Source organism: Salmo trutta, chromosome 15 (assembly GCF_901001165.1).
Source record: "Salmo trutta chromosome 15, fSalTru1.1, whole genome shotgun sequence".
NCBI classification, from domain to species: Eukaryota; Metazoa; Chordata; class Actinopteri; order Salmoniformes; family Salmonidae; genus Salmo; species Salmo trutta.
In genome coordinates this window covers 4579504-4723682 of record NC_042971.1, presented here as the reverse complement: position 1 = coordinate 4723682, position 144179 = coordinate 4579504, and the positions used below count along the sequence as shown (strand labels likewise).

The 144179-nt window shown below is 40.6% G+C and overlaps 4 protein-coding genes, 1 long non-coding RNA gene and 1 pseudogene across 5 annotated transcripts; 4 read left to right on the top strand and 2 right to left on the bottom strand.

Annotated features, from left to right (window-relative positions):
• Positions 1 to 4618: 4618 nt before the first annotated feature.
• On the top strand, positions 4619 to 29914 carry LOC115149591 (zinc finger protein 135-like; the record flags this gene model as incomplete). The annotated part of the gene is made up of 3 exons (XM_029692546.1): positions 4619 to 5279; positions 20400 to 20432; positions 29138 to 29914. Coding segments are annotated over 3 exons (1302 nt in total), but the record flags the coding sequence as incomplete, so codon positions are not given.
• Positions 29915 to 41455: 11541 nt separating this feature from the next.
• LOC115148208 (zinc finger protein 180-like) lies at positions 41456 to 42145 on the bottom strand (annotated as a pseudogene).
• A 4885-nt stretch (positions 42146 to 47030) lies between these two features.
• LOC115148206 (zinc finger protein 180-like) lies at positions 47031 to 47957 on the top strand (the record flags this gene model as incomplete). Its single annotated transcript, XM_029690182.1, has 2 exons — positions 47031 to 47319; positions 47665 to 47957. Coding segments are annotated over 2 exons (582 nt in total), but the record flags the coding sequence as incomplete, so codon positions are not given.
• A 5486-nt stretch (positions 47958 to 53443) lies between these two features.
• On the bottom strand, positions 53444 to 58808 carry LOC115149590 (zinc finger protein 2 homolog; the record flags this gene model as incomplete). The annotated part of the gene is made up of 2 exons (XM_029692545.1): positions 58803 to 58808; positions 53444 to 54046 (listed from the first exon to the last, which is right to left on the bottom strand). Coding segments are annotated over exons 1-2 (609 nt in total), but the record flags the coding sequence as incomplete, so codon positions are not given.
• Positions 58809 to 76142: 17334 nt separating this feature from the next.
• Positions 76143 to 111679, top strand: LOC115149589 (gastrula zinc finger protein XlCGF17.1-like). The gene is made up of 6 exons (XM_029692544.1): positions 76143 to 76146; positions 78069 to 78787; positions 82113 to 82172; positions 83848 to 83907; positions 85864 to 85923; positions 111584 to 111679. Exons 1-6 carry the CDS (start codon positions 76143 to 76145, stop codon positions 111677 to 111679), a joined length of 999 nt encoding a protein of 332 aa, XP_029548404.1.
• Positions 111680 to 132112: 20433 nt separating this feature from the next.
• Positions 132113 to 135439, top strand: LOC115148205 (uncharacterized). Its single transcript, XR_003866593.1, has 2 exons — positions 132113 to 132142; positions 135320 to 135439. It is a non-coding gene; the product is annotated as an uncharacterized LOC115148205 (long non-coding RNA).
• Positions 135440 to 144179: the final 8740 nt, after the last annotated feature.

Genomic DNA, 144179 nt, shown 5'->3' with positions numbered 1-144179 from the left:
GACATTGATCTGATTAACACCAGTAAATACAGTGAGTACTATCTAATATAACAGGGACATTGATCTGATTAACACCAGTAAATACAGTGAGTACTATCTTATAAAACAGGGACATTGATCTGATTAACACCAGTAAATACAGTGAGTACTATCTAATACAACAGGGACATTGATCTGATTAACACCAGTAAATACAGTGAGTACTATCTAATAAAACAGGGACATTGATCTGATTAACACCAGTAAATACAGTGAGTACTATCTAATAAAACAGGGACATTGATCTGATTAATACCAGTAAATACAGTGAGTACTATCTAATAAAACAGGGACATTGATCTGATTAACACCAGTAAATACAGTGAGTACTATCTTATAAAACAGGGACATTGATCTGATTAACACCAGTAAATACAGTGAGTACTATCTAATAAAACAGGGACATTGATCTGATTAACACCAGTAAATACAGTGAGTACTATCTAATAAAACAGGGACATTGATCTGATTAACACCAGTAAATACAGTGAGTACTATCTTATAAAACAGGGACATTGATCTGATTAACACCAGTAAATACAGTGAGTACTATCTAATAAAACAGGGACATTGATCTGATTAACACCAGTAAATACAGTGAGTACTATCTTATAAAACAGGGACATTGATCTGATAAACACCAGTAAATACAGTGAGTACTATCTTATAAAACAGGGACATTGATCTGATTAACACCAGTAAATACAGTGAGTACTATCTAATAAAACAGGGACATTGATCTGATTAACATCAGTAAATACAGTGAGTAGTATCTTATAAAACAAGGACATTGATCTGATTAACACCAGTAAATACAGTGAGTACTATCTTATAAAACACGGACACAAACTCTGCAGTTGTTGAACTAATGTGTGATTTTTTTACTTGATATTTTTTTTTACAAAATCTTTTTACTAAATATTCTAGGCCCTCAGTTTCCTGCTCCAGTGAGTTTGGGACAGACACAGCTGTAGGCTATTTGTGCAAAGCTCCACAACTCATTAGTGATGGTGCATTAAGACAATCAGAAATACTATCAGACATCCCCAAACGGGCACATTTATAGGCCAACATTTATGGCACACAGGCCAGGTAGACTAGTCCTACTTCTATATAGGTAATCAGGTGTGCATCCTTACTCAACATTGACAGGAGTGTTTCAAACAAAAGACAATTAATAAATTGACAAAACTGACACGTCTCGAAGAGGTCAGGTCTGGGTGGTCTGCCAGGGGCCGTTTCATTTAGTATCCGTTTGGGTCGGCATGGAGAATGATTGTATTGTCCCATAGTATGTTGTACCGAAGTTGACCAACTGAAAGGGAGTGTAACTTTATGACTATAATTACTGTTCCCTGAAGGAAAATAAATAAATCCTAAATCATTTCAGTTTGCTAAATCCAGTGGTTCTAACCAAGAGTCACTTTAACTTTATTGACACCCAAATAGATACATTAATGCGGTTCTTCAATAATTACACATAATTCTTAATACTGTAGCTGTTTAGTTACAGTCACATGTTCAACTATCATCAGCTGATCCAGGAAATCATTTTCTGAATGACAGTCACATGACAAACATCACGACATGCAACAACAACCAAACTGCTTCTTCATTCATTACTCTGGTAAAGACAGTTATGCCGTTCTCCACGTAGAATGACAACACATTACAGAGTAGCCTAGTGGGATTATTCACAAAATTATCTGGTGATCAGATTATGAAATGTCATGACAAATACATTTTAGTTTCCATGTTTCACCTGAAATATTAAATATACTGCTCAAAAAAATAAAGGGAACACTTAAACAACACATCCTAGATCTGAATGAAATAAATAATCTTATTAAATACTTTTTTCTTTACATAGTTGAATGTGCTGACAACAAAATCACACAAAAATAATCAATGGAAATCCAATTTATCAAACCATGAAGGTCTGGATTTGGAGTCACACTCAAAATTAAAGTGGAAAACCACACTACAGGCTGATCTAAATTTGATGTAATGTCCTTAAAACAAGTCAAAATGAGGCTCAGTAGTGTGTGTGGCCTCCACGTGCCTGTATGACCTCCCTACAACGCCTGGGCTTGCTCCTGATGAGGTGGCGCATGGTCTCCTGAGGGATCTCCTCCCAGACCTGGACTAAAGCATCCGCCAACTTCTGGACAGTCTGTGGTGCAACGTGGCGTTGGTGGATGGAGCGAGACATGATGTCCCAGATGTGCTCAATTGGATTCAGGTCTGGGGAACGGGCGGGCCAGTCCATAGCATCAATGCCTTCCTCTTGTAGGAACTGCTGACACACCCCAGCCACATGAGGTCTAGCATTGTCTTGCATTAGGAGGAACCCAGGGCCAACCGCACCAGCATATGGTCTCACAAGGGGTCTGAGGATCTCATCTCGGTACCTAATGGCAGTCAGGCTACCTCTGGCGAGCACATGGAGGGCTGTGCGGCCCCCCAAAGAAATGCCACCCCACACCATGACTGACCCACCGCCAAACCGGTCATGCTGGAGGATGTTGCAGGCAGCAGAACGTTCTCCATGGCGTCTCCAGACTCTGTCACGTCTGTCACGTGCTCAGTGTGAACCTGCTTTCATCTGTGAAGAGCACAGGGCGCCAGTGGCGAATTTGCCGATCTTGGTGTTCTCTGGCAAATGCCAAACGTCCTGCATGGTGTTGGGCTGTAAGCACAACCCCCACCTGTGGACGTCGGGCCCTCATAGCACCCTCATGGAGTCTGTTTCTGACCGTTTGAGCAGACACATGCACATTTGTAGCCTGCTGGAGGTCATTTTGCAGGGCTCTGGCAGTGCTTCTCCTGCTCCTCCTTGCACAAAGGCGGAGGTAGCGGTCCTGCTGCTGGGTTGTTGCCCTCCTACGGCCTCCTCCACGTCTCTTGATGTACTGGCCTGTCTCCTGGTAGCGCTTCCATGCTCTGGACACTTCGCTGACAGACACAGCAAACCTTCTTGCCACAACTTGCATTGATGTGCCATCCTGGATGAGCTGCACTACCTGAGCCACTTGTGTGGGTTGTAGACTCCGTCTCATGCTACCACTAGAGTGAAAGCACCACCAGCATTCAAAAGTGACCAAAACATCAGCTAGGAAGCATAGGAACTGAGAAGTGGTCTGTGGTCCCCACCTGCAGAACCACTCCTTTATTGGGGGTGTCTTGCTAATTGCCTATAATTTCCACCTGTTGTCTATTCCATTTGCACAACAGCATGTGAAATTTATTGTCAATCAGTGTTGCTTCCTAAGTGGACAGTTTGATTTCACAGAAGTGTGATTGACTTGGAGTTACATTGTGTTGTTTAAGTGTTCCCTTTATTTTTTTGAGCAGTGTATATAGTCCTAAGTCTATGTAATTGTTAGGTGAAGTTATGGGTCCTACAGTAGGTCTATGTTGTTGTTAGGTGAAGTTATGGGTCCTACAGTAGGTCTATGTTGTTGTTAGGTGAAGTTATGGGTCCTACAGTAGGATTATGTTGTTGTTAGGTGAAGTTATGGGTCCTACAGTAGGTCTGTGTTGTTGTTAGGTGAAGTTATGCGTCCTACAGTAGGTCTATGTTGTTGTTAGGTGAAGTTATGGGTCCTACAGTAGGTCTATGTTATTGTTAGGGGAAGCTATGGGTCCTACAGTAGGTCTATGTTGTTGTTAGGTGAAGTTATGGGTCCTACAGTAGGTCTGTGTTGTTGTTAGGTGAAGTTATGGGTCCTACAGTAGGTCTATGTTATTGTTAGGTGAAGTTATGGGTCCTACAGTAGGTCTATGTTATTGTTAGGGGAAGCTATGGGTCTTACAGTAGGTCTATGTTGTTGTTAGGTGAAGTTATGGGTCCTACAGTAGGTCTATGTTGTTGTTAGGTGAAGTTATGCGTCCTACAGTAGGTCTGTGTTGTTGTTAGGTGAAGTTATGGGTCCTACAGTAGGTCTATGTTGTTGTTAGGTGAAGTTATGGGTCCTACAGTAGGTCTATGTTGTTGTTAGGTGAAGTTATGGGCCAATTTGGCATACACTTGGTGTACAAACCCTCATTGTCAGGCTGATGGAAAAACTTGCCAAAGTGCATTTTACTGGTTGAAGTGTTTAACTATAAATTAGTTGATTTGCGACAATAACACAAACATATTAAGCAGGAGATTCAAGCGAGCCTTACAATTATAATCCAAAGTAATGTGAAATGCACTCATAAGCAACCTGGAAAAGGAGGCTAATTTTGCTGTCAGCCTATGAGAACTCCCCTGAGTTTAATTTATAATAATTTTAACATTCATTAGACGTCAATTGTTTTACAACATCATGGCTACGCTGTTGGCATCCCCTTTTACAGTGGATTTCTACTGTTGTGGGCCTTTAACCATCTGTCTGACTTTGTTGTTCACACAGGAGAGAGACGGGACAGTCGTGGATCCTCTGGGGAGCCTCAACAACATCATGAAGCTGACAAGGCAGAGAAGAGTCTCTCCAGATCTGAACACCTCAATAAACACCTGCAGAAACCCACAGGGAAGAGAACTCACTCCTGCTCTGACTGTGGGAAGAGATTCACCTCATCAGGCATTAAAATTCATCAGAGAACACACACAGGAGAGAAACCTTACAGCTGTGATCAATGTGGGAAGAGTTTTGTTCAATATAGCCATCTGAAGATACACCAGAGAACACACACAGGAGAGAAACCTTTTAGCTGTGATCAATGTGGGAAGAGTTTTGGTCATTCAACCAGCCTGATATCACACCAGAGAACACACACAGGAGAGAAACCATTTAGCTGTGATCAATGTGGGAAGAGTTTTACTCAGCTAAGCAGCCTGATATCACACCAGAGAACACACACAGGCGAGAAACCTTATAGCTGTACTCAATGTGGGAAGAGTTTTACTCAGCTAAGCATCCTGATATCACACCAGAGAACACACACAGGAGAGAAATCGTATAGCTGTGATGAATGTGGGAAGAGTTTTACTGTATTTAGAAATCTGACTCTACACCAGAGAATACACACAGGAGAGAAACCTTTTAGCTGTACTCAATGTGGGAAGAGTTTTACTCAGCTAAGCAACCTGATATCACACCAGAGAACACACACAGGAGAGAAACCCTATAGCTGTGATCAATGTGGGAAGAGTTTTGTTCAATCTAGCCATCTGAAGATACACCTGAGAACACACACAGGAGAGAGACCTTTTTGCTATACTCAATGTGGGAAGAGTTGTGTTCAATCTGGTGATCTGACAGTACACCAGAGAATACACACAGGAGAGAAGTATTTTAGCTGTGATCAATGTGGGAAGAATTTTGTTACATCTAGCCTTCTGACAGTACACCAGAGAACACACACAGAATAGAAATCGTATAGCTCTAATTGATGTGGGAAGAGTTTTACTCAGTCAAACAGCCTGGTACAACACCAGAGAACACACACAGGAGAGAAACCTCTTAGCTGTGACCAGAGAGAGAATCGTATAAAAGATCTCAGATCAAATATCAGAAAATACATGAAGGAGTTGTTTCATGATATCAATGAATTAATGTCAAAATGTAGAATGTTTTAACATTGTACTAGGAGTATTTTAATAATGTCACAATGTAGAAGCCAAAATGTTTGCCTCTTTATCAATTGATTTCAAAATGATATGGATATTAGCCTCAGGGGGAAAATCCAGGCTCTGAATTGGAAGAGTATTATTTATGTGATTTAACAAAAAGTGACTAACAAAAAAAGAGCTGTGTTACACTTACCATGTTGGTTACGCACTTGAATCAAAATGCAACACTTCAAAATGTAGCGAGCTGTTTTCTACAAATTGTCCTCTGACCAGGGATGTACACATTATTCCCAGCATGGGAAAAATTCTCTGAATTGAAAGTTGTGTTGAGTTGTGTTACACTTAATAACACGTTGGCTATTTATGAGATTTAACAAAAAGTAACTAACACAAAAAGAGTTGTTGAGTTTTACTACATCTGGCTGTCTCTCCAGATCAAAACACCTCAAGAAACACCTGCAGAGATCCACAGGGAAGAGAACTCACTGCTGCTCTGACTGTGGGAAAAGATTCACCTCCCCATCAGGCATTATAATTCATCAGAGAATCCACACAGGAGAGAAATCTTTTAGCTGTGGTCAATGTGGGAAGAGTTTTACTAGGTCAACCAGCCTCATATCACACCAGAGAATCCACACAGGAGAGAAACCTTTTAGCTGTACTCAATGTGGGAAGAGTTTTACTTCATCTAGCCATCTGACTCTACACCAGAGAATACACACAGGAGAGAAACCTTATAGCTGTGGTCAATGTGGGAAGAGTTTTACTACATCTGGCTGTCTGACTCGACACCAGAGAACACACACAGGAGAGAAACCTTATAGCTGTGATCAGTGTGACAAGAGATTCTCCGGTAAAAGACATCTCGTCAAACATCAGAAAATACATGAATGAGTTGTTTCATGATATCAATGATATAATGTCACAATGTAGAATGTTTTAACATTGTAGAAGGAATATTTTAGTGATGTCACAATGTAGAACCCTAAACGTTTGTCCCCTGTTCTATTGATTTCAACATGATATGGATATTAGCCTCAGGGGGAAAATCCAGGCTCTGAAATGGAAGAGTTACTATTTATGTGAATTAACAAACAGTAACTAACACAAAAAGAGCTGTGTTACACTTACCACGTTGGTGACGCACTGGAATCAAAATGCAACACTTCAAAATGTATCTTGCTGTTTTCTACAAGTTGTCCTCTAACCAGTGATGTACACATTATATCCCAGATGGTTTTTGAGCTGTTAGTTTTAACAGGACGTGCAACCTCATCTCCCTCCTCTCGGCACAATTGATTTCAACATGATATCGATGAGTTATGACAAATAAGTGTTGTGTTCCTTTGTTTAGGGACCCCTAAATTGAAATGCATCACTCCAAAATGTAGCTGACTTTCTTCTGCAGGTTGTCCTCTAACCAGTGAGGTAAAAGATATCTCCCATTTCCATATGTTTTTTGTTTTGTTGTGTTAGTTTCAAGAGCAGGTTCAACCTGATTTCCCCCCCAAATGGATATAAGATTTGTGTTTTGCGTTTAGCTAGTGCTTTGCTATGGATCTTTATTTATTTTGACTGCACGTTTTTCCGTATTGGAGATGAGTTTTGTTTGGGCTCGTTCCAAGGAGACGAGAGTTCTAGAAGCTAGTGGGATTTAGGATTCTATAGAAAGAAAAAGGAGAAACAAATAATACTATTGTATATTATTATTTAGAAATAAGTTTTTTTTTCTTGTTTTTAATTGTTGACAGCCAGTAGACACCATGTTTATATTGTAGAAGGTGAAGCATTGTAGTTGATTATAATGAGAAATGGAAGTTGTTTTCTGTTGGTGGTGAGCAAACTTGTTCAACAGGCTTTGGTTTTAACGTTTATGTTTTGAGGTTGAACTTTAGCACGTCTAGCTCGTTAGCAGGTATAGCTCGTTAGCACGTCTAGCTCGTTAGCACGTCTAGCCCGTTAGCACGTCTAGCCCGTTAGCACGTCTAGCTCGTTAGCACGTCTAGCTCGTTAGCACGTCTAGCTCGTTAGCACGTCTAGCCCGTCAGCACGTCTAGCCCGTCAGCACGTCTAGCTCGTTAGCACGTAGGACGCACTGATTGGTGTCACCTCGTTAGTCAGTATGTGTTACACCTGTGCTGGCTTGTCCATCTCGTTAGTGGGAAGGTGTTTCACCTGAGCTGGTCCAGGTTCTAATTAAGAGTGTCTGGCCCAGTGCTCCAGTTGTCTTGATACATGTGGAGAGTCAACACCTTTAGTTGCTCCACCTTTTTGGTTTGCTTCCTGTCTTTGAGTTTGGTGTGGGTTTTTCTTTTGTTTGCCTCTTCTTGGGCAGATTTAGTGGGTCTCATGGTGGGTGTCTTTTATGTCCCAGTTGTTGTTACTAGTCAACTTTCAGTGGACACTGTGAGCAAAACTGCAAGATTATGTTATAATACTTTTATTGCATCAAATGGTTGTTTTATGCAACAGAATAGAGGGTTCTTAGAACTATTGTGTCTGTGTTCTACTGAGGATGGGCCTCTGGGAGAAAACACTGTCAGGAGATTTACAATGTCTTTTGGGTGATAAAACCTAAAGAGACTGCATTCCAGAGCATGAGTTAATGTTTCTGTTCTATATGGTACCAGGGAGAGATGACCCCAGGGCCAGACCCTGGTCTCTACACAAAGAGTACTGTTTTTACAGCAGATACTGTCTGCTGAGAATTATAAGTATCTTTCATACAAATCTTAACCTTGTGACCCGTTCTATACATCTGTTGTTGGTCATGTAGGTTAAAAGGGGTGTATCTTGGCTGTAAAAGACCTTTGTACTTTTGTCTCGGGGCTCTCAACGAATCATCTGGGGTTGATTCATCTCTCAACGAATCATCTGGGGGTGATTGTTCGACCAGCCATCATTATCATAGGGCACCCAATTGATTGACTTTATATGTGTGTTGTATTGACCTGCTCCCTTATAAGTGAATAAAGATTTAGTTTAAGAATAACTCTGACTTGTGTGATAAGTTTGTCTCATTTGATATTAACCACCACATTTGGCGATGGGGATGTGAATCTTGACTTGGTGACCGCTCCTGGTGACCTGGGTAAATGGTGCACCAGGGATCCCTCTAACTTGGGATCTCAGGGAGACCACACTGCGGGAACGGAGCAGATGGACCCACCTTTGATCTGAGAGGCAGCGAGCCGAGTGGATACCATCAGAATAGTATATATAGTGGATACCATCAGTATAGTATATATAGTGGATACCATCAGTATAGTATATATAGTGGATACCATCAGTATAGTATATATAGTGGATACCATCAGTATAGTATATATAGTGGATACCATCAGTATAGTATATATAGTGGATACCATCAGTATAGTGTATATAGTGGATACCATCAGTATAGTGTATATAGTGGATACCATCAGTATAGTGTATATAGTGGATACCATCAGTATAGTGTATATAGTGGATACCATCAGTATAGTGTATATAGTGGATACCATCAGTATAGTGTATATAGTGGATACCATCAGTATTGTGTATATAGTGGATACCATCAGTATAGTGTATATAGTGGATACCATCAGTATAGTATATATAGTGGATACCATCAGTATAGTGTATATAGTGGATACCATCAGTATAGTGTATATAGTGGATACCATCAGTATAGTATATATAGTGGATACCATCAGTATAGTATATATAGTGGATACCATCAGTATAGTATATATAGTGGATACCATCAGTATAGTATATATAGTGGATACCATCAGTATAGTATATATAGTGGATACCATCAGTATAGTATATATAGTGGATACCATCAGTATAGTATATATAGTGGATACCATCAGTATAGTATATATAGTGGATACCATCAGTATAGTATATATAGTGGATACCATCAGTATAGTATATACAGTGGATACCATCAGTATAGAATATATAGTGGATACCACATCTCGAACGTAGTTTAAAAATAAAGAATGAGGTGAGCGAAACAAGTGGAATTTTTAGAAAAGCCTCGTAGGCTCAGTGTGTTTTCCTGAGTGAGGGGGGCACCTTGGAGGTGTTAAGAGTGGCGAGCCAGCTATCTGTGAGCTGTATGAAACCTAGAATCTGTGTTTACTAGTTAAGACCATTTATGATATAGTATAAGATAGTAAGGTGCCCCTGTAATTGTTTTAAACATGTAATTATTTTAAACCTGTACCCCGTTTTCTGCTGTGAGTAGGTTTGGAGAGCTGCTTCGTAGCTGTGGAGAGTCCTTGAAAAAGCAAGTGGAATGGTTGTCGTGACTACCTGAGAATTTCTTACGTTTTATATGGATTCTGTGAATATATGAAAATATGATGAATTGTATGTGTGTATAATCGATTAGTAGAGATTTGATAAAGTAATACTCGGAATATAATTAGATACAATTTAAACAACCCATATGTAGACGAATGTCGGTTTTGAGTTGGTATCTTTAATGGATCATTTGATAAAGATGAGGTATAAGCATTATTAAACTGTCTACAAAGTCTGGGCAGTTGTCTCAGAAACTGATGGGAGTGTGTCCACTTTAGGTTAAGTTACCCTAACGATGTAACTATAAAACGTCCAGGTACTACAATTGAAATAAAGCAAATCTCCGTACATTTGAGGCCTGAATTCGGGGGGGGGGGGGTAGATGAGATGAGTGAGAAGCAGGACAGGTCACCGTCCTTAGTTAGTTAGTTAGTTAGTTAGTTAGGTAACGAAGCTAACGTTAGCTAGTTCATTATCACAAAAGTGAGAACTGCTCTATATTGGAAACTTACATTAATGAGTGTAAAGCCATGTTGGCTTTATGGAAACGATATACAATATATGGGAAAGAATATAGTTGAGGGAATAATCCAAACCTAGTTGTGCCTAGTTAGTACATAACGTTAACTAGCTAGCTAACGGTACTGTACTGTAGCTCATACAACGCCGACGGTCAAACCCGGCTTTCTAATATTTACGTTCATTAACTATAGTAACGTTATGGAAGATATTCACAGAAAAACATCATTGTCTTCGTTATTCATTATTAGTATGTTATATTATTATAATAAATGATTTCGAGACATATTCAGAGCCAAACATCAACCCAACTTAACCTTTTTAACTGTTGTCGCATCCAAACTTGTCACCATCGTTTTCAGTTGTAATTGCGAAGTTCCCGGAAGAAGTCCAGCAACAACGGAGGTTCCTCGATGAACCCACCTTCTAACAAGTTCTTTGAAGAACCTTTTGGGGCTGTTTTTCATTGACCAAGAACCCTACGGTTCTTAGGGGATCTGAGAACAACTCCAGTTGAACCCTTCATTTTTAGAGTGTAGTCGGCTCTATTTACTCTCAGATTCAAACATGATGATTAACATCAACGATCAAGTCAGCTGCTGCTGCTCCAATACAGTATGAGGTGAGACGGTGAACTGATGTTGAACCGGACAGTCAGCTGCTGCTGCTCTAATACAGTATGAGGTGAGACGGTGAACTGATGTTGAACTGGGCAGTCAGCTGCTGCTGCTCCAATACAGTATGAGGTGAGACGGTGAACTGATGTTGAACTGGGCAGTCAGCTGCTGCTGCTCCAATACAGTATGAGGTGAGACGGTGAACTGATGTTGAACTGGGCAGTCAGCTGCTGCTGCTCCAATACAGTATGAGGTGAGACGGTGAACTGATGTTGAACCGGGCAGTCTGCTGCTCCAATACAGTATGAGGTGAGACTGTGAACTGACGTTGAACTGGGCAGTCTGCTGCTGCTGCTCCAATACAGTATGAGGTGAGACTGTGAACTGACGTTGAACTGGGCAGTCAGCTGCTGCTCCAATACAGTATGAGGTGAGACGGTGAACTGATGTTGAACTGGGCAGTCTGCTGCTGCTGCTCCAATACAGTATGAGGTGAGACGTTGAACCGGGCAGTTAGTCATTTATTCTGTACTATGAGTCTGGTCTAACATTGTGGTGGAAATTCTAACCAATAAGGAGAGACTGTCATTTCTTCAAACAATCAACCATTATTTGATAAGAATTGCAATAATGTAGCTGGTCAGCCCTACACTCTGAGGTGGAAGGCCAAGAGCTCGATGACACAAGGAATACAGAAGCCTTATATAGTCAAACTATCTTGTGTATATAGAAAACACGTGATCTTGGTTTGTGTACGTGTGTGGAGAACGAGACACAGACTAACTGTGAATTGGTCGTCTCGTTCTGTAGCAACAGCTAGTTATTCTAGTCTTCTAGTGAGGTGTTCTTACGTTCTCCCCTTGGGTGTAGTTGGTCTGAGGAGGAGATGTAAATGCCTGGGCCTAAACACACCAGGTAAACCAGATGAAAGGGGAAGAAATGTGGGGTGCAATGAGCAAAAATAACCAGAACTCAATGTTAGCCCTCAGGGGATGTTTAGTAAAGTAATTACATAAACAATATAAAAACACCCATAAAGAATCAGTAGGAAAACAACAAAACAACCACAACCAGAGAAGGTAATGTGTGGAATCGGGGTCCAAGTAAGGAAAATAAACAAAAGGTCCCTCCTCTTCTACACACCTAATCCTTCCTAACACACTCTAAACCCTAACCCACTGTCCTACCTGGTTCCAAGAAAATACAAGGGTGACACCCGCCCGGCTAACCTAGTGTATAAAAGAATGGGTTATCTATGTGGGAATGTACACCCATGGGCAGATCTACCTTTTCCCTTCTCCAGGACCTAGGTAGGGTGGAGTACGTCAGGAGGACAGGCTGAAACACAAACAAAGAAATTAACACAAATAATCAAACAAAAAACAAGTGTCCTCTCTCTCTCCCCCTCTCTTCTTCTCTTCTCACACGGCAAACAGATATCCTCTCTGTAATCAGCTACAGCCACGCCCACCATCGTTAGCCACAACTCGGTACACCTGTAATGCCCAGGACACAAACACACTAACAGGGGAAAATGGGGAACAAGAAAAACGTAACACGTAACACAGAGTAAAAACCAAGCCATGAGGTCAAAGGAATTGTCCATAGAGCTCTGAGACATTATTGTGTCAAGGCACAGATCTGGGGAAAGGTACCAAAAAATGCCTGCAAGAACACAGTGGCCTCCATCATTCTGAAATGGAAGAAGTTTGGAACCACCAAGACTCTTCCCAGAGCTGGCTGCCTGGCCAAACTGAGCAATCGGGGGAGAAGTGCCTTGGTCAGGGAGGTGACCAAGAATCCGATGGTCACTCTGACAGAGCTCCAGAGTTCCTCTGTGGAGATGGGAGAACCTTCCAGAAGGACCATCATCTCTGCAGCACTCCACCAATCAGGCCTTTATGGTAGAGAGGCCAGATGGAAGCCACTCCTCAGTAAAAGGCATATGACAGCCCGCTTGGAATTTGCCAAAAGGCACCGAAAGGACTCTCAGACCATGAGAAACAAGATTCTCTGGTCTGATTAAACTAAGATTGAACTCTTTGGCCTGAATGCCAAGTGTCACGTCTGGAGGAAAATGTGCACCATCCCTACGGTGAAGCATGGTGGTGGCAGCATCATGCTGTGGGGATGTGTTTCAGCAGCAGTGCAAATTGTCCACTGATATTGGTATAACTTCTCACCCCTTGTGGCTGTATGAAAGTTAATTTCCCCTCAGACACACATTTGTTCTTTGATATAATGAAGGTCATTTGTGTAGAATGTACTTTTCCCCTCCTCTTTATTATTCCAAGAGAAAAACTGCTGATGAACAACCACATTTCTAAATGACACCTGGTCTATTCTTCTATTCTAACTCTCAACAGTAAGTTTAGACCCCGACTGATTTAAAAATATATATATATATTATTATTTATTACAAACAACACAAGGAAGGGGTAACATTAAAGTATTATAACATGAAGGACAAACAATACAGCATCAAGACACTATCCAACATGTATCAGTCTGTCCACAACAGAGCCATCCTTATGTGTGAGGGTGCGTGTGCATGATAGTGATATAAAATGTATGTCATTGTTTCCTTTTTCATGATCACAATCTAGTGAAACCCGAACCCTCCAAGATCCCCCCCCACAGTTCCCCAATAGCTGTTCCTCAACCCTCCAAGATCCCCCCCACAGTTCCCCAATAGCTGTCCCTCAACCCTCCAAGATCCCCCCCACAGTTCCCCAATAGCTGTCCCTCAACCCTCCAAGATCCCCCACAGTTCCCCAATAGCTGTCCCTCAACCCTCCAAGATCCCCCCCACAGCTCCCCAATAGCTGTCCCTCAACCCTCCAAGATCCCCCCCACAGTTCCCCAATAGCTGTCCCTCAACCATTCGAGACCCCTCACACAGTTCCCCAATAGCTGTCCCTCAACCATTCGAGACCCCTCACACAGTCCCCCATAATAAAAAAGACAATTAATTCCATTCCCCACCTCCAAGAACCCCCCAATGCACCAACAACCAAGAGAATGAACTAAAGAGAAAAAAGGAAAAGACAGAAGAAAACAGCAAACAATGCAAAAAAATTATAAAACAAAATAATACATTTAAAACAAAGGACATCAAGGACAACTAAAATCATAACAGCAATGCCAACTGTATATGTTTGTGTGCATGTCTGGCACTATTACATGTATGTGTGTGTTCTTGTATGTGTTTGTTTGAATGAGAGTGTGTGAATATGCATGTGTTCCTGCACGGCATCAGCCTCAGGCAAACCGGCATTAGTTGTAAAAACACTGCCACTTAGTGTCATTCAAATGTACTTTTTATTGTGTTTTATTTTGACTTTAAAAAAAAGAATAAACTTTTATCTTTTGACCATCTCCTATCATCTACCATGAGGTAGTCACCTGGAATGCATTTCAATTTACAGGTGTGCCTTGTTCAATGTTCATTTGTGGAATTTCTTTCTTTCTTAATGCATTTGAGCCAATCAGTTGTGTTGTGACAATGTAGGGGTGGTATACAGAAGATAGCCCTATTTGTCTATTTTATAGCAAGAACAGCTCAAATAAGCAAAAAGAAATGACAGTCCATCATTACTTTAACACATGAAGGTCAGTCAATACGGAAACTTTAAAAAACTTTGAATGAATCTTCAAGTGCAGTCGCAAAAACCATCCATCGCTATGATGAAGCTGGCTCTCATGAGGATTGCCACAGGAAAGGAAGACCCAGAGTTACTTCTGCTGCAGAAGATAAGTTCATTAGAGTTAACTGTGAAGACAACACAACTATGCCTATGAGATGGTTTGGGATGAATCGGACCGCAGAGTGAAGGAAATGCAGCCAACAATTGCTCAGCATATGTGGGAACTCCTTCAAGACTGTTGGAAAAGCATTCCAGGTGAAGCTGGTTGAGAGAATGCAAAGAGTGTGCAAAGCTGTCATCAAGGCAAAGGGTGGCTACTTTGAAGAATTTCAAATATAAAATATATTTTGATTTGTTTAACACTTTTTTGGTTACTACATGATTCCATATGAGTTACTTCATAGTTGTGTTGTCTTCAGTATTATTGTACATTTTTTACATTTACATTTTAGTTATTTAGCAGAAGCTCTTATCCAGAGCAACTTACAGTAGTGAATGCATACATTTCATGCATATTTTTTTTTTTTGTACTGGCCCCCCGTGGGAATCTAACCCACAACCCTGGCGTTGCACACACCATGCTCTACCAACTGAGCCACAGGGTAGGCCAACTTAGACAATAGTTAAAATAAAGAAAAAACATTGAATTTGTAGGTGTGTCCAAACAATTGACCGGTACTGAATATGCATTGTGGAGGAGAACTGATCCTAGATCTGTACAAAGGCAAAACATTTACAGCAGGAACAACTGTCTATGTTAGAGAGCATATACAGTGAGGGAAAAAAGTATTTGATCCCCTGCTGATTTTGTATGTTTGCCCACTGACAAAGAAATGATCAGTCTATAATTTTAACTGTAGGTTTATTTGAACAGTGAGAGACAGAAAAAAAAGAAAAAAAAATCCAGAAAAATGCATGTCAAAAATGTTATAAATTGATTTGCATTTTAATGAGGGAAATAAGTATTGAACTAAGGCCTTGCCATTTCAGATATTTTTTAAAAGATTGGGGAATTTTTTACAATTAGGAAATAATATGTCATGTTTTACTCGTACCTCATTCGGCATTTTGAATGGTTAGAAAATAATATGTCATGTTTTACTAGTACCTCAGCCAGCATTGTGAATGGTTAGGAAATAATATGTCATGTTTTACTCGTACCTCAGCCAGCATTGTGAATGGTTAGGAAATAATATGTCATGTTTTACTAGTACCTCAGCCAGCATTGTGAATGGTTAGGAAATAATATGTCATGTTTTACTCGTACCTCAGCCAGCATTGTGAATGATTAGGAAATAATATGTCATGTTTTACTCGTACCTCAGCCAGCATTGTGAATGGTTAGGAAATAATATGTCATGTTTTACTCGTACCTCAGCCAGCATTGTGAATGGTTAGGAAATAATAGGTAATGTTTTACTCGTACCTCAGCCAGCATTGTGAATGGTTAGGAAATAATATGTCATGTTTTACTCGTACCTCAGCTAGCAGACCCCTCCCACAGTTCCCCAATAGCTGTTCCTCAACCCTCCAAGATCCCCCCCACAGTTCCCCAATAGCTGTCCCTCAACCATTCGAGACCCCTCCCACAGTTCCCCAATAGCTGTTCCTCAACCCTCCAAGATCCCCCCACAGTTCCCCAATAGCTGTCCCTCAACCATTCGAGACCCCTCCCACAGTTCCCCAATAGCTGTTCCTCAACCCTCCAAGATCCCCCCCACAGTTCCCCAATAGCTGTCCCTCAACCATTCGAGACTCCTCCCACAGTCCCCCATAATAAAAAATACAGTTAATTCCATTCCCCACCTCCAAGAACCTCCCAATGCACCAACAACCAAGAGAATGAACTAAAGAGAAAAAAGGAAAAGACAGAAGAAAACAGCAAACAACAATGCAAAAAAATTATAAAACAAAATAATACATTTAAAACAAAGGACATCAAGGACAACTAAAATCATAACAGCAATGCCAAATGTATATGTTTGTGTGCATGTCTGGCACTATTACATGTATGTGTGTGTTCTTGTATGTGTTTGTTTCATTGAGAGTGTGTGAATATGCATGTGTTCCTGCACGGCATCAGCCTCAGGCAAACCGGCATTAGTTGTAAAAACACTGCCACTTAGTGTCATTCAAATGTACTTTTTATTGTGTTTTATTTTGACTTAAAAAAAAATAAAAAACGTTTATCTTTTGACCATCTCCTATCATCTACCATGAGGTAGTCACCTGGAATGCATTTCAATTTACAGGTGTGCCTTGTTAAATGTTAATATGTGGAATTTCTTTCTTTCTTAAATGCATTTGAGCCAATCAGTTGTGTTGTGACAATGTAGGGGTGGTATACAGAAGATAGCCCTATTTGTCAATATTATGGCAAGAACAGCTCAAATAAGTAAAAAGAAATGACAGTCCGTCATTACTTTAACACATGAAGGTCAGTCAATACGGAAACTTTCAAAAACTTTGAATGAATCTTCAAGTGCAGTCACAAAAACCATCCATCGCTATGATGAAGCTGGCTATGATCATCAAGGCAAAGGGTGGCTACTTTGAAGAATTTCAAATATAAAATATATTTTGATTTGTTTAACACTTTTTTGGTTACTACATGATTCCATATGAGTTACTTCATAGTTGTGTTGTCTTCACTATTATTGTACATTTTTTACATTTACATTTTAGTTATTTAGCAGAAGCTCTTATCCAGAGCAACTTACAGTAGTGAATGCATACATTTCATGCATTCTTTTTTTTTTTTTTTTGTACTGGCCCCCCGTGGGAATCTAACCCACAACCCTGGCATTGCACACACCATGCTCTACCAACTGAGCCACAGGGAAGGCCAACTTAGACAACAGTTAAAATAAAGAAAAAACATTGAATTTGTAGGTGTGTCCAAACAATTGTTCGGTACTGAATATGCATTGTGGAGGAGAACTGATCTTAGATCTGTACAAAGGCATAACATCTACAGCAGGAACAACTGTCTGTGTTAAAAAGGCCCAGCTGGATTGAATTGAGCTATTTAAAATGACATATTTGAATGTGAAATGATTTGTTCTGTTTGTCAATACAAGACAGGGTCTGTGGAGGCTTGGCCTATTAGTGGTAGATTTGGGGGAGAATTTGAGTTGGAATAGTGATAGATTTTTGGAGGGACCCTTGTCACTACAGCCAATCAGCGAGCAGCTTCCCTTCCCCCACACCGTAGGCAGTTCTGTTACTCACAACACTTCCCCTGCTTTCCTCAACAATGGAAAAGCCCACTGAACTAAAGCCTTGCCATTTCAGATCTTTTTTAAAAGATTGGGGAATTTTTTACAATTAGGAAATAATATGTCATGTTTTACTCGTACCTCAGCCAGCATTGTGAATGGTTAGGAAATAATAGGTCATGTTTTACTCGTACCTCAGCCGTCATTGTGAATGGTTAGGAAATAATATGTCATGTTTTACTCGTACTTCAGCCAGCATTGTGAATGGTTAGGAAATAATATGTCATGTTTTACTCGTACCTCAGCCGGCATTGTGAATGGTTAGGAAATAATATGTCATGTTTTACTAGTACCCCAGCCAGCATTGTGAATGGTTAGGAAATAATATGTCATGTTTTACTCGTACCTCAGCCGGCATTGTGAATGGTTAGGAAATAATATGTCATGTTTTACTAGTACCCCAGCCAGCATTGTGAATGGTTAGGAAATAATATGTCATGTTTTACTAGTACCTCAGCCAGCATTGTGAATGGTTAGGAAATAATATGTCATGTTTTACTAGTACCTCAGCCAGCATTGTGAATGGTTAGGAAATAATATGTCATGTTTTACTAGTACCTCAGCCAGCATTGTGACTGGTGTCTGATGCAGTGACATACTAGACCATGGCAGTAAATCTAATACTTAGGTGGTTTTAGTCATGCATGAAAGGTCTGGGGTGGTTCTGTGGTTATAAGTTACTGACCTTGGAATACATTTCTGGCCATGCTGGCAGGGTCTGAATCAAACCCAATGTCAACCTGGTACACTGACAGGGTCTGAATCAAACCCAATGTCCACCTGGTACACTGACAGGGTCTGAATCAAACCCAATGTCCACCTGGTACACTGGCAGGGTCTAAATCAACCCAATGTCCACCTGGTACACTGGCAGGATCTGAATCAAACCCAATGTCCACCTGGTACACTGACAGGGTCTGAATCAACCCAATGTCCACCTGGTACACTGGCAGGGTCTGAATCCACCCAATGTTAAGGGGAGGGAAGATTGGTCAAGAGGGTGATGACTATTGTTGTTCTACTGCCTGATTGTTATGCAACAACACTGTTTACAAAAGCTTTGTTAAATCAGCACAACAGTTTTCAGCTGTGCTAACATAATTGCAAAAGGGTTTTCTAATGATCAATTAGCCTTTTAAAATGATAAACTTGAATTAGCTAACACAACGTGGCATTGGAACACAGGAGTGATGGTTGCTGATAATGGGCCTCTGTACGCCTATGTAGATATTCCACAAAAAATCTGCCGTTTTCAGCTACAATAGTCATTTACAACATTAACAATGTCTACACTGTATTTCGGATGAATTTGATGTTATTTTAATGGACAAAAAATTTGACTTTCTTTAAAAAACAAGGACATTTCTAAGTGACCCCAAACATTTGTTAGACCATGTAGGAGCAGTATAGACCTAGTCTGTTCATTATATACATCTACATGATGTATTGTTACACCATGTAGGAGCAGTATGGACCTAGTCTGTTCATTATATACATCTACATGATGTATTGTTACACCATGTAGGAGCAGTATAGACCTAGTCTGTTCATTATATACATCTACATGATGTATTGTTACACCATGTAGGAGCAGTATAGACCAAGTCTGTTCATTATATACATCTACATGATGTATTGTTACACCATGTAGGAGCAGTATAGACTTACAGTAGCTGGCTACTTATTTAGATGTTGTTTGACTTATTGAAACTGGCTTAAATGTGCTGTAGTAAACATGTTTTATTCGCACTAATCAACCAACACATCCCTGTCTTTGTATGTCTCAATATAATAGTATTATTTAATTAAATCCATGAAAAATAATCTTTATCTGAAAATAAAATCTGATCCTCAACTGCGTTTCCCTCCAGTCAGCAGACGGCGATGTGCGTCTTTCAGGCGATGCTGCAGCGTGACGTATAATCTAGTGGACGGTTCTTCATAAACAGCTCGTCAACCACCTCGGTAGCTTGCTAGCCAACATAGCCGAAAGATTCAAGCTATTTATACGCTTTCGGTCTATATTAGCTACTGTGTTTTAGACACACTTCTGTCGTATCTACTTGTTAACCTATTTAATTTAATAATACGTTATTTTTTTATTAGTCAGCTATAGTAGCTGGCTGGTTAAGTTAGCATTAGCCTAGTCGCTAATGATAGCTAGCTAGCTAACATCCCCCGAACATGAGCTCCCTAAACTACTCCCCTCCTGTTAAAGAAGAGGAGGTCTGCTGGACGGAGAAAGAAGCTCTGGGGCTGAACATTGTCGTGAAAGAGGAGAAGGAAGAGGAGGATGTATCAGTAAAACAAGAAGTAGAGGGTGAGGCTGTTACAGTGAAAGAAGAAGAGAAAGACGTTTCAGTTAAACAAGAGGAAGAAGAGGATGATGTTGTTTTTGGAGTGAAGAAGGAAGGAGAGATTACTGTCACATTGGAAGATGAAGAGGAGGAGACAGGAGATCTGAGTAACACCAGTAAGTACCGCCTTCAATTAGTTTTTAACTTTGGATATTCGGAGTTGGCTCGTCAATACCTCTTCAACGGAGGGTCCTGGGATGATGACTGATATGTCTAGAATCAGACGACGTAGAGAACAAGCTACCCCTTGTTTTCTCCGTTCCGTTTCCAAAAAGTGACTTAACATATATATTTGAGGAGGGTCTATCTGCTGACCGCAGACTGGGGGCCACGGCATGTGGTGATTTTAATGTAGTGATGTTTTACTACACACCGTGACCCCCAATAGAGCCATGTGAGAGTTGGGTTGGCTACACCAAAGATTATGGATATACTGACAAGATGTCTCTCCGTCCTAACAAGGGGAGTCGTTGTCCACAAAGCTGCACTGTGGGTTGTCTATCTCCCACCTATCCTGTCTTTGGATTGGTGGATACATCTTATTATTGTAATCTATTGTTTATATTCTATGAGGGTTGTTGACGTCAACCGCCTGTATTCAATGGAGAGAGATGCTAAGATACTAGCATGAATATGCATAGCGATCTGGAGACAAATCCTATAGTGTTTTATCAAAGTTGTCAGTATGTCACGTGTCCACGTAACAACTTAATCATTACGAAACTTCTGTTAGATCAAGTAAACCTCATGTAGCAAATAAGCCATTCATTTTGTTGTTGACCAAATTCAACACTTTCCACATTGGGTTGATAATTGTTTCCACTTGGATACAACCTACTGTAACCTACTGGCATGACCTAGAGAGTTACAACCAACTGTAGTCTACTGGAATGACCTAGAGAGATACAACCTACTGTAACCTACTGGCATGACCTAGAGAGTTACAACCTACTGTAACCTACTGGCATGACCTAGAGAGATACAACCTACTGTAGCCTACTGGCATGACCTAGAGAGATACAACCTACTGTAGCCTACTGGCATGACCTAGAGAGTTACAACCTACTGTAACCTACTGGCATGACCTAGAGAGTTACAACCTACTGTAACCTACTGGCATGACCTAGAGAGTTACAACCTACTGTAACCTACTGGCATGACCTAGAGAGTTACAACCTACTGTAACCTACTGGCATGACCTAGAGAGATACAACCTACTGTAACGTACTGGCATGACCTAGAGAGATACAACCTACTGTAATCTACTGGCATGACCTACAGAGATACAACCTACTGTAGCCAACTGGCATAACCTAGAGAGATACAACCTACTGTAGCCTACTGGCATGACCTAGAGAGATACAACCTACTGGAACCTACTGGCATGACCTACAGAGATACAACCTACTGTAACCTACTAGCATGACCTAGAGAGTTACAACCTACTGTAACCTACTGGCATGACCTAGAGAGATACAACCTACTGTAGCCTACTGGCATGATCTAGAGAGATACAACCTACTGTAGCCTACTGGCATGACCTAGAGAGTTACAACCTACTGTAACCTACTGGCATGACCTAGAGAGTAACAACCTACTGTAACCTACTGGCATGACCTAGAGAGTTACAACCTACTGTAGCCTACTGGCATGACCTAGAGAGATACAACCTTCTGTAACCTACTGGCATGACCTAGAGAGATACAACCTACTGTAGCCTACTGGCATGACCTAGAGAGATACAACCTACTGTAGCCTACTGGCATGACCTAGAGAGATGTAACCTACTGGCATGACCTACAGAGATACAACCTTCTGTGACCTACTGGCTTGACCTAGAGAGGTAAAGTTTTGAAATTCCTGGATTTTAAATGAATATTTTCCAGTAATAATGATAATTTGTATCTTCCTATCCACATATTGGATCCCTCTCCTTTGCCGTCCACTCTACACCAATAACAGACAACTACTGTGGGACTCCCAATCATTCATCCTGGATTCGAACCAGGGACTGTAGTGACGCCTCTTGTACTGAGATGCAGTGGCTTAGACCGCTGCATCCGTGTGTGTGTTAACTATTTAACTGTACTAGAATGCTTAAAAGGCCGCTAAAAGTTTTAATATCGGTTATCGGTATCATTTTTTGGGGCAAGGAAAATATTGGATATCTGTATTGGCCAAAAATGTAATATCGGTTTTAGGATCTTGCGGTGAGAAAATCCCTCTAAGCTCACACAGCTCTCCTGCACCTTTATCAGATCAGCAGTGATTCACGTCAGCCTCCAGAGAGGTAGTCAGGTGTAAAGTGCTGCAATCATCATGGTGTGTAACTGTTGTTTTGAGTGAGGCCATAACAAGCACAGTCTTGTTTCACAGATTAGTTCAATCTGCTTTGAAAGTATCAGAAACCTCTAGTATTCAGGTCTGAATCGTAGCCACGACCTCAGTTGAAATGAAAACTATCTCCGAGCATAGTAGCTTGATGGCCTCGAATGTTCATTTTAGCCCTCAGACAAAACCACACACCCAGGCAAAGTGCAAGTCTCTGGGCTTTCAGTCTCAGGAGAGGGCAGTGATGAAACTGGGTCTTGTAGGCCGGGTTCATCAAACTAATATTTGAAAATATATGTAATTTCACATACATTTTAAGAATACTGCTGCAGCAAACAGAAAACACATTGGGTTTTTACAGAAATGTTTGATGATTGACTAGGAATGCCTTGGTGACCACTGTTTTTTACACTGGCTATTATTTTAATGAACTCCCCCAAACAAGATCCAATCTGAACCAATCATAGACTTATATGTTTCACCAGTTTGGCCACACAGTACAGCACAGGAGACAACTAAGTAACTAGATACTCTGTTTGTCTTTGACAGGAGAGAGACCAGACTCTCCCTCTGACAGCGGGAAGAGTCCTTCAGGGGAATCAGACCCAGGGAAGAGTCCTTCAGGGGAATCAGACCCAGGGAAGAGTCCTTCAGTGGAATCAGACCCAGGGAAGAGTCCTTCAGGGGAATCAGACCCAGGGAAGAGTCCTTCAGGGGAATCAGACCCAGGGAAGAGTCCTTCAGGGGAATCAGACCCAGGGAAGAGTCCTTCAGGGGAATCAGACCCAGGGAAGAGTCCTTCAGGGGAATCAGACCCAGGGAAGAGTCCTTCAGGGGAATCAGCAGAATCAGGCCCAGAGACGCCCAAAGCAACAGGAGGACATCATCACTGCTCCCACTGTGGAAAGAGTTTTACCAAGTTAGGGAACCTGAATAGGCATGAGAGGACACACACAGGAGAAAAACCTTTCCAATGCTCCCAGTGTGGAAAGAGTTTTAACGAATTAGGGTACCTATTAATACATAAGAGAATACACTCTGGAGAGAAGCCTTACCATTGCTCCAAATGCGGAATGACTTTTACCTGGCTAGGAAGCCTGAAAACACATGAGAGAATTCACACTGGAGAAAATCCTTTCCAATGTTCACACTGTGGAAATAATTTTACCCAGTTAGGGAACCTAAATCGGCACAAGAGGACACACACAGGAGAGAAGCCTTATCACTGTTCCCAGTGTGGAAAGGGTTTTAGGGGTTTAATGAGCCTGAAACAGCATGAGAGGACACACACAGGAGATAAGCCTTATCACTGTTCCCACTGTGGAAAGAGTTTTAGGGGTTTAATGAGCCTGAAACAGCATGAGAGGACACACACAGGAGAAAAGCCTTACCATTGCACCATATGTGGAAAGAGATTTACCCAGTTAAAGTCCATGAAATTACATGGAAGAATACATACAGGAGAGAAGCATTATCAATGTTCCCAGTGTGGAAAGAATTTGAGGGGTTTAGTGAACCTGAAACAGCATGAGAGGACACACACACAAGAAAAGCCCTACCACTGCTCCCTGTGTGGAAAGAGTTTTACCAAGTTAGAGGGCCTGACTAGGCATGAGAGGACACACACAGGAGGGGATAAGACCTACCACTGCTCCCTGTGTGGAAAGAGATTTAACCGGTTGAGGCATCTGAATAAGCATGAAAGAATACATACACAGGAGGAGAAGACATACCACTGCTCTCATTGTGGAAAGACATTTTCCCAGTCAGAAGACCTGAAAGCACATGAGAGAATAGAGAGACTGTGTTCTGACTTGTGTTTTTGACTGAAAATTAGTGCTTTAGTTTGGCACATTAAATCATATTGTTTAAATGAAATCAGACATGAAAATCTGACCAAAACAACAGGCCTGTTTTTGTTGTTTTTTCATATTGATCATGTCTAAAATCAATTCAATATTTGAACGTGTATTTTGTTTTTCTTTATTATCTTTGATTGATTGTATACAAGTATAAACCCTCTGTTGTTCATAATATGATTTGGATATTGCTAAATGTAAATGATTATATAAGGAAGTAAGTAGCCTTGGCTTGTCTGAGCCAGAACGGCTCACAGTAGCAGGAGCTGTTTCTGTAGTGTGAGGCAGCTTGATGTACAGTACTTCCCCTGGACAGGACTCTAGTCTATACAGTACCACAGTATAGTAACAGGACTCTAGTCTATACAGTACCACAGTATAGTAACAGGACTCTAGTCTATACAGTACCACAGTGTAGTAACAGGACTCTAGTCTATACAGTACCACAGTATAGTAACAGGAGCCTACCTCCTGTTTCTGTAGTGTGAGGCAGCTTGATGTACAAGTTCTTCCCCTGGACAGGACTCTAATCTATTAAGTTATTATATAGATTCATTTCATTTTGCTATTCTTCACTCCAACCTTGAATTTGATTTGATATATGATTTGGACATTTCTAAATGACTTTGATTGGATACAGCTGCAGCCAAATATATTGGCACCCTTGCACTTAGAAATAATTCCCTATTTCTTCTCAAATCAGTCTAGTACCACTACTTTACTATGATGGTCTCCACACCTTGTTATTGTACTAGCTCCACTACTATACTATGATGGTCTCCACACCTTGTTATTGTACTGGCTCCACTACTATACTATGATGGTCTCCACACCTTGTTATTGTACTAGCTCCACTACTATACTATGATGGTCTCCACACCTTGTTATTGTACTGGCTCCACTACTATACTATGATGGTCTCCACACCTTGTTATTGTACTGGCTCCACTACTATACTATGATGGTCTCCACACCTTGTTATTGTACTAGCTCCACTACTATCTCCACTACTATACTATGATTGTGTCCACACCTTGTTATTGTACTGGCTCCACTACTATACTATGATGGTCTCCACACCTTGTTATTGTACTAGCTCCACTACTAGCTCCACTAATATACTATGATGGTCTCCACACCTTGTTATTGTACTAGCTCCACTACTATACTATGATGGTGACCACACCTTGTTATTGTACTAGCTCCACTACTATACTATGATGGTCTCCACACCTTGTTATTGTACTAGCTCCACTACTATACTATGATGGTCTCCACACCTTGTTATTGTACTAGCTCCACTACTAGCTCCACTACTATACTATGATGGTCTCCACACCTTGTTATTGTACTGGCTCCACTACTAGTACTACTACTATACTATACTATGATGGTCTCCACACCTTGTTATTGTACTAGCTCCACTACTGTACTATGATGGTCTCCACACCTTGTTATTGTACTGGCTCCACTACTATCTCCACTACTATACTATGATGGTCTCCACACCTTGTTATTGTACTGGCTCCACTACTATACTATGATGGTCTCCACACCTTGTTATTGTACTGGCTCCACTACTATACTATGATGGTCTCCACACCTTGTTATTGTACTGGCTCCACTACTAGTACTACTACTATACTATGATGGTCTCCACACCTTGTTATTGTACTAGCTCCACTACTGTACTATGATGGTCTCCACACCTTGTTATTGTACTAGCTCCACTACTAGCTCCACTACTATACTATGATGGTCTCCACACCTTGTTATTGTACTGGCTCCACTCCTATACTATGATGGTCTCCACACCTTGTTACCTTACTGGCCCCACTACTATACTATGATGGTCTCCACCTTGTTATTGTACTGGCTCCACTACTAGTACTACTACTATACTATGATGGTCTCCACACCTTGTTATTGTACTGGCTCCACTACTGTACTATGAAGGTCTCCACACCTTGTTATTGTACTAGCTCCACTACTAGCTCCACTACTGTACTATGATGGTCTCCACACCTTGTTATTGCCTGAATTAAGAAAGTGTTTAGTGATTTTTGATTGTATGAGTCCTATGGGAATAGGGTCCAAGGGGCATGTAGTTGACCTCATTTGATGGACCATTTCAGAGACAGATGTTGGGGTTGTCAATGAGAATGTGGTGAAACTGCAGCTGGGAGGCTCAGTGTGAAGCAGAGGGGCAGGTCTGAATCAAGGGGTAGATTGTACAGTGAAGTAAATGCTCTTCTTTTCGTGTTCAGTGCCTCTTTGTATGCAGTCTGTTGATATACCAGGGCCTGGGGATGTAGTTAGGTTTGTATACAGTCTGATGATATACCAGGGACTGGGGATGTAGTTAGGTTTGTATGCAGTCTGTTGATATACCAGGGCCTGAGGATGCACAGTTAGGTTTGTTTTCCTCTAGCTACTCTGCAGTTTGCTCCCAGCAGCTTTCATAGAACGTAGATCACTGTTAAACTAGGCAGCAGAGCGTTTGTTTGACTGAATGAATATGACATTGACTTAAATGCAGCGTTAGATGTAAAGTTTAAATTCTCATTCATTACTAGTCAATCAACACATGCTTTCCTTGGACGTATCAATATAATATTATTATTTAGTGAAATACATTTTAAAAATACCCTTTTTTGTCAGGAAATAAAATAAACTTTTCCTTATACTGCGTTACCCACTCCAGTCAGCTGATAACGATGCTGCCAGTGTGACGTATAATCTAGTGGACGGGACACTTCAACAACAACAGCGAGTCAGTCACTTCAGTAGCTTGCTAGGCGACGTAGCCTAAACGTTCAAGCTTTTTAGACTGTTTCAGTCCATACTTGCCTATGTGTTTTAAACATACTTCTGTTTTATAGCGAGTTGCCCCATTTATTTTCTTATTTACGTTGTTAGTCAGGCAGATGTCTTAAATTTGCCTAGCGCTAGGCTAATGCTAACTAGCTATTATCCCCGACCATGAGTTCACTAAGCTACTCTCCTCCTGTTAAAGAAGAGGAGGTCTGCTGGACGGAGGAAGAAGCTCTGGGGCTGAACATTGTCGTGGAAGAGGAGGATGTCACAGTAAAACAAAAAGTAGAGGGTGAGGCTGTTACAGTGAAAGAAGAAGAGAAAGACGTTTCAGTGAAAGAGGAGGAGGAAGAGAAAGAGGGGGATGCAGTTTTTGGAGTGAATGCTTTTAGATTGCTGGGTGGGGGGATAGGAGGGCCTTCAGAAAGTATTCACACCCCTTGACTTGTCCCACATTTTGTTGTGTTACAGCCTGAATTTAAAATGGATTCAATATCCCATCATGTCAAAGTGGAATTACGTTTTTGGAAATGTTTACACATTTAATTAAAAGCCTAATTAAGTTCAAGAGTAAAGGTTTTGCTTAAAAAGTCACACAATAAGTTGCATGGACTCACTCTGTGTGCAATAATAGTGTTTAACGTGATATTTGAATGAATACCTCATCTCTGTACCCCACACATACAATTATCTGTAATGTCCCTCAGTTGAGCAGTGAATTTCAAACACAAATTCAACCACAAAGACCAGGGAGGTTTTCCAATGCCTCGCAAAGAAGGGCACCTATTGGTAGATGGGTAAAAAAAAAGCAGACATTGAATATCCCTTTGAGCATGGTGAAGTTATTAATACCACTTTAGATGGTGTATCAATACACACAGTCACCACAAAGATACAGGCGTCCTTCCTAACTCAGTTGCTGGAGAGGAAGGAAACCGCTCAGAGATTTCACCATGAGGCCAATGGTGACTTTAAAATAGTTACAGTGTTTAATGGTTGTGATATGAGAACTGCGGATGGATCAACAACATTGTAATTACTGCACAATACTAACCTAAATGACAGAGTGAAAAGAAGGAAGCATTCCCAGTCAGAGGACCTGAAATCACATGAGAGAATAGAGAGACTGTTGGCACTAAAGTAATACTGCAAAAGAATGTGGCCAAAAAAATTATACTGCAAAAGAATGTGGCAAAGAAATGAACTTTATATCCTGAATACAAAGCGTTATGTTTGGGGAGGGTTTGGCTGGCCGGGACGTCCTTGTCCCATCGCGCTCTAGCGACTCCTTGTGGCGGTCAGCATGCACGCTGACTTCGGTCGCCAGCTGGACGGTGTTTCCTCCGACACATTGGTGTGGCTGGCTTCCGGGTTAAACGAGCAGTGTGTCAAGATGTGCAGTGCGGCTTGGCAGGGTCGTGTTAAAGAGGACGCATGGCTCTCGACCTTCGCCTCTCCCCCGAGTCCGTAGGGGAGTTGCAATTGGATATCATGAAATTGGTGAGAAAAAGGTGTAAAAGTACCCAAAAAATATATATATACACTGGTACTGAAATTCGATTTTTTGATGATCTGGCAGATGTGTAAAACCATGTAAACACCTGCAAGACTTCGGTTAGAAGTGAATCACCTGCCTGGACATCCTAAGAACCACACAGAGACCTGCATTTTGAAGTCGGTTTAATAATGCTTGTGAAAACTGACTTCAGGTGATTGAGGGATCTAGTCTAGATTAAACGTCATAGGAAGTTTTATCATGTGGAGGTTTCATTCAGGTCTCTGTTTAGTTAATTAAATAATCTGTTTGTCTTTGACAGGAGAGAGACCAGACTCTCCTTCTGACAGCAGGAAGAGTCCTTCAGAGGAACCAGACCCTGAGACGTTCAAACCAGCAGGACGACATCACTGCTCCCAGTGTGGAAAGAGTTTTACTCAGTTAGGGAGCCTGAGAACACATAAGAGAATACACACTGGAGAGAAGCCTTACCACTGCTCCTTGTGCGGAAAGAGTTTTAGGTGGTTAGGGAGCGTGGAAAGGCATGAGAGGACACACACAGGAGAAAAGCCTTTCCATTGTTCCCATTGTGGAAAGAGTTGTACACAGTTAGGGAGCCTGAAGGAGCATGAGAGAATACACACAGGAGAAAAGCCTTACCAATGTTCTCATTGTGGAAAGCATTTTGCCCAGTTAGGAAACCTGAACCAGCATGAGAGGACACACACAGGAAAAAAGACGCACCACTGCTCCCACTGTGGAAAGAGATTTACCCGGTTAAGGTACCTGAAAGAGCATGAAAGAATACATACAAATACACAAGAGGAGAAGACATACCACTGCTCTCATTGTGGAAAGACATTTTCCCAGTCAGAGGACCTGAAATCACATGAGAGAATAGAGAGGCTGTGTTCTGACTTGTGTTTTTGACTGAGAATTTGTGATTTTGTTTGGACTGTCAGACGTGAGTTCACTTTGTGTAATGTTAGTGCACTATTTTTTATAATCGTGATTAATCCAATGTGTTAAAATCTACAATGCCATGTAAAAACAAGATGACATTGAGGTTAAATAAAGGGTGCTTTACCAATGTAACATATTTTGACACGTCCACTGTGGGGCTCTGCAGAGTCATAATATCCATAACAACTACAGGTCAAACAGGGAAATGGTTCACATCGTTTTTCCACCATTCATTTTCCCCATAGAGCTGTGTTTTGTTTAGGCTCACCGTGGTGTGACGTTTTGATAACCATGTAAATCTCTCTAGGTCAAGGTGACTGAGGAAACACAGTGTGTTGTGAATTTATTGTAATGTTTTTAAAATGGTATAACTGCTTTTATTTTAGCTGGACCCCAGGAAGAGTAGCCGCTGCCTTGGCAGGAACTAATGGGGATCAATAATAAACCCCAGGAAGAGTAGCTGTTGCCTATATTTGTCTCTCTTTACTCTCGGATTCTAAAATGCTAATTAGCGTCAAAGTAGACGACATGCAAGACTACAAATACCTGCAAGCTCCTGCATGTCATCTCTAGCCGACACCTTTCACAGAACAGTTCACTGAATTGTCCATTGAAATAAATGTTGACAATTTAATCATTGCTACATTAAGGCCTGATTGCTGGAGTGCTGCAGAGATGGTTGTCCTTCTGGAAGGTTCTCCCATCTCCACAGAGGAACTCTGGAGCTCTGTCAGAGTGAACATCGGGTTCTTGTTCACCTCCCTGACCAAGGCCCTTCTCCCCCGGTTTCTCAGTTTGGCCAGGCGGCCAGCTCTAGGAAGAGTCTTGGTGGTTCCAAACTTCTTCCATTTAAGAATGATGGCCTCTTTGTTCTTGGGGACCTTCAATGCTGCAGACATTTTTTGGAACCCTTCGCCAGATCTGTGCCTCGATACAATCCTGTCTCAGAGCTCTATGGACAATTCCTTTGGACCTCATGGCTTGGTTTTTGCTCTGACATGCACTGTCAACTGTGGGACCTTACATAGACAGATGTCTGCCTTTCAAATCATGTCCAATCAAATGCATTTACCACAAGTGGACTCCAATCAAGTTGTAGAAACATCTCAAGGATAATCAATGGAATCAGGATGCATCTGAGCTCAATTTCGAGTCTCATAGCAAAAGGTCTGAATACCTAAGTAAATACATTTGCAAAAATCTCTAAAAACCTGTTTTCACTCTGTCATTATGGGGTATTGTGATGTCATTATGGGGTATTGTGATGTCATTATGGGGCATTGTGATGTCATTATGGGGTATTGTGTGTAGATTGATGAGGGGGGGAAAGTACATTTTAGAATAAGGCTGTAATGTAACAAAATGTGGAAAATGTGAAGGGGTCTGAATACTTTACTTTTCTACCGCAGTTTTGTACATGATCAAATCAAAGTTTATACACTGTCATGTGATACGTGATATAGAAAAGTCCAATCTTAGGAGAGTACATGGGAGGCACTATACTGTGTATCTGCAGGTGTCTCCACCCTCTGGTGGGATGGACCATGTCTACAGAGAAACCTAGATTCAAATACTTAGATTTGTGTGTATTGGGTATATGTTGTGAAATTGTTAGATTTTACTTGTTAGATATTACTGCACTGTCGGAGCTAGAAACACAAGCATTTCACTACACCCACAATAATATCTGCTAAACATGTGTATGATAAAATGTGATTAGATTTTTATTTGAAATAAACGTCCTATTTATCAAAGCTGCTTTTGGCTGGGGTCAAAATGACTCCAAAGGATTTGAATTTGTTAAAAGTCCATATTGATACAGAAACACTAAACCATGATTTAGATTTACTAACAACAAGTTGATTGACAAAGTCATGAAAAATGTAATAGAATTGAATAAACCACATTTTGTCTATGATAAAAGATATGCCTCTGGGGTCAAAATGATCCATGTCAGAAGTATGGTTCAATGCAAATATGTAGTGGGTGTAAAGTTTGTTTTAAATTCTCACTCATTAAACACAAATCAATCAACACATGCTTATCTTTGAACGACTTAATATAATATTAACCTTTTATGAAATAAATGAAAAATAAACGTTTGGTTCCTCAACTGCGTTTCCCACTCCAGTCAGCAGATGGAAATGTGCGTCTTTTAGGTTCAGGCGATGCTGCCAGTGTGACGTATAATCTAGTGGACGGACGCTCCTTCAACAACAACAGCTAGTCAGACACCTCGGTAGCTTTCTAGCAAACATAGCTACAACATTCACGCTCTGTACACTGTTTTGGTGTATATTAGTCTCTGTGTATTAAACACACTTCTGTCGTATGTACTTGTTGGCCCATTTAATTATATGTTTACGTTGTTTGTCAGCTAGCTGGTTTGCTAAGTTACCTTAGAACTAGACTAGTCGCTAATGCTAGCTAGCTAACATCTCCGACCATGAGTTCACTAAGTTACTCTCCTCCTGTTAAAGAAGAGGTCTGCTGGACGGAGAAAGAGGCTCTCGTCAAAGAGGAGGAGGAAGAGGAGGCTGTTACAATACAAAAACAAGTAGAGGGTGAAGCTGTTACAGTGAAAGAAGAAGAAGAGAAAGACGTTACAGTGAAAGAAGAGGAAGACGCGTTCAGAGTGAAAGAGGAGGAGGATGTTACAGTAAAAGAAGAGGAGGAAGAGAAAGAGGAGGATGCGGTTTTTGGAGTGAAAGAGGAGGAGGGGGAGATGACTGTCACATTGGAGGAAGAAGAGGAGGTTGGAGATCTGTTTAACACCAGTAAGTACCGTCTCTGCAGTCGTTGAACCAATATGCAGTAAAGGGCTTCTACACTTTAATGTTGTTCTGTAGGAATGGCTGAAGCTACACTGTAACGTGTAGAACATCAAGAGTGGACCATCAACAAAACGTTAACAATTGATCAAATGCATCCAATGACAATGCCTGAAATACTGTAGTCCTCAATATCTCCTATTAGATTAGCCCAATATGTTCTCTTAAAGGGGCAATCAGCAGTTGTTACATCCATTTTGGGACTTATACATTAATGATATGTACCCATCTGTTTCTTTAAGAATTTACTTTTAAATGCCTCATGAGCTTAGTTCAACTGTTGTACCCCATCAGATCCCAAAATATAAGCTTTTTTTTACTCCAATGTTTGTCAGTAAATATAAACAAACACTGTATATCCTCAAAACATGGTTAAAACTATAATGTTGATATCATGGCTGGTTACATTTCTCCAGCCCCATCCCTCAGCTTTTTACCGAAACGGGCAGGGAGTACGCTTTGTTATTGTTTCTACTGCTGATTGCTGCCCCCGTTACTCCTCAAGGTCCAAGGACTGTATGTTATTTTCAGAGGTAGACTGGCTCTGGCAGCTAAAATAGTCAAATATTCCATCTAAATGTGAATCGATTCTCAATTGCGATACGTTTCTAGAAACATAAATTGCTGTACTTTCATATCAATTCAGAATAATTTCACACAATACTTAAATATCACATCAAAATAATTTCAAATAATACTTTCATATTACATCAAAATAGGTAACCTGTCGCGATGCCTACATCCATAACTAGTGGTTTCCTCATTAGCAGATATACTACATCAATAACTAGTGGTTTCCTCATTACCAGATATACTACATCCATAACTAGTGGTTTCCTCATTAGCAGATATACTACATCCATAACTAGTGGTTTCCTCATTACCAGATATACTACATCCATAACTAGTGGTTTCCTCAATACCAGTTTTACTACATCCATAACTAGTGGTTTCCTCATTACCAGATATACTACATCCATAACTAGTGGTTTCCTCATTACCAGATATACTACATCCATAACTAGTGGTTCCCTCATTACCAGATATACTACATCCATAACTAGTGGTTTCCTCATTAGCAGGGAGGAGTTTCTGCAACCAATTCAGTAGGCAAGTCAGTTAAGAACAAATTTTTCATTTCAATGATGGCCTAGCAACGGTGTTCAGGGGCAGAATGACAGATTTTTACCTTGTCGGCTCGGGGATTCCATCTTCCAAACTTCCGGTTACTAGTCCAATGCTCTAACCACTAGGCTACCTGCCGCCCCTGGATCAGCCTCATTAGCAGGGAGGAGTTTCTGCAATGAAATTGTGTGCGCATCGCCCTCGCACCGCAATTTTAGCAAATACAGAAAGGGGCCTATATTGGAGACCAATAGTTGTCTGGCACACTGCTTAGAATTTCAACAACTTTAATAACTTATTTCTAGTTACCACTAATGGGTATCTCTGGGCATCACCTTTTACCTCAAATAAACAGTGGATTTCTGCTGTTGTTGGCTTTTAATCATCTGTCTGACTTTGTGATTCACACAGGAGAGAGACGGGACTATCGTGGATCCTCTGGGGATCCTCAACAACATCATGATGCTGATGAGGCAGAGAAAAGTCTCTCCAGATCAGAACTCCTCAAGAAACACCAGCATAGAGCCACAGGGAAGAAATCTCACTGCTGCTCTGACTGTGGGAAGAGATTCAGCTCTTCAGTAGACCTTCAAATACATAACATAATTCACACAGGAGAGAAATCTTTTGGCTGTGATCACTGTGGGAAGAGTTTTACTCAGCTAAGCAGCCTGATAGTACACCAGCGGACACACACAGGAGAGAAAGCTTTTAACTGTGATCAATGTGGGAAGAGTTTTATTCGGCTACAAACCCTGAAATCACATCAGAGAATACACACAGGAGAAAAACCATATAGCTGTAATCAATGTGGGAAGAGTTTTACTCAGCTAAACACCCTGATAGTACACCAGCGGACACACACAGGAGAGAAAGCTTTTAACTGTGATCAATGTGGCAAGAGTTTTGCTACATCTAGCCAGCTGACTTTACACCAGAGAACACACACAGGAGAGAAATCTCATAGCTGTCATCAATGTGGGAAGAGTTTTGGTACATCCGGATGTCTGACAACACACCAGAGAACACACACAGGAGATAAATCTTATAACTGTAGTCAATGTGGGAAGAGTTTTACTACATCTAGCCAGCTGACTTTACACCAGAGAACACACACAGGAGAGAAACCTTATAGCTGTAATCAATGTGGGAAGAGTTTTGCTTCATCTAGCGGTCTGACAGTACACCAGAGAACACACACAGGAGTGAGACCTTATAGCTGTGATCAATGTGGGAAGAGTTTTATTCAATCTGGCAATCTGACAGTACACCAGAGAACACACACAGGAGAGAAACCTCTTAGCTGTGACCAGAGATAATCTGATAAAAGATCTCTGATCAAATATTAGACAATACATACATGAAGGAGTTGTTTCATGATATCAATGAAATGTCACAATATAGAATGTTTTAACATTGTAGTAGGAGTAATTTAATGATTTTAATGATAATATTGCAGGTGTTTCCTCTTGAAAACAGATGGTGTGCAGTCAAAGTTTTGCGTTTAGCCAGTGAGTTGCCATGGATCACAAACTATTTTGACTGCATGTTTTTCCATATAGGAGATGAGTTTTGTTTGGGCTCGTTCCAAGAGGACGAGAGTTCTAGAAGCTAGTGAGTTTTAGGAAGACGAGAGTTCTAGAAGCTAGTGAGTTTTAGGAAGACGAGAGTTCTAGAAGCTAGTGAGTTTTAGGAAGATGAGAGTTCTAGAAGCTCGTGGGGAAAAATATATTCGTGTTTTTCTTGTTTTTAATTGTTGACAGCCAGTAGACACCATGTTTATATTTGTGAAGGTGAAGCATTGTAGTTGATTATAATGTGAAATGGAAGTTGTTTTCTGTTGGTGGTAAGCATTCTCTTAAGGGGGAAGGTATTACATTCTTTGGTTTTTCCATTTATGTTTTGAGGTTTGGATTTTAGCACGTCTAGCTCGTTAGCGCGTCTAGCTCGTTAGCACGTCGTCTAGCTCGTTAGCACGTCGTCTAGCTCGTTAGCACGTCGTCTAGCTCGTTAGCACGTCGTCTAGCTCGTTAGCACGTCGTCTAGCTCGTTAGCACGTCGTCTAGCTCGTCAGCCCGTCTAGCTCGTTAGCACGTCTAGCTCGTTAGCCCGTCTAGCTCGTCAGCCCGTCTAGCTCGTTAGCGCGTCTAGCTCGTTAGCGCGTCTAGCTCGTCAGCACGTCTAGCTCGTTAGCACGTAGGACGCACTGATTGGTGTCACCTCGTTAGTCAGTATGTGTTACACCTGTGCTGGCTTGTCCATCTCGTTAGTGGGAAGGTGTTTCACCTGAGCTGGTCCGGTTTTTAGTTGTGGTTGCTGTCAGTGACTCTTTGTTAGTTCCCTCTTCTATGTAAGGGCCATTTCTGGTTTTCTTGTTTTCTTGATGGGGAAGGTAGCAACAAACAAGCTTATATTATGGGTTGGATATTGCATCCTATTGTTAATATTTTAATCAATGGCATTTCCTTAGGGTGTTCATTAGTCTTTCAGTTGTTAGTCTTCTGTTTGTTGTGATTTTCATTAGAATGCTCAGTAGTCTTTAAGTTATTGTGTTTTATCCTCTTGTGTTTGAGTACTAAATATTTTAATAGTTTTTTTCTGTGAAGCCATTGTGTTGCATCCATGTCTGAAATGTGCTGTATAAATAAAGCTTGATTTGATTTGAACATATTGTAAAACAAATGAACCCAATGACTGACCAACAGTCTTGCATAACCAATGAACAAATGTGTGCAAAAGCAACACATATCTAGGTCCATCTGGTAAACACCACCCCCGGCTCTACCAGGGGCTTGAGGTGGTCTCCCACAGCTCTGCTTATGTCATGTTCTGTGGCCTTGCTGTTCCATTTATTGACTGCCCCTGCAACACAGAAACACATTTAGTCATATTATATAAAACACTCAAAGTAATGGATATGGAGCATCTCTGGCCTCAGTTACACCTGGCACCTAAATGTGACTTGTCATCCGATCACTCCAAGCTTCATTAGGTTCAGATCTACCAGGATGGGCCTTTGACATAGTCTGGATGCAGTCAGGCCACTGAATATGCATAAGCAATGTAAAGAGATGGGGTGAATGAGGGGAAAAATACATTTTACACAAATTACCTTCATAATAACAAAGAACAAATGTGTGTGTCTGAGGGGAAATTAACTTTCATACAGCCAAAAGGGGTGAAAAATTACACCAATATCAGTGGACAATTTGCACTAATGTAAATAAACATAGATGATGGAACATATTCCCTTTTGCTGACGTGATGAACCGCTAAGGGGACATAAATATTTACCATCTAAACCATGTGTGACCTCTCACCTCTCTGGCTGTAGAAGTGTTCTTCCTAACCAGTCCCTCAACAGCTCTCTGACTGAGCTCCACCCTCACTGGGTCTTTATGAGTCTAATCTGGTCTCCTTCAACATGGTGAGCCTCCTTATGAGTCTAATCTGGTCTCCTTCAACATGGTGATCCTCATTATGAGTCTAATCTGGTCTCCCTCAACATGGTGATCCTCATTATGAGTCTAATCTGGTCTCCTTCAACATGGACAGCCTCATTATGAGTCTAATCTGGTCTCCTTCAACATGGTGAGCCTCATTATGGGTCTAATCTGGTCTCCTTCAACATGGTGAGCCTCATTATGAGTCTAATCTGGTCTCCTTCAACATGGTGAGCCTCATTATGAGTCTAATCTGGTCTCCTTCGACATGGTGAGCCTCATTATGAGTCTAATCTGGTCTCCTTCGACATGGTGAGCCTCATTATGAGTCTAATCTGGTCTCCTTCGACATGGTGAGCCTCATTATGAGTCTAATCTGGTCTCCTTCAACACGGTGAGCCTCATTATGAGTCTAATCTGGTCTCCTTCAACATGGTGAGCCTCATTATGAGTCTAATCTGGTCTCCTTCGACATGGTGAGCCTCATTATGAGTCTAATCTGGTTTCCTTCGACATGGTCAATCTCAATATGAGTCTAATCTGGTCTCCTTCGACATGGTGAGCCTAATGAGTCTAATCTGGACTCCTTCGACATGGTCAGCCTCATTATGAGTCTAATCTGGTCTCCTTCAACATGGTGAGCCTCATTATGAGTCTAATCTGGTCTCCTTCAACATGGTGAGCCTCATTATGAGTCTAATCTGTTCTCCTTCAACATGGTGAGCCTCATTATGAGTCTAATCTGGTCTCCCGCAACATGGTGAGCCTCATTATGAGTCTAATCTGGTCTCCTTCAACATGGTGAGCCTCATTATGAGTCTAATCTGGTCTCCTTCAACATGGTCAGCCTCATTATGAGTCTAATCTGGTCTCCCGCAACATGGTGAGCCTCATTATGAGTCTAATCTGGTCTCCTTCAACATGGTGAGCCTCATTATGAGTCTAATCTGGTCTCCTTCAACATGGTCAGCCTCATTATGAGTCTAATCTGGTCTCCCGCAACATGGTGAGCCTCATTATGAGTCTGATCTGGTCTCCATCGACATGGTGAGCCTCATTAATTGTCTGATGAAAAAGAAAACCCACACACTGATCAGTATCAATCAGCCTTTTGTTTTCTTTCAAGTTATTAACTAATGATTAACACACACAAGTTCTCAGATGTGTGAGTGCTTTACCTATTTCTAACAGTATCATTTCAAATGGAGAAAACATCTCAGCAAAATGGAAACAATGTGGGAGGATTAGCAAATCCTGTTTCACTATCGAAATTACAAACCACATGTACAAGTGCATTGGACACGCCTATGAAGCCAATACTAATCCCATCATGTCTGCATTGGACACGTCTATGAAGCCAATACTAATCCCATCATGTCTGCATTGGACACGCTTATGAAGCTAATACCTTCCGGAGACACCACCTTCCGGAGACACCTGAAACCCCACCTCTTTAAGGAATACCTGGGATAGGATAAAGTAATCCTTCTAACCCCCCCCCCCCCCCAAAAGATTTAGATGCACTATTGTAAAGTGGTTGTTCCACTGGATATCATAAGGTGAATGCACCGATTTGTAAGTCGCTCTGGATAAGAGCGTCTGCTAAATGACTTAAATGTAAATGTAATACTAATCCCATCATGTCTGCATTGGACACATCTATGAAGCCAATACTAATCCCATCATGTCTACATTGGACACGCCTATGAAGCCAATACTAATCCCATCATGTCTGCATTGGACACGTCTATGAAGCCAATACTAATCCCATCATGTCTGCATTGGACACATCTATGAAGCCAATACTAATCCCATCATGTCTACATTGGACACGTCTATGAAGCCAATACTAATCCCATCATGTCTGCATTGGACACGTCTATGAAGCCAATACTAATCCCATCATGTCTGCATTGGACACGCCTATGAGGCCAATACTAATCCCATCATGTCTGCATTGGACACGCCTATGAAGCCAATACTAATCCCATCATGTCTGCATTGGATACGCCTATGAAGCCAATACTAATCCCATCATGTCTGCATTGGATACGCCTATGAAGCCAATACTAATCCCATCATGCCTATGAAGCCAATACTAATCTCATCATGTCTGCATTGGACACGCCTATGAAGCCAATACTAATCCCATCATGTCTGCATTGGACACGCCTATGAAGCCAATACTAATCCCATCATGTCTGTATTGGACACGTCTATGAAGCCAATACTAATCCCATCATGTCTGCATTGGACACGTCTATGAAGCCAATACTAATCCCATCATGTCTGCATTGGACACGCCTATGAAGCCAATACTAATCCCATCATGTCTGCATTGGACACGCCTATGAAGCCAATACTAATCTCATCTTGTCTGCATTGGACACGTCTATGTAGCCAATACTATTCCCATCATGTCTGCATTGGACATGCCTATGGGCCGGCAAGTAGCCTAGTGGTTAGAGCATTGGGCCAGAAACCAAAAGGTTGGTGTATCGAATCCCGAGCTGACAAGGTAAAAATCTGTCGTTCTGCCCCTGAACAAGGCAATTAACCCACTGTTCCCCGGTAGGCTGTCATTGTAAATAATAATTTGTTCTTAACCGTCTTGCCTAGTTAAATAAAGCTTAAAATAATGTTTAAATGTAGCAGAATTAAATACCCACAACATTCATTCTGTGGGAACTAGATTGACTCAGTTCACAGACTGTCAGCCAGACAGTGATTGTGCATCAATATCATCAGACTAAATTAGAGTAACAACCAAATAAAACAGACAAACAGGGAATGTTCAATGACCCAAAAAGACACTATAGTTGATTGTGTGAATCCACTTTATTTCCTATCATAAAGAACAGCTGTGGAAATGGGCCGTGGATTTAGACGTCCATCTGACTCCACAACAAGACATGACTGAATAGTTCAATAGTGTCTAATCCAAATAATCAGCACAATGTCAGGTGTTAGTGCAGGGCTGGAACAGAAACCTGCACACCCAGTAGCTAGATCTCTAGCAGCAAGGTTGGCCATGCATTTTCTAGGTCTCTGCATCGTTGCTTTAACAGTATTGGTGTAGTCATACAACTTATTCTAACAGTAAACCAATAGCATATTCAGAGCATTTAGAAAGTATTCAGACCCCTTGACTTTTCACACATTTTGTTACGTTACAGCCTTATTCTAAAATGGATTAAATAATATTGTTTTCCTCATTAATCTACCCCATAATGACAGAGAAAAACAGAAATACCTTATTTACATAAGTATGCAGACCCATTGCTATGAGACTCGAAATTGCTTTCAGGTGCATCCTGTTTCCATTGATCATCCTTGAGATGTTTCTACAACTTGATTGGAGTCCACCTGCGGTAAATTCAATTCATTGGACATGATTTGGGCACACACCTGTCTATATAAGGTCCCACAGTTGACAGTGCATGTCAGAACAAAAACCAAGCCATGAGGTCGAAGGAATTGTCCGTAGAGCTCCGAGACAGGATCTGGGGAAGGGTACCAAAAAATGGCTGAAGTATTGAAGGTCCACAAGAACACAGTGGCCTCCATCCTTATTAAATGGAAGACATTTGGAACCACCAAGACTCTTCAAACAGAGCAATCGGGGGAGAAGGGCCTTGTTCAAGGATGTGACCAAGAACTATGACAGAGCTCCAGAGTTCCTCTGTGGAGATGGGAGAACCTTCCAGAAGGACAACCATCTATACAGCACTCCACAAATCAGGCCTTTATGGTAGAGTGGCCAGACAGAAGCCACTTCTCAATAAAAGTCACATGACAGCCCACTTGGAGTTCACCAAAAGGCCTCTCAGACCATGAGAAACAAGATTCTCTGTTCTGATGAAACCAAGATTGAACTCTTGGCCTGAATGCCAAGTGTCACGTCTGGAGGAAACCAGGCACCATCCCTACGGTGAAGCATGGCAGCATCATGCAGTGGGGAAGTTTTTCAGTGGCAGGGACTGGCAGACTAGTCAAGATTGAGGGAAAGATGAACGGAGCAAAGAACAAAACAATTTCCACAGATGAGGCTAATATCCATATCATGTTGAAATCAATAGAACAGGGGGAAAACATTTAGGGTTCTACATTGTGACATCATTAAAATACTCCTACTACAATATTAAAATATTCTACATTGTGACATTATTTCATTGATATCATGAAACAACTTCTTCATGTATGTATTTTCTGATGTTTGATCAGAGATCTTTTATCAGAGTATCTCTTGTCACATTGATCACAGCTATGAGGTTTCTCTCCTGTGTGTGTTCTCTGGTGTATAGTCAGATGGCTAGAAGTAACAAAACTCTTCTCACATTGATTACAGCTATAAGATTTCTCTCCTGTGTGTGTTCTCTGGTGTGATAACTAGCTGCTTAAGTGAGTAAAACTCTTTCCACATTGAGTACAGCTATAAGATTTCTCTCCTGTGTGTGTTCTCTGGTGTACAATCAGATGGCTAGATGTAGTAAAACTCTTCCCACATTGATCACAGCTATAAGGTTTCTCTCCAGTGTGTTTTCTCTGGTGTGATACCAGGCTGCTTAAGTGAGTAAAACTCTTCCCACATTGAGTACAGCTATAAGATTTCTCTCCTGTGTGTGTTCTCTGGTGTACAATCAGATGGCTAGATGTAGTAAAACTCTTCCCACATTGATCACAGCTATAAGGTTTCTCTCCTGTGTGTGTTCTCTGGTGTGATACCAGGTTGCTTGACTGAGTAAAACTCTTCCCACATTGATCACAGCTATAAGATTTATCTCCTGTGTGTTTTCTCTGGTGTGATAACAGGTTGCTTGAATGAGTAAAACTCTTCCCACATTGAGTACAGCTATATGGTTTCTCTCCTGTATGTGTTCTCTGGTGTATAGTCAGATAGCTAGATGTAGTAAAACTCTTCCCACATTGATCACAGCTATAAGGTTTTTCTCCTGTGTGAATCATCATGTGTACTTTTAGTGATTTTGATCTTAAGTAACTCTTCCCACAATCAAAACAGTGGTGAGATTTCTCTCCTGTGTGTACTCGCTGGTGTATTTTAAGTTCCGATGAAGATTTGCAGTAAGATTTCTTCCATGTGGGTCTCTGCTGCTGTGTCTTGAGGTGTTCTGATCTGGAGAGACTCTTCTCTGCCTTGTCAGCTTCATGATGTTGCTGAGACTCCCCAGAGGATCCACGATAGTCACGTCTCTCTCCTGTGTGAATAACAAAGTTATAAACAGATGGTTAAAGGCCCACAACAGCAAAGATCCACTGTTTATTTGAGGTGAAAGGTGATGCCAAGAGTGTACCCATGAAGTTGTACAACAATTGACTGTTAAATTATTTGGCAATTAAGACAGTCAAGTTAGCAACAATCATATTTTGTCTTGTTTTCACATTAGCGGTAGCTAGAGATAAGTTATTAAAGTTGGTGAAATCCTAAGCATTGTGATTTTTGCTATCCAATACAGGCCCCTTTCTGCGTTTGCTAAAATTTTGGGGGCGAGGGCGATGCACTCACAATTTGATTGCAGAAACACCTCCCTGCTAATGAGGAAACCACTAGTTATGGATGTAGTATATCTGGTAATGAGTAAACCACTAGTTATGGATGTAGTATATCTGGTAATGAGGAAACCACTAGTTATGGATGTAGTATATCTGGTAATGAGGAAACCACTAGTTATAGATGTAGTATATCTGGTAATGAGGAAACCAGTAGTTATGGATGTAGTATATCTGGTAACAAAGAAACCACTAGTTATGGATGTAGTATATCTGGTAATGAGGAAACCAGTAGTTATGGATGTAGTATATCTGGTAATGAGGAAACCACTAGTTATGGATGTAGTATATCTGGTAATGAGTAAACCACTAGTTATGGATGTAGTATATCTGGTAATGAGGAAACCACTAGTTATGGATGTAGTATATCTGGTAATGAGGAAACCACTAGTTATGGATGTAGTATATCTGGTAATGAAGAAACCACTAGTTATGGATGTAGTATATCTGGAAATGAGGAAACCACTAGTTATGGATGTAGTATATCTGGTAATGAGGAAACCACTAGTTATGGATGTAGTATATCTGGTAATGAGGAAACCACTAGTTATGGATGTAGTATATCTGGTAATGAGGAAACCACTAGTTATGGATGTAGTATATCTGGTAATGAGTAAACCACTAGTTATGGATGTAGTATATCTGGTAATGAGGAAACCACTAGTTATGGATGTAGTATATCTGGTAATGAGGAAACCACTAGTTATAGATGTAGTATATCTGGTAATGAGGAAACCAGTAGTTATGGATGTAGTATATCTGGTAACAAAGAAACCACTAGTTATGGATGTAGTATATCTGGTAATGAGGACACCACTAGTTATGGATGTAGTATATCTGGTAATGAGGAAACCACTAGTTATGGATGTAGTATATCTGGTAATGAGTAAACCACTAGTTATGGATGTAGTATATCTGGTAATGAGGAAACCACTAGTTATGGATGTAGTATATCTGGTAATGAGGAAACCACTAGTTATGGATGTAGTATATCTGGTAATGAAGAAACCACTAGTTATGGATGTAGTATATCTGGAAATGAGGAAACCACTAGTTATGGATGTAGTATATCTGGTAATGAGGAAACCACTAGTTATGGATGTAGTATATCTGGTAATGAGGAAACCACTAGTTATGGATGTAGTATATCTGGTAATGAGGAAACCACTAGTTATGGATGTAGTATATCTGGTAATGAGGAAACCACTAGTTATGGATGTAGTATATCTGGTAATGAGGAAACCACTAGTTATGGATGTAGTATATCTGGTAATGAGGAAACCACTAGTTATGGATGTAGTATATCTGGTAATGAGGAAACCACTAGTTATGGATGTAGTATATCTGGTAATGAGGAAACCACTAGTTAGGGATGTAGTATATCTGGTAATGAGGAAACCACTAGTTAGGGATGTAGTATATCTGGTAATGAGGAAACCACTAGTTATGGATGTAGTATATCTGGTAATGAGGAAACCACTAGTTATGGATGTAGTATATCTGGTAATGAGGAAACCACTATTTATGGATGTAGTATATCTGGTAATGAGGAAACCACTAGTTATGGATGTAGTATATCTCGTAATGAGGAAACCGCTAGTTATGGATGTAGTATATCTGGTAATGAGGAAACCACTAGTTATGGATGTCGTATATCTGCTAATGAGGAAACCACTAGTTATGGATGTAGTATATCTGGTAATGAGGAAACCACTAGTTATGGATGTAGTATATCTGGTAATGAGGAAACCACTAGTTATGGATGTAGTATATCGGCTAATGAGGAAACCACTAGTTATGGATGTAGTATATCTGGTAATGAGGAAACCACTAGTTATGGATGTAGTATATCTGGTAATGAGGAAACCACTATTTATGGATGTAGTATATCTGGTAATGAGGAAACCACTAGTTATGGATGTAGTATATCTCGTAATGAGGAAACCGCTAGTTATGGATGTAGTATATCTGGTAATGAGGACACCACTAGTTATGGATGTAGTATATCTGGTAATGAGGAAACCACTAGTTATGGATGTAGTATATCTGGTAATGAGGAAACCGCTAGTTATGGATGTAGTATATCTGGTAATGAGGAAACCACTAGTTATGGATGTAGTATATCTGGTAATGAGGAAACCACTAGTTATGGATGTAGTATATCTGGTAATGAGGAAACCACTAGTTATGGATGTAGTATATCTGCCTGGAGCAAAAATGGTGAGCGAAGATTTTAGTTTTTCACAATGTATTCTGAATATTACAGTGCAAGATCAGGAGTGCTACTCAAGGGAACTCACATTAAGCTCTGTGTCTATTCACTAATTCACCACCATGGGGGAAAACTCAGGGGAGTTCTCATAGGCTGACAGGAAAAATAGCCTCCATTTACAGGTTGCATATGAGTGCATTTCACATTACTTTTGGATTATAATTGTAAGGCTCGTTTGAACCTCCTGCTTAATATGTTTGTGTTATTGTCGCAAATCAACTGCTTTATTCTTTAAAAAACACTTCAACCAGTAAAATGCTCTTTGGCTAGCTTTAACATCAGCCTGACAATGAGGGTTTGTACACTAAGTGTTTAACAAATTGGCCCATAACTTCACCTAACAATAACATAGACCTACTGTAGGACCCATAACTTTATCTAACAACAACATAGACCTAGGACTATAAATAATTTAATATTTCAGGTGAAACAAGGAAACTAAACTGTCTTTGTCATGACATTTCATAACCTGATCACCAGATAATTTTGTGAATAATCCCACTAGGCTACTCTGTAATGTGATGTCATTCTAAATGTCCTGAATAAAGGAAAATAGCTCTGTGTGTTGTACAATAGCCTATCCACCAAGGAACAGTTCTCTACACATTATGAGCTAAGTATCTCTGTGTCCAAACAGACTAACGAGACCCTACTGTAAATCAAGCAGACAATAACACATTATAAACATCAATTTGTTAGGGATGTTGGATCCAACGTGGAGCACGGCATAACTGTCTTTACCAGAGTAATGAATGAAGAAGCACTTGGTTGTTGTTGCATGTCGTGATGTTTGTCATGTGACTGTCATTCGAAAATCCATTTCCTGGATCAGCTGATGATAGTTGAACATGTGACTGTAACTAAACAGCTACAGTATTAAGTATTATGTGTAATTATTGAAGAACCACATTAATGACAGTATCCATTTGGGTGTTGTCAATAAAGTTAAGGTGACTCTCGGTTAGAACCATTGGATTTAGCAAACTCTGAAATGATTTAGGATTTCTGTGCCCATGAAAACTGTTTTCCCAAAGTAACATAAGGAGACACTAAATGTTACGTAGGTAGAGTGCATTTCAAAGATCTGAATACAAAAAACTGTCCTAACAGGACAATAACCTAAACCACAAGGCCAAATCTACACTGGAGGAGCTTACCAAGATGACATTGAATGTTCCTGAGTGGCCTAGTTACAGTTTGGACTTAAATCGTCTTGAAAGTCAATAGCAAGACTTGAAAACGGCTTTCTAGCAATGATCAACAACCAACTTGACAGAACATGAAGGATTTTAAATAGAATAATGAATATTCACATGAAGATCAGCCTCCTATTGGATGACATCACAACTTCCCATCAAGCCAACTCCTTGAAGGCCTTATTATGACATCACTCACTCCTTCTAGTTTGCAGTTGTTAAAAAAACACTATTTTGCTCAAAACATTTATTTGTTTCCCTTTAGTGTGTTTATAATTTACTGTATTTATATTTTTATTTATATATTTATATATCCCTTTTCAACAGGAAAAGTTTAAAAATCCCTTGAGGACGTCATGAACAATTCACACAGTACAAAAACATATTCAAGTGTAGAATGCCCTTTTAAAAATCACACATTAGTTCAACAACTGCAGAGTTTGTGTCCCTGTTTTATAAGATAGTACTATATGTATTTACTGGTGTTAATCAGATCAATGTCCCTGTTTTATAAGATAGTACTCACTATATTTACTGGTGTTAATCAGATCAATGTCCCTGTTTGATAAGATAGTACTCACTGTATTTACTGGTGTTAATCAGATCAATGCCCCTGTGATATATAAATACAGTAAATTATCTTATCGTGGACCCCTCTGGGGAGCCTCAACAACCACATGATGCTGAAGAGGCAGAGAAGAGTCTCTCCACATCAGAACACCTCAAGAAACACCTGCAGAGATCCACAGGGAAGAGAACTCACTGCTGCTCTGACTGTGAGAAGAGATTTACTTCCTCATCAGGCATTAAAATTAATCAGAGAACACACACAGGAGAGAAATCTTATAGCTGTGGTCAATGTGGGAAGAGTTTTGGTCAATCTGGCAATCTGGTATCACACCAGAGAACACACACAGGAGAGAAACCTTATAGCTGTGGTCAATGTGGGAAGAGGTTTGCTACATCTAGCGCTATGACTCTACACCAGAGAATACACACAGGAGATAAACCTTATAGCTGTGGTCAATGTGGGAAGAGGTTTGCTGCATCTAGCACTCTGACTCTACACCAGAGAACACACACAGGAGAGAAACCTTATAGCTGTGGTCAATGTGGGATGAGTTTTACTTACTTTTGCATGTGGACCAGACACCAAAGAACACACACAGGAGAGAAATCTTATAGCTGCAATCAATGTGGGAAGAGAAGAGAAGAGATACTGTCAAAAACGTTCTCTGATTAAACATCAGAAAATACATGAAGGAATTGATGGAGTTGTTTCATGATATCAATGAATTAATGTCACAATGTAGAATGTTTTAACATTGTAGAAGGAGTATTTTAATGATGTCACAATGTAGAACCCTAAACGTTTGTCCCCTGTTCTATTGATTTCAACATGATATGGATATTAGCCTCAGGGGAAAATCCATGTTTTAACATTGTAGAAGGTCAATGTGGGAAGCGTTTTTGTCAATCTGGACAGCTGACATTGCACCAGAGAACACACACAGGAGAGAAATCTTATAGCTGTCATCAATGTGGGAAGAGTTTTGCTACATCTGGCTCTCTGACTATACACCAGAGAATACACACAGGAGAGAAACCTTATAGCTGTGGTCAATGTGGGAAGAGTTTTGGTCGATCTTGCCATCTGACTCAACACAAGAGAATACACACAGGAGAGAAACCTTTTACCTGTGGTCAATGTGGGAAAAGTTTTGGTCAATCTGGCAATCTGGTATCACACCAGAGAACACACACAGGAGAGAAATCTTGTAGCTGTGGTCAATGTGGGAAGAGGTTTGCTGCATCTAGCACTCTGACTCTACAACAGAGAACACACACAGGAGAGAAATTGCATCGCTGTGGTCAATGTGGGAAGAGTTTTGTTTCATCTAGCTATCTGACAATGCACCAGAGAACGCACACAGGAGAGAAATCTTATAGCTGTGACCAGAGATAATCTGATAAAAGACTTCTGATCAAACATCAGAAAATACATGAAGGAGTTGTTTCATGATATCAATGAATTAATCTCACAATGTAGAATGTTTTACCATTGTAGTAGGAGTATTTTAATGATGTCATAATGTAGAATGTTTTAACATTGTAGAAGGAGTATTTTAATGATGTCACAATGTAGAACCCTAAACGTTTGTCCCCTGTTCTATTGATTTCAGCATGATATGGATATTAGCCTCAGGGGGAAAATCCAGGCTCTGAAATGGAAGAGTCACTATTTATGTGATTTAACTAAAAGTGACTAACAACAAAAGAGATGTGTTATACTTACTACGTTGGTGACCCACTGGAATCAAAATGCAACCTCATCTCCCTCCTCTCGGCACAATTGATTTCAATATGATATCGATGAGTTATGACAAATAAGTGTTGTGTTCCTTTGTTTAGGGACCCCTAAATTTAAATGCATCACTCCAAAATGTAGCTGACTGTCTTCTGCAGGTTGTCCTCTAACCAGTGAGGTAAAATATATCTCCATTTCCATGTATTTTTTGTTTTGTTGTGTTAGTTTGAAGAGCAGATTCAACCTGATTTCCCCCCAAATCTATATAAGATTTGTGTTTTGCGTTTAGCCAGTGCTTTGCCATGGATCTTTATTTATTTTTACTGCACGTTTTTCCTATTGGAGATGAGTTTTGTTTGGGCTCGTTCCAAGGGGACGAGAGTTCTAGAAGCTAGTGAGTTTTAGGATTCTATAGTAAGAAAAATGAGAAAAATAATACTATTGTATAATATTATTATTTAGAAATACGTGTTTTTTTCTTGTTTTTAATTGTTGATAGCCAGTGATTATATTGTAGAAGGTGAAGCATTGTAGTTGATTATCATGTGAAATGGAAGTTGTTTTCTGTTGGTGGTGAGCAAACTTTTCCAACAAAAATATAGGATATATTTGTTGTCTTAAGGTGTTACAGGCTTTGGTTTTTCCATTTATGTTTTGAGGTTGGACTTTAGCACGTCTAGCTCGTTAGCACGTCTAGCTCGTTAGCACGTCTAGCTCGTTAGCAGGTCTAGTTCTATTTTAGTGATATTTGCTGTGGATCTTAGCAAGAAACAATGTAGTAAAACAAGCTGATATTTTGGGTTGGATGTTGCATCCAATTCTTAGTATTTTAATCAATGGCATTTCATCAGAATGCTCATTAGTCTTTCAGTTGTTATTATTGTTTTTTATCCTCATATTTGTGTACTAAATATTTCGGATTATTTTCATCGTTTTTTCCTGTGAAGCCATTGTGTTGCATCCATGTCTGACATGTGCTGTATAAATAAAGCTTGATTTGATTTGAACATATTGTAAAACAAATTAACCCAATGACTGACCAATCAACAAACTCTTGGTCCACCTTAGTATGAAAAACTGTATCAATCCCACTTTTCCAGCCTGCTGAAGGAGTGGTAAACACCACCCCCGGATCTACCAGGGGCTTGAGGTGGTCTCCCACATCTCTGCTTATGTCATGTTCTGTGGCCTTGCTGTTCCATTTCTGACTGCCCCTGCAACACAGAAACACATTTAGTCATATTATATAAAACACTCAAAGTAATGGATATGGAGCATCTACGGCCTCAGTTACACCTGGCACTTAAATGTGACTTCTGTCATCTGATCACTCCAAGCTGCATTAGGTTCAGATCTACCAGGATGGGCCTTTGACAAAGTCTGGACACAGTCAGGCCACTGAATATGCATCAGCAATGTAAAGAGATGGGGTGAATGTGTGGGGACAAGTACATTCCACACAAATTACCATAATATCAAAGAACAAATGTGTGTGTCTGAGGGGAAATTAACTTTCATACAGCCAGAAGGGGTGAGAAATTACACCAATATCAGTGGACAATTTGCACTAATGTAAATAAACATAGATGATGGAACATATTCCCTTTAGCTGACGTGATGAACCGCTAAGGGAACAAATATTTACCATCTAAACCATGTGTGACCTCTCACCTCTCTGGCTGTAGAAGTGTTCTTCCTAACCAGTCCCTCAACAGCTCTCTGACTGAGCTCCACCCTCACTGGGTCTTTATGAGTCTAATCTGGTCTCCTTCAACATGGTGAGCCTCCTTATGAGTCTAATCTGGTCTCCTTCAACATGGTGATCCTCATTATGAGTCTAATCTGGTCTCCTTCAACATGGTGATCCTCATTATGAGTCTAATCTGGTCTCCCTCAACATGGTGAGCCTCATGATGAGTCTAATCTGGTCTCCTTCAACATGGTGAGCCTCATTATGAGTCTAATCTGGTCTCCTTCAACACGGTGAGCCTCATTATGAGTCTGATCTGGTCTCCTTCAACATGGTGAGCCTCATTATGAGTCTAATCTGGTCTCCTTCAACACGGTGAGCCTCATTATGAGTCTGATCTGGTCTCCATCGACATGGCGAGCCTCATTAATTGTCTGATGAAAAAGAAACCCACACACTGATCAGTATCAATCAGCCTTTTGTTTTCTTTCAAGTTATTAACTAATGATTAACACACACAAGTTCTCAGATGTCTGAGTGCTTTACCTATTTCTAACAGTATCATTTCAAATGGAGAAAACATCTCAGCAAAATGGAAACAATGTGGGAGGATTAGCAAATCCTGTTTCACTATCGAAATTACAAACCCCATGCACAAGTGCATTGGACACGCCTATGAAGCCAATACTAATCCCATCATGTCTGCATTGGATACGCCTATGAAGCCAATACTAATCCCATCATGTCTGCATTGGACACGCCTATGAAGCCAATACTAATCCCATCATGTCTGCATTGGACACGCCTATGAAGCCAATACTAATCCCATCATGTCTGCATTGGACACGCCTATGAAGCCAATACTAATCCCATCATGTCTGCATTGGACACGTCTATGAAGCCAATACTAATCCCATCATGTCTGCATTGGACACGCCTATGAAGCCAATACTAATCCCATCATGTCTGCATTGGACACGCCTATGAAGCCAATACTAATCCCATCATGTCTGCATTGGACACGTCTATGAAGCCAATACTAATCCCATCATGTCTGCATTGGACACGCCTATGAAGCCAATACTAATCCCATCATGTCTGCATTGGACACGTCTATGAAGCCAATACTAATCCCATCATGTCTGCATTGGACACGTCTATGAAGCCAATACTAATCCCATCATGTCTGCATTGGATACGTCTATGAAGCCAATACTAATCCCATCATGTCTGCATTGGACACGCCTATGAAGCCAATACTAATCCCATCATGTCTGCATTGGACACGCCTATGAAGCCAATACTAATCCCATCATGTCTGCATTGGACACGCCTATGAAGCCAATACTAATCCCATCATGTCTGCATTGGACATGCCTATGGGCCGGCAGGTAGCCTAGTGGTTAGAGCATTGGGCCAGAAACCAAAAGGTTGGTGGATCAAATCCTGAGCTGACAAGGTAAAAATCTGTCGTTCTGCCTCTGAACAAGGCAGTTAACCCACTGTTCCCCGGTAGGCCATCATTGTAAATAAGAATTTGTTCTCAACTGTCTTGCCTAGTTAAATAAAGCTTAAAATAATGTTTAAATGTAGCAGAATTAAATACCCACAACATTCATTCTGTGGGAACTAGATTGACTCAGTTCACAGACTGTCAGCCAGACAGTGATTGTGCATCAATATCATCAGACTAAATTAGAGAAACAACCAAATAAAACAGACAAACAGGGAATGTTCACTGACCCAAAAAGACACTATAGTTGATTGTGTGAATCCACTTTATTTCCTATCATAAAGAACAGCTGTGGAAATGGGCCGTGGATTTAGACGTCCATCTGACTCCACAACAAGACATGACTGAATAGTTCAATAGTGTCTAATCCAAATAATCAGCACAATGTCAGGTGTTAGTGCAGGGCTGGAACAGAAACCTGCACACCCAGTAGCTAGATCTCTAGCAGCAAGGTTGGCCATGCATTTTCTAGGTCTCTGCATCGTTGCTTTAACAGTATTGGTGTAGTCATACAACTTATTCTAACAGTAAACCAATAGCATATTCAGAGCATTTAGAAAGTATTCAGACCCCTTGACTTTTCACACATTTTGTTACGTTACAGCCTTATTCTAAAATGGATTAAATAATATTGTTTTCCTCATTAATCTACCCCATAATGACAAAGAGAAAAACAGAAATACCTTATTTACATAAGTATGCAGACCCATTGCTATGAGACTCGAAACTGCTTTCAGGTGCATCCTGTTTCCATTGATCATCCTTGAGATGTTTCTACAACTTGATTGGAGTCCACCTGCGGTAAATTCAATTCATTGGACATGATTTGGGCACACACCTGTCTATATAAGGTCCCACAGTTGACAGTGCATGTCAGAACAAAAACCAAGCCATGAGGTCGAAGGAATTGTCCGTAGAGCTCCAAGACAGGATCTGGGGAAGGGTACCAAAAAATGGCTGAAGTATTGAAGGTCCACAAGAACACAGTGGCCTCCATCATTATTAAATAGAAGATGTTTGGAACCACCAAGACTCTTCAAACAGAGCAATCGGGGGAGAAGGGCCTTGTTCAAGGATGTGACCAAGAACCCGCTGTTCACTATGACAGAGCTCCAGAGTTCCTCTGTGGAGATGGGAGAACCTTCCAGAAGGACAACCATCTATACAGCACTCCACAAATCAGGCCTTTATGGTAGAGTGGCCAGACAGAAGCCACTTCTCAATAAAAGTCACATGACGGCCCACTTGGAGTTCACCAAAAGGCCTCTCAGACCATGAGAAACAAGATTCTCTGTTCTGATGAAACCAAGATTGAACTCTTGGCCTGAATGCCAAGTGTCACGTCTGGAGGAAACCAGGCACCATCCCTACGGTGAAGCATGGCAGCATCATGCAGTGGGGAAGTTTTTCAGTGGCAGGGACTGGCAGACTAGTCAAGATTGAGGGAAAGATGAACGGAGCAAAGAACAAAACAATTTCCACAGATGAGGCTAATATCCATATCATGTTGAAATCAATAGAACAGGGGGAAAACATTTAGGGTTCTACATTGTGACATCATTAAAATACTCCTACTACAATATTAAAACATTCTACATTGTGACATTATTTCATTGATATCATGAAACAACTTCTTCATGTATGTATTTTCTGATGTTTGATCAGAGATCTTTTATCAGAGTATCTCTTGTCACATTGATCACAGCTATGAGGTTTCTCTCCTGTGTGTGTTCTCTGGTGTATAGTCAGATGGCTAGATGTAGTAAAACTCTTCTCACATTGATTACAGCTATAAGATTTCTCTCCTGTGTGTGTTCTCTGGTGTGATAACTGGCTGCTTAAGTGAGTAAAACTCTTTCCACATTGAGTACAGCTATAAGATTTCTCTCCTGTGTGTGTTCTCTGGTGTACAATCCGATGGCTAGATGTAGTAAAACTCTTCCCACATTGATCACAGCTATAAGGTTTCTCTCCTGTGTGTGTTCTCTGGTGTGATACCAGGTTGCTTGACTGAGTAAAACTCTTCCCACATTGATCACAGCTATAAGATTTTTCTCCTGTGTGTTTTCTCTGGTGTGATAACAGGTTGCTTGAATGAGTAAAACTCTTCCCACATTGAGTACAGCTGTATGGTTTCTCTCCTGTATGTGTTCTCTGGTGTATAGTCAGATAGCTAGATGTAGTAAAACTCTTCCCACATTGATCACAGCTATAAGGTTTTTCTCCTGTGTGAATCATCATGTGTACTTTTAGTGATTTTGATCTTAAGTAACTCTTCCCACAATCAAAACAGTGGTGAGATTTCTCTCCTGTGTGTACTCGCTGGTATATTTTAAGTTCGATGAAGATTTGCAGTAAGATTTCTTCCCTGTGGGTCTCTGCTGCTGTTTCTTGAGGTGTTCTGATCTGGAGAGACTCTTCTCTGCCTTGTCAGCTTCATGAGGTTGTTGAGACTCCCCAGAGGGTCCACGATAGTCACGTCTCTCTCCTGATGAACGACAAAGTCAGACAGATGGTTAAAGGCCCACAACAGCAGAAATCCACTGTTTATTTGAGGTAAAAGGTGATGCCCAGATCATACCCATGAAGTTGTAAACAATTGACTGTTAAATTATTTGACAATTAAGACAGTCAAGTTAGCAACAATCATATTTTGTCTTGTTTTCACATTAGCGGTAGCTAGAGATAAGTTATTAAAGTTGGTGAAATCCTAAGCATTGTGAGAGCATTTTGCTCTCCAATACAGGCCCCTTTCTGTGTTTGCTAAAATTTTGGGGGCGAGGGCGATGCACTCACAATTTGATTGCAGAAACACCTCCCTGCTAATGAGGAAACCACTAGTTATGGATGTAGTATATCTGGTAATGAGGAAACCACTAGTTATGGATGTAGTATATCTGGTAATGAGGAAACCACTAGTTATGGATGTAGTATATCTGGTAATGAGGAAACCACTAGTTATGGATGTAGTATATCTGGTAATGAGGAAACCACTAGTTATGGATGTAGTATATCTAGTAATGAGGAAACCACTAGTTATGGATGTAGTATATCTAGTAATGAGGAAACCACTAGTTATGGATGTAGTATATCTAGTAATGAGGAAACCACTAGTTATGGATGTAGTATATCTGGTAATGAGGAAACCACTAGTTATGGATGTAGTATATCTGGTAATGAGGAAACCACTAGTTATGGATGTAGTATATCTGGTAATGAGGAAACCACTAGTTATGGATGTAGTATATCTGGTAATGAGGAAACCACTAGTTATGGATGTAGTATATCTGGTAATGAGGAAACCACTAGTTATGGATGTAGTATATCTGGTAATGAGGAAACCACTAGTTATGGATGTAGTATATCTGCTAATGAGGAAACCACTAGTTATGGATGTAGTATATCTGCTAATGAGGAAACCACTAGTTATGGATGTAGTATATCTGCTAATGAGGAAACCACTAGTTATGGATGTAGTATATCTGGTAATGAGGAAACCACTAGTTATGGATGTAGTATATCTGGTAATGAGGAAACCACTAGTTATGGATGTCGTATATCTGCTAATGAGGAAACCACTAGTTATGGATGTAGTATATCTGGTAATGAGGAAACCACTAGTTATGGATGTAGTATATCTGCTAATGAGGAAACCACTAGTTATGGATGTAGTATATCTGGTAATGAGGAAACCAGTAGTTATGGATGTAGTATATCTGGTAATGAGGAAACCACTAGTTATGGATGTAGTATATCTGGTAATGAGGAAACCACTAGTTATGGATGTAGTATATCTGGTAATGAGGAAACCACTAGTTATGGATGTAGTATATCTGGTAATGAGGAAACCACTAGTTATGGATGTAGTATATCTGGTAATGAGGAAACCACTAGTTACGGATGTAGTATATCTGCTAATGAGGAAACCACTAGTTTCGGATGTAGTATATCTGGTAATGAGGAAACCACTAGTTACGGATGTAGTATATCTGGTAATGAGGAAACCACTAGTTACGGATGTAGTATATCTGGTAATGAGGAAACCACTAGTTACGGATGTAGTATATCTGGTAATGAGGAAACCACTAGTTACGGATGTAGTATATCTGGTAATGAGGAAACCACTAGTTACGGATGTAGTATATCTGGTAATGAGGAAACCACTAGTTACGGATGTAGTATATCTGGTAATGAGGAAACCACTAGTTACGGATGTAGTATATCTGGTAATGAGGAAACCACTAGTTATGGATGTAGTATATCTGCTAATGAGGAAACCACTAGTTATGGATGTAGTATATCTGGTAATGAGGAAACCACTAGTTATGGATGTAGTATATCTGGTAATGAGGAAACCACTAGTTATGGATATAGTATATCTGGTAATGAGGAAACCACTAGTTATGGATGTAGTATATCTGGTAATGAGGAAACCACTAGTTATGGATGTAGTATATCTGGTAATGAGGAAACCACTAGTTAGGGATGTAGTATATCTGGTAATGAGGAAACCACTAGTTATGGATGTAGTATATCTGGTAATGAGGAAACCACTAGTTATGGATGTAGTATATCTGCTAATGAGGAAACCACTAGTTATGGATGTAGTATATCTGGTAATGAGGAAACCACTAGTTATGGATGTAGTATATCTGGTAATGAGGAAACCACTAGTTATCCTGTTGAGGCCACGGGTTAGCAATGAACCCTGAGACGGGATTGCTAGCAAGGCTGGAAATTCAAAACATCAAAAATCGAATAATTTCAATTTCTCAAACAATCAACTATTTTACAACATTTAAAAGATAAAAATCTCCTTAATCTAACCACATTGATCGATTTTCAAAGAGGCTTTACGGCAAAAGCATAAAGTTAGATTATGTTAGGACAGTACATAGCCACAAAAGTACAAACATCCATTTTCAATTCAAGGTCAGGCGTCACCAAAAGCAGAAACCAGCTAAAATTATGCACCAACCTTTGACAATCTCCATCAGATGACACTCCTAGGACATTATGTTATACAATACATGCATTTTTTGTTCCATCAAGTTCATATTTATATCCAAAAACCGCATTTTACAGTAGCGGTGAAATTCTGATTTTTTTCTTCTCTGAAATGCTTCCGGTGAACAACGTTACAATTTTCAAAAGTACTATTCGAAAACATTGGTAAATTATAATATTGTCATTCAAATAATTATAGTTTAACATTTCGTAAATGATACTGTCTTGCCAGATTTCAAAATAACTTTACTGGGAAATCACAAGTTGCAATAAACCAGGTGCTGTGCTAAGAACAATAAGCTAGCCTAATTAGCTTAGCATCATCTTGTAACCATGTAATATCAATAATACTATTGTCAATAATCCATTACCTTTGATTATCTTCATCCATTGGCAGTTCCAGGAATTCCAGGTCCACAACAAATGTGGTTTCTTTTGACAAAGTTCATAATTGATGTCCAAATAACTCCAAGTTGTTCCATGTTGTTAGCGCTTCGGTGGCTACTAAAAAGTAGCGCGGGGGGGGTGTGTGAAGTCACGGCAAAAAGTTAAAAAAGTTACAAAAATAATCTATTTATGTTTGTTCAAACATGTCAAACGTTGTTTAGCATCAATCTTTAGAGCCATTTTTAACGTGAAACATCAGTAATGTTTCAACCCGACTTCACCTGTGTCTAGAAAAACGTTTTTTTAAAATGTCTCGTGTCTCATGATTGCGCAGGTGCAGGCCATAATGGAAGTGACGACATCCCACGGACGTCAACTTCAATGCATTCTAATTTGCTCCCTGTTAATCATGGAAGCTTCAAACAACTTTATAAAGATCGCTGACATCTAGTGGAAGCCGTAGGAGTTGCGAACTGAATCCTTTCTCACTATGGTATCTAATAAACAATGACACTAAATAGTACAGCCACAAAATTCTCATTTTTTTTAATCTATTTTTCTCAGGTTTTTGCCTGCAATATGAGTTTTGTTATACTTACAGACACCATTCAAACTGTTTTAGAAAATTCAGAGTGTTTTCTATCCGAATGTGTTAATAATATGCATATCCTAGCTTCTGAGTTGGTGTAGGAGGCAGTTAAAAATGGGCACGTATTTTTTTCAAAATTCTCAATACTGCCACCGTGGCCCGTAGAGGTTTTAAGGATGTAGTATATCTGCTAATGAGGAAACCGCTAGTTATGGATGTAGTATATCTGCTAATGAGGAAACTGCTAGTTATGGATGTAGTATATCTGCTAATGAGGAAACCACTAGTTATGGATGTAGTATATCTGGTAATGAGGAAACCACTAGTTATGGATGTAGTATATCTGCTAATGAGGAAACCGCTAGTTATGGATGTAGTATATCTGGTAATGAGGAAACCACTAGTTATGGATGTAGTATATCTGCTAATGAGGAAACCACTAGTTATGGATGTAGTATATCTGGTAATGAGGAAACCACTAGTTATGGATGTAGTATATCTGGTAATGAGGAAACCACTAGTTATGGATGTAGTATATCTGGTAATGAGGAAACCACTAGTTATGGATGTAGTATATCTGGTAATGAGGAAACCACTAGTTATGGATGTAGTATATCTGGTAATGAGGAAACCACTAGTTATGGATGTAGTATATCTGGTAATGAGGAAACCACTAGTTATGGATGTAGTATATCTGGTAATGAGGAAACCACTAGTTATGGATGTAGTATATCTGGTAATGAGGAAACCACTAGTTATGGATGTAGTATATCTGGTAATGAGGAAACCACTAGTTATGGATGTAGTATATCTGGTAATGAGGAAACCACTAGTTATGGATGAGGTATATCTGGTAATGAGGAAACCACTAGTTATGGATGTAGTATATCTGGTAATGAGGAAACCACTAGTTATGGATGTAGTATATCTGGTAATGAGGAAACCACTAGTTATGGATGTAGTATATCTGCCTGGAGAAAAAATGGTGAACGAAGATTTTAGTTTTTCACAATGTATTCTGAATATTACAGCACAAGATCAGGAGTGTTACTCAAGGAAACTCACATTAAGCTCTGTGTGTATTCAGTAATTCACCACCATGGGGGAAAACTCAGGGGAGTTCTCATAGGCTGACAGCAAAAATAGCCTCCATTTCCAGGTTGCTTATGAGTGCATTTCAAAACTACCTTTGGATTATAATTGTAAGGCTCGCTTGAATCACCTGCTTAATATGTTTGTGTTATTGTCTCAAATCAGCTGCTTTATCCTTAAAAAAACACTTCAACCAGTAAAATGCTCTTTGGCTAGCTTTGCCATCAGCCTGACAATGAGGGTTTGTACACTAAGTGTTTAACAAATTGGCCCATAGCTTCACCTAACAACAACACAGACCTACTGTAGGACCCATAACTTCACCTAACAACATAGACCTACTGTAGGACCCATAACTTCACCTAACAATAACATAGACCTAGGACTATATATTTAATATTTCAGGTGAAACATGGAAACTAAAATGTCTTTGTCATGACATTTCATAACCTGATCACCAGATAATTTTGTGAATAATCCCACTAGGCTACTCTGTAATGTGTTGTCATTCTAAATGTCCTGAATAAAGGAAAATAGCTCTGTGTGTTGTACAATAGCCTGTCCATCAAGGAACAGTTCTCTACACATTATGAGCTAAGTATCTCTGTGTCAAGACAGACTAATGAGACACTACAGTAAATCAAGCAGACAATAACACTTTATAAACATCAATTTGTTAGGGATGTTGGATCCAACATGGTGCACGGCATAACTGTCTTTACCAGAGTAATGGATGAAGAAGCACTTTGGTTGTTGTTGCATGCATAGAAATGCTTGCATACCAGTGGTTGTATCTCTCTAGGTCATGACAGTAGGTTACAGTAGGTTGTAACTCTAGGTCATGCCAGTAGGTTACAGTAGGTTGTACCTCTCTAGGTCATGCCAGTAGTTTACAGTAGGTTGTAACTCTCTAGGTCATGCCAGTAGGTAACAGTAGGTTGTAACTCTCTAGGTCATGCCAGTAGGTTACAGTAGGTTATATCTCTCTAGGTCATGCCAGTAGGTTACAGTAGGTTGTATCTCTCTAGGTCATGCCAGTAGGTTACAGTAGGTTGTATCTCTCTAGGTCATGCCAGTAGGCTACAGTAGGTTGTATCCAAGTGGAAACAATTATCAACCCAATGTGGAAAGTGTTGAATTTGGTCAACAACAAAATTAATGGCTTATTTGCTACGTGAGGTTTACTTGATCTAACAGAAGTTTCGTAATGATTAAGTTGTTATGTGGACACGTGACATACCGACAACTTTGATAAAACACTATAGGAGTTGTCTCCAGATCGCTATGCATATTCATCACTACATGCCGTGACCCCCAGTCTGCGGTCAGCAGATAGACCCTTCTCAAATATATATGTTAAGTCACTTTTTGGAAACGGAATGGAGAAAACAAGGGGTAGCTTGTTCTCTACGTCGTCTGATTCTAGACATATCAGTCATCATCCCAGGACCCTCCGTTGAAGAGGTATTGACGAGCCAACTCCGAATATCCACAGTTAAAAACTAATTGAAGGCGGTACTTACTGGTGTTACTCAGATCTCCTGTCTCCTCCTCCTCATCTTTCAATGTGACAGTAATCTCTCCTTCCTTCTTCACTCCAAAAACAGCATCATCCTCTTCTTCCTCTTGTTTAACTGAAACGTCTTTCTCTTCTTCTTTCACTGTAACAGCCTCACCCTCTACTTCTTGTTTTACTGTAACATCCTCCTCTTCCTTCTCCTCTTTCACGACAATGTTCAGCCCCAGAGCTTCTTTCTCCGTCCAGCAGACCTCCTCTTCTTTAACAGGAGGGGAGTAGTTTAGGGAGCTCATGTTCGGGGATGTTAGCTAGCTAGCTATCATTAGCGACTAGGCTAATGCTAACTTAACCAGCCAGCTACTATAGCTGACTAATAAAAAAATAACGTAATATTAAATTAAATAGGTTAACAAGTAGATACGACAGAAGTGTGTCTAAAACACAGTAGCTAATATAGACCGAAAGCGTATAAATAGGTTGAATGTTTCGGCTATGTTGGCTAGCAAGCTACCGAGGTGGTTGACGAGCTGTTTATGAAGAACCGTCCACTAGATTATACGTCACGCTGCAGCATCGCCTGAAAGACGCACATCGCCGTCTGCTGACTGGAGGGAAACGCAGTTGAGGATCACATTTTATTTTCAGACAAAGATTATTTTAAATGGATTTAACTAAATAATACTTTTATATTGAGACATACAAAGACAGAAATGTGTTGATTGATTAGTGAGAATAACACATGTTTACTACAGCACATTTAAGGTAGTTTCATTAAGTCAAACAACATCTAAATAAGTAGCCAGGTACTGTTGGTCTATACTGCTCCTACATGGTGTAACAATACATCATGTAGATGTATATAATGAACAGACTAGGTCTATACTGCTCCAACATGGTGTAACAATACATCATGTAGATGTATAGAATGAACAGACTAGGTCTATACTGCTCCTACATGGTGTAACAATACATCATGTAGATGTATATAATGAACAGACTAGGTCTATACTGCTCCTACATGATGTAACAATACATCATGTAGATGTATATAATGAACAGACTAGGTCTATACTGCTCCTACATGGTGTAACAATACATCATGTAGATGTATATAATGAACAGACTAGGTCTATACTGCTCCTACATGGTGTAACAATACATCATGTAGATGTATATAATGAACAGACTAGGTCTATACTGCTCCTACATGGTGTAACAATACAGTGCATTCGGAAAGTATTCAGACCCCTTCACTTTTTCCACATTTTGTTACATTACAGCCTTATTCTAAAATGATTAACACTACCGTTCAAAAGGTTGGAGTCACTTAGAAATGTTCTTGTTTTTGAAAGAAAAACACTTTTTTTGTCCATTAAAATAACATCAAATTGATCTGAAATACAGTGTAGACATTGTTAATGTTGTAAATGACTATTGTAGCTGGAAACAGCTGATTGTTTATGGAATATCTACATAGGCGTACAGAGGATCATTATCAGCAACCATCACTCCTGTGTTCCAATGCCACGTTGTGTTAGCTAATCCAAGTTTATCATTTTAAAAGGCTAATTGATCATTAGAAAACCCTTTTACAATTATGTTAGCACAGCGGAAACTGTTGTGCTGATTTAACAAAGCTTTTGTAAACAGTGTTGTTGCATAACAATCAGGCAGTAGAACAACAATAATCATCACCCTCTTGACCAATCTTCCCTCCCCTTAACATTGGGTTGATTCAGACCCTGTCAGTGTACCAGGTGGACATTGGGTTGATTCAGACCCTGTCAGTGTACCAGGTGGACATTGGGTTTAATTCAGACCCTGCCAGTGTACCAGGTGGACATTGGGTTTGATTCAGACCCTGCCAGTGTACCAGGTGGACATTGGGTTTGATTCAGACCCTGCCAGTGTACCAGGTGGACATTGGGTTTGATTCAGACCCTGCCAGTGTACCAGGTGGACATTGGGTTTGATTCAGACCCTGCCAGTGTACCAGGTGGACATTGGGTTTGATTCAGACACTGTCAGTGTACCAGGTGGACATTGGGTTGATTCAGACCCTGTCAGTGTACCAGGTGGACATTGGGTTTGATTCAGACCCTGTCGGTGTACCAGGTGGACATTGGGTTTAATTCAGATCCTGCCAGTGTACCAGGTGGACATTGGGTTTAATTCAGACCCTGCCAGTGTACCAGGTGGACATTGGGTTTAATTCAGACCCTGCCAGTGTACCAGGTGGACATTGGGTTTGATTCAGACCCTGCCAGTGTACCAGGTGGACATTGGGTTTGATTCAGACCCTGCCAGTGTACCAGGTGGACATTGGGTTTGATTCAGACCCTGCCAGTGTACCAGGTGGACATTGGGTTTGTTTCAGACCCTGTCAGTGTGCCAGGTGGATATTGGGTTTGATTCAGACCCTGCCAGTATGCCAGGTGGACATTGGGTTTGATTCAGACCCTGCCAGTGTACCAGGTGGACATTGGGTTTGATTCAGACCCTGTCAGTGTGCCAGGTGGACATTGGGTTTGATTCAGACCCTGTCAGTGTACCAGGTGGACATTGGGTTTGATTCAGACCCTGCCAGCATGGCCAGAAATGTATTCCAAGGTCAGTAACTTATAACCACAGAACCACCCCAGACCTTTCATGCCTGACTAAAAACACCTAAGTATTAGATTTACTGCCATGTTCTAGTATGTCACTGCATCAGACACCATTCACAATGCTGGCTGAGGTACGAGTAAAACATGAAATATTATTTCCTAACCATTCACAATGCTGGCTGAGGTACGAGTAAAACATGACATATTATTTCCTAACCATTCACAATGCTGGCTGAGGTACGAGTAAAACATGACCTATTATTTCCTAACCATTCACAATGCTGGCTGAGGTACGAGTAAAACATGACATATTATTTCCTAACCATTCACAATGCTGGCTGAGGTACGAGTAAAACATGACATATTATTTCCTAACCATTCACAATGCTGGCTGAGGTACGAGTAAAACATGACATATTATTCCCTAACCATTCACAATGCTGGCTGAGGTACGAGTAAAACATGACATATTATTTCCTAACCATTCACAATGCTGGCTGAGGTACTAGTAAAACATGAGATATTACTTCCTAACCATTCACAATGCTGGCTGAGGTACGAGTAAAACATGACATATTATTCCCTAACCATTCACAATGCTGGCTGAGGTACGAGTAAAACATGACATATTATTTCCTAATTGTAAAAAATTCCCCAATCTTTTAAAAAAGATCTGAAATGGCAAGGCTTTAGTTCAGTGGGCTTTTCCATTGTTGAGGAAAGCAGGGGAAGTGTTGTGAGTAACAGAACTGCCTACGGTGTGGGGGAAGGGACGCTGCTCACTGATTGGCTGTAGTGACAAGGGTCCCTCCAAAAATCTATCAATATTCCAACTCAAATTATCCCCCAAATCTACCACTAATAGACCAAGCCTCCACAGACCCTGTCTTGTATTGACAAACAGAACAAATCATTTCACATTCAAATATGTCATTTTTAATAGCTCAATTCAATCCAGCTGGGCCTTTTTAACACAGACAGTTGTTCCTGCTGTAGATGTTGTGCCTTTGTACAGATCTAGGATCAGTTCTCCTCCACAATGCATATTCAGTACCGGTCAATTGTTTGGACACACCTACAAATTCAATGTTTTTTCTTTATTTTAACTATTCTCTATGTTGTAGAATAATAGTGAAGACAACACAACTATGCCAAGTGTGTGCAAAGCTGTCATCAAGGCAAATTGTGAATACTTTGAAGAATCTCAAATAGAAAATATATTTTGATTTGTTTAACCCTTTTTTGGTTACTACATGATTCCATATGTGTTATTTCATAGTTTTAATATCTTCATTATTATTCTACAATGTAGAAAATAGTAAAAATAAAAACCCTTGAATGAGGAGGTGTGTCCAAACGTTTGACTGGTACTGTATGTAAATGTGAAATTTCAGTTGTTGTTTTTGTTACATTTGAAACATTTATAAAAACCTGTTTTTGCTTTGTCATTATGGGGTATTGTGATGTCATTATGGGGTATTTGTAACGATCGTCGTCGGGTGATGAGGAAGCGGACCAAAGCGCAGCTAACATAGAAAACAAACCAAGGAAAAATACCCAACATGACACACCCTGACCCAAAATACCCGAGTTCACCTGGTCAGGGCGTGACAGTATTGTGATGTCATTATGGGGTATTGTGATGTCATTATGGGGTATTGTGATGTCATTATGGGGTATTGTGTGTAGATGGATTAAATCAATGTTTTCCTCATAAATGTTTGAATAATGTAACAAAATGTGTAAAAAGTGAAGGGGTCTGAATACTTTCTGAATGCACTGTATATATAGGGGCAGTACTTAGTGACATCACTTCCTGAAACAGGAGGTACAAATATATAACATAGGTTCACAATATCAACATTCAATGTATCAAAATATATGACCAAGCTGGAAGTGGAAACACCAGCCCAGCCACAATCCTAGAGGTTCACTGATGATCAACCTCCTCCTTCACATCTGACTCCTGATGATCAACCTCCTCCTTCACATCTGACTCCTGATGATCAACCTCCTCCTTCACATCTGACTCCTGATGATCAACCTCCTCCTTCACATCTGACTCCTGATGATCAACCTTCTCCTTCACATCTGACTCCTGATGATCAACCTCATCCTTCACATCTGACTCCTGATGATCAACCTCCTCCTTCACATCTGACTCCTGATGATCAACCTCCTCCTTTACATCTGACTCCTGATGATCAACCTCCTCCTTCACATCAGACTCCTGATGATCAACCTACTCCTTCACATCTGACTCCTGATGATCAACCTCCTCCTTCACATCTGACTCCTGATGATTAACCTCCTCCTTCACATCTGACTCCTGATGATCAACCTACTCCTTCACATCTGACTCCTGATGGTCAACCTCCTCCTTCACATCTGACTCCTGATGATCAACCTCCTCCTTCACATCTGACTCCTGATGATCAACCTCCTCCTTCACATCTGACTCCTGATGATCAACCTCCTCCATCACATCTGACTCCTGATGATCAACCTCCTCCTTCACATCTGACTCCTGATGATCAACCTCCTACTTCACATCTGACTCCTGATGATCAACCTCCTCCTTCACATCTGACTCCCGATGATCAACCTCCTCCTTCACATCTGACTCCCGATGATCAACCTCCTCCTTCACATCTGACTCCTGATGATTAACCTCCTCCTTCACATCTGACTCCTGATGATCAACCTACTCCTTCACATCTGACTCCTGATGGTCAACCTCCTCCTTCACATCTGACTCCTGATGATCAACCTCCTCCTTCACATCTGACTCCTGATGGTCAACCTCCTCCTTCACATCTGACTCCTGATGATCAACCTCCTCCTTCACATCTGACTCCTGATGATCATCCTCCTCCTTCACATCTGACTCCTGATGATCAACCTCCTCATTCACATATGACTCCTGATGATCAACCTCCTCCTTCACATCTGACTCCTGATGATCAACCTCCTCCTTCACATCTGACTCCTGATGATCAACCTCCTCCTTCACATCTGACTCCTGATGATCAACCTCCTCCTTCACATCTGACTCCTGATGATCAACATCCTCCTTCACATCTGACTCCTGATGATCAACCTCCTCCTTCACATCTGACTCCAGTGATCAATCCAGAGCATCTTCTTTTTTGGAGAATCCCGATGGACGACGTCATCGAATAGGCCGTCATCACCACCACCACCCACAAGTTAATTGTCATTCAGGTTATCAATAGGAAGAGCATTAGCAATATGTCCTGTCTGGTAACTTGTCTCGTTCAATGGATTTACATTGGCAGGTGCACAGGGAGAAACCCCATTAAAACACTTTTGGAAGTCTTTAACTATAACAAAGTCTGTTGCCTGTGATGTTGGGACAAATGATAGTCCCTTATTATACAAGAGACAAAATCCCCTAATTCTACAGCACAACGGCAGAATCATGTCTTCAGTGTAAAACTAACAATGACTCAATAATCCTTCTGGGAATGTTATGACGTCATAAAGTTATGGGCGGAGTTAGAAAGTTGGCTGTCAGAAGTACAATATTACTGTTAACGCAATAGAAAGGTCAAATGCTTTATTATCTAAACATGTAAAGTGCTGGGCGACAGAGAGAAATAAAATGGTGCAGTTTGAGGCCATGTGGTGGAGAGTGATGCAGGAGCTGGAGATGGGGGTGTGTCAGTGTTGAGATGCGGGCGCTGAAGATGTGTGCTAGTGGGTCTGGGAAGGTGTGATGTAGTTAATGTTAATATGATGTCGTTTGTGTGTGTATGTTTTGTATTGTTTATAAAATATAAAATAAAATATTTTTTAAGTCCCAATGCAAAGTTACACCTCACTGTTCTATTTTTAGAGATATTACATAAAACCAATCAGAATACAGAAGAATGCTAAAGTCAGGTGTGAGGTAATATGGAGGACCAGCCTATTCCCTATGATGTAAACTACAACAGAAATAACTTCAAGTGTATAACTTCATATTAAACCAATCGTTTGCACTCATGGGTTCCCACTAGATAACACAACCACACAGTATATGAAACGCATGAGGTGTGGCTAATGTTGACAAGCTGGAGCTAGCTACCGAGCTAGCATACAAACTCTGTAGCACAGAGTAGATCCTCCATATGACGTAGAGAAATAGTGCATTGTGGGTAGTTTAGAAGATATCCAGAAATAAGTTAAGAAATATGTAATAACACAAAAATATAACTGTACTTATAGGAAACCAGATCGTGACTACAGCTCAGTTACTAAGTCTTTAACCACACTGTGTTGTTACACTGGTGAGTAAAAACTCATGCTTCCTACCCTTTAACTTGTTGTCTGAAGATAAAATGTACATTTTACTGAACTGCGTCCAGTCAGCAGATGGACTAGATGCCTCTTAGGCCGCCCATTGTGACTCCATCAAGAATTCAGCAGAGCAAGTTTGTATGAAGGTCTGGTTATTAAATGGGTACATAGTTCAGTAGTAATATCCTCTAAACGCTCTGGTGACAAACTTTGCTGCCCTGTTTCCAGTTGTCCACATGGCTGGGAGAACCTATTCAAGTAAGTAAATAGATTTTGAAAATGTAAAAAAACAACGATGTATTATTAGCTAACTAGCTACAGTGCAGGCTAACTCAAATGAGCTGCTAAATGAGCTAGCTAGCTATCTAGACAACTTCACATACTGTATAGATAGATAGCTAAGTGAATTAAATATCACCATCTACCTAACTTCATATTAGCTAGCCATCTTGATGTATTTATCACTGTAAAAAACAAACTCCAAATGCATTTGTAGGTAGCTAGCTAACAGCCATGGAGGAGGGTGAAAGGATAGCAGCCACAACTGTCAGTGAGAGAGGAGGCTATTCTGGATAGGGCAGGTACTTTTGTGTAGTTCCTGTCCCTAGAAGTGAGGACGGAGATAATAGTAACATAATATTCAGTGTGGTGTAATTTGACTATAATGAAGTCTGTTTCTTGTGAGGTTGTCTGTCCTCAGATAAAGAGCTCTATGAAAGCCAGTCTACATATGAAGAGGTCCCAATGAAGAGCAGTGGTTCTCAGTCCTGGGGACTCAGAGGGGAACATTGTTGTTTTTGCCTTCACACTGCACAGCTGATTCAAATGATCAACTCATCATTAAGCTTCAAGTGGTATTTATGTGTTCATTTGTGATGCCGTCCTTGATATGATCCTGTTATTGTCACATGCTACACATGTACATATGTGTGCCCATCTGTCTATCAATCCAATGTTATCATGATTTGTTATCAGTGATATTATACTTCAGTAATCCACAATGACCTGGTGATGTAACAGTCTAATAATTACATTGTCTTCCATATTCCTACAGATACCTTGTAACTGGAGATTCCTTCAGAACGATTGCCTACAGTTACCGTGTAGGGCACTGCAAGGTTGGGTGACCAGGGTCATCTGGGACTGCCTCCTGGAGGAATTCAGGTGTGTGAAGGCTACCTGTGTCCTGCGTAACTTCATGAGGATGGACACGAGGACCAGGAGGGGATCTGCAGCTCGCCGCCGTGTGCCAGAGGAGGAGTCTGCTGCTCTGCAGGATGTTTCAAGGATGGGGTCCAACAACGCAGCAAGAGAGGCAATCCGTGTGCAGGAGATCTTCACCTCCTACTTCTTCAAAGAGGGTGCTGTTCCCTGACAACACCCTAGACTACACTATGCACAACCAAAGGCTCTTTTAAGAGCCATTCACATTGCAATAAGAGTATTCTTCCATTTACTGAGCTATGTCAACTGCAGTTATTCAATTCCCAGTTTCTCTCCCTTTCATTTCTACTTCTCAGGTGAGGGTGCTGTTTAGGTAAGGTTGTGATGTCTGTGCAAAAACAAAACAGGCTATTTTAAATCACCCATATTGAAAAAATGTAGAACAATTAGACACCCTTATAACCCACACCTACACACTCATGTATCAATCGGATTGATGGATTGTGTTGTGCAGTAAACAGGCTCAGGTGTATAACTGTGGCTCCTTCCACCTTCAAAGAATAGGCAAGAGGGCCAACCATGGAGAATAGTAAGACACTTCATTATTTCTATAACTACGCTATATTGTTTGTCCTCGTATGTCCGATTGCTTTAACTACCTTATTTTCTCAATAACAGTCTCTCTTCTTCACTTCTTCCCTCTCTCCTCTTCTCCCTAAATGCTCTAGGTTATATCAGCTGTGTCGGTGAACCCCTCCTGCATCTGAACTGGCTACATAGAGGGCACAGCATGATCAGAGGTGAGAGGTCACTTGGTCAGGTCAACAGGAAGTATTATTAAAGAGATGCTTTACATTGAAATACAGATAGAGATGCAGTAGTCCCAGAGTTAATGATCCCAGGTCAGTTTATATTATACAGGAAGTATTATTAAAGAGATGCTTTACATTGAAATACAGATAGAGATGCAGTAGTCACAGAATTAATGATCCCAGGTCAGTTTATATTATACAGGAAGTATTATTAAAGAGATGCTTTACATTGAAATACAGATAGAGATGCAGTAGTCCCAGAGATAATGATCCCAGGTCAGTTTATATTATACAGGAAGTATTATTAAAGAGATGCTTTACATTGAAATACAGATAGAGATGCAGTAGTCCCAGAGTTAATGATCCCAGGTCAGTTTATATTATACAGGAAGTATTATTAAAGAGATGCTCTACATTGAAATACAGATAGAGATGCAGTAGTCCCAGAGTTAATGATCCAAGGTCAGTTTATATTATACAGGAAGTATTATTAAAGAGATGCTTTACATTGAAATACAGATAGAGATGCAGTAGTCCCAGAGTTAATGATCCCAGGTCAGTTTATATTATACAGGAAGTATTATTAAAGAGATGCTTTACATTGAAATACAGACAGAGATGCAGTAGTCCCAGAGGTAATGATCCAAGGTCAGTTTTGCATTTCATCTCCTGATTGATGACTAACAATGTTAGAATAAAAAATAAAAACACAAGGTTTAAACATGCTCTCTCTCTCCATCTGTCTCTCGTCTGCAGGTATGTTTTGATGTGAGAGGAGGCCAACCCCCAGTCCCATCATCGCCACCTCACCTGCTTTTAAGAACCTTTGGGCCGACGAGAGACACTATTATGTAATTGTTATGAACTGAGAGAATATTTAGGTAGCACTGTGTTTCATTAATCATGTGCTGCCTTCCCTGCTCCTATGTGCTTACCTCTTTCCCTTTCTGTCTTTTACACCTCTCTCACCACCTCCTCTTTCTTCCTCTGTTTTTATAATGCACAACAGATGTGCATTGAAGTACAGATTGAAACTTGTATTCATAACACTTGTATAATGAGCTTTTCAATAAAGCGTTTCACATTCTCTACTGGTTGAAATGAAGTGTAATTTGATGAAATACTCCACCTATCCTGTGTTTATCAGATCAATGCAGATGAAGGGCATTAGATGTTGAGATTAACCAGTGTTAGAGTATTTACATGATGCATAGGAAGTGTAGTGTTCTGTTGTTTAACATTATATTTCTGTATATATGAATTAACTAGTTAAATCCTGTTTCTAGTCTATTAGTTACAACGTGTAACCATTGATGTCCCAGGACCAAGATTGGTAAACACTGTTGAAGTGTATAATTGTAATACATACATGCAGACACAGCGTCATTCAAAGAATGGAATTTGATACTCCTGGTATTGGATATGACTGAAAAATAATCTCGAAGACATTCATACCTAAACTGCACCTTTATTTGCCAAGGTAGAGTACATGATCAGTGAATATATTAAATGTACAGGCTACAACGTGGGGATCTCATGCATGGTAATAACTACATGTATATACGACTTGCATCCTTGGCACAACATGATATTATATTCTACTCAATCCATAGGCTTCATTAATGTCATTCAGGCTGTTTTGAAGTTGATACAACTGGCTATGATAGCTGAGGTTCATAGGTTCTGAACTAATATGTATACCAAACGTTTGGGTCCATACACAGATCGGCTAGATAGCTAGCTACACATCCATAGACATACAGGTATTTTAATCATCCACTGCACAATAAGCAAGAACATAGCTAGCCATGTTATTTAATCTATCTGGACGGCAAATATCATCAAGGCAAGCTTACACAATGTACATTCAATTTGCAGTAAATTCTTCAGCTAGCTAGATTCTATACATCCACTGTTTCACAAAACGACAGCCTGGTTTGCTGGTTGTTTCAGGAGTCCCTAAAACAACCAGAATGACAATTTCATACTCATGTCACAACAGCCATGAAGCTAGCCAGCTAGCTGGCTAATCAACTAGCTGGCTAATGTTAGCTAGTCAGCTATCTGGTTAATGTTAGCTAGTCAGCTAGCTGGTTAATGTTAGCTAGTCAGCTAGCTGGTTAATGTTAGCTAGTCAGCTAGCTGGCTAATGTTAGCTAGTCAGCTAGCTGGCTAATGTTAGCTAGTCAGCTAGCTGGCTAATGTTAGCTAGTCAGCTAGCTGGCTAATGTTAGCTAGTCAGCTAGCTGGCTAATGTTAGCTAGTCAGCTAGCTGGCTAATGTTAGCTAGTCAGCTAGCTGGCTAATGTTAGCTAGTCAGCTAGCTGGCTAATGTTAGCTAGTCAGCTAGCTGGCTAATGTTAGCTAGTCAGCTAGCTGGTTAATGTTAGCTAGTCAGCTAGCTGGCTAATGTTAGCTAGTCAGCTAGCTGGCTAATGTTAGCTAGTCAGCTAGCTGGCTAAATCGCGATTTTCGTAAATGAACTTTATGATAAAAAAAATGCATAATCGTTTGTCTCTACATTAACTAACATTCCTGTCAACTGTACATGTTTTTGCATGATTCGTTATGAAGTTATAATCCCTTACATTTGCTTCCATCCTAGTATTTCTGTCCGCCATCTTTGATCCGGTTCAGTTCTGTGTAGGGGTACCCCTCTCTCCTAGTATTTCTGTCCGCCATCTTTGATCCAGTTCAGTTCTGTGTAGGGGTACCCCTCTCTCCTAGTATTTCTGTCCGCCATCTTTGATCCAGTTCAGTTCTGTGTAGGGGTACCCCTCTCTCCTAGTATTTATGTCCGCCATCTTTGATCCAGTTGAGTTCTGTGTAAGGGTACCCCTCTCTCCTAGTATTTCTGTCCTCCATCTTTGATCCAGTTCAGTTCTGTGTAGGGGTACCCCTCTCTCCTAGTATTTCTGTCCTCCATCTTTGATCCAGATCAGTTCTGTGTAGGGGTACCCCTCTCTCCTAGTATTTCTGTCCACCATCTTTGATCCAGTTCAGTTCTGTGTAGGGGTACCCCTCTCTCCTAGTATTTCTGTCCTCCATCTTTGCTGAAGAAAGTCTCACAGTCACTAGTGCAGCAGCAGCCTCCCCTGGTCCTTAGGAAGTTTAAGATGCGACGTTGACGAAAAAAAGAAATCACAGAAAAAATATATTGACTGATATTGATTTATTTAGGGGGGGGCTAATGAATATTTTAGTACCAGCGATGTCCCTTATTCCTACCCTTTAACTTTTTGTCTGACAATAAAATATACATTTTACTCAACTGCGTTACCCACTCCAGTCAGCAGATGGCGGTCTGGGATTTTAAGGCGATGCTGTTAGTGTGACGTATAATCTAGTGGACGGAACTCTTCTTTCAACAGCAGCAACAGTTATTCAGCCACCTCGGTAGCTTGCTAGACAAAATAGCCGAACCAATAAAACTCTTTAGACGCTTTAGTGTATATTAACCACTGTGTTTTAAACCCACTTCTGTCGTCTAGTTAGTTATCCGATTTAATTTAATATTTACTGTGTTGTTGTTATTATTCAGCTAGCGGGCTGGTTAAGTTAGCATTAGCCTAGCTAGCTAACATCCCCGACCATGCGGTTACTGAGCTACTCTCCTCCTGCTAAAGAAGAGAACATCACAGTAAAACAAGAAGTAGATGGTGAGGGCGTTACTGTGAAAGAAGAAAAAGACGCGTTCAGAGTGAAAGAGGAGGAGGATGTTACAGTAAAACAAGAAGTAGAGGGTGAGGCCGTTACTGTGAAAGAAGAAAAAGACGCGTTCAGAGTGAAAGAGGAGGAGGATGTTACAGTAAAAGAAGAGGAGGATGCAGTTTATGGAGTGAAAGAGGAGGAGGAGGAGATCACTGTCACATCGAAAAGGGAGGTGGAAGAAGAGGAGGAAACTGGATATCTGGACCCGGTTTCCCAAACGCATCTTAAGGCGTCCAATGGTTCTAACGGTGAACTTAGCCATAAGATGGTTTTGAGAAACCGTTCCCTGATTAATACTAGTAAGTACTGTCTTAAATACAGAGGCACAAACTCTGCAGTTGTTGAACTGATGTGTGGTGTTAAAGGGGAAATATGCAATTGCTACATCCATATTGTGACTTTTAAATTATTTATTTATAGCCATTGATTCTTGAAGAATATAACACATGCTTCATGAGCTTAGTTCAACTGTTGTACCCCATCAGAACCACAAATAAGCTTTTTTTTACTCCAATGTTTAGAAACAATGTAAATCAACACTGTATAGCCTCAACATAGTTAAAACTATAATGTTGATATCATGGATGGTCAGTCCTTGCATCCATAGGTCTGTCTATGAATTTGAAAGTAGTTACATTTCTCCAACCCCATAATCATCTTATAACCAAAACAGTGGTGGAATGACAGATTTGTTATTGTTTGAACTGCAGATTGCTGGGTTGTGTGTTTTTTTTAAACAGTAACAAAATGGCTGCCCAGAGGCTTGGTTTGGTAAACAGCTGAGGGATGGGGGAAGGAGGAGTGTAACCACTCAAATTTATTCATCCAGGATGTCATAATGAAAGTTTAACCAGGTTTCTAGTATATATAGTATATTCTAGAATTCATCCATGATGTCATAATGATAGTTTAACCAGGTTTATAGGCTATATAGTATATTCTAGAATTCATCCATAATGTCATATTGATAGTTTAACCAGGTTTCTAGGCTATATAGTATATTCTAGAATTCATCCATGATGTCATAATGATAGTTTAACCAGGTTTCTAGGATATATAGTATATTCTAGAATTCATCCATGATGTCATAATGATAGTTTAACCAGGTTTCTAGGCTATATAGTATATTCTAGAATTCATCCATGATGTCATAATGATAGTTTAACCAGGTTTCTAGGCTATATGGTATATTCTAGAATTCATCCATGATGTCATAATGATAGTTTAACCAGGTTTCTAGGCTATATAGTATATTCTAGAATTCATCCATGATGTCATAATGATAGTTTAACCAGGTTTCTAGGCTATATAGTATATTCTAGAATTCATCCATGATGTCATAATGATAGTTTAACCAGGTTTCTAGGCTATATAGTATATTCTAGAATTCATCCATGATGTCATAATGATAGTTAACCAGGTTTCTAGGATATATAGTATATTCTAGAATTCATCCATGATGTCATAATGATAGTTTAACCAGGTTTCTAGGATATATAGTATATTCTAGAATTCATCCATGATGTCATAATGACAGTTTAACCAGGTTTCTAGGATATATAGTATATTCTAGAATTCATCCATGATGTCATAATGATAGTTTAACCAGGTTTAGATATAGTATTTAGATATAGTATAGATATAGTATATTCTATAACTGCCAGTGTAGATTTCCTGTGGAGGCAAATTATTAGAGCTGTTGATAAGTCATTGTATAATATTCAGCCAATTGTTTTTCATGCCATTACATTAAAGGCAAGACATACCTAGATTCAATTACATTCATGAATTGGTTTGAAACCTTTGTTTTAAACCCTTCTCAAAATTGGTGCCTTGCCGGATTTGTAAAAAATGGTTTTAGCTGTGGTTTGGGTTTTTGTGACATTATATGCTAGCTTGAAAAATGGGTGTCTGATTATTTCTGGCTGGGCACTCTCCTGACATAATCTAATGTTTTGCTTTCGTTGTAAAGCCTTTTTGAAATCAGACAGTGTGGTTAGATTAACGAGAGTCTTGTCTTTAAATAGCTGTAAAATAGTCATATGTTTGATAAATTGAAGTAATAGTATTTCAAACGTTTTAAAAATTGCGCAACAGGATTCAACTGGCTGTTACGTAGGTGGGACGAATTCGTCCCGCCGGTCCCATAGAGGTTAAAGATTAACTTCTTGTTAATCAAACCACGGTGTCAGATTTCAAAAAGGCTTTACCGTGAAAGCATACCATACGATTATCTGAGAACAGCGCCCAGCAGACAAATCATTACAAACAGTTATCAGCCAAGTAGAGGAGTTACACAAGTCAGAAATAGCGATAAAATGAATCACTTACTTTTGATGATCTTCATATCGTTGCACTCGCAAGACTCCCATTTACTCAATAAATGTTCGTTGTGTTCGGTAAAGTCTCTCTTTATATCCAAAAACCTCAGTTTTGTTCATGCGTTTTGTTCAGTAATCCACAGGCTCAAAGGCAATCACAACAGCCAGACCAAAAATCAGAAAAGTATCAGTAAAGTTCGTAGAAACATGTCAAACGATGTTGATAATCAATCCTCAGGTTGTTTTTAGCCTAAATAATAGATAACATTTCAACCGGACAATAACGTCTTCAGTATAAAAGGTAAACAAGAAAGGCGCGCTGTCGATCTCGCGCATGAAAAATCTATGGGACACTGAATGATCTACTCATTCAGAGTGGTCTTACACTCTCATTTTTCAGAATACAAGCCTGAAACTATTTCTAAAGACTGTTGACATCTAGTGGAAGCCATAGGAAGTGCAATTTGAGACCTAAGTCAATGGAATCTGTATAGGCAGTCAATGGAAAACTACAACAACAACAAAAAATCCCACTTCCTGGATGTATTTTTCTCAGGTTTTCGCCGTCATATCAGTTCTGTTATACTCACAGACATTATTTTAACAGTTTTGGAGACTTTAGAGTGTTTTCTATCCAAATCTACCAAGTTTACTTTGGCACGCTTTTCATCCGGAGGTGAAAATAGTGCCCCCTACCCTAGTGAGGTTAACACCCCGGCTGTCCTACAATCCAAGCTAGATGCCCTCAATCTCACACAAATTATCAAGGAACCCACCAGGTACAACCCCTAAATCTGTAAACATGGGCACCCTCATAGATATTATCCTGACCAACTTGCCCTCCAAATACACCTCTGCTGTTTTCAATCAGGATCTCAGCGATTACTGCCTCATCGCCTGCATCCGTTATGGGTTTGCGGTCAAACGGCCACCCTTCATCACTGTCAAATGCTCCCTAGAACACTTCTGCGAGCAGGCCTTTCTAATCGACCTGGTATACATATTCGTCGCCAAACCCACTGGCTCCAGGTCATCTATAAGTCTTTGCTAGGCCGACTTCACTCAGCTCACTGGTCACCATAGCAACACCCACCCATAGCACGCGCTCCAGGAGGTATATCTCACTGGTCATCCCCAAAGCCAACATCTCCTTTGGCCGCCTTTCCTTCCAGTTCTCTGCTGCCAATGACTGCAACGAATTGCAAAAATCGCTGAAGTTGGAGACATATATCTCCCTCACTAACTTCAAGCATCAGCTATCTGAGCAGCTTACCGATCGCTGCAGCTGTACACAGCCCATCTGTAAATAGCCCATCCAACTGCCTACCTCATCCCCATGTTTTTATTGACGTTTTTTTGCTATTTTGCACACCAGTATTTCTACTTGAACATCTATCACTCCAGTGTTAAATTGTAATTACTTCACTACTATGGCCTATTTATTGCCTTACCTCCGTACTACATTTGCACACACTGTAAATAGATATTTCTATTGTGTTATTGACTGTTCGTTTGTTTATCCAACGTTTAACTCTGTTTTTTTTTGTCGCACTGCTTTGCTTTATCTTGGCCAGGTTGCAGTTGTAAATGAGAACTTGTTCTCAACTAGCCTACCTGGTTAAATAAAGGTGAAATACATTTTTTTTTTATCTTAGCTTTATTGACAACACCCAAATGGATACTGTCATTAACGCAGTTCTTCAATAATTACACATAATTCTTAATACTGTAGATGTTTAGTTACAGTCACATGATCAACTATCAGAAGATCCAGGAAATACTTTTCTGAATGCCAGTCAAATTACAAACATCTCGACATGCAACAACAACCAAAGTGCTTCTTCATTCATTACTCTGGTAAAGACAGTTATGCTGAGCTCCACGTTGGATCCAACATCCCTAACAAATTGATGTTTATAATGTGTTATTGTCTGCTTGATTTACTGTAGGGTCTCGTTAGTCTGTTTGGACACAGAGATACTTAGCTCATAATGTGTAGAGAACTGTTCCTTGATGGATAGGCTATTGTACAACACACAGAGCTATTTTCCTATATTTGTTGTTAGGTGTAGTTATGGGTCCTACAGTAGGTCTATGTTGTTGTTAGGTGAAGTTATGGGTCCTACAGTAGGTCTATGTTATTGTTAGGTGATGTTATGGGTCCTACAGTAGTTCTATGTTGTTGTTGTTAGGTGAAGTTATGGGTCCTACAGTAGGTCTATGTTGTTGTTAGGTGAAGTTATGGGTCCAACAGTAGGTCTATGTTGTTGTTAGGTGAAGTTATGGGCCAATTTGGCAAACAGTGTACAAACCCTCATTGTCAGGCTGATGAAAAAGCCAAAGAGCATTTTACTGGTTGAAGTGTTTTTTAAGTACAAAGCGGTTGATTTGCGATGATGACACAACCATTATATTAAACAGAACATTAAAACAAGCCTTACAATTATAATCCAAAGTAGTGTGAAATGAACTCATAAGCAACCTGGTAATGGAGGTTACTGCCCTGAGCAAACATAGAAAAGGGCCTCCAATCTTAGATGTTACTACTAATGTGAAAACAAGACAAAATATGACTATTGTTGCTCATTTTAAGACAAATGTCAAGTAATCATTACATTCATTACAGATGTCAATTGTTGTTCAACATCATGGCTACGCTGTTGGCATCACCTTTTACAGTGGATTTCTGCTGTTGTGGGCCTTTAACCATCTGTCTGACTTTGTTGTTCCCACAGGAGAGAGACGTGACTATCGTGGATCCTCTGGGGAGCCTCAACAACCTCATGATGCTGACAAGGCAGAGAAGAGTCTCTCCAGATCAGAACTCCTCAAGAAACACCAGCAGAGACCCACAGGGAAGAGAACTCACTGCTGCTCTGACTGTGGGAAGAGATTCACCTCCTCAGCAGGAATTAAAATTCATCGGAGAAGCCACACAGTAGAGAAAGCTTATTGCTGTACTCAATGTGGGAAGAGTTTTGATACATCTAGCCATCTTATTGTACACCAAAGAACACACACAGGAGAGAAATCTTATAGCTGTGATGAATGTGGGAAGCGTTTTACTCATTCAACCAGTCTGAAATTCCACCAGAGAACACACACAGGAGAGAAACCTTTTAGCTGTGATCAATGTGGGAAGAGTTTTACTCATCGAAGCAGCCTGATATCACACCAGAGAATACACACAGGAGAGAAACTATCTAGCTGTGATGAATGTGGGCAGAGTTTTACTAGTTCAACCAGCCTGAAATTACACCAGAGAACACACACAGGAGAGAAACCTTTTAGCTGTGATCAATGTGGGAAGAGTTTTACTCAGCTAATCAACCTGATAACACACCTGAGAACACACACAGGAGAGAAACCTTGTAGCTGTGATGAATGTGGGAAGACTTTTACTCATTCAACCAGCCTGAAATTACACCAGAGACCACACACAGGAGAGAAACCTTTTAGCTGTGATCAATGTGGGAAGAGTTTTACTCATCAAAGCAGCCTGATATCACACCAGAGAATACACACAGGAGAGAAACTATCTAGCTGTGATGAATGTGGGAAGAGTTTTACTCATCGAAGCAGCCTGATATCACACCAGAGAATACACACAGGAGAGAAATCGTATATCTGTGATGAGTGTGGGAAGAGTTTTACTTGCTTGCGCAATCTGACTCTTCACCAGAGAACACACACAGGAGAGAAACCCTATAGCTGTACTCGATGTGGGAAGTTTTTTTTTTAAATCTAACCATCTGACGATACACCAAAGAAGACACACAGGAGAGAAACCCTGTAGCTGTACTCAATGTGGGAAGAGTTTTGTTCAATCTGGCGAACTGAAGATACACCAGAGAAGACACACAGGAGAGAAATCTTATAGCTGTACTCGATGTGGCAAGAGTTTTGTTCAATCTGGCGAACTGAAGATACACCAGAGAACACACACAGGAGAGAAACCTTATAGCTGTGGTCAATGTGGGAAGCATTTTGGTCAATCTGGCCATCTGACATCACACCAGAGAACACACACAGGAGAGAAATCTTATAGCTGTGATCAATGTTGGAAGAGTTTTACTACTTTTAGCCATCTGACATCACACCAAAGAACACACACGGGAGAAAAACCTTATAGCTGTGGTCAATGTAACAAGAGATACTCCGATAAAAGACATCTGATCAAACATCAGAAAATACATGAAGGAGTTGTTTCATGATATCAATGAATTAATGTCACAATGTAGAATGTTTTAACATTGTAGAAGGAGTATTTTAATGATGTCACAATGTAGAACCCTAAACGTTTGTCCCCTGTTCTATTGATTTCAACATGATATGGATTTTAGCCTCAGGAGGAAAATCCAGGCTCTGAAATGGATGAGTTACTATTTATGAGATTTAACAAAAAGTGACAAACACAAAAATAGTTGTTTTACATTTACCATGTTGGTGACCCACTGGAATCAAAATGCAACACTTCAAAATGTAGCTAGCTGTTTTCTACAAATTGTCCCCTAACCAGGGATGTACACATTACTCCCAGATTCCATTTCAACATGATATCGATGAGTGATGACATAAATGTTGTGTTCCTTTGTTTAGCGACCCCTACATTTAAATTCATCACTCCAAAATGTAGCTGACTGTCTTCTGTAGGTTGTCCTCTAACCAGTGAGGTAAAATATATCTCCCATTTCCATGTGTTTTTTTTAGTTGTGTTAGTTTCAACATCACGTACAACCTGATTTCCCCCCTAATCGATATCAGTGATTTATTGCTAAACTGTTTCTGCATTTAGACTATTGATTTGGACCCATTTAAACTGTGACATTGGGGATATCTCACCTAGCAAAATGTCGTTGAAAATAAGACTGTGCCCAACATACAATATAAGTTTGGTTTTAGTTGAAAAGAAAACAATTTAATTTCAACATACTTGCAGCCTATACACATAGTCGCATTACAATAAATTGGTCTATAATCAATTATATGAACAATCCTACATCACTCTAGTATTTATTTACAACATTCATGTGCTAAATGTCTTTATTCCACTACTGAAGTAGCAGGTCTCAAATCACCTCATATTTCAAACATCCAGCCTGACAAAATATACATTTTATGCCTCACTATTTAGTGAATTTTTGCTAATACATATTAACAAAGGGGTTTTTATATTTCATGTTTAATATTCATGTAAGATTTAGTCATCATAATTATTTATGCAACCAACTGACAATCTTTGGGTACAATTATATTGACATTGTTACGCTGCTTTTAGAATATCAGGGTTCATTCTCAGATGTGCCAAACCAAATGTACTAGAGCATGACATTGGGGACTGGGCCCCGATCCAACAACATGCCTATTGATTGAACCCTGAAAAGAGAGAGAAGCTCCACAGTGAGGTGGAAAGTTACTACGGATATTGCAGGAGTTTCCTCTTGAAATCAGACATGTCCGTGTTAAGGACAACTTGGTTTCTGATTGTCTCAAGGCTGGGCAGTCAAAAAGATGTGTTTTGTGTTTAGCCAGTGGATCACAATTTATTTTGACTGCACGTATTGGAGATTAGTTTTGTTTGGGCTCGTTCCAAGGGGACAAGAGTTCTAGAAGCTAGTGAGTTTTAGGAAGACGAGAGTTCTAGAAGCTAGTGGGTTTTTGGAACACGAGAGTTCTAGAAGCTAGTGAGTTTTAGGAAGACGAGAGTTCTAGAAGCTAGTGAGTTTTAGGAAGACGAGAGTTCTAGAAGCTAGTGAGTTTTAGGAAGAGGAGAGTTCTAGAAGCTAGTGAGTTTTAGGAAGACGAGTGTTCTAGAAGCTAGTGAGTTTTAGGAAGAGGAGAGTTCTAGAATCTAGTGAGTTTTAGGAAGACGAGAGTTCTAGAAGCTAGTGAGTTTTAGGAAGACGAGAGTTCTAGAAGCTAGTGAGTTTTAGGAAGACGAGAGTTCTAGAAGCTAGTGAGTTTTAGGAAGACGAGAGTTCTAGAAGCTAGTGAGTTTTAGGAAGACGAGAGTTCTAGAAGCTAGTGAGTTTTAGGAAGACGAGAGTTCTAGAAGCTGGTGAGTTTTAGGATTCTATAGTAAGAAGAGAAAAAGGAGAAAAAAATATTTCAATTGTATATTATTATTTAGAAACAAGTGTGTTTTTCTTGTTTTTAATTGTTGACAGGAGGTGAAACATTGTAGTTGATTATAATGTGAAATGGAAGTTGTTTTCTGTTGGTGGTGAGCAAACTTTTCCAACAAAAATATAGGATATATTTGTTGTCTTAAGGGGGAAGGTGTTACAGGCTTTGGATTTTCCATTTATGTTTGAGGTTGGACTTTAGCACATCTAGCTCGTTAGCACGTCTAGCTCGTTAGCACGTCTAGCTCGTTAGCACTGTGAGAGAAATTTCTATTAAACCTTACTAATGCTGGTGCAGTAAAATATAATTGTTTAAGCCGAGGCATTGGGCTTGAGATTGGTAAAGAACCTAACTCCTATAACATAGAAAAGTGTGTTGATAGAGGCCTGTTCTAACTGTTCTGGGTGTGTAGAATGAACCCATGATGTTCTAACTGTTCTGGGTGTGTAGAATGAACCCATGATGTTCTAACTGTTCTGGGTGTGTAGAATGAACCCATGATGTTCTAACTGTTCTGGGTGTGTAGAATGAACCCATGATGTTCTAACTGTTCTGGGTGTGTAGAATGAACCCATGATGTTCTAACTGTTCTGGGTGTGTAGAATGAACCCATGATGCTCTAACTGTTCTGGGTGTGTAGAATGAACCCACGATGTTCTACCTGTTCTGGGTGTGTAGAATGAACCCATGATGTTCGGACTGTCAGCCAAGAATATGACAGAAACTGACTGGTTCCTCTTGATCCTCCACAGAGTAAAGGTTATATCCTGCACACCAGTAACACAGCTATTGTTCTGGAGCCTGTTTCTGGGGTAAGATTGTGGTGGAGAAATCAGAATTAGCTAAGTAACATAGATAATTAAGATGTCTTATCTGCAGAATATGCTGATATGAACTATTGACCTCTTGCTATTAGAATGTCTCCTTTCTGACTCTGGTGTTGGCAGCTGCACTTCCTCCCTCAAACGGGCCTCAGTCACCTTGGGTCCAGACAGGGGAGAAGTCAGGTTTATCGATCACATGTCCCTGTTGCTAGGCAGAATATCAGACATGTCTGTGTTAAGGACAACTTGGTTTCTGATTGTCTCAAGGGTGGGCAGTCAAAAAGATTTGTGTTTTGCGTTTAGTCAGTGCGTTGCCATGGATCACAATTTATTTTGACTGCATGTTTTTCCGTATTGGAGATGACTTTTGTTTGGGCTCGTTCCAAGGGGACGAGAGTTCTAGAAGCTAGTGAGTTTTAGGAAGACGAGTGTTCTAGAAGCTAGTGACTTTTAGGAAGACGAGTGTTCTAGAAGCTAGTGAGTTTTAGGAAGATGAGTGTTCTAGAAGCTAGTGAGTTTTAGGAAGACGGGAGTTCTAGAAGCTAGTGAGTTTTAGGAAGACGAGTGTTCTAGAAGCTAGTGAGTTTTAGGAAGACGAGAGTTCTAGAAGCTAGTGAGTTTTAGGAAGAGGAGAGTTCTAGAAGCTAGTGAGTTTTAGGAAGACGAGTGTTCTAGAAGCTAGTGAGTTTTAGGAAGAGGAGAGTTCTAGAATCTAGTGAGTTTTAGGAAGACGAGAGTTCTAGAAGCTAGTGAGTTTTAGGAAGACGAGAGTTCTAGAAGCTAGTGAGTTTTAGGAAGACGAGAGTTCTAGAAGCTAGTGAGTTTTAGGAAGACGAGAGTTCTAGAAGCTAGTGAGTTTTAGGAAGACGAGAGTTCTAGAAGCTAGTGAGTTTTAGGAAGACGAGAGTTCTAGAAGCTGGTGAGTTTTAGGATTCTATAGTAAGAAGAGAAAAAGGAGAAAAAAATATTTCAATTGTATATTATTATTTAGAAACAAGTGTGTTTTTCTTGTTTTTAATTGTTGACAGGAGGTGAAACATTGTAGTTGATTATAATGTGAAATGGAAGTTGTTTTCTGTTGGTGGTGAGCAAACTTTTCCAACAAAAATATAGGATATATTTGTTGTCTTAAGGGGGAAGGTGTTACAGGCTTTGGATTTTCCATTTATGTTTGAGGTTGGACTTTAGCACGTCTAGCTCGTTAGCACGTCTAGCTCGTTAGCACGTCTAGCTCGTTAGCACTGTGAGGGAAATTTCTATTAAACCTTACTAATGCTGGTGCAGTAAAATATAATTGTTTAAGCCGAGGCATTGGGCTTGAGATTGGTAAAGAAACTAACTCCTATAACATAGAAAAGTGTGTTGATAGAGGCCTGTTCTAACTGTTCTGGGTGTGTAGAATGAACCCATGATGTTCTAACTGTTCTGGGTGTGTAGAATGAACCCATGATGTTCTAACTGTTCTGGGTGTGTAGAATGAACCCATGATGTTCTAACTGTTCTGGGTGTGTAGAATGAACCCATGATGCTCTAACTGTTCTGGGTGTGTAGAATGAACCCACGATGTTCTACCTGTTCTGGGTGTGTAGAATGAACCCATGATGTTCGGACTGTCAGCCAAGAATATGACAGAAACTGACTGGTTCCTCTTGATCCTCCACAGAGTAAAGGTTATATCCTGCACACCAGTAACACAGCTATTGTTCTGGAGCCTGTTTCTGGGGTAAGATTGTGGTGGAGAAATCAGAATTAGCTAAGTAACATAGATAATTAAGATGTCTTATCTGCAGAATATGCTGATATGAACTATTGACCTCTTGCTATTAGAATGTCTCCTTTCTGACTCTGGTGTTGGCAGCTGCACTTCCTCCCTCAAACGGGCCTCAGTCACCTTGGGTCCAGACAGGGGAGAAGTCAGGTTTATCGATCACATGTCCCTGTTGCTAGGCAGAATATCAGACATGTCTGTGTTAAGGACAACTTGGTTTCTGATTGTCTCAAGGGTGGGCAGTCAAAAAGATTTGTGTTTTGCGTTTAGTCAGTGCGTTGCCATGGATCACAATTTATTTTGACTGCATGTTTTTCCGTATTGGAGATGACTTTTGTTTGGGCTCGTTCCAAGGGGACGAGAGTTCTAGAAGCTAGTGAGTTTTAGGAAGACGAGTGTTCTAGAAGCTAGTGACTTTTAGGAAGACGAGTGTTCTAGAAGCTAGTGAGTTTTAGGAAGATGAGTGTTCTAGAAGCTAGTGAGTTTTAGGAAGACGGGAGTTCTAGAAGCTAGTGAGTTTTAGGAAGACGAGTGTTCTAGAAGCTAGTGAGTTTTAGGAAGACGGGAGTTCTAGAAGCTAGTGAGTTTTAGGAAGACGAGAGTTCTAGAAGCTAGTGAGTTTTAGGAAGACGAGAGTTCTAGAAGCTAGTGAGTTTTAGGAAGACGAGAGTTCTAGAATCTAGTGAGTTTTAGGAAGACGAGTGTTCTAGAATCTAGTGAGTTTTAGGAAGACGAGTGTTCTAGAATCTAGTGAGTTTTAGGAAGACGAGAGTTCTAGAAGCTAGTGAGTTTTAGGAAGACGAGAGTTCTAGAAGCTAGTGAGTTTTAGGAAGACTAGAGTTCTAGAAGCTAGTGAGTTTTAGGAAGACGAGAGTTCTAGAAGCTAGTGAGTTTTAGGAAGACGAGAGTTCTAGAAGCTAGTGAGTTTTAGGAAGACGAGAGTTCTAGAAGCTAGTGAGTTTTAGGAAGACGAGAGTTCTAGAAGCTAGTGAGTTTTAGGAAGACGAGAGTTCTAGAAGCTAGTGAGTTTTAGGAAGACGAGAGTTCTAGAAGCTAGTGAGTTTTAGGAAGACGAGAGTTCTAGAAGCTGGTTGAGTTTTAGGATTCTATAGTAAGAAGAGAAAAAGGAGAAAAAAATATTTCAATTGTATATTATTATTTAGAAACAAGTGTGTTTTTCTTGTTTTTAATTGTTGACAGGAGGTGAAACATTGTAGTTGATTATAATGTGAAATGGAAGTTGTTTTCTGTTGGTGGTGAGCAAACTTTTCCAACAAAAATATAGGATATATTGGTTGTCTTAAGGGGGAAGGTGTTACAGGCTTTGGATTTTCCATTTATGTTTGAGGTTGGACTTTAGCACATCTAGCTCGTTAGCACGTCTAGCTCGTTAGCACGTCTAGCTCGTTAGCACTGTGAGGGAAATTTCTATTAAACCTTACTAATGCTGGTGCAGTAAAATATAATTGTTTAAGCCGAGGCATTGGGCTTGAGATTGGTAAAGAACCTAACTCCTATAACATAGAAAAGTGTGTTGATAGAGGCCTGTTCTAACTGTTCTGGGTGTGTAGAATGAACCCATGATGTTCTAACTGTTCTGGGTGTGTAGAATGAACCCATGATGTTCTAACTGTTCTGGGTGTGTAGAATGAACCCATGATGTTCTACCTGTTCTGGGTGTGTAGAATGAACCCATGATGTTCTACCTGTTCTGGGCGTGTAGAATGAACCCATGATGTTCTAACTGTTCTGGGTGTGTAGAATGAACCCATGATGTTCTAACTGTTCTGGGTGTGTAGAATGAACCCACGATGTTCTACCTGTTCTGGGTGTGTAGAATGAACCCATGATGTTCGGACTGTCAGCCAAGAATATGACAGAAACTGACTGGTTCCTCTTGATCCTCCACAGAGTAAAGGTTATATCCTGCACACCAGTAACACAGCTATTGTTCTGGAGCCTGTTTCTGGGGTAAGATTGTGGTGGAGAAATCAGAATTAGCTAAGTAACATAGATAATTAAGATGTCTTATCTGCAGAATATGCTGATATGAACTATTGACCTCTTGCTATTAGAATGTCTCCTTTCTGACTCTGGTGTTGGCAGCTGCACTTCCTCCCTCAAACGGGCCTCAGTCACCTTGGGTCCAGACAGGGGAGAAGTCAGGTTTATCGATCACATGTCCCTGTTGCTAGGCAGAATATCAGACATGTCTGTGTTAAGGACAACTTGGTTTCTGATTGTCTCAAGGGTGGGCAGTCAAAAAGATTTGTGTTTTGCGTTTAGTCAGTGCGTTGCCATGGATCACAATTTATTTTGACTGCATGTTTTTCCGTATTGGAGATGACTTTTGTTTGGGCTCGTTCCAAGGGGACGAGAGTTCTAGAAGCTAGTGAGTTTTAGGAAGACGAGTGTTCTAGAAGCTAGTGACTTTTAGGAAGACGAGTGTTCTAGAAGCTAGTGAGTTTTAGGAAGACGAGTGTTCTAGAAGCTAGTGAGTTTTAGGAAGACGGGAGTTCTAGAAGCTAGTGAGTTTTAGGAAGACGAGTGTTCTAGAAGCTAGTGAGTTTTAGGAAGACGGGAGTTCTAGAAGCTAGTGAGTTTTAGGAAGACGAGAGTTCTAGAAGCTAGTGAGTTTTAGGAAGACGAGAGTTCTAGAAGCTAGTGAGTTTTAGGAAGACGAGAGTTCTAGAAGCTAGTGAGTTTTAGGAAGGATTCTATGGAAAGAAAAAGGACAAAAGATACTATTGTATATTATTATTTAGAAATACGTGTTTTTTTCTTGTTTTTAATTGTTGACAGCCAGTAGACACCATGTTTATATTGGTGAAGGTGAATCATTGTAGTTGATTATAATGTGAAATGGAAGTTGTTTTCTGTTGGTGGTGAGCAAACTTTTCCAACAAAAATATAGGATATATATGTTGTCTTAAAGTGTTACGGGCTTTGGTTTTTCCATTTATGTTTTGAGGTTGGACTTTAGCACGTCTAGCTCGTTAGCACGTCTAGCTCATTAGCTCGTCTAGCTCGTTAGCACGTCTAGCTCGTAAGCACGTCTAGCTCGTTAGCACGTCTAGCTCGTTAGCTCGTTAGCACGTCTAGCTCGTTAGCACGTCTAGCTCGTTAGCCCGTCTAGCTCGTTAGCCCGTCTAGCTCGTTAGCTCGTTAGCCCGTCTAGCTCGTTAGCGCGTCTAGCTCATTAGCACGTCTAGCTCGTTAGCACGTTAGCCCGTCTAGCTCGTTAGCGCGTCTAGCTCGTTAGCACGTCTAGCTCGTTAGCACGTCTAGCTCGTTAGCACGTCTAGCTCTTTAGCGCGTCTAGCTCGTTGGGTGGGTGTCTTTTAGGTCCCAGTTGTTGTTACTAGTCAACTTTCAGTGGACACTGAGAGCAAAACTGCAAGATTATGTTATAATACTTTTATTGCATCAAATGGTTGTTTTATGCAACAGAATAGAGGGTTCTTAGAACTATTGTGTCTGTGTGTTCTACTGAGGATGGGCCTCTGGGAGAAAACACTGACAGGAGATTTACAATGTATTTTGGGTGATAAAACCTAAAGAGACTGCATTCCAGAGCATGAGTTAATGTTTCTGTTCTATATGGTACCAGGGAGAGATGACCTCAGGGCCAGACCCTGGTCTCTACACAAAGAGTACTGTTTTTACAGCAGATACTGTCTGCTGAGAATTATAAGTGTCTTTCATACAAATCTTAACCTTGTGACCCGTTCTATACATCTATTGTTCGTCATGTAAATTGAAAGGGGTGTATCTTGGCTGTAAAATACCTTTGTACTTTTGTCTCGGGGCTCTCAACGAATCATCTTGGGGTGATTCATCTCTCAACAAATCATCTGGGGGTGATTCATCTCTCAACGAATCATCTGGGGGTGATTCATCTCTCAATGAATCATCTGGGGGTGATTCATCTCTCAACGAATCATCTGGGGGTGATTCATCTCTCAATGAATCATCTGGGGGTGATTCATCTCTCAATGAATCATCTGGGGGTGATTCATCTCTCAATGAATCATCTGGGGGTGATTTGTCGACCAGCCATCATTATCGTAGGGCACTCAATTGATTGACTTTATTTGTGTGTTGTATTGACCTGCTCCCTTATAAGTGAATAAAGATTTAGTTTAAGAATAACTCTGACTTGTGTGATAAGTTTGTCTCATTTGATATTAAAGAAATTAACCACCACATTTGGCGATGGGGATGTGAATCTTCACTTGGTGACCGCTCCTGACGACCTCGGTAAATGGTGCACCAGGGATCCCTCTAACTTGGGATCTCAGGGAAACCACACTGCGGGAACGGAGCAGATGGACCCACCTTTGATCTGAGAGGCAGTGAGCCGAGTGGATACCACATCTCCAACGTAGTTTAAAAAGGAAGAGGTGAGCGAAAGACGCAAAGTGGAGTTTTTAGAAAATCCTCGCAGGCTCTGAGTGTGTATTCCTGTGTGGAGGTGTAAACAGGGCCCAGTCAGGAGGCTCTGAGTGTGTGTTCCTGTGTGGAGGTGTAAACAGGGCCCAGTCAGTAGGCTCTGAGTGTGTATTCCTGTGTGGAGGTGGAAACAGGGCCCAGTCAGTAGAATCTGAGGCTGAGTCAGCTATCTGTGTGAACTGGATGAAAACTAGAATCTGTGTTTACTAGTTAAGACCATTTATGATATAGTATAAGATAGTAAGGTGCACCTGTAATTGTTTTAAACCTGTAATTGTTTTAAACCTGGACCCCATTTTAGAAGTATTGAAAGATGTAAATGTATTTGATTCATTATCCTAGGAACAACTATGAGATACAAATTAGAAAATATTCCTGCAGGTTAAAATATTGTTGAAAAACAACTAATTGATTAGGTATGTTTGGGAATAGCATTGTGTGACTGATGAGAGTTGTGTGACTGTGATATGAGAGTTGTGTGACTGTGATATGAGAGTTGTGTGACTGTGATATGGGAGTTGTGTGACTGTGATATGAGAGTTGTGTGACTGTGATATGAGAGTTGTGTGACTGTGATATGAGAGTTGTGTGACTGTGATATGAGTCTTAATCTGTCTTCTGGATAATAACATATAGAAATATGCTGAATCAGATGATTGTAATGTGGATAATAAGCGGGATGATATTTTAGAAAGCAGCAGAAGGTCTATAGTTCCTGGGAGGCTTGATTTTGCCGTGGTCTCTGGGAGGTTAGAGAACCGATGAGGATCCCATGGTCATTGTCCGGGAAACAAAAGTTTATTTTTTGTTCTGCTGGGAGGATGTTTGGAGAGCTGCTTCGTAGCTATGGAGAGTCCTTACGTTTTATATGGATTCTGTGAATATATGAAAATATGATGAATTTTATGTGTATAATGATTACTAGAGATTTGATAAAGTAATACTGGGAATATAATTAGATACAATTTAAACAACCCATATGTAGACGAACGTAGGTTTTGAGTTGGTATCTTATAAAGATGAGGTTTAAGCATTATTAAACAGTCTACAAAGTCTGGGCAGTTGTCTCAGAAACTGATGGGAGTGTGTCCATTTTAGGTTAAGTTACCCTAACGATGTAACTATAAAACGCGTATTGGACTTTTTCCATCCAGGTACTACATTTGAAATAAACTGCCCTTAAGGCCTGGGGGGGGTCTTCCCAGTATGAGAGGAGTTGCTAGATTTATTGAATAAACCTTTTTCCATAAAGTTAGAGTGAACCAAGGTGGCTGACTAGCTGTTGATGTTGAAGAAGCGTCCCGTCCACTAGATTATACGTCACACTGGCAGAATCACCTGAAAGACGCACATCGCCATCTGCTGACTGGAGTTAGTATCGCAGTTGAGAAAATACTTTCAGACAAAAAGCTAAAAAGCGACTGCCCCTAAAAACCAACGACTCCCTTTGAAAACGGGCGATGTGGCATCAGAAACATTTATTATAGTGTAAAAATGTACTACAAAGTGTAGCTAATTATAATAACTTTGGTCATACCCAGTCAGCACGTGACGTCCATGGACATTGAATTATGGGCGATATCAGGTCTGTGTGTTGTGGCCGCTATTTTGCCCTAAAATAGTCATCCCAAATTGGGCTGTGTATAACTATGTAAATGTCTCTCGGACAAGGTGACTTTTATCAATATACACGCTAAAAAGTAAAGGTTCCTGGAGTATCCTTTAGGGGTTCTTCAAATTGAAACTGTGGGGGAACCCCTAAAAGTTATTTGAAGAACATTTTGTGGGAACCCCTAATATTGGTTCCTCAAAGAACCTTTTGGGATTAATTTTTTTTAACTCCCTGTCCACCCTCCCTGCATTATTAAAACGTATTTTAATAATAACAATATTGACAATATTGATTTAAATAATTCATTGTTTATTTAGTGGCACCACAAATGTGAATTAATATTTACAAAACAATTTACCAAACAAAACACATTACCAAATTGCAACATTCCTGCAGACATGTCAGACCATAATAAATAATACATTTACTTTGTATAGTGCTTTTCATGACATTTAAAAACAAATAATGATGTACAATAAAAACAACATTAAAAATGAATCATAGGTAAACAAACAATATTGTAGACTTGATGCTAAATACAGATGTTTCAGCTTTAGTGTGTTTATCGTATCCACTTAGTTATGTTAGGAAGTTTTCCATCTTTATGACCGGCCCTGGTAACTTCACCCCAACTTCTCTGATCCCCAGAACACAGTCAACAAAAGTAAGAAAAGATTAATACACAAACAATTAACAAAGAACAGAACAAATGTATAGCTGTAGTTTTATATAAGCATGCACACTTATGTTTATGAAGAAACAGATGATTGGTGCATAGACATACCTTGTCACGGACATAAAGGCCACTCGGGTCCTCATTGAAGAGGTTGGGCAAGAGCAGAATCGCTGCTGTGGTCTCCAGTCCTAGTAAAGTAAAGCAATGATCTTACTACACTTGCTAATTTCATTACAAAATACATTAGAGAAAGGGAAGGAATAAGAGCAAATCCCTCTTCTGTATTGTCCTTCAGGGACTGTCAAAATAGCAGGATGATGTCCTCACCCCTGCCTCGCCTCTCTACCTCTGATAGTCCTTGAATTATCTTTGTGTCTATATCCATTCCATGGACTTGATTCATTTCTGAGAAGATCTGAAAATATCATTTCCACACATTTGTATGCTAATGGATTTCAGTTTGTATTGACTGCTATGTAGGTTAAATGTACACTTCAAATGCAGCTGTCCTACAACATATCTGTACCTTCTTCTTGATCCCAATTGCATTGTGTCCATGTTCTGTCCTATAAGAATTTCAAAGGAAGAGTAAATGTGTCAAAGAATAGTCTTACAAGCATTAATTAAAACATATATACATATATTAAATAAATATTGAAAGATAAATGGCATCGACATACAATGTAATGTAAAATAGAATAACATATTGGAGAAAGCACTAGCCAATACAGTACTGCCATACAGTAACAGTACTCTCATACAGGCCTAATATCACATTTCAAGATATCTTTGTACACAAATTGTTCAATATTTTATCAGGCTGACTTGAAAGATTTATACGCAACATTTTACTGCGTGGCAATACTGTGTTTGGATTCTGAAGGGCATTTATACAAAAGAGGTAGTCTAGACACTGTATTAATACCATTATGCATTTGAATCCCATCTACAGCTACCATCTAAGATATTAATTTCCCTCCACAAGGGGGCGGACATGTAACGTTTCCAAAATGGGATAGTATTGTCCATGTAACGTTTCCTAAATGGGATAGTATTGTCCATGTAACGTTTCCTAAATGGGATAGCATTGTACATGTAACGTCTCCAAAATGGGATAGTATTGTACATGTAACGTTATGCCCCCTTGTGAGTTAATAGTATTGCATGCTGTAGCAGGCTTGTCACCATCATTTTCAGTTGTAATTGCGAAGTTCCCGGAAGAAGTCCAGCAACAACGGAGGTTCCTCTATGAACCCACCTTCTAACAAGTTCTTTGAAGAACCTTTTGGGGCTGTTTTTCATTGACCAAGAACCCTACGGTTCTTAGGGGATCTGAGAACAACTCCAGTTGAACCCTTCATTTTTAGAGTGTAGTCGGCTCTATTTACTCTCAGATTCAAACATGATGATTAGCATCAACGATCAAGTCAGCTGCTGCTGCTCCAATACAGTATGAGGTGAGACGGTGAACTGATGTTGAACTGGGCTGTCAGCTGCTGCTGCTCCAATACAGTATGAGGTGAGAATGTGAACTGATGTTGAACTGGGCAGTCAGCTGCTGCTGCTCCAATACAGTATGAGGTGAGACGGTGAACTGATGTTGAACTGGGCAGTCAGCTGCTGCTGCTCCAATACAGTATGAGGTGAGACGGTGAACCGATGTTGAATCATAATGATTAAGTTAATTAAAATGAATTAGTGAAACTGTTAAAAAATAGTATATGTCATATTAAATATATTACTGTATTGTTATCATATAGAAACATCATGGAATATTGTACATCATATTAAATATATTACTGTATTGTTATCATATAGAAACATCATGGAATATTGTACATCATATTAGCATCAACATACATTATTGTTTCATTCAATTTCACATAATAAGGATATTTCATATTTTCAAGTTCAGAAGTCAGAACCCATCACCTGCTATGTAAAAGAGACAGAAGAATGCACAATGGTCAATGCTATCTGGGATCCTTGGGACATCTCTACCCTAAACCCTAACCTTAACCCCTAACCTTAACCATTTTAAATGTCAACTTCAAAGGGCTAGGGACGTCCCAAGGATGTATCTCTACCTGAAAATACATTATCTAAGTGATTGATAGTTGGTATTCAGCAGTCATAAAGCCTTATTTACTTTAATTAACTACTAAAATAGTGATTTTGTCAGACAGCATAGACAGCAGCTCTACACTTAATGGAGTGACTGATCCATTCATCCTTCCATCCCTCCTCAGCCTTCCTCTCCTCTGAAGACCCAGTGAGGGTGGAGCTCAGTCAGAGAGCTGTTGAGGGACTGGTTAGGAAGAACACTTCTACAGCCAGAGAGGTGAGAGGTCACACATGGTTTAGATGGTAAATATTTATGTCCCCTTAGCGGTTCATCACGTCAGCAAAAGGGAATATGTTCCATCATCTATGTTTATTTACATTAGTGTAACCGATGTGAAATGGCTAGTTAGTTAGCGGTGGTGCGCGCTAATAGCGTTTCAATCGGTGACATCACTCGCTCTGAGACTTGAAGCAGGGTTTCCCCTTGCGTTGCAAGGGCCGCGGCTTTTGTGGCGCGATGGGTAACGATGCTTCGGTGGGTGTCAGTTGTTGATGTGTGCAAGGGTCCCTGGTTCGAGCCAGGGTTGAGGCGAAGAGAGGGACGGAACCTACACTGTTACATTAGTGCAAATTGTCCACTGATATTGGTGTAATTTCTCACCCCTTTTGGCTCTATGAAAGTTAATTTCCCTTCAGGCACACACATTTGTTCTTTGATATTATGAAGGTCATTTGTGTCAAATGTTCTTTTCCCCACTCATTCTGATGCATATTCGGTGGCCTATGTCAAAGGCCCATCCTGGTAGATCTGAACCTAATGCAGGTTGGTGTGATCAGATGACAGAAGTCACATTTAGATGCCAGGTGTAACTGAGGCCATAGATGCTCCATATCCATTACTTTGAGTGTTTTATATAATATGACTAAATGTGTTTCTGTGTTGCAGGGGCAGTCAATAAATGGAACAGCAAGGCCACAGAACATGACATAAGCAGAGCTGTGGGAGACCACCTCAAGCCCCTGGTAGAGCCGGGGGTGGTGTTTACCACTCCACCACGCCTTCAGCAGGCTGGAAAAGTGGGATTGATACTGTTTTTCATACTAAAAATATTTAGTACACAAACATAAGAGGATAAAAAACAGAAGAATAACAACTGAAAGACTAATGAGCATTGTAAGGAAACGCCATTGATTAAAATATCAACAATATGATGCTATATCCAACCCACAATATAACTTGTTTTTTAGGAGGGTCTCTGAAAGACACTATGGGGGTGTCCACTGAAAGTTGACTAGTAACAACAACTGGGACCTAAAAGACACCCACCATGAGACCCACTAAATCTGCCCAAGAAGAGGAAAACAAAAGAAAAACCCACACCAAACTTAAAGACAGGAAGCATACCAAAAAGGTGGAGCAACTAAAGGTGTTGACTCTCCACATGTATCAAGACAACTGGAGCACTGGGCCAGACACTCTTAAATAGAACCTGGACCAGCTCAGGTGAAACACCTTCCCACTAACGAGATGGACAAGCCAGCACAGGTGTAACACATACTGACTAACGAGGTGACACCAATCAGTGCGTCCTACGTGCTAACGAGCTAGACGTGCTAACGAGCTAGAAGTGCTAACGAGCTAGACGTGCTAACGAGCTAGACGTGCTAACGAGCTAGACGTGCTAACGAGCTAGACGTGCTAAAGTCCAACCTCAAAACATAAATGGAAAAACCAAAGCCTGTTACACCTTCCCCCTTAAGACAACAAATATATCCTATATTTTTGTTGGACAAGTTTGCTCACCACCAACAGAAAACAACTTCCATTTCACATTATAATCAGCAACAATGCTTCACCTTCACAAATATAAACATGGTGTCTACTGGCTGTCAACAATTAAAAACAAGAAAAAAACACGTATTTCTAAATAATAATATACACAATCATATAATTCCTATAGAACCCCCCCCCCAGAAAATAAGCAATTTTTCCCACAAAACAAAACTTTTTGACTGCCAACCCTTGAGACAATCAGCAACCAAGTTGTCCTCACCACAGACATGTCTGATTTCAAGAGGAAACTCCTGCAATATCCGTAGTAACTTTCCACCTCACAGCTTCTAGAACTCTCGTCTTCCTAAAACTCACTAGCTTCTAGAACTCTCGTCTTCCTAAAACTCACTAGCTTCTAGAACTCTCGTCTTCCTAAAACTCACTAGCTTCTAGAACTCTCGTCTTCCTAAAACTCACTAGATTCTAGAACTCTCCTCTTCCTAAAACTCACTAGCTTCTAGAACACTCGTCTTCCTAAAACTCACTAGCTTCTAGAACTCTCCTCTTCCTAAAACTCACTAGCTTCTAGAACTCTCGTCTTCCTAAAACTCACTAGCTTCTAGAACTCTCGTCTTCCTAAAACTCACTAGCTTCTAGAACTCTCGTGTTCCAAAAACCCACTAGCTTCTAGAACTCTCGTCTTCCTAAAACTCACTAGCTTCTAGAACTCTTGTCCCCTTGGAACGAGCCCAAACAAAACTAATCTCCAATACGTGCAGTCAAAATAAATTGTGATCCACTGGCTAAACACAAAACACATCTTTTTGACTGCCCAGCCTTGAGACAATCAGAAACCAAGTTGTCCTTAACACGGACATGTCTGATTTCAAGAGGAAACTCCTGCAATATCCGTAGTAACTTTCCACCTCACTGCGGAGCTTCTCTCTCTTCTCAGGGTTCACTAGATAGGCATGTTGTTGGATCAGGGCCCAGTCCCCAATGTCATGCTCTAGTACATTTGGGTTGGCACATCTGAGAATTAACCCTGATATTATAAAAGCAGGGCAACAATGTCAATATAATTGTACCAAAAATTGTCAGTTGGTTACATAAATAATTATGATTACTTAATGTCACATGAAATGTAAATATGGAATATTTGGTTGCATAGTCTTATTTTCAAAGTCTTTTCAATTACATTTTGCTAGATGAGATTTCATTGACAAAACGACCAGAAAAGACATCTTCTCCACTTTCAACTACAACCGAAGATATATTGGACGTCAGGCATAGTCTTATTTTCAACAACATGTTGCTAGGTGGGATAGCCCCAATGTCAAAACACAGTTTTAATGTGTCCAAATCAATAACCAATATGCAAAAACAGTTTGTTATATATTGAAAACGTAAACATAAAATGTGCTATATACACAAACATCTGCCACAATAATCATATTACTTGGATTTTTTTTTAAACAAGCACCTTATAAAACTGCACAAGCAGCAATAAATCACTGATATCCATTAGGGGGGAAATCAGGTTGTACGTGCTGTTGAAACTAACACAACTAAAAAAATACATGGAAATGGGAGATATATTTTACCTCACTGGTTAGAGGACAACCTGCCGAAGACAGTCAGCTACATTTTGGAGTGATGCATTTAAACTTAGGGGTCACTAAACAAAGGAACGCAACACTTATTTGTCATCACTCATCGATATCATGTTGAAATCAATTGTGCGAGAGGAGGGAGATGAGGTTGCAAGTCCTGTTAAAACTAACAGCTCAAAAACCACACGGAATCTGGGAAGAATGTGTACATCCCTGGTTAGAGGACAATTTGTAGAAAACAGCCAGATACATTTTGATTCAAGTGCGTAACCAACGTGGTAAGTGTAACACAACTCTTTTTTTGTTAGTCACTTTTTGTTAAATCTCATAAATAGTAACTCTTCCATTTCAGAGCCTGGATTTTCCCCCTGAGGCTAATATCCATATCATGTTGAAATCAATAGAACAGGGGACAAACGTTTAGGGTTCTACATTGTGACATCATTAAAATACTCCTTCTACAATGTTAAAACATTCTACATTGTGACATCATTAAAATACTCCTTCTACAATGTTAAAACATTCTACATTGTGACATCATTAAAATACTCCTACTACAATGTTAAAACATTCTACATTGTGACATTATTTCATTGACATAATGCAACAACACCATGTATTTTCTGATGTTTGATCAGAGATCTTTTATCAGAGTATCTCTTGTCACATTGATCACAGCTCACAAGAGATTTCTCTCCTGTGTGTGTTCTCTGGTGCAGCTTCAAAGTCTGTGATGTTGAAAAGCTTTTCCCACAATCTGAACAATGGTGAAGCTTCTCTACTGTGTGTGTGTTCTCTCATGTACTATCAGGCTGCTTGACTGAGTAAAACTCTTCCCACATTGATTACAGCTATAAGATTTCTCTCCTGTATGTGTTCTCTGGTGTACAGTCAGATTGCCAGATGTAACAAAACACTTCCCACATTGATCACAGCTAAAAGGTTTCTCTCCAGTGTGTGTTCTCTGGTGCACTATCAGGCAGCTTGACAAAGTAAAACTCTTCCCACATTGATCACAGCCATAGGGTTTCTCCCCGGTGTGTATTCTCTGGTGTGATTTCAGGTTGCTTTGCTGAGAAAAACTCTTTCCACATTGATCACAACCATAAGGTTTCTCTCCAGTGTGTATTCTCTGGTGTGATTTCAGGTTGCTTTGCTGAGTAAAACTATTTCCACAGTGATCACAGCCAAAAGGTTTCTCTCCTGTGTGAATTCTTTGATGCATTTTAAGGTCTACTGAAGAGTTGAATCTCTTCCCACATTCAGAGCAGCAGTGAGATTTCCCTCCAGTGTGTATTCTCAGGTGAACTTTTAGTGAATCTGATCTTGAGAAACTCTTCCCACAGTCAGAGCAACAGTAAGGTTTCTCTCCCGTGTGATTTCTCAGGTGTATTTTAAGTTCTGATGAAGATTTGCAGCATTTCCCACAGTCAGAGCAGCAGTGAGATTTATCACCTGTGTGAATTCTCTGGTGTAGTTTTAGTGAGTCTGATCTTGAGAAACGTTTCCCACAGTCAGAGCAGTAGTATGGTTTCTCTCCTGTGTGAATTCTCAGGTGTATTTTAAGTTCTGATGAAGATTTGCAACGTTTCCCACAGTCAGAGCAGCAGTGAGATTTATCACCTGTGTGAATTCTCTGGTGTAGTTGTAGTGAATCTGATCTTGAGTAACTCTTCCCACAGTCAGAGCAGCAGTGAGTTCTCTTCCCTGTGGGTCTCTGCTGGTGTTTCTTGAGGTGTTCTAATGTGGAGATACTCTTCTCTGCCTCGTCAGCATCATGAGGCTCCCCAGAGGATCCAAGAAAGTCCCGTCTCTCTCCTGTGTGAACAACAAAGTCAGACAGATGGTTAAAGGCCCACAACAACAGAAATCCACAGTAAAAGGTGATGCCCTGAGCATACCCATTTAGTTGTACAACAATTGACGTCTGTTAAATTATTTGACAATTGTTTTTATTTAGTCAAGTGATATAGTTAATAGTCAACAATAGACATATTTTGTATTGTTTTCACATTAGTAGTAACATTGATGATTGTAGGCTAGAAATAAGATATTCATGTTGTTGAAACACTAAACAGTGTGCCAGACAACTTTTGGTCTCCAATATAGGCCCTTTTCTGTGTTTAATAAAATTGCGGCACGAGGGCGATGCCCACACAATCTGGTTGTAGAAACTCCTCCCTGCTAATGAGGAAACCGATAGTTATGGATGTAGTATATCTGGTAATGAGGAAACCACTAGTTATGGATGTAGTATATCTGGTAATGAGGAAACCACTAGATATGGATGTAGTATATCTGCTCAGTTGGTAGAGCATGGTGTTTGCAACACCAGCATGGTGTGTGCAACGCCAGGGTTGTGGGTTCGATTCCCACGGGGGGCCAGTACCAAAAAAATGCATGAAATGAAATGTATGCATTCACTACTGTAAGTCGCTCTGGATAAGAGTGTCTGCTAAATGACTAAAATGTAAATGTAAAATGTAGTATATCTGGTAATGAGGAAACCACTAGTTATGGATGTAGTATATCTGGTAATGAGGAAACCACTAGTTATGGATGTAGTATGTCTGGTAATGAGGAAACCACTAGTTACGGATGTAGTATATCTGGTAATGAGGAAACCACTAGTTATGGATGTAGTATATCTGGTAATGAGGAAACCACTAGTTATGGATGTAGTATATCTGGTAATGAGGAAACCACTAGTTATGGATGTACTATATCTGGTAATGAGGGAACCACTAGTTATGGATGTAGTATATCTGCCAGGAGCAAAAATGGTGAGCAAAGATTTTAGTTTCTTACAATGTATTCTGAATGTGAATGGGGTAAAACTCAGGGGAGTAACCTCCATTTCCAGGTTGCTAATGAGTGCATTTCACACTACTTTGGATTATAATTGTAAGGCTTGTTTGAATGTCCTGCTTAATATAATGTTTGTGTCATCATTGCAAATCAACTGCTTTATACTTCAACAAGTAAAATGCTCTCTGGCTTTTCCATCAGCCTTACAATGAGTGTTTGCCAAATTGGCCCATAACTTCACCTAACAACAACATAGACCTACTGTAGGACCCCTAACTTCACCTAACAACAAATATATCTATGTCGTGATGTTTGTCATTTGACTGGCATTCAGTTCCTGGATCAGCTGATGATAGTTGAACATGTGACTAGCTAAACAGCTACAGTATTAAGAATTATGTGTAATTATTGAAGAACCACATTAATGACAGTACCCATTTGGGTGTTGTCAATAAAGTTAACCTCTAGGGTAGGGGGCAGTATTTTCACGGCCGGATGAAAAACGTACCCAAATTAAACGGCCTACTACTCGGGCCCAGGAACTAGAATATGCATATTATTAGTAGATTTGGATAGAAAACACTCTGAAGTTTCTAAAACTGTTTGAATGATGTCTGTGAGTATAACATAACTCATATGGCAGGCAAAAACCTGAGAAAAATCTAACCAGGAAGTGAGAATTCTGGTGCTTGTAGTCCTTTCAAGTCATTGCCAATCGAACACACAGTGACTTAGGGTTCATTTTGCACTTCCTAAGGCTTCCACTAGATGTCAACAGTCTTTGGAAAGTTGTTTGAGGCGTCTATGATGAACAGAGAGCAAACAAGAAGGTGGGGAAGTTGGTGACCCAGGGAAGGACATCAGTTCATTGGCGCGCATTCACGTGAGAGGTAGCTGTGCTCCAAAACGTTTTTCAAGACAATGGAATCGTCCGGTTGGAATATTACAGAAGTTTCACGTTATAAAGGCCCTAAAGATTGATGCTATACAACGTTTGAACGAACGTAAATAGAACTTTTTTACTTTTCGTCGTGACATTTTCAGCGCGCATCCTACACTTGGAGTAGCTAACTGAATGCGCTAACAACAAGGAGCTATTTGAACATAAATGATGGACTTTATCGAACAAAGCAACATTTATTGTGGACCTGGGATTCCTGGAAGTGCCTTCTGATGAAGATCAAAGGTAAGTGAATATTTCTAATGCTATTTAATATTTTAGATGACTCCAAAATGGCGGGTATCTGTATTGCCTAGTGTATTTTTCTGAGCGCAGTACTCAGATTATTGCAGTGTGCTTTCCTCTTGAAGCTTATTTGAAATCTGTCACAGCGTTAGCATAAAGGAGATGTTCATCTATAATTCTTTGAATGACAGTTTAATATTTTATCAACGTTTATGACGAGTATTTTTGTAAATTGTTGTGCTGATTCACCGGCAGTATTGGAAGCAAAATATTTTCTGAACGTCGCGCGCCAATGTAAAATGGGGTTTATGGATATAAATATGAACTTGATCGAACAAAAAATGCATATATTGTGTAACATGATGTCCTAGGAGTGTCATCTGATGAAGATTGTCAAAGGTTAGTGCTTCATTTAGCTGTGTTTTGGGTATTTGTGATGCATCTAGTTGCTTGGAAAATGGCTGTGTGGTTATTTGTGTCTATGTACTCTCCTAACATAATCTAATGTTTGCTTTCGCTGTAAAGCCTTTTTGAAATCGGACAAAGTGGTTCGATTCAGGAGAAGTGTATCTATAAAATGGTGTAAAATAGTCCTATGTTTGAGAACTTTGAATTATGACATTTTGTGGTTTTGAATTTGGCGCTCTGATTTTTCACTGGCCGTTGAATAGTGTGAACCGTGGGTGGGACGATAGCGTCCCACCTCCAGAGGTTAAGGTGACTCTAGGTTAGAACCATTGGATTTAGCAAACTGAAATGATTTTGGATTTCTGTGCCCACGAAAACTGTTTTCCCAGAGTAACATAAAAAGCCACTTAATTTCAAAAAACAAAAAAACTGTCTGACAGCAAGATCCAGTATTTAACCTCTCTGGGGTATGTGGGACGAACTCGTCCCACCTACGTAACAGCTACTGAAATTCCAGTGGCGCGATTTTTGAATCGTTAGAAATACTATTACTTCAATTTCTCAAACATATGACTATTTTACAGCTATTTAAAGACAAGAATCTCGTTAATCTAACCCCACTGTCCGATTTCAAAAAGGCTTTACAACGAAAGCAAAACATTAGATTATGTCAGCAGAGTGCCCAGCCAGAAAAAATCAGACACCCATTTTTCAAGCTAGCATATCATGTCACATAAACCCAAACCACAGCTAAATGCAGCACTAACCTTTGATGATCTTCATCAGATGACACACCTAGGACATTGTGTTATACAATACATGCATGTCTGTTTAATCATGTTCATATTTATATCAAAAAACAGCTTTTTGCATTAGCATGTGACGTTCAGAAAAAGCATAACCCCCGCAAACTTCCGGGGAATTTACTAAGAGTTTGCTAAATTACTCACGATAAACGTTCACAAAAAGCATAACAATTATTTTAAGAATTATAGATACATTACTCCTCTATGCACTCGATATGTCCGATTTTAAAATAGCTTTTCGGATGAAGCACATTTTGCAATAATCTAAGTACATAGCCCGGCATTACAGGGCTAGCTATTTAGATACCCACCCAGGTCAGCCTCCACCAAAATCACATTTCCTATAAGAAAAATGTTCTTACCTTGCTTGTTCTTCATCAGAATACACTGCCAGGACTTCTACTTCAATAACAAATGTTGGTTTGGTCCCAAATAATCCATCGTTATATCCAAACAGCGACGTTTTGTTCGTGAGTTCTAGACACTATCAGAATGCTTCTTCACGGTCCCGCGTATGGCGCATTGGCGTGTCAAAAATGTCTAAATATTCCATTACCGTACTTCGAAGCATGTCAACCGCTGTTTAAAACCAATTTTTATGCCATTTAACTCGTAGATAAGTGATAATATTCCGACCGGGAGTATGCATTGAGCCTAAACAGCCGAATAAAATTTCTCCTCAGAAGCGACTCGTGCACGCGCCTCATTCAAAGGTCCTCGGAGCAGCCACTTACAAAAGGTGATAATGTGTTTCAGCCTGAGGCTCCCTCGTAAACCTTCAGTTATTTCCCGGGCTCTGAGAGCCTATCGGAGCCCTGGGAATTGTCACGTTACAGCTAAGATCCTTACTTTTCAATAAAAAGATGCACGACTCCTTGTCAGACAGGGTACTTCCTGCTTGAAACCTTGTCAGGTTTTTGCCTGCCATAGGAGTTCTGTTATACTCACAGACACCATTCAAACAGTTTTAGAAAATTCAGAGTGTTTTCTATCCAAACCTGAACAATAATATGCATATTCTAGCTTCTGAGTTGGTGTAGGAGGCAGTTAAAAATGGGAACATATTTTTTCCAAAATTCTCAATACTGCCCCCTAGCCCAGACAGGTTAAGCTGAAGTTCATCATATGACAAGCTTAACATTATGACTATAACTACTGTTCTCTGAAGGCGGGAAACAAGGTACAACATACTATTAAATCCACACGTTATGACTATAACTACTGTTCCCTGAAGGAGGGAAACTAGGTACAACATACTATTAAATACGCGCCCCGCCTTCAACAGGTGATGAGCGTGAGGGTGAGATTCATTCCGTTAATTTAATACAGCTATTCACCGACCCAGGAAAGGGCAGGGCCAAACAGGTGTTGTACCTCGTTTCCCTCCTTCAGGGAACAGTAATTATAGTCTTAAAGTCTCTTTTTAGTCGGTCAACTGTTTTTTAAAATTTTTATTTAACCTTTATTTAACCAGGTAGGCTAGTTGAGAACAAGTTCTCATTTGCAACTGCGACCTGACCAAGATAAAGCAAAGCACTTCGACACAAACAACAACACAGAGTTACACATGGAACAAACAAACATACAATCAATAATGCAGTAAAAAAATCTATATATAGCATGTGCAAATGAGGTAGGATAAGGGAGGTAAAGCAATAAATAGGCCATGGTGGCAAAGTAATTACAATATAGCAATTAAACACTGGAATGGTAGGATGTGCAGAAGATGAATGTGCAAGTTCAGATACTGGGGTGCAAAGGAGCAATCATTTGAGAAACCAACCATTAATCAACACACAATAGAATCCAAATTAATCAACACAATAGAATCCTCATTAATCAACACACAATAGAATCCTCATTAATCAACACACAATAGAATCCTCATTAATCAACACACAATAGAATCCTCATTAATCAACACACAATAGAATCCTCATTAATCTACATACAATAGAATCCTCATTAATCTACACACAATATAATCCTCATTAATCAACACACAATAGAATCCTCATTAATCTACACACAATAATGAAAAAGTGAAATCAGGTAAAAAAAACTAAAATACTTATTTACTTAGGTATTCAGACCCTTTGCTATGAGACTCGAAATTGCTTTCAGGTAAATCCTGTTTCCATTAATCATCCTTGAGATGTATCTACAACTTGTTCGGAGTCCACCTGTGGTAAATTCAATTGATTGGACATGATTTGGAAGGCACACACACACACCTGTCTATATATGGTCCCACAGTTGACAGTGCGTTTCAGAGCAAAAACCAAGCCATGAGGTCGAAGGAACTGTCCATAGAGCTCCAAGACAAGATTGTGTCGAGGCAAAGATCTGGGGAAGGGTACCAAAAAAAGTCTGTAGCATTGAAGGTCCCCAAGAACACAGTGACCTCCATCATTTTTAAATGGAATACTCTTCCTAGAACTGGTCACCCGGCCAAACTGAGCGAATGGGGGAAAAGGGCCTTGGTCAGGGAGGTGACCAAAAACCTGATGGTCACTCTGACAGAGCTCCAAAGTTCCTCTGTGGAGATAGGAGAACCTTCCAGAAGGACAAACATCTCTGCAGCACTCCACCAATCAGACCTTTATGGTAGAATGGCCAGATGGAAACCACTCCTCAGTAAAAGGAACATGACAGCCTGCTTGGAGTTTGACAAAAGGCACCTTAAGGACTCTAAGACCATGAGAAACAAGATTCTCTGGTCTGCTTGTTACGATTGCAAAGCTATACGATATTATAGAGAACAAGTTAATTATCTCACGTCTCTGAAAATATTTGTAATGTTGTGCTTCTTGTTCACAGAGGGTAATTAATGCCAATGTTCTTGTCTTTAAGATGTTAATACGAATTGAAAGGAGTTTCCAATATCCTAATTTCTTGAAGTATTTCTGGTGATAGCTTGTGATAATGACACACAAGCTAGGTCTATTTGAAACATTGCCATCCCATGGCAGCATTTACCAGCCACCAGATTCAGAAGCTTTAAAACCACAAAAATATTTAAAACCCAATTCTATTTTTGCCCAAAGTTAAGATACAAATTATTCAAACTGAACATAATTCATGCTGGTTATTATTTTAGCTATTTTAGTTTTGGAGTCAAAGATAGTTTTGGAATAGTTTTCATTTTTCAAACAGGTTTGTTGTTTTATTTCAGTTTACTAAATAGTTTCCCCTAATTACATTTTCTATAATAAGCATGGAGGTTTCCCCTATCAACCAGTCATAGGTACTGGCGACAAAGCGCCTCGTAACCTAGCTGGGAATGGGACAGACGGAACCCTTCTGTGGTAACAGACAGGGGCGATTTGTAATCAAATCTAATTCCCAGGAATGGGGTTCATATGAACCACAGAGACTGTGTGTGGGATAATAACATGGCCGTGTCCAACCCTGCTTGTTCCCTCCACTCCGCTACCAACCACCAATCTCCAACAGGGCCCTTAACCTGTATCACTAGACACCTCATAGTGAGCTACAGGTAGGAATCAGCAATGAATCCCAATAATGAGACACCTCTGGGGAGGGGTGTCAGCAACATTTAAAAAAAATATATATATATATATATATATAGTGTTTTATTACAACCATTTTTTACAAATCCGTCAAGACACCAACTTAGACTTTACCGTGAAATGCTTTACTTACAAGCCCTTAAACAACAGTGCAGTTCAAGAAGAAGAAAATATTTACCAAGTAGACTAAAATAAAAAGTAATAATAAAAAGTAACACAATGAGAATAACAATAACGAGGCTTTATACAGGGGGCACCAGTACCGGTACCGAGTCAGTGTGTGGGGGTACAGGCTAGTTGAGGTAATCTGTACATGAAGGTTGGGGTGTAGTGACTATGCATAGGTAACAAACAACCAGCGAGTAGCAGCAGTGCACAAAAGGGAGGGGGTGGGGTCAAATTACAAATCCGTCAAGACACCAATGTAAATTGTCTGGTGGCATTTTTATGAATTGTTCAGCAGTCTTATGGCTTGGGGGTAGAAGCTGTTGAGAAGGCTTTTGGTTCTAGACTTAGCTCTCCGGTACCGCTTGCCATGCGGTAGCAGAGAAAACAGTTTAAAACTTGGGTGACTGGAGTCTCTGACAATTGTATGGGCTCTCCTCTCTACTGGGCCGTACACACTACCCTCTGTAGCGCCTTACGGTCAGATGCTGAGCAGTTGCCATAACAGGCGGTGATGCAACCGGTCAGGATGCTCTCGATGGTGCAGCTGTATTACCTTTTGAGGATCTGGGGACCCATGCCAAATTTTTAATTTTTATAAAAAAACGACAGCCAAACAGTTCCGTCAGGACACTATACAAAACGGAAAACAACTACCTGAAAAACAGGCTGCCTAAGTATGGCTTCTAATCAGAGACAATATGATAGACAGCTGCCTCTGATTGGAAACTATACCCGGCCAAAACATAGAAATAGAAATCTAGAAAAACCCCACATAGAAACAGAAAACCCCAAACCACCCAAAACAACCACCTGTCACGCCCTGACCATAAAGGAAAAATGACCTCTTACCAGGGTCAGGACGTGACAGATATCAACATTATAGTTTTAACCATGTTTTGAGGATATACAGTGTTTGTTTATATTTACTGACAAACATTGGAGTAAAAAAAGCTTATATTTTGGGTTCTGATGGGGTACGACAGTTGAACTAAGCTCATGAGGCATTTATAAAGGATTTCTTCAAGAAACAGATGGGTACATATCATTAATGTATAAGTCCCAAAAATGGATGTAACAACTGCTGATTGTCCCTTTAAGAGAACATCTTGGGCTAATCGAATAGGAGATATTGAGGACTACAGTATTTCAGGCATTGTCATTGGATGCATTTGATCAATTGTTAACGTTTTGTTGATGGTCCACTCTTGATGTTCTACACGTTACAGTGTAGCTTCAGCCATTCCTACAGAACAACATTAAAGTGTAGAACCCCTTTACTGCATATTGGTTCAACGACTGCAGAGACGGTACTTACTGGTGTTAAACAGATCTCCAACCTCCTCTTCTTCCTCCAATGTGACAGTCATCTCCCCCTCCTCCTCTTTCACTCCATAAACTGCATCCTCCTCTTCCTCTTCTTCTTTCACAGTAACATCCTCCTCCTCTTTCACTCTGAACGCGTCTTCCTCTTCTTTCACTGAAACGTCTTTCTCTTCTTCTTTCACTGTAACAGCTTCACCCTCTACTTCTTGTTTTACTGTAGGAGGAGAGTAGCTTAGTGAACTCATGGTCGGAGATGTTAGCTAGCTAGCATTAGCGACTAGCCTAGTTCTAAGCTAACTTAGCAAACCAGCTAGCTGACAAACAACGTAAATATATAATTAAATGGGCCAACAAGTACATTTAACAGAAGTGTGTTTAATACACAGCGACTAATATACACCAAACCAGTGTAAAGAGCGTGAATGTTGTAGCTATGTTTGCTAGAAAGCGACCGAGGTGTCTGACTAGCTGTTGTTGTTGAAGGAGCGTCCGTCCACTAGATTATACGTCACACTGGCAGCATCGCCTGAACCTAAAAGACGCACATCGCCATCTGCTGACTGGAGGGCAACGCAGTTGAGGAACCAAACGTTTATTTTTCATTTATTTCAGAAAAGTTTAATATTATATTAAGCTGTTCAAAGAGAAGCATGTGTTGATTGATTCATGTTTAATGAGTTAGAATTTAAAACAAACTTTACACCCACTACATATTTGCATTGAACCATACTTCTGACATGGATCATTTTGACCCCAGAGGCATATCTTTATCATAGCCAAAATGTGGTTTATTCAAATCTTCCAGTTTTTCATGACTTTGTAAATCAACTTGTTCTTAATTAATCTAAATCCTGGTTTAGTGTTTCTGTATCAATATGGACTTTTAACAAATTCAAATCCTTTGGAGTCATTTGGACCCCAACCAAAAGCACCTTTGATAAATAGGACGTTTATTTCAAATCAAAATCAAATCACATTTTATTGGTCCCAAACACGTGTTTAGCAGATGTTATTGCGGGTGTATCGAAATGCTTGTATTTCTAGCTCCGACAGTGCAGTAAAATCTAACAAGTAAAATCTAACAATTTCGCAACATATACCCAATACACACAAATCTACGTATTTGAATCTAGGTTTCTCTGTAGACATGATCCATCCAACCAGAGGGTGGAGGGGCACCTGTATCAGTGGTTTTGACCAGATAGACACCTGCAGATACACAGTATAGTGCCTCCCATGTACTCTCCTAAGATTGGACTTTTCTGTACCACGTATCACGTGACTGTGTACTGTGCCAATGGTAGAAAACTCTGCCAGCGGTAGAAAATTCTGCCAGAGGAAGTAAACTCTGCCAGTGGTATACAGTGCATTAGTTAAGAATTCAGACCCCTTCACTTTTTCCACATTTTGTTACATTATAGCCTTATTCTAAAATTCAATAATTTCTCCCCCTCATCAATCTACACACAATAACCAATAATGACAAACCAAAAACAGGTTTTTGACTTTTTTGCAAATGTATTTACTTAAGTATTCAGACCCTTTGCTATGAGACTTGAAACTGAGCTCAGATGCATCCTGATTCCATTGATGATCCTTGAGATGTTTCTTCAACTTGATTGGAGTCCACTTGTGGTAAATTCAATTGATTAGACATGATTTGAAACCACCAAGACTCATCCTAGAGCTGGCCGCCTGGCTAAACTGAGAAATCGGGGGAGAAGGGCCTTGGTCAGGGAGGTGAACAGGAACCCGATGTTCACTCTGACAGAGTTCCAGAGTTCCTCTGTGGAGATGGGAGAACCTTCCAGAAGGACAACCATCTCTGCAGCACTCCACCAATCAGGCCTTAATGTATCAATGATTAAATTGTCAAAATGTATTTCAATGGACAATTCAGTGAACTGTTCTGTGAAAGGTGTTGGCTAGAGATGACATGCAGGAGCTTGCAGGGATTTGTAGTCTTGCATGTCGTCTACTTTGATGTTAATTAGCATTTTAGAATCCAAGAGTAAAGAGACACAAATATATTGATAAAGTATTTGTATTTATTATGGATCCCCATTAGTTCCTGCCAAGGCAGCAGCTACTCTTCCTGGGGTTTATAATGGATCTTCATTAGTTCCTGCCAAGTAAGGTGAGGGAGCGTGCCAGCCTGCCTGAACCGCCCCTGAACTAACAGGTATAAATGATGGGTTTTGAACTAACAGGTATAAATGATGGGTTATGAACTAACAGGTATAAATTATGGGTTATGAATTAACAGGTATAAATTATGGGTTATGAATTAACAGGTATAAATTATGGGTTATGAATTAACACATCCCCTGCGAGGCATTTCAATACTTTCAAGACTTCTTACAGTGTAACGGCTGTCTTCGTGAAGAGAGGACCAAGGCGCAGCGGGTTGCGTGCTCAACATTATAATTTATTAAATGTGAAAAACAATAAACAAAGAACCGGCGACAGGAAACAGTTTCGCAGGCTACACCAACGCAATGCAAAAACAACTACCCACAATTAACAAACAAAACACATTCCTAATTATAGGACTCTCAATCAAAGGCAACTACAAACACCTGCCTCCAATTGAGAGTCCAACACCCAATTACCTAACATAGAAAATACTAAACTAGAAAGAACATAGAAATCCAAAAGCATAGAACATAACCCAAAACCCGGAAATAATAAATCAAACACCCTTCTAAACAAACCACCACCCCAACCACATAAAACAAATACCCTCTGCCACGTCCTGACCAAACTACAATCACAAATAACCCCTATACTGGTCAGAACGTGACATACGGTCCATGTGCAATGTATATGGTTCTCTCTCTCTCTCTCCATCTCTTCTTTAACCAGCAGCCATGTTGTTGTCATTCCACTAGGGACCTGTTTTCAGCATTTTAAGTCTCCAGTCAATAACCGGTACACTGGAATTATCCCTCTACACCCTTTACACATGTACTGCACTGGAATTATCCCTCAACACCCTTTACACATGTACTGCACTGGAATTATCCCTTAACACCCTTTACACATGTACTGCACTGGAATTATCCCTCTACACCCTTTACACATGTACTGCACTGGAATTATCCCTCAACACCTTTTACACATGTACTGCACTGGAATTATCCCTCAACACCATTTACACATGTACTGCACTGGAATTATCCCTCTACACATGTACTGCACTGGAATTATCCCTCAACACCCTTTACACATGTACTGCACTGGAATTATCCTTTTACACATGTACTGTACTGGAATTATCCCTCTACACATGTACTGTACTGGAATTATCCCTCTACACATGTACTGTACTGGAATTATCCCTTTACACATGTATTGCACTGGAATTATCCCTCAACACCCTTTACACATGTACTGCACTGGAATTATCCCTTTACACATGTACTGTACTGGAATTATCCCTCTAAACCATTTACACATGTACTGTACTGGAATTATCCCTCTAAACCATTTACACATGTACTGTAGTGGAATTATCCCTCTACACATGTACTGCACTGGAATTATCACATTGGCTGGCAGAAACGTATTGTTTTTTATTGGGCCATCAAAGCTGTCTCAGTGAGAGACTAGTTGATTAAGGACTAACAGTCTAACAGTCTGAAGGTCACAACTCATGTTATTCTGGTTAAACTGTGAGAGACTAGTTGATTAAAAGGGGGGATTTTTTTTACAATTAGAAAATAATATGTCATGTTTTACTTGTACCTCAGCCAGCATTGTGAATGGTTAGGAAATAATATGTCATGTTTTACTCGTACCTCAGCCAGCATTGTGAATGGTTAGGAAATAATATGTCATGTTTTACTCGTACCTCAGCCAGCATTGTGAATGGTGTCTGAGGCGGTGACATACTAGACCATAGCAGTAAATCTAATACCTACGTGCTTTTTGTCATGTGTGGCTCAGTTGGTAGAGCATGGTGTTTGTAACGCCAGGGTTGTGGGTTCGTTTCCCACGGGGGCACCAGTACGGAAGAATATTTTTTTTTTAATGAAATGTATGCATTCACTACTGTAAGTCGCTCTGGATAAGAGCGTCTGCTAAATGACTAAAATGTAAATGTAAAATGTCATGCATGAAAGGTCTGTGTTGGTTCAGTGGTTATAAGTTACATCTCTGGCCATGCTGGCAGGGTCTGAATCAAACCCAATGTCCAGTGGGATTGATCTGTTTGAGCCATTTGTTTGTTTCAGTTTTCAGTAGTTGAATCCTTTGACATATTGTTGATTTCAAAATGTTTAATTTTCAACAAATGCACTGGGTTGGTTGAAAAGTGATACTAAACTTACATATCATGCACTATATTGACATAGTGGAAGATTTTTTTATATTTTGTTTGTATATAAACGTTTTTATTACGTACAATGCCATTCATACAAAACAAAACCATTAATATTCCAAACAAACTCAAATATAGGCATTTTTAAATTCAAAACGAAATAAAAACACAATAACAAAAAACTCAGAGGAGCATCTTCCCTCCCCTTCATGCCTACAAACTACATCTCTAAAACCCTACCTTCCCCTATCTCCAAGTCACTATTCTATCCCCTTAAATCATCTAAATTAACCCCAGCCCTAAACCTCCCTTCCACCTCTGCCGGGCAGCATGCTGCCCCCACTTCCTCTTCATCCTCCCCCTCAAATTTCCTTCCACCCTCCTCACTTTCCCCTCCATCCCCCAATCTCTCCCTGTCTTTACCATGTCCAGCCTGGCTTCCCACAGCCCCTGTTTAAAGAGGCTTATGAGAAGCCAGAGCAGAAACCTGTCCCTGACTGTCCCCCTCGCTCTCCCTACACCTCTCTCTACCCTAGCCCAAGTTAAAACAAAATTCCCTTTCACCCTACCTAACAACAGCTGTGCCCATACGACTCCGGCAAAGGCACAGTCCCAAAAGGTGCACTGTCTCCTCCCCACCACAAGATGGTCTTGGACAGGTGGGGGATCGCGCCAAGCTATGCCGGTACATGATGGAACGTACCGGCAAGCACTTGTGGAGGCTCAACCAATTCAGGTCCTTGAGCTTGTTGTCCATACCTTACCTTAACTAAATCCCACCACTCTAACACCCCCTCACACATGGACCGGAGGCCTTCAATCCCCCGAAACAAACCAGTAAAGGCTTCAATGAAAGCTCATCCAGCACATCCCGATCTAATTTCCAGTACCCCCTACCGAAGAGGCAGACTGGTGACCTCACCTGCAGGAGCAGCCCGTCGGGATCTGAAAAGAACACAGGCAACAGCTGCCGTGACAACTGACCCAAGGACCTGGACAGAAAAATATAGTCAGGCCTCCATCAACCCCCCGGGAGTTGCACCAAGTGGAACCAGCCATTGTAGGAGTAGTGTGCAGACCTCCATCAACCCCCCGGGAGTTGCACCAAGTGGAACCAGCCATTGTAGGAGTGGTGTGCAGGCCTCCATCAACCAGACCATGGAAGCCATTAGCCTGGTGATTGCGCCTGCACTGCTATCCCCTCCCACCCCTAAATCTATATTAAAATCCCCCCTACCCCTAAATCTATATTAAAATCCCCCCCACCCCTAAATCTATATTAAAATCCCCCCCACCCCTAAATCTATATTAAAATCCCCCCTACCCCTAAATCTATATTAAAATCCCCCCACCCCTAAATCTATATTAAAATCCCCCCCTACCCCTAAATCTATATTCAAATCCCCCCACCCCTAAATCTATATTCAAATCCCCCCTACCCCTAAATCAAATGTATTTATCAAATCAAATTTATTTATATAGCCCTTCGTACATCAGCTGATATCTCAAAGTGCTGTACAGAAACCCAGCCTAAAACCCCAAACAGCAAGCAATGCATGTGAAAGAAGAACAGTGGCTAGGAAAAACTCCCTAGGAAAAACTCCCTAGAAAGGCCAAAAACCTAGGAAGAAACCTAGAGAGGAACTAGGCTATGAGGGGTGGCCAGTCCTCTTCTGGCTGTGCCGGGTGGATATTATAACAGAACATGGTCAAGATGTTAAAATGTTCATAAATGACCAGCATGGTCAAATAATAATAATCATAGTAGTTGTCGAGGGTGCAACAAGCACGTCCGGTGAACAGGTCAGGGTTCCATAGCCGCAGGCAGAACAGTTGAAACTGGAGCAGCAGCACGGCCAGGTGGACTGGGGACAGCAAGGAGTCATCATGCCAGGTAGTCCTGAGGCATGGTCCTAGGGCTCAGGTCCTCCGAGCGAAAGAAAGAGAGAACGAGAGAATTAGAGAGAGCATATTTAAATTCACACAGGACACCGGATAAGACAAGAGAAATACTCCAGATGTAACAGACTGACCCTAGCCCCCCAACACATAAACTACTGCAGCATAAATACTGGAGGCTGAGACAGGAGGGATCAGAAGACACTGTGGCCCCATCCGATGATACCCCCGGACAGGGCCAAACAGGCAGGATATAACCCCTCCCACTTTGCCAAAGCACAGCCCCCACACCACTAATCCCCCCTACCCCTAAATCTATATTAAAATCCCCCCCTATCCCTAAATCTATATTAAAATCCCCCCCACCCCTAAATCTATATTAAAATCCCCCCTACCCCTAAATCTATATTAAAATCCCCCCTACCCCTAAATCTATATTAATATCCCCCCTACCCCTAAATCTATATTAAAATCCCCCCTACCCCTATATCTATATTAAAATCCCCCCCTACCCCTAAATCTATATTAAAATCCCCCCTACCCTTAAATCTATATTAAAATCCCCCCTACCCCTAAATCTATATTAAAATACCCCCTACCCCTAAATCTATATTAATATCCCCCCCTCTCACCACTTGCCTATTTGTGGCGCAAAGGGGCGCCAGACAGTCCACCACCTCCTTCCTGTCTGCCGCCACCTGTGGCCCGTACACCCCCACTAATCTATATCTGCAATCCCTTAAGGTGACATCCACCCCTGAAAAACCCTCCCCTGCAATACCACAAATGAACCCTCAACCTTTACCTCCCTGTGCCCACACATAATCCCTACCCCCGATGAGTGCAACCCCCCTATACTCCAAACCAACTCCCCTTGTCCCACTCCCTCCTAAATCTATTAACATCCCCTCCATCCCTCCCCCCGATACCCCAAACCGACTCCCCTTGTCCCACTCCCTCCTAAATCTATTAACATCCCCTCCATAACTCAGGTGAACCTCCTTTAAAAAACAAAAGTCAAAACGCACACCCTCTAAATAACTAAAAACCGCCCTCCTCTTAACAAAATCCCTTAAACGCTTCCATTTAAACTAACAAAAGTTATAGTAGGCTCCATGAAAACAATTATAAAATCAAAAACAACAATCACCCAACTACTAACCCCCCCAGGAGTCTCACCCGATGCTCCCCTGCTCCATCTCCACCGGCAGGGACGCCGTCTCTCCTCCCGACGTCCCCCCGTCTTCCTCCATCTCACCAACCCAGGATGCAGGAAGGCTGTTTGGCACCTGAGTGCTCTGCATCCTGGGTTGACCACCAAACTCCTCCACTTCCCCAGCCCCGTATCTGGTTGGGTAGAGAGTAGGGGAGCCCGTGTCCCCAAGCAGGAACTGCGACCCCCGCTCAGTTGACCAGCTCTGAGCCATGCTTGGTGTATCAAGCTCCACCAGGAGTTGAGGGGCTGGGGAAGCCAGCGAGGACACAGAAGTTTCTCCCGCCCCCATCACTCGCTTGGCCACCCCCTCCCCCCCCATACCCCCTTCCCTCTCTTCTTTGGCGATGGCGGTAACAGGGAGACACCACCCCCCCTCCCCGCAAGCTCCTCCACCATTCCCCCCATCTCTTCCACGAGGGCGCTCGACATTCTGCTGTCCCCCCACTCCCTCTCCCCCCTCCTCCACTGGTCCTGCCACCGACTCCTTCTCCACCACCTCTCCCTCCATTGCTGCCCTCTCTGGCTCCTCCACTCCCTTGCTTCCTTCCACCTCTTTTCCCGCCTCTCCTCCTGGTTCTGCTGCTCCCGTGCCTTCTCTGTCCCCCTCTCCTCCTGCTGCCGCTCTTTGCTCTTCCTCCTTCCGTGAGGCCGTCCCCTCTGGGCCTGTGTTCGGTTCTTGGTCTGGGCCTCCTCCCCTTCTTCCCCCATCCCCCGCTCCTGCTCCTCCCCCAGCCGCAGACACGTATGATCTCTGACGAGCTGGGCATTCCTGCCCCAGGTGTGCTGACGAGCCACACCCGTGGCATGCCTTGAAATCGTCACAGTCCTTCGCCTTGTGCTCCCCAGATCCACAAAATCTGCACTTTCTTGTGCTGCACGAGGCTAGGATGTGGCCGTAGGCCATACAACGCCTGCAAAACGGGGGCTGACGTGCATAAAACAATGTCCCCCTGTCAGCCCCCAGGGAGAACAGAGCTGGAGGATGAAGGTAGCCGCCCAGTCCCTTTGGGTCCTCCCTGAGGAGGGCCTGGAAGTCTCTCCTCCCGTTCCAGAAACCCAGGGAGTCCTTGAGGTGCCTTGCTGAGGAGATGTCATCCATGTATCTCCCCAGAAAGGCCCTCACTTCCTCGTCCTTGACGTACGGGTTATAAATGTTCACAGTTACAATCCTGAAATTGTTGTTGCTGTTTTTTGCCAAGCTGGTTACCTCGTAGTGACACATCGGCCTCGTACCTCCCACTTCCCTCACCTTTTTCAGGATCTCGTCGTGTTTTTCTTCTGTGTGTAAAGCCACATCATAAGTTCCCTCCAACGGGTGACCTTGGAGGCAAAACACATCCTTCCCTGTCAGTTTAAGGATCCACATCAAGATAGTCCTTCCAAAAGTTTCACGTCCGAATGGCTCCATCTCCTTGTCCTTCCATGCAAAGCGAACCGTATTCGCCAGCCCGATCCAAGGGACCGACCTATTTGAAGAATTTTGCGCCATCTCCACTCCTGCCATCTTCCAAAAAAGGAAAAACTGAAAAGAAAAGCAAAAACGGCTGAGAATCGTTACCCCCCCAAAAAACTTTTTTACCGCCCTCCAGCCTTTGACTTTCAGCTAAGAGGTTACGGACCTCAGTACCCAACTTGAACTTAGCCACACAGGAAAAGCCTTATAGCTGTGATCAATGTGACAAGAGATACTCTCATTCATGTGGTCTGATTAAACATCAGAAAATATATGCAGGAGATCCACAGAGTGTAGAATGATCTCCAACACCAGACCTCTATACATCAAATCACATTGTATTTGTCACATACACTTGTTTAGCAGATATTATTGCGGGTGTAGCGAAATGCTTGTGTTTCTAGCTCCAACAGTCCAGTAATATCTAACAATACACACAATCTAAAGGAATGGAATTAAGGATATATAAATATTTGGATGAGTGATTTCAGAGCGGCATAGACTAAGATACAGTAGAATAGAATACAGAATATACATATGAGATGAGTAATACATAGACTAAGATACAGTAGAATAGTATAGAATACAGTATATACATATGAGATGAGTAATACATAGACTAAGATACAGTAGAATAGGATAGAATACAGTATATACATATGAGATGAGTAATACATAGACAGATACAGTAGAATAGAATTCAGTATATACATATGAGATGAGCAATACATAGACAGATACAGTAGAATAGTGTAGAATACAGTATATACATATGAGATGAGTAATACATAGACTAAGATACAGTAGAATAGGATAGAATACAGTATATACCAGAGGTGGGACCAAGTCATTGTTTTACAAGTCACAAGTAAGTCTCAAGTCTCAGCACTCAAGTCAAGACAAGCTATTGGGCGCAATCGGGCGATGTAGGCTTGTACACAATCGCCCAACCTTAACACACACACCCTCTCTGTGTGTGGTTACAGTAGGCTAACGTATGCCAATGGTTTTAGGAACAGCAGTAACATCAGGCAGGATTTAGGCTACCAACAGCCTAGCCAGTTGTAGCTCAATCTTGGGTGCAATGTTCACGTTCCCGCACTGACTGACTGTGTGGAGGCTCATTGATTTAATGTTACGTTAGCCTAAATGCTATACTAGCAAAAAATATATTGTATAGCTGTCGGCTATATTAGCCACGACTTACCGTTCTTTGTGCAGCTTCAAATGTCGAACAACGTTGGAATTTGTTGCGCCTCCGTCTGTAATTTTCTTCCCGGATGTTTTGCAAGTTGCAATCCGTTTTTTGTTGATACAGCGTAGTCTTTATATCCGAAAAAAATAATTACATCACGCGTTCCAATGGTAAAACGTCTGATTTAATTACATCAAGTGTTCCAATGGTAAAACGTTTGATTTAATTACATCAAGTGTTCCAATGGTAAAACGTCTGATTTAATTACATCAAGCGTTCCAATGGTAAAACGTCTGATTTAATTACATCACGCGTTCCAATGGTAAAATGTTACAGTTCATTGTGACACGGTCACTTTGCCTGCTGTTTATTGCCACGTTGGGATGCAACCTTTTTTTAATATCCTTTTTTTTATATAAATATAATTTTACCCCCGTTTTTTCTCCTCAATTTCAATCTTGTCTCATCTTTGCAACTCCCCAACAGGCTGGGGAGGCGAAGGTCAAGTCATACGTCCTCAGACACAGATTATAGCAAATACATTTTGGGTCTAAGTTAAAGGAGCTACAATTAGAATTGAATTTTAAAAAATTAAGAAAATCTCGGTAATATCTGCATTAATAGTGGAATGATCATGTTTCACAATATTCCTTCACAAAAAAATATATATTTGGGGTCAATACAAGAGGTTCAGTCAGGACTCATATACCAAAGACTGATCCTAAAGTAACCTACCCAAGGCCCTACAAGAAGTTCAGCCAGGACTCATATACCAAAGGCTGATCCTAAAGTAACCTACCCAAGGCCCTACAAGAGGTTCAGCCAGGACTCATATACCAAAGGCTGATCCTAAAGTAACCTACCCAAGGCCCTACAAGAGGTTCAGTCAGGACTCATATACCAAAGACTGATCCTAAAGTAACCTACCCAAGACCCTACAAGAGGTTCAGCCAGGACTCATATACCAAAGACTGATCCTAAAGTAACCTACCCAAGGCCCTACAAGAGGTTCAGTCAGGACTCATATACCAAAGGCTGATCCTAAAGTAACCTACCCAAGGCCCTACAAGAGGTTCAGCCAGGACACATATACCAAAGGCTGATCCTAAAGTAATCTACCCAAGACCCTACAAGAGGTTCAGCCAGGACTCATATACCAAAGGCTGATCCTAAAGTAACCTACCCAAGGCCCTACAAGAGGTTCAGCCAGGACTCATATGTAGATGAGGTTCAGAATGTGTGATGGCTGGAAGAGTGTAGTGAGGATGATCCTGAAAGGGCACAGAGTGTGTTTATTAAATTATTTATGATGATCCTGAAAGGGCACAGAGTGTGTTTATTAAATTATTTATGAGTTTTGTTGATAATCAAGGCCCCATTAAGAAAACAGACTGAGGTCAAACAATGTCCCAGGGATTGATGAGCTGAGAAATGTAACGGTTCAACGTAATGAAACCAAAAAGGTAGCGAACAGATCTGTCTGATGAGCAAAGTTATTGTAAATGAATACATCTAGTGACCAAGCTAGACCAGTTATTGTAAATTAATACATCTAGTGACCAAGCTAGACCAGTTATTGTAAATGAATACATGTAGTGACCAAGCTAGACCAGTTATTGTAAATGAATACATCTGGTGACCAAGGTAAAAAGAAAGGATATTATCATCACTAAATCAAGGCTGATGGACAACATCTATGGACAACTTTGATTCAACACAAGTGGCAGACATGTTTTAATTCCTACCCATTATGACATTCATTACCAAAACCACCTGACATTGCAAATTACTTTAATTACTATTTGACGGGTCAGGTGGACACATTGAGAAATGAGTCCAACTGACGGCTCCCTGAATCATACTGCAGAGTGAAGGAAAAGCAGCCAACAAGTGCTCAGCATATGTGGGAACTCCTTCAAGACTGTTGGAAAAGAATTCCAGGTGAAGCTGGTTAAGAGAATGCCAAGAGTGTACAAAGCTGTCAATAAGGCAAATCGTGGCTATTTGAAGAATCTCAAATATAAAATATATTTTGAAATGTTGAACACTTTTTTGGTTACTACATGATTCCATATGTGTTATTTCATAGTTTTGATGTCTTCACTATTATTCTACTATGTAGAAACTAGTAAAAATAAGGAAAAACCCTTGATTGAGTAGGTGTTCTAAAACTATTGACCAGTAGTGTATGTAATAACGCAAAACATAACTGTTTGTCCTTATAGGGAACCAGATTGTGACTACAACTCAGTTACTAAGTCTTTAACCACACTGTGTTGTTACACTGGTGAGTAAAAACGCATGCTTCCTGCACTGTAACTTTTTGTCTGAAAATTAAAATATACATTTTACTCATTCCAGTCAGCAGATGGCGGTGTGCGACTTTAAGGTAATGCTGTTAGTGTGACGTATAATGTAGTGAACGAACGCTTCTTTCAACAGTAGCAACAGTTATTCAGCCACCTCGGTAGCTTGCTAGACAAAATAGCCGAACCAATAAAGCTCTTTAGACCCTTTCGTGTATATTAGCCACTGTGTTTTAAACCCACTTATGTCGTCTAGTTAGTCCTCCGATTTAATTTCATATTTACGGTGTTGTTGTTATTGGTCAGCTAGCGGGCTGGTTAAGTTAGCATTAGCCTAGCTAGCTAACATTCACAACCATGCGGCCACTGAGCTACTCTCCTGCTAAAGAAGAGAACATCACAGTAAAACAAGAAGTAGAGGGTGAGGCCATTACTGTGAAAGAAGAAAAAGACGCGTTCAGAGTGAAAGAGGAGGAGGATGTTACAGTAAAAGGAGAGGAGGATACAGTTTATGGAGTGAAAGAGGAAGAGGGGGAGATGACTGTTACATCGAAGAAGAAGAAGGAGGAAGAAGAGGAGGAAACTGGATATCTGGACCCGGTTTCCCAAACGCATCTTAAGGCGTCCAATGGTTCTAACGGTGAACTTAGCAATAAGATGGTTTTGAGAAACCGTTCCCTGATTAACACTAGTAAGTACTGTCTTAAAAACAGAGGCACAAACTCTGCAGTTGTTGAACTGATGTTTGTTGTTAAAGGGGAAATCTGCAATTGCTACATCCATATTTAGACTTTTTAAATTATTTATTTATAGCCATTGATTCTTGAAGAATATAACACATGCCTCATGAGCTTAGTTCAACTGTTGTACACCCATCAGAACCCCAAATAAGCTTTTTTTACTCCAATGTTTAGAAACAATGTAAACCAACACTGTATAGCCTCAACATGGTTAAAACTATAATGTTGATATCATGGATGGTCAGTCCTTGTATCCATAGGTCTGTCTATGAATTTGAAAGTAGTTACATTTCTCCAACCCCATCATCATCTTATAACCAAAACAGTGGTGGAATGACAGATTTTGTTATTGTTTGAACTGCAGATTGCTGGGTTGTGTGGGTTTTTTAAACAGCAACAAAATGGCTGCCCAGAGACTTGGTTTGGTAAACAGCTGAGGGATGGGGGAAGGAGAAGTGTAACCACTCTCACATTCATAGAGAAAGCTATTGTAGCAACCGTAACCCAACACCTAGCGACCTCTTCAAGAAGTTCAGACATCTTGGCGTAACAGTTATAAGGTGTTGGCTTGACAGTCACTGGACCCAGGTTTGAGTTCAGCTCAGGGCTACCCCCTGAATTCACTACACTATGAATACAAGGACTGGCCATCCATGATGTCATAATGATAGTTTAACCAGGTTTCTAGGATATATAATATATTCTAGAATTCATCCATGATGTCATAATGATAGTTTAACCAGGTTTCTAGGATATATAGTATATTATAGAATTCATCCATGATGTCATAATGATAGTTTAACCAGGTTTCTAGGCTATATAGTATATTCTAGAATTCATCCATGATGTCATAATGATAGTTTAACCAGGTTTCTAGGATATATAATATATTCTAGAATTCATCCATGATGTCATAATGATAGTTTAACCAGGTTTCTAGGATATATAGTATATTATAGAATTCATCCATGATGTCATAATGATAGTTTAACCAGGTTTCTAGGCTATATAATATATTCTAGAATTCATCCTTGATGTCATAATGATAGTTTAACCAGGTTTCTAGGATATATAGTATATTCTAGAATTCATCCATGATGTCATAATGATAGTTTAACCAGGTTTCTAGGCTATATAGTATATTCTAGAATTCATCCATGATGTCATAATGATAGTTTAACCAGGTTTCTAGGCTATATAGTATATTCTAGAATTCATCCATGATGTCATAATGATAGTTTAACCAGGTGTCTAGGCTATATAGTATATTCTAGAATTCATCCATGATGTCATAATGATAGTTTAACCAGGTTTCTAGGCTATATAGTATATTCTGTAACTGCCAGTGTAGATTTCCTGTGGAGGCAAATTATTAGAGCTGTTGATAAGTCATTGTATAATATTCAGCCAATTTTTTTTCATGCCCTTACATTAAAGGCAAGACATACCTGTAAAAAATGGATTGTCATGAAACACAATTGTTTTATTTATTTAAATGTAACCTTTATTTAACTAGGCAAGTCAGTTAAGAACAAATTCTTATTGACAATGACTGCCTACCCCGGATGACGCTGGGCCAATTGTGCGCCGCCCTATGGGACTCCCAATCACGGCCGGACCCAAAATCATGTTCTAGTGCTGTCCCCAACTAAAATACATCTTGGTCAACCAAGAGTCATCTGTTCTTTCTACCAATCGCCCCATGTGTTTTTATAAAATCAACTATATGTACTGAACTGGTCTGATGCTTTAAGCTGTTTGATTAAATAAGACACAAATGACTGGAGGGAGCCAGAGATCAAGATAACCTAACCAGAAGAGAGAGAAATTCTGAAGTTTCCGGGAATGGGCTACACCAGCGGTCAGCAACCTTTTCCATTTGGAGTGCCAATTTCTCTGACCATTTCTACCAATCTGTGTGCCAGTTATGATTTTCATATGCACATTTTTGTGGAACAGTTTCATTTCATTTATAATAATATTTCAAAATCATAGAATGTAGATTAATCACAGACAATCTAAATGAAAATTATACAAATCCAAAAGTAACTTTTATTGCCATTGCCAACTATGTAAAAAAAAATAGCCTACATAAAGCCAACAAATAAAAGTTAAATAAATAATAAAAACATTGCATTCTGCAGTTAAAAAATAAATATCCTAAAAATCACATTGGCTGCACATGGACTGTCTACAACGAACTTGAATCATATCAACTGGGTCGGCCCGAAACTCGAGATAGCAAGCTTGCAACATTGTATAAAATATTCTGGGCCCTCAGTTTCCCGTGCCTGTGAGTTCGGGACAGACACAGCTGTAGGCTATTTGTGCAAAGAATAAGAAGTAATCAGGTATTTTATGACATTCCTACTGGATCAGAGCATTACATTTTTCCCTTTTATGCCGAGTGTTTATCGAAAGGGCGAGAGCTGGAAATCTTTTACTGAAATACTTTATGGAATTATTGTCATTCGCAATTGATTTTTTTCGTTCAAATATTTTTTATTGAACACATACACAAGAATGGTGTATAGGTATAAAAGACAAGTTTACAGTTGTTATCTAAACATAAGAGAACAGACATTAACCAAAAGACCCAGAGTTCTGGGCACAAAACAAATATTACAAAACAAGGACAGGTAGAAAGAAAAAAGGGTCGATGTAACCCCCCCACTTATACCCCCCTTTATCCCCCCCTTATTCCACCCTATTCCCCTCCCAACTGCTCGGGTGGCGGGGCCAGCACATGCTGCCCAAAGGTAGATTACCATATGACAATTGAGAGTGCGTTAAAAAGTGCAAATTCACAGCGCCTCCTGGTCCAAGTAAGAGAGGAAAGAAAGGCTGCCAGATTTGATCAAATGTTGATAATTTATTGTTCAGAATATATCTAATTCTTTCTAAGTGTACAGTGTTTGCCAATTCGCTGAGCCATAATTTGGTAGAGGGCGCTTCCCTCTTTTTCCAAAACAACAAGATTAATTTTTTTGCCGAAATGAGACTAAGAGATGAGTTGTTTTTGGGAGTTGGTTAATCCGTTTAGGGAATCGGACACTCCCAGGATTATCAGAAGCGGGTCTGGGTCTATTGAAGTCTCCAGAGGACCCCAAAAATTCCACACCAATACCCATACAAGTTAGAGCATAGGGCAAAGCAGTGGAGTAGTGTACCCTGCTCAGTCTGGCATTTATCACACATAGGGGATGTACCAGGAAATATCCTATGCAGTTTGGTTTTGGAGTAGTGTAATCTGTGTAATACCTTGAATTGTATGAGACGATGTCTGGAGTTAATGGAGCAGGTGTGGATATACTCCAAGCTGTCCTCCCAGTCTGCCACCGAAATATCAGTCCCTAGTTCTTCCTCCCATTTTGCCTTAATGGCATCAGTAGACGGTGCGCTAACAGATTGAAAAGCGTCATATATACAAGATATCAGTTTGTCTGAGGTGGGGCATATTTTTATGCATCCGTCAAACATGGAAGGTTTAGCATTCCCAAATGTTGGGAGGTGTTTTCTAACATAGTCTCTAATTTGTAGGTATCTGATAAAGTTACTTCTGGGAAGATTAAGTTTCCCTCAGCGATTCAAAGGAAGCAAAGGTCCCCCCTATATATAAATCCCCTATGGTACTTATCCCCAACTCTCCCCAACGCTCAAAGGTGTTATCAAGGTTAGAGGGGGCAAAGGAGGGATTCCTGGCAACAGGAAGCATGAATGATATTGGTCTAAGCTCAAAGTGGACTTTAATTTGCTTCCAGATTTGGACTGTGCTATGTATAATAGGATTGTTACGGTAAAGTGACATCTCCAGCTTGACAGGTGACAGAATCACAGCACCAATAGAGAAGGGGTGGCACTCCTCTCGCTCCATACTAAGCCAGCTGGGTGGCGGGTGTGCGTCACCCAGCAGAAACGTAACAGCGCGGAGGTTGGCGGCCCAGTAGTAAAATATAAAGTTTGGGAGAGACAATCCTCCTTCCATCTTGGATTTACAGAGGTGTTTTTTACCTATCCTGTGTGTTTTATAATCCCAGATGAAAGGATTGATAATAGAGTCCAGTTGTTTATGAAAGGATTTAGGTATGAATACTGGGATGTTCTGGTATAGGTAGAGCAGTTGTCGGAGGAAGACCATTTTAATGGCATTAATTCTTCCGAGCAGAGAAATTGGGAGAGTTCTCCAAAATTGTATGTTTGCCTTAAGTTTTTGCATCAGAGAGGGGAAATTCTCTTTAGATAGTAAGGAGTATTGTTTGGTAACTACAATTCCAAGGTAGGTAAATTTATCTGAAGATAGCTTAACTGGAAGATGTTCTAGCCAGGAGGTGTTTTGCAACCGTATGGGCATTAATTCACTTTTGTTCCAATTTATTCTGTATCCCGAGAAGGTACCAAACAAATTAATCACCTCCAGAATAGCTGGAATACTATCTTGGGGTTCTGTTACATAGAGGAGAATGTCATCTGCGTATAGGGAAATTTTATTTAGAGTATGTTTAGTATTATAGCCGTGTATTGCTGCATGAGATCTGATCGCTTGAGCGAGAGGTTCAATAATTAGGGCGAAGAGCATAGGCGACAGCGCACAACCCTGCCTTGTCCCTCTGTAAAGGTTAAATCGGGGCGATAATGATTGGTTAGTGAGTATTCTCGCACAGGAGTTCCTATATAAAAGCTGGATCCACTTTATGAACCCATCTCCAATATTACATTTCTGTAGGACCTTGAATAGATAGGGCCGCTCAACTTGGTCAAAGGCCTTTTCGGCGTCAAGAGATATAACGGCAAGGTCCACGTTAGGTAACCTCTGAGAACACATAATGTTGAATAGGCGCCTGAGATTGAAGAATGAGTTTCTGTTAGGGATAAAGCCGGTCTGGTCCGAATGGACCAATTTGCCAATTAAAGTGCTAAGCCTGTTAGCCAAAGTTTTTGCTAAAATCTTTTGGTCTGTATTAAGGAGGGATATTGGTCTGTATGACCCTACCTCTTCCGGATCCTTACCCTTCTTATGTATAACTGTAATAAACGCCTCATCCAAAGTGGATGGGAGCACTCCATCCTCGTTGGCCTGAACCAACATTCTGTGTAGGTAGGGAGAGAGCATGTTGCTGAATGTTTTGTAGAATTCACTCGGGTATCCATCTGGGCCCGGGGTCTTGCCACTCTTTAGAGATTTTATTGTTTCTGTAATTTCTTCAAGAGATATTTCCTTATTCAGGAAGTTAGAGTCTTCCTGGTTCGGGGCAGGAAGATTACAGTTCTCCAAAAAGTTTTGCATAATTAAGGGGTTAGGGTCCGCTTTAGATGTATATAAAGTCTCATAAAACTGATGGAATCTGTCATTTATGTCTTTGGGGGAAGAAAGTAATTCCCCAGATGCAGATTTAACTTTGTGAATCATTCGGTCACTCACATTCTTACGAAGTTGTCTGGCGAGTAGTTTGTGTGGTTTGTCACCAAACTCAAAATATTTTTGCTTGGCATAGAGAAAAGATTTAGCAATTTTAGCAGAGAGGATCTGATTGTATTGAAATTTTAAAGACATAATTTTTTATGTTTCTCCCTAGATGAGTGTCTAGCATTCTCCCTATCCAGTAAGTGAATTTGTCCCTCCAGTTCTACCAATTCTCTTCTGTTTTGCCTACTCCTGGCAGTCTGAAAGGAGATGATACAGCCTCTCAAATAAGCCTTCAGCATTTCCCACAATAATGCTGGGGAAGTCTCTGTGTTGTCGTTGGTATCAAAGAAAAATGTAATTTGATCTTTAAGATGTTCACAGAATGTTGGTTCTGTGAGGAGCTGAGGATTCAACCTCCAGACCCTCTCGTTTGGTACGATGTCACCCAATCTCAGGGAGAAGGTGAGTGGACTGTGGTCAGAGATTATAATATCATGATACATTACAGGTATAGGGGAGTAGTTTAGCATCAACCAAAAAGTAGTCAATTAGAGTATAAACATTGTGAACATGAGAGTAAAAGGAGTATTCCCTACCCGTAGGGTTAGAGATCCTCCATATATCAAATAAGTTTGAATTTTTTATGTAGGTATTCAAGAATTCGCTTAAATAGGAGGTAGGGGTTCGCCGGGTAGAGGATCTATCCAAATATTGGTCTAGTACACAGTTGAGGTCCCCTCCAATGACCAGGTTAGTATGGGAGATATCTGGAATCAGGGCAAGGACTCTTTTGAAAAAAGAGGGGTTATCAATGTTTGGCCCATATATATTTAGTAGAGTTACAGAAGTAGAGTGGATCTCTTCTATTACGATCACATAACGGCCCTCTTTGTCCACAATAGTGGTTTTATGTTGAAAGGGAATTCCTTTCCGTACTAGAATCGCTGTGCCTCTCGTTTTGGCAGAGAAGTTAGTGATACACTTGCCCCACCCACTTACATTTAAGTCTGTTATGAGAATTGTTTTTCAGATTGGTTTCTTGCAAAAATATAATATCAGACGAGAGTGCTTTCAAGTGGGCTAGGACCTTGCCTTCTTAATTGGTTCATTTAAACCCTTGACATTCCAGGAAGTGAATGTAAGCCCCGCCCTCCTCTCATTTGTAGTTCCTATGGTGGCCTGCATAGCATGTAAGTTACTAAAAAGGTAAGAAAGCGCACCAAACCATCACGATCAGCATATGTAGCACCTACACCCGAGCAGTATCCAACCCACCCCTCCCCCCTGCAAGCACCTTTACTCTCCACCCTGTTCCCCTACTTTCCCCAACATTTACCCCTCCCATCAACCCACATTTAACAGGCATACACAAAAAGGAGAGAAAAAAACATGAAAATAAAAATAATAAACACATTGTCTGGCCGATGCCAAAAAAGCACGGCGCGACCTCGAACAAGAGGTAAAACAAAAATAAAATCCCAACTATATGTTCACCTCTCACTATCCTAGAACTTCTACTAACATCTGAACTGAGGAGGCTCCCGCGATTAAAGTGTTCAGATAGCATCTAATAAACCTAAACAGAATAAGTTGCAACTTAAACATATTGTGCACTTAAACTTCATCTTGGGTCAATCCCTGAGATAAGCAAGATATAGCATCACAAGATTACACTGTTAAAACCTCTCTAGGGTATGTGGGACGAAATCGTCCCACCTACGTAACAGCCACTGAAATCCAGTGGCGCGATTTTTGAATCGTTAGAAATACTATTACTTCAATTTCTCAAACATATGACTATTTTACAGCTATTTAAAGACAAGAATCTCGTTAATCTAACCCCACTGTCCGATTTCAAAAAGGCTTTACAACGAAAGCAAAACATTAGATTATGTCAGCAGAGTGCCCAGCCAGAAAAAATCAGACACCCATTTTTCAAGCTAGCATATCATGTCACATAAACCCAAACCACAGCTAAATGCAGCACTAACCTTTGATGATCTTCATCAGATGACACACCTAGGACATTGTGTTATACAATACATGCATGTCTGTTCAATCAAGTTCATATTTATATCAAAAACCAGCTTTTTACATTAGCATGTGACGTTCAGAAAAAGCATAACCCCCGCAAACTTCCGGGGAATTTACTAACAGTTTGCTAAATTACTCACGATAAACGTTCACAAAAAGCATAACAATTATTTTAAGAATTATAGATACATTACTCCTCTATGCACTCGATATGTCCGATTTTAAAATAGCTTTTCGGATGAAGCACATTTTGCAATAATCTAAGTACATAGCCCGGCATTACAGGGCTAGCTATTTAGATACCCACCCAGGTCAGCCTCCACCAAAATCACATTTCCTATAAGAAAAATGTTCTTACCTTGCTTGTTCTTCATCAGAATACACTGCCAGGACTTCTACTTCAATAACAAATGTTGGTTTGGTCCCAAATAATCCATCGTTATATCCAAACAGCGACGTTTTGTTCGTGAGTTCTAGACACTATCAGAATGCTTCTTCACGGTCCCGCGCATGGCGCATTGGCGTGTCAAAAATGTCTAAATATTCCATTACCGTACTTCGAAGCATGTCAACCGCTGTTTAAAACCAATTTTTATGCCATTTATCTCGTAGATAAGTGATAATATTCCGACCGGGAGTATGCATTGAGCCTAAACAGCCGAATAAAATTTATCCTCAGGAGCGACTCGTGCACGCGCCTCATTCAAAGGTCCTCTGAGTCGACACTTACAAAAGGTGATAATGTGTTTCAGCCTGAGGCTCCCTCGTAAACCTTCAGTTATTTCCCGGGCTCTGAGAGCCTATTGGAGCCCTGGGAATTGTCACGTTACAGCTAAGATCCTTACTTTTCAATAAAAAGATGTAAGACGCACGACTCCTTGTCAGACAGGGTACTTCCTGCTTGAAACCTTGTCAGGTTTTTGCCTGCCATAGGAGTTCTGTTATACTCACAGACACCATTCAAACAGTTTTAGAAAATTCAGAGTGTTTTCTATCCAAACCTGAACAATAATATGCATATTCTAGCTTCTGAGTTGGTGTAGGAGGCAGTTAAAAATGGGAACATATTTTTTCCAAAATTCTCAATGCTGCCCCCTAGCCCGTAGAGGTTTTTAAGCAGTGCCGGTCTAAACATAAACCATCAGCAACCGACATAGACAGCAGTACAATTACATATTGTGGGTTAGGAGATGGGAACAAGGATTTCGATAAATTGAACGTACCCCCCAATCAAATGTTTAAAAAAAATAAAGAAATTCAATAAAAAAAAAAAAACATTTTTTAAGTAATTAAAAAACAATAGTGATCTATATACATACATACACACATATATACATATATATACACATACATACAAGTACACATATACACACATCCACACACACATACATACACATGTACATATACATACATACATGCACACATATCCACATATACACACGTGCATACCTACATACACACACACACATGCGCATATACCTACCTACCTACACACACACACGCACGCGCAAGTACATACACGCATACCCACATACGTACACACGTGCATACACACACACACATATACATACACACATACATTTACGCACATACACATCTGCGTACACATACATACACATGTATACACACACATCCAAAAACATATACTTATAAATATTTGGGGGGAAAAAAAAATATATAATAATATATATATATATATACAGATACACACACACATCTACATACACACCCCAGAATAGTAATCTACACTAATTTAAAATATACACATACCTAATACTAAAATGCTAAGAGAAAATAATAATAAAGTACACATAGTAATTATATGTACGCACACCTACACAGACACAAGCACCACGGAGGGCTGGTGGGAATCTAATCGTGAGAGCGGGCCAGGCTATGACAAAGGCAGAACAGCACAAAACATCAACTTGCTATCCAGGTGTCTGCGTCTGCCCCTTCCCAGCCATCACCCCCAGACCCCGCAAGCAATAAATAACTGGTATGGTAATAGGAATAATGTAAGAATTGAAAACCCTGCGTCCAAAACCGAGGAGAGCCAAATCTTCTCTCCGGAAGGCGGGGTAATTCTTAGTCTTGCTGGGCGAAGATGGAGTTTGTAGAGTTTGGTCATGACATCTCTGTAGCCGGCGCGGTGCTTTGCCACATCGGGCGTATAATCCTCATAGACACGGAAGGGGTGCCCTTTATGTAACAGGTTGCCCCTCATTCGAGCCTCGCACAGGATAAGACCCTTGGTCTTGAAACTGTGACAACAGATGATTACTGGGCTAGGACGTTGGCCCGGTCGTTGGGGATCTGAAGCCAAAACATCCGATCCCATTGCATCCTTCAATATCTTGGCGAAGAAGTCGGTGGGGCGAGAGCCAGCCTCCACCCCCTCTGCCAGACCAACAACGCGAAGGTTATGACGTCTGGATCGGCCCTCCAGGTCGACCACTTTCACAGAAAGCCTCTGTACACTATCCTGCAATGACGTGCATAGCTTCTCCAACTCGTCGATCCTACCAGCGTTGAATTCAGAAGCTTTCTCAAGGTCCACAATACTCTGGCCCTGCGAGGCGACCGTTCGAATGGTGCTCTCAATTTTAGTGTCCAGTTCAGCAATAGTAGCCTTAAGATCCTCAGCTATTGCAACACGTAGTTCTCCCAAAGCCTGGGTAAGTTCTGTAAGTGTCACGTTGTTACCTGTGCCTTCCGTCATGTCTGTCTCGTTGTTTGGCGGGGAGTAGGCCTCCGAAGTGGATTTATTGTCCTTTGGTCGCTTATTACTCGGCATTTTCACATAGAAAGTTACAATATTGTATTAGAAAGAAACGTTTGTTGTAAAAAGTGCTATAAAGTAGGTTAAGTTAGAATATTTCGCAAAAAAGTTGCAGGAGCCTCTCACACACAGCCGTTTACTCCAACAAGCTACCTCCGCCCCTCTATCAGCCCCTTCATAACACCCTAAATAGTGGTAACACTGTATCAGCCCCTTCAAAACACCCTAAATAGTGGTAACACTGTATCAGCCCCTTCAAAACACCCTAAATAGTGGTAACACTGTATCAGCCCCTTCAAAACACCCTAAATAGTGGTAACACTGTATCAGCCCCTTCATAACACCCTAAATAGTGGTAACACTGTATCAGCCCCTTCATAACACCCTAAATAGTGGTAACACTGTATCAGCCCCTTCATAACACCCTAAATAGTGGTAACACTGTATCAGCCCCTTCATAACACCCTAAATAGTGGTAACACTGTATCAGCCCCTTCAAAACACCCTAAATAGTGGTAACACTGTATCAGCCCCTTCATAACACCCTAAATAGTGGTAACACTGTATCAGCCCCTTCATAACACCCTAAATAGTGGTAACACTGTATCAGCCCCTTCAAAACACCCTAAATAGTGGTAACACTGTATCAGCCCCTTCATAACACCCTAAATAGTGGTAACACTGTATCAGCCCCTTCATAACACCCTAAATAGTGGTAACACTGTATCAGCCCCTTCAAAACGGCCACATTCTTCATGACACCCCTCACGCAGGTCCACTGATTATGGAATTTGCCTACATATTCAATCTAAGTATTTGCTTTTGCTGATTGTTTTCTCATTACTCATAAATCACGATGCCTACAAAAGTGACTCATAACCTGTACCAATCAGAATTGTGCCAGGTGCCTATCTTAGTAGGTTATAGTTTGGGAACTTTATCATGTAAAATTATATATTTTTTTATTCAATTGACATCAATTAATTTTGGTATAACAACTATTAAATAATATTTTCACGTCCTGACCAGCAGAGCGGAGTAGTGGTGTAGTATTTTGGTCAGGACGTGGCAGAAGAAGTCTGTATGTGTTGTCTAGTATGTCTGTTTCTGTGTTAGTCTTGTGACTCCTGATCAGGAACAGCTGGGGATCGTTGTTCCTGATTGGGAGTCATATATTTAGGAGTATGTTTGTCACTTGGGTTTGTGGGTGGTTGTGCTAACACTGCTAGTCTTTTGTTTGTACGTAGCATGTTAGCCTGTAGTTAGTAGTTATTGTTTTTCCTGTGGATGCTTTGCTCGTATATATTAAAAAGATGAGTATCCACATTCCGTCTGCAGTTTGGTCCATTCAACACAGCAACAACCGTTACAAATATGCTGCTGTAAATAGGCATACTAGGTTATTGTCCTTCATCAGCCAGTTAGCTTCAACAGGACACATGTCCTACCATCAGCCAGTTAGCTTCAACAGGACACATGTCCTACCATCAGCCAGTAAGCTTCAACAGGACACATGTCCTACCATCAGCCAGTTAGCTTCAACAGGACACATGTCCTACCATCAGCCAGTTAGCTTCAACAGGACACATGTCCTACCATCAGCCAGTAAGCTTTAACAGGACACATGTCCTACCATCAGCCAGTTAGCTTCAACAGGACACATGTCCTACCATCAGCCAGTTAGCTTCAACAGGACACATGTCCTACCATCAGCCAGTTAGCTTCAACAGGACACATGTCCTACCATCAGCCAGTTAGCTTCAACAGGACACATCTCCTACCATCAGCCAGTAAGCTTCAACAGGACACATGTCCTACCATCAGCCAGTTAGCTTCAACAGGACACATGTCCGACCATCAGCCAGTTAGCTTCAACAGGACACATGTCCTACCATCAGCCAATAAGCTTCAACAGGACACATGTCCTACCATCAGCCAGTTAGCTTCAACAGGACACATGTCCTACCATCAGCCAGTTAGCTTCAACAGGACACATGTCCTACCATCAGCCAGTAAGCTTCAACAGGACACATGTCCTACCATCAGCCAGTTAGCTTCAACAGGACACATGTCCTACCATCAGCCAGTTAGCTTCAACAGGACACATGTCCTACCATTTGAAATGATGGTGTGAGGAACACTTCCCTGCTGAAATATATGGGTTGGTCAACAGTACATTCCACTCTATATCAGATTTTCATTGATACACCGTTAACTGATTTAAAGTTAAACATAAAAACGAGTGATAGGTTACTGTTAGATAGTGATAGGCTACTGTTAAATAGTGATAGGCTACTGTTAGATAGTGATAGGCTCCTGTTAGATAGTGATAGGCTACTGTTAGATAGTGATAGGCTCCTGTTAGATAGTGATAGGCTACTGTTAGATAGTGATAGGCTACTGTTAGATAGTGATAGGTTACTCTTAGATAGTGATAGGCTCCTGTTAGATAGTGATAGGTTACTGTTAGATAGTGATAGGTTACTGTTAGATAGTGATAGGCTCCTGTTAGATAGTGATAGGTTACTGTTAGATAGTGATAGGCTACTGTTAGATAGTGATAGGCTACTGTTAGATAGTGATAGGCTACTGTTAGATAGTGATAGGCTACTGTTAGATAGTGATAGGCTACTGTTAGATAGTGATAGGCTCCTGTTAGATAGTGATAGGCTACTGTTAGATAGTGATAGGCTACTGTTAGATAGTGATAGGCTACTGTTAGATAGTGATAGGCTACTGTTAGATAGTGATAGGCTACTGTTAGATAATGATAGGCTCCTGTTAGATAGTGATAGGCTCCTGTTAGATAGCGATAGGCTACTGTTAGATAGTGATAGGCTACTGTTAGATAGTGATAGGCTCCTGTTAGATAGCGATAGGCTACTGTTAGATAGTGATAGGCTACTGTTAGATAGTGATAGGCTACTGTTAGATAGTGATAGGCTACTGTTAGATAGATAGGCTACTGTTAGATAGTGATAGGCTACTGTTAGATAGTGATAGGCTACTGTTAGATAGTGATAGGCTACTGTTAGATAGTGATAGGCTACTGTTAGATAGTGATAGGCTACTGTTAGATAGTGATAGGCTACTGTTAGATAGTGATAGGCTACTGTTAGATAGTGATAGGTTACTGTTAGATAGTGATAGGTTACTGTTAGATAGTGATAGGCTACTGTTAGATAGTGATAGGCTACTGTTAGATAGTGATAGGTTACTGTTAGATAGTGATAGGTTACTGTTAGATAGTGATAGGCTACTGTTAGATAGTGATAGGCTACTGTTAGATAGTGATAGGCTCCTGTTAGATAGTGATAGGCTACTGTTAGATAGTGATAGGCTACTGTTAGATAGTGATAGGCTACTGTTAGATAGTGATAGGCTACTGTTAGATAATGATAGGCTCCTGTTAGATAGTGATAGGCTCCTGTTAGATAGTGATAGGCTCCTGTTAGATAGTGATAGGCTACTGTTAGATAGTGATAGGCTACTGTTAGATAGTGATAGGTTACTGTTAGATAGTGATAGGCTACTGTTAGATAGTGATAGGCTCCTGTTAGATAATGATAGGCTCCTGTTAGATAGTGATAGGCTCCTGTTAGATAATGATAGGCTCCTGTTAGATAGTGATAGGCTCCTGTTAGATAGAGATAGGCTCCTGTTAGATAGTGATAGGCTACTGTTAGATAGTGATAGGCTACTGTTAGATAGTGATAGGTTACTGTTAGATAGTGATAGGCTCCTGTTAGATAGTGATAGATAGTGATAGGCTACTGTTAGATAGTGATAGGCTACTGTTAGATAGTGATTGGCTACTGTTAGATAGTGATAGATAGTGATAGGCTACTGTTAGATAGTGATAGGCTCCTGTTAGATAGTGATAGGCTACTGTTAGATAGTGATAGGCTACTGTTAGATAGTGATAGGCTACTGTTAGATAGTGATAGGCTACTGTTAGATAGTGATAGGTTACTGTTAGATAGTGATAGGCTACTGTTAGATAGTGATAGGCTCCTGTTAGATAATGATAGGCTCCTGTTAGATAGTGATAGGCTCCTGTTAGATAATGATAGGCTCCTGTTAGATAGTGATAGGCTCCTGTTAGATAGTGATAGGCTACTGTTAGATAGTGATAGGCTACTGTTAGATAGTGATAGGCTACTGTTAGATAGTGATAGGTTACTGTTAGATAGTGATAGGCTCCTGTTAGATAGTGATAGATAGTGATAGGCTACTGTTAGATAGTGATAGGCTACTGTTAGATAGTGATAGGCTACTGTTAGATAGTGATAGATAGTGATAGGCTACTGTTAGATAGTGATAGGCTCCTGTTAGATAGTGATAGGCTACTGTTAGATAGTGATAGGCTACTGTTAGATGGTGATAGGCTACTGTTAGATAGTGATAGGCTACTGTTAGATAGTGATAGGCTACTGTTAGATAGCGATAGGCTACTGTTAGATAGTGATAGGCTACTGTTAGATAGTGATAGGCTACTGTTAGATAGTGATAGATAGTGATAGGCTACTGTTAGATAGTGATAGGCTCCTGTTAGATAGTGATAGGCTACTGTTAGATAGTGATAGACTACTGTTAGATAGTGATAGGCTACTGTTAGATAGTGATAGGCTACTGTTAGATAGTGATAGGCTACTGTTAGATAGTGATAGGCTACTGTTAGATAGTGATAGGCTCCTGTTAGATAGTGATAGGCTCCTGTTAGATAGTGATAGGCTACTGTTAGATAGTGATAGGCTACTGTTAGATAGTGATAGGCTACTGTTAGATAGTGATAGGCTCCTGTTAGATAGCGATAGGCTACTGTTAGATAGTGATAGGCTACTGTTAGATAGTGATAGGCTACTGTTAGATAGTGATAGATAGTGATAGGCTACTGTTAGATAGTGATAGGCTACTGTTAGATAGTGATAGGCTACTGTTAGATAGTGATAGGCTCCTGTTAGATAGTGATAGGCTACTGTTAGATAGTGATAGGCTACTGTTAGATAGTGATAGGCTACTGTTAGATAGTGATAGGCTACTGTTAGATAGTGATAGGTTACTGTTAGATAGTGATAGGCTACTGTTAGATAGTGATAGGTTACTGTTAGATAGTGATAGGCTCCTGTTAGATAGTGATAGGTTACTGTTAGATAGTGATAGGCTCCTGTTAGATAGTGATAGGCTACTGTTAGATAGTGATAGGCTCCTGTTAGATAGTGATAGGCTCCTGTTAGATAATGATAGGCTACTGTTAGATAGTGATAGGCTACTGTTAGATAGTGATAGGCTACTGTTAGATAGTGATAGGCTACTGTTAGATAGTGATAGGTTACTGTTAGATAGTGATAGGCTACTGTTAGATAGTGATAGGTTACTGTTAGATAGTGATAGGCTCCTGTTAGATAGTGATAGGTTACTGTTAGATAGTGATAGGCTCCTGTTAGATAGTGATAGGCTACTGTTAGATAGTGATAGGCTCCTGTTAGATAGTGATAGGCTCCTGTTAGATAATGATAGGCTACTGTTAGATAGTGATAGGCTACTGTTAGATAGTGATAGGCTACTGTTAGATAGTGATAGGCTCCTGATAGGCTACTGTTAGATTTGGCAAGTGACATTTTAGAAAGATGATGTTGAACTTACAATGTTGCAAGGAGCAGCAACGGCCTGCAGCACCAACACATATTTATTACATCACAATCATTCATTCATACCAGGGAAGAGATGGAAAGACACTCAGAGCTGTTAGTGCTGAATGCATTTATTTATTAACACCTTTATCTATCTGTTTTAGCAGTCCCATTGAGAACAAGGACTCCATTACAACTCACAATTACACAACAATCTGAATCACATTCTGAATAATACATGGAGATGTTAAGGGCTCAGTGAAGGGTGAAGAGGAACTTTGGGGATGGAAAGACACTCAGAGCTGTTAGTGCTGAATGCATTTATTTATTAACACCTTTATCTATCTGTTTTAGCAGTCCCATTGAGAACAAGGACTCCATTACAACTCACAATTACACAACAATCTGAATCACATTCTGAATAATACACGGAGATGTTAAGGGCTCAGTGAAGGGTGAAGAGGAACTTTGGGGATGGAAAGACACTCAGAGCTGTTAGTGCTGAATGCATTTATTTATTAACACCTTTATCTATCTGTTTTAGCAGTCCCATTGAGAACAAGGACTCCATTACAACTCACAATTACACAACAATCTGAATCACATTCTGAATAATACATGGAGATGTTAAGGGCTCAGTGAAGGGTTAAGAGGAACCTTGGGGATGGAAAGACACTCAGAGCTGTTAGTGCTGAATGCATTTATTTATTAACACCTTTATCTATCTGTTTTAGCAGTCCCATTGAGAACAAGGACTCCATTACAACTCACAATTACACAACAATCTGAATCACATTCTGAATAATACACGGAGATGTTAAGGGCTCAGTGAAGGGTGAAGAGGAACTTTGGAGATGGAAAGACACTCAGAGCTGTTAGTGCTGAATGCATTTATTTATTAACACCTTTATCTATCTGTTTTAGCAGTCCCATTGAGAACAAGGACTCCATTACAACTCACAATTACACAACAATCTGAATCACATTCTGAATAATACATGGAGATGTTAAGGGCTCAGTGAAGGGTGAAGAGGAACTTTGGGGATGGAAAGTTACTGAGTGAGACAAGGGGAAGTGCAGAAAGATCATATTCTGTTCAAACATGTTACTGGTGAAAATTCATATTTCTAAGGAAGGAGGCAAAGGGTCACGTCTGGTTTCAGTTCCTGATAGGGCAGGCCAGTTGCTATGGTACCAGGACAATGAGGGATGTGGAACTCAACTCCAGATGAGGTCAGCAGTTGAAGAGAGAAGACACTGCTGGGAGGGGGGCCATATGGGCCCACCCTGAAAACCTTCTGACTACAGTCCTATCCCATACAGACACTGCTGGGAGGGGGGCCATATGGGCCCACCCTGAAAACCTTCTGACTACAGTCCTATCCCATACAGACACTGCTGGGAGGGGGGCCATATGGGCCCACCCTGAAAACCTTCTGACTACAGTCCTATCCCATACAGACACTGCTGGGAGGGGGCCACAGGGGCCCACCCTGAAAACCATCAGACTCGGACCTCAGCAACCCACTCCTGAACCTAACATACCTTCAGGCCACTGCCGAACCTCAGAAATGTGGGACTCTTCACACACAGACCACACGCACACACAGGGCACACACACACAGGACACACACAGTGGACACACACACACACACACCCACTGGACACACACACACACACACCGACACACACACACACACACAGACACATTCACACTGGACACACAAACAGGGCACACACACACACACACACACACACACACACACACACACACACACAGGGCACACATGCACACTGGACAGAGATACACACACACACTCACTGGACAGAAAAACACACACACACACTGACACACACATTCTTGACACACACACACACACCGGACAAACAGGGCACACACGCACACACTGGAAACACACACACACGCACTGACACACACATTCTTGACACACTCAGACACACCGGACAAACAGGGCACACACACACACACACACACACACACACACACACACACACACACACACACACACACACAATGGACACACACACTGGACACACACACACACACACACACACACTGGACAGACACACACACACACACACACACACACACACACACACACACACACACACACACACACACACACACACACACACACTCACACACACACTGGACTGAAAGACACACACAAACTCGACACACACACTGGACAAACACACACACACACACACACACACACACACACACACACAAACACACACACACACACACACACACACACACACACGGACAGGCACACACACTGGACACACACACTGGACACACAAACTGGACACACAAACACACACACACACACACACACACACACACACACACACACACACACACACACACACGCACACACAGGACACACACACACATACACACACAAAGTGGACACACAGGACACACACACACACTCTCTCTCACACCACACACACACACACACACACACACACACACACATACACACACACACACACTGGACCCACATACACTGGACCGACACACACACACACTGGAAACACACACACACTGGACCCACACACACACACACACACACACACACACACACACACACACGACACACACACACCAGTTTGGGCCAGCTTATTCCTGTAAATACACTGAATTAAAATATAAAGGCATCATGTAAAGTGTTGGTCCCATGTTTCATGAGCTGAAATAAAAGATCCCAGAAATGTTCCATACACACAAAAGCTTATTTCTGTCAAATGTTGTGCACAAATGTCTTTCCATCCCTGTTAGTGATCATTTGTCCTTTGCCAAGATAATCCACCACCTGACAGGCTGTGGCATATCAACAATCTGATTAAACAGCATGATCATTACACAGGTGCTGAGGGCAATAAAAGGCCACTCTAAAATGTGCAGTTTTTTCACATAACACAATACCAGAGATGTCTCTGTTTTGAGGGAGTGTGCAGTTGGCATGTTGACTGCAGGAATGTGCAACAGAGATGTTGCTAGAAAATTGAAAGCTAATTTCTCTAAATCACCTTGAACGTTGGTTTATAGAATTTGGCAGTACGTCCAACCGGCCTAAAAAAAGCAGACCACATGTACGGCATCATGTGGGCGAGCGGTTTGCTGATGTCAACTTTGTGAACAGAGTGCCCTATGGTGTTGGTGAGGTTATGGAATGGGCATAAGCTTCGGACAACAAACACAAGTGCATTTAATCGATGGCAATTTGAATGCACAGAGATACCGTGATGAGATCCCATTGTCGTGCCATTCATCCACACCAATCACCTCATGTTACAGCATGATAATGCACGGGCCCGATGTTGCTGAACACAATTCCTGGAAGCTGAAAAAAAATGTTCTTCCATGGCCTGACTACTCACCAGACATGTCACCCATTAAGCATGTTTGGGATGCTCTGGATAGACGTGTACGACAGCGTGTTCCAATTCCCACCAATATCCAGCAACTTCACACAGCCAGTGAAGAGGAGTGGGACAACATTCCACAGGCCACAATCAACAGCCTGATCCTCTCTGTGCGAAGGAGATTTGTCTTGCCATGATCAGAATGTGTCTCTGTCTATTTCCAGCCCTGCCATTTCTACCTGTCCTGATCTAGTGTTTGACCCCTGACCTCCTCACACCGTCTCACTGTCCATGTCTGCTTTTATCTCCCACCTCTACTTCACTGTGTTATAATGGACCTTATGCTGTTATGTCACCTCTGTAACCAGCTATCAAACATACTGACCTTTCTGACCCATATCCCACCTCTACTTCACTGTGTTATAATGGTCCTTATGCTTGTTATGTCACCTCTGTAACCAGGTATCAAACATACTGACCTTTCTGACCCATATCCCACCTCTACTTCACTGTGTTATAATGGACCTTATGCTTGTTATGTCACCTCTGTAACCAGCTATCAAACATACTGACCTTTCTGACCCATATCCCACCTCTACTTCACTGTGTTATAATGGACCTTATGGTTGTTATGTCACCTCTGTAACCAGCTATCAAACATACTGACCTTTCTGACCCTATCCCACCTCTACTTCACTGTGTTATAATGGACCTTATGGTTGTTATGTCACCTCTGTAACCAGGTACCAAACATACTGACCTTTCTGACCCATATCCCACCTCTACTTCACTGTGTTATAATGGACCTTATGGTTGTTATGTCACCTCTGTAACCAGGTATCAAACATACTGACCTTTCTGACCCATATCCCACCTCTACTTCACTGTGTTATAATGGACCTTATGGTTGTTATGTCACCTCTGTAACCAGGTATCAAACATACTGACCTTTCTGACCCATATCCCACCTCTACTTCACTGTGTTATAATGGACCTTATGCTTGTTATGTCACCTCTGTAACCAGCTATCAAACATATTGACCTTTCTGACCCTATCCTACCTCTACTTCACTGTGTTATAATGGACCTTATGCTTGTTATGTCACCTCTGTAACCAGGTATCAAACATACTGACCTTTCTGACCCATATCCCACCTCTACTTCACTGTGTTATAATGGACCTTATGGTTGTTATGTCACCTCTGTAACCAGGTACCAAACATACTGACCTTTCTGACCCATATCCCACCTCTACTTCACTGTGTTATAATGGACCTTATGGTTGTTATGTCACCTCTGTAACCAGGTACCAAACATACTGACCTTTCTGACCCATATCCCACCTCTACTTCACTGTGTTATAATGGACCTTATGGTTGTTATGTCACCTCTGTAACCAGCTATCAAACATACTGACCTTTCTGACCCTATCCCACCTCTACTTCACTGTGTTATAATGGACCTTATGGTTGTTATGTCACCTCTGTAACCAGCTATCAAACATACTGACCTTTCTGACCCATATCCCACCTCTACATCACTGTGTTATAATGGACCTTATGCTTGTTATGTCACCTCTGTAACCAGGTACCAAACATACTGACCATTCTGACCCATATCCCACCTCTACTTCACTGTGTTATAATGGACCTTATGCTTGTTATGTCACCTCTGTAACCAGCTATCAAACATACTGACCTTTCTGACCCATATCCCACCTCTACTTCACTGTGTTATAATGGACCTTATGCTTGTTATGTCACCTCTGTAACCAGTTATCAAACATACTGACCTTTCTGACCCTATCCCACCTCTACTTCACTGTGTTATAATGGACCTTATGGTTGTTATGTCACCTCTGTAACCAGGTACCAAACATACTGACCTTTCTGACCCATATCCCACCTCTACTTCACTGTGTTATAATGGACCTTATGGTTGTTATGTCACCTCTGTAACCAGCTATCAAACATACTGACCTTTCTGACCCTATCCCACCTCTACTTCACTGTGTTATAATGGACCTTATGGTTGTTATGTCACCTCTGTAACCAGGTATCAAACATACTGACCTTTCTGACCCATATCCCACCTCTACTTCACTGTGTTATAATGGACCTTATGGTTGTTATGTCACCTCTGTAACCAGCTATCAAACATACTGACCTTTCTGACCCTATCCCACCTCTACTTCACTGTGTTATAATGGACCTTATGCTTGTTATGTCACCTCTGTAACCAGCTATCAAACATACTGACCTTTCTGACCCATATCCCACCTCTACTTCACTGTGTTATAATGGACCTTATGGTTGTTATGTCACCTCTGTAACCAGGTACCAAACATACTGACCTTTCTGACCCATATCCCACCTCTACTTCACTGTGTTATAATGGACCTTATGGTTGTTATGTCACCTCTGTAACCAGGTATCAACCATACTGACCTTTCTGACCCATATCCCACCTCTACTTCACTGTGTTATAATGGACCTTATGCTTGTTATGTCACCTCTGTAACCAGGTACCAACCATACTGACCTTTCTGACCCATATCCCACATCTACTTCACTGTGTTATAATGGACCTTATGGTTGTTATGTCACCTCTGTAACCAGGTACCAAACATACTGACCTTTCTGACCCATATCCCACCTCTACTTCACTGTGTTATAATGGACCTTATGCTTGTTATGTCACCTCTGTAACCAGCTATCAAACATACTGACCTTTCTGACCCATATCCCACCTCTACTTCACTGTGTTATAATGGACCTTATGGTTGTTATGTCATCTCTGTAACCAGCTATCAAACATACTGACCTTTCTGACCCTATCCTACCTCTACTTCACTGTGTTATAATGGACATTATGGTTGTTATGTCACCTCTGTAACCAGTTATCAAACATACTGACCTTTCTGACCCATATCCCACCTCTACTTCACTGTGTTATAATGGACCTTATGGTTGTTATGTCACCTCTGTAACCAGGTACCAAACATACTGACCTTTCTGACCCATATCCCACCTCTACTTCACTGTGTTATAATGGACCTTATGGTTGTTATGTCACCTCTGTAACCAGTTACCAAACATACTGACCTTTCTGACCCTATCCCACCTCTACTTCACTGTGTTATAATGGACCTTATGGTTGTTATGTCACCTCTGTAACCAGGTACCAAACATACTGACCTTTCTGACCCATATCCCACCTCTACTTCACTGTGTTATAATGGACCTTATGGTTGTTATGTCACCTCTGTAACCAGGTATCAACCATACTGACCTTTCTGACCCATATCCCACCTCTACTTCACTGTGTTATAATGGACCTTATGCTTGTTATGTCACCTCTGTAACCAGGTACCAACCATACTGACCTTTCTGACCCATATCCCACATCTTCTTCACTATGTTATAATGGACCTTATGGTTGTTATGTCACCTCTGTAACCAGCTATCAAACATACTGACCTTTCTGACCCTATCCTACCTCTACTTCACTGTGTTATAATGGACATTATGGTTGTTATGTCACCTCTGTAACCAGTTATCAAACATACTGACCTTTCTGACCCATATCCCACCTCTACTTCACTGTGTTATAATGGACCTTATGGTTGTTATGTCACCTCTGTAACCAGGTACCAAACATACTGACCTTTCTGACCCATATCCCACCTCTACTTCACTGTGTTATAATGGACCTTATGGTTGTTATGTCACCTCTGTAACCAGTTACCAAACATACTGACCTTTCTGACCCTATCCCACCTCTACTTCACTGTGTTATAATGGACCTTATGGTTGTTATGTCACCTCTGTAACCAGGTACCAAACATACTGACCTTTCTGACCCATATCCCACCTCTACTTCACTGTGTTATAATGGACCTTATGCTTGTTATGTCACCTCTGTAACCAGGTACCAAACATACTGACCTTTCTGACCATATCCCACCTCTACTTCACTGTGTTATAATGGACCTTATGGTTGTTATGTCACCTCTGTAACCAGGTACCAAACATACTGACCTTTCTGACCCATATCCCACCTCTACTTCACTGTGTTATAATGGACCTTATGGTTGTTATGTCACCTCTGTAACCAGCTATCAAACATACTGACCTTTCTGACCCTATCCCACCTCTACTTCACTGTGTTATAATGGACCTTATGGTTGTTATGTCACCTCTGTAACCAGCTATCAAACATACTGACCTTTCTGACCCATATCCCACCTCTACTTCACTGTGTTATAATGGACCTTATGGTTGTTATGTCACCTCTGTAACCAGCTATCAAACATACTGACCTTTCTGACCCTATCCCACCTCTACTTCACTGTGTTATAATGGACCTTATGGTTGTTATGTCACCTCTGTAAGCAGCTACCAAACATACTGACCTTTCTGACCCATATCCCACCTCTACTTCACTGTGTTATAATGGACCTTATGGTTGTTATGTCACCTCTGTAACCAGGTACCAAACATACTGACCTTTCTGACCCTATCCCACCTCTACTTCACTGTGTTATAATGGACCTTATGGTTGTTATGTCACCTCTGTAACCAGGTACCAAACATACTGACCTTTCTGACCCATATCCCACCTCTACTTCACTGTGTTATAATGGACCTTATGGTTGTTATGTCACCTCTGTAACCAGGTATCAACCATACTGACCTTTCTGACCCATATCCCACCTCTACTTCACTGTGTTATAATGGACCTTATGCTTGTTATGTCACCTCTGTAACCAGGTACCAACCATACTGACCTTTCTGACCCATATCCCACATCTTCTTCACTATGTTATAATGGACCTTATGGTTGTTATGTCACCTCTGTAACCAGCTATCAAACATACTGACCTTTCTGACCCTATCCTACCTCTACTTCACTGTGTTATAATGGACATTATGGTTGTTATGTCACCTCTGTAACCAGTTATCAAACATACTGACCTTTCTGACCCATATCCCACCTCTACTTCACTGTGTTATAATGGACCTTATGGTTGTTATGTCACCTCTGTAACCAGGTACCAAACATACTGACCTTTCTGACCCATATCCCACCTCTACTTCACTGTGTTATAATGGACCTTATGGTTGTTATGTCACCTCTGTAACCAGTTACCAAACATACTGACCTTTCTGACCCTATCCCACCTCTACTTCACTGTGTTATAATGGACCTTATGGTTGTTATGTCACCTCTGTAACCAGGTACCAAACATACTGACCTTTCTGACCCATATCCCACCTCTACTTCACTGTGTTATAATGGACCTTATGCTTGTTATGTCACCTCTGTAACCAGGTACCAACCATACTGACCTTTCTGACCCATATCCCACATCTTCTTCACTATGTTATAATGGACCTTATGGTTGTTATGTCACCTCTGTAAC

Excerpts from the sequence above, each read along its gene's own strand:
- LOC115149589 (XM_029692544.1), top strand. Across the intron at positions 82,173-83,847 it reads TTCTGGAGCCTGTTTCTGGG|AGTAAAGGTTATATCCTGCA; the intron begins GTAAGATTGTGG and ends GATCCTCCACAG. Across the intron at positions 83,908-85,863 it reads TTCTGGAGCCTGTTTCTGGG|AGTAAAGGTTATATCCTGCA; the intron begins GTAAGATTGTGG and ends GATCCTCCACAG.